The sequence below is a fragment of the Delphinus delphis genome, chromosome 1, assembly GCF_949987515.2.
Source record: "Delphinus delphis chromosome 1, mDelDel1.2, whole genome shotgun sequence".
NCBI lineage: Eukaryota > Metazoa > Chordata > Mammalia > Artiodactyla > Delphinidae > Delphinus > Delphinus delphis.
Window position 1 is genome coordinate 161,755,105 of NC_082683.1, and position 140,927 is coordinate 161,896,031.

The 140,927-nt window shown below is 48.9% G+C and overlaps 4 protein-coding genes and 1 pseudogene across 12 annotated transcripts; 3 read left to right on the forward strand and 2 right to left on the reverse strand.

The window, feature by feature from the left end:
* The first annotated feature begins 21,363 nt into the window (after window positions 1-21,363).
* On the forward strand, window positions 21,364-24,353 carry LOC132414680 (left-right determination factor 2-like). Of its 2 annotated transcripts, XM_059997460.1 has the most exons (5): window positions 21,364-21,613; window positions 22,907-22,935; window positions 23,038-23,153; window positions 23,377-23,619; window positions 23,990-24,353. In XM_059997460.1, the coding sequence occupies exons 1-5, from the start codon at window positions 21,364-21,366 to the stop codon at window positions 24,351-24,353; spliced, it is 1,002 nt and encodes a 333-aa protein (XP_059853443.1). The 2 variants fall into 2 exon arrangements, with proteins under 2 accessions (XP_059853443.1, XP_059853435.1); XM_059997452.1 differs by having other exon boundaries at window positions 22,907-23,153.
* Window positions 24,354-27,238: 2,885 nt separating this feature from the next.
* Window positions 27,239-60,471, forward strand: TMEM63A (transmembrane protein 63A). Of its 6 annotated transcripts, none has more exons than XM_059997496.1 (24): window positions 27,239-27,348; window positions 30,500-30,676; window positions 32,325-32,680; window positions 35,659-35,738; window positions 37,667-37,730; window positions 38,685-38,722; window positions 42,390-42,532; window positions 43,262-43,313; window positions 43,729-43,837; window positions 44,618-44,688; window positions 46,667-46,747; window positions 46,934-47,057; window positions 47,150-47,283; window positions 48,579-48,716; window positions 50,119-50,272; window positions 52,430-52,536; window positions 52,679-52,765; window positions 53,226-53,288; window positions 54,237-54,399; window positions 55,317-55,422; window positions 56,855-57,022; window positions 57,742-57,857; window positions 58,208-58,270; window positions 59,507-60,471. In XM_059997496.1, the coding sequence occupies exons 3-24, from the start codon at window positions 32,495-32,497 to the stop codon at window positions 59,678-59,680; spliced, it is 2,421 nt and encodes an 806-aa protein (XP_059853479.1). In that variant the 5' UTR covers window positions 27,239-27,348; window positions 30,500-30,676; window positions 32,325-32,494; the 3' UTR covers window positions 59,681-60,471. The 6 variants fall into 6 exon arrangements, with proteins under 6 accessions (XP_059853479.1, XP_059853507.1, XP_059853497.1 ...); XM_059997524.1 differs by having other exon boundaries at window positions 32,383-32,680; XM_059997514.1 differs by having other exon boundaries at window positions 32,481-32,680.
* A 522-nt stretch (window positions 60,472-60,993) lies between these two features.
* Window positions 60,994-101,033, reverse strand: EPHX1 (epoxide hydrolase 1). 2 transcript variants are annotated; one of them, XM_059997549.1, is made up of 9 exons: window positions 100,920-101,033; window positions 80,766-80,953; window positions 77,908-78,088; window positions 70,104-70,331; window positions 69,393-69,522; window positions 68,673-68,878; window positions 66,236-66,344; window positions 62,108-62,224; window positions 60,994-61,496 (listed from the first exon to the last, which is right to left on the reverse strand). In XM_059997549.1, exons 2-9 carry the CDS (start codon window positions 80,946-80,948, stop codon window positions 61,295-61,297), a joined length of 1,356 nt encoding a protein of 451 aa, XP_059853532.1. In that variant the 5' UTR covers window positions 80,949-80,953; window positions 100,920-101,033; the 3' UTR covers window positions 60,994-61,294. The 2 variants fall into 2 exon arrangements, with proteins under 2 accessions (XP_059853532.1, XP_059853541.1); XM_059997558.1 differs by lacking the exon at window positions 100,920-101,033 and adding an exon at window positions 83,914-84,056.
* Window positions 92,419-93,501, forward strand: LOC132424822 (small ribosomal subunit protein eS19 pseudogene; annotated as a pseudogene).
* A 20,074-nt stretch (window positions 101,034-121,107) lies between the features above and the next one.
* Window positions 121,108-136,621, reverse strand: SRP9 (signal recognition particle 9). Of its 2 annotated transcripts, XM_059997574.1 has the most exons (4): window positions 136,413-136,621; window positions 132,175-132,243; window positions 122,156-122,310; window positions 121,108-121,532 (listed from the first exon to the last, which is right to left on the reverse strand). In XM_059997574.1, exons 1-3 carry the CDS (start codon window positions 136,482-136,484, stop codon window positions 122,191-122,193), a joined length of 261 nt encoding a protein of 86 aa, XP_059853557.1. In that variant the 5' UTR covers window positions 136,485-136,621; the 3' UTR covers window positions 121,108-121,532; window positions 122,156-122,190. The 2 variants fall into 2 exon arrangements, with proteins under 2 accessions (XP_059853557.1, XP_059853548.1); XM_059997565.1 differs by having other exon boundaries at window positions 121,108-122,310.
* Between the last annotated feature and the right edge of the window lie 4,306 nt (window positions 136,622-140,927).

Here is a 140,927-nt window from a genome sequence, read left to right on the forward strand (position 1 = left end):
AGGCTCAGGTCTGGGTGTGCGCATGGCCCCTGTTCCCTGGCACCACTGACTCCAGACCTGGTTCTCAAACCAGTTGGTCACCTGCCCTTTTTTTTTTTTTTTTTTTTTTTTTTTTTCCCGGTACGCGGGCCTCTCACTGTTGTGGCCTCTCCCATTGCGGAGCACAGGCTCCGGACGTGCAGGCTCAGCGGCCATGGCTCACAGGCCCAGCCACTCCGCGGCATGTGGGATCTTCCCGGACCGGGGCACGAACCCGTGTCCCCTGCATCGGCAGGCGGACTCTCAACCACTGCGCCACCAGGGAAGCCCCACCTGCCTTTTTAACTAAGGGAAATGTAGAGGAAACTAGCATTTTCTAATTTCCATTTCTAATTTTATTACTCTTGACTCTCCAAAATCTGGAGCCCAGACTTACCCTTACCCATATGCCCTCCACTGCTTTTGCTCATCCCCTTTCCTGCACTGGAAATGCCTTCTCCCTCTCTTTTCTCTTTAAATGTGGCAGATCCTCATCTCCCACTAAAACCTCAGAATCAGAGATTCCAAGCCTCAGCCAGTGTGGGAGCCACAGCCCAGCACTTGACAAATGGTTGTTGAATTGAGCTGATTGTGGCCACAGCCAACGTTCCCGGGTATCCATGGAGATAGACCAGAAAAAAAGACGACGACCAGAGAAGAATAGCTGCATGATCACCAGTCAACACGTATCACTTAGAGCTTATTATGGGCACATGAAATGCAAATCATTCAGGTACCAGGACTCTCCATGGTTTGGTGTCAGTATCCTGAGCCATTCAGGGCAGAGAGGGAAGCTGGCTCTCCTGTAACCTTGTACTTCCTCAGCTGTGTGGAGATTAAATGCGAGGAGGTGTGAGGAGCATCTGGCTCAGTCTGACTCGCCCGCCTTTGTCAGTCATTTGTTCACTCTGCACATGTGGAGCGCCCCTGTGTGGCGGGCACTGGAGCAGCAAATGTAACCAGACCTGATCTCTTCCTCCCCTGATGGGGTTCCTGATCTAGTGGAGAAAACAGATATGAAAGAAATCGCTGCAAACTCCACACTACAAGGTGATAAATGCTGTGATGGACACAGTAAAGCCTTGGGAGCCGAGAGGAGGTGTTTGGGAAGATCTGGTGAAGGAAGTGATGTTGGAGCTGGTTCTTGAAAGATAAGGGGAGTTTTTCAGATAGAAAGAGGTAGCTAAGAGCAAAGGTGCGCTAAGGAATGACACCCAGGTGATGGGCACTGCCTGTGCCCAGGTCTGGAGGTGGACAGAGGCCAGTGTCTCTCATCTGGCAAGAGTGAAGGATGTGGGACTTCCCTGGTGGTACAGTGGTTAGGACTCCGTGCAGGGGGCCCGGGTTCCCTCCCTGGCCAGGGAACTAGATCCCACATCCATGCCACAACTAAGAGTTTGCATGCCACAACTAAGGAGCTGGCGAGCCACAACTAAGGAGCCCACGAGCTGCAACTAAGACCCAGTGCAACCAAATATAAATAATTTTAAAAAAGAAAAAAGAGTGAAGGATGTGCTGGAGGAGATAGGCGGGAAGACAGGTGAGGCTGCACCATGTAGAGGAGGGCCCACTGAAGGCAGGTGCAGCCAGGGAAGATTTTAAGCAGGGAAGGATCGGGTCTATTTTTGCTTAAGAAAGGAAATTCTGGAAGCCTTTGGGAACAGTAACTTGAGTCTTGCAGCCATCTGGGTAGAAGACAAGCCAGCCAAAGAAGGTGATTCACTGGCTTAAGGACCCCTCCCCCTCGTCCCCCAGCATACCCCCCTCCATAGTAATTGATGGTTTAAAACTCAATTTGTTTATTAATGTGCAGATAAGCTGAAGCTCCTCCCTGCCCACAGGCTTCATTCAGGCCCCGGGGCTCAGCAGAGCACAATGGCTGTTGTTTAGTAGGTGCTGGATGAGGACTGTTGAGTTAATGAAGCAAACACAGGTCAGATCCAGGAGGCGGGGGCAGGCAGGGGGCTGCAGGTGTGGAGGTCCCTCGAGGCTCCCAGCTTGGTGGCTCCAGGAGCTGCCCTGGGAAATACTGGGTCAGGTTTGAGAGAAATAATAAAAATAACAGATGCCATTCATTGAGTCCCAAGTAAGGGTCAGACCCAGGCCTGGGCCTTTGCACAATCTTCCCAAATCCTTGCAAGCAACCCTGCTGAGTGGGTGTTTCGATCCCCACTTTTACAAAGAGGAAATTGAGGCTCACTCATTTGCCCTGGGGCTGTGGCAGGCAGCGGTGGAGGCCAGAGCCTGCGCTCACCCCACTCTGCTGTCAGGGGTTCCACTTGGGGTGAAGTGAGGGTTAGGTGGAGACCCCTGAGGTGCAGCCTCAGAAGAAGCCTTTAGAGCCAGGTGTGGATCTGCGACCCAGCGCCACGCTTTAGAGCTGAGCAGAGCTGGAGCGCTGTGGGCATCTGTGTGGGAAAAGCAGAATAGTAGTTTGCTAGGACCGCTCTAACTAAACGCTGCAGACTGGGCGGCTTAGAAACAGACATTTATTGTCCCCTAATTTTGGAGGCCGGATGCCCCAGATCCAGGTGTCTGCGGGGTGGGTTTCTTCCTAGGCTGGTAGACGGCTGCCTTCTCACTGTGTCCTCACAGGGTCTTCCCTGTGTCTGTGTTCTACTTTCCCTTATTATAAGGACACCAGTCAGATTGGATTAGGGCTCACGCTAATGGCCCCATTTTACCTTAATTCCCTGTTTAAAGGCCCTGTCTTGGGACTTCCCTGGTGGCCCAGCGGTTAAGACTCCACACCCCCAATGCAGGGGGCCTGGGTTCGATCCTTGGTCAGGGAACTAGATCCCGCATGCTGCAACTGAAAGATCCCACACGTGGCAACTAAAGATCCCACGTGCGGCAGCGAAGATCCCGCGTGCTGCAACTAAGACCCGGTGCGGCCAAATAAATAAAGAAATATTTAAATAATAATAATAATAAATAAATGAAAACCCTGTCTCCAAACACAGTCACATTCTGAGGCACTGGGGGTTAGGGCTTCAACATGTGAATTTGGGGGTACAATTCAGCCCATAGCAAGCACAGTCTGGGGATCATGAAGGTTCAAAGGCTGAGGGGAGAAAGACCAGAGACAGCCTGGGAGGCGGGAGAGGACATCCTGGGAGTGTAGTGGCAGCTCGTAGGGAGGGGTGGAACAGAAGCCCTGAGGCTGGCAAATGACGGAGGCCCCGGGAGAGGGGACCAGGGTGACCGGGGCTGTGTTCCTGAACCCAGAACTTTGAGAAATGGGAGGCTTTTCGGGAGGAGGAGGAAGTGGCTGGAGTGGCCACACCTCCAGCTAAAGCATCAGTCAGACCTGCTTCAGACAAAGGTCAACACAGTTGTGGAGGCACCTCTGGTCAATTGCCATTGCGGACTGTGGTATCTTCATCAGTGGGGATGAAGACCACTCCCCAGAGCTGGGGGCCAGGGGCGCCTGCTGCACTGACCACACCCCTGCTGGCGTGGCCAGCTGCAAAGCCAGGCCACAGGGAAGCAGGCTCTCTCCAGGTGTGTCCACTCCCATCAGCGCGCAGTCTGCTTCAAGCACAGCCCAAGCCTGGGACAAAGGTGGTCCAAGCATCACTGAGCCGCTGAGCTACTGACTACAGGACCCAGAACGCCAGCCCAACCCAGGAGTGTTCACCATTTCCGAAGGGGCCAGTTTGGTTCCTTTTCTTTCCGCATCCTGCCCATGTCTAGAATCTACCTATAGCCGCTCCCATGTGGAGACCAAGGGACCCTGGCCTTGTTATTTAGACGCATTCTGGGGGCCTCAGGGGTACCTGCCAGGAGCAACCGGCCTTCCCACTGAAACACAAACAAAACATTTCCTGGGACCACCATGAGCTCCTCTGTGGTCATCGTGCAGTTACAGAGCGCAAGGTCCTGCCCTTGGTCAGCTTGTAGTCAGGGAGGGGTTTGCACACCCATGCACACACACACACTCTCACACACACACTCACACTCTCTCACACTCACACACACGTGCACACCCAGAGGATGCTTCTCTTTTCCCCAATTGCTGCTGACGCCGAACTAACACATCTCAGGATCTTCTTATGAAAAACAGCAACAGTAAAACTGGAGTGGAAATAAAACAGACACATCTTGGATGATTCCTGACTAGAGGACACCGCCATGGTCAAGAGCCAGTGTCTGGAGGGATGTGAAGATTATGTAGGTCAAATGCCTCTTGGTCCAGAGAGGGTCCTGGTCTGCCGGAGATCACACAGCTGGAAGGCTTGTCCTGCGTCCACTCCCTCTTTCAGGCCCTCTTGGTTTGAGTTCAAGCCACGAAGGCCAGCCCCAAGTCTACCTTTGTCAACGCTGACCCACAAACAGATGCTGGGGTGCTCCCCCCTGGTTCTTTGATTCGAGGTGGGGACTGCAGCCTCCCACACAGCCTCCATCCTCTTTCGGGAGGCCCTGAGGCCCCGGGAGGGAGTTTCCCCTGCAGGAAATGAGAGGCTGGTCCCCCGGCGGCCCTGGGGACCGGCTCCCTCCTCACTTCGCATTTCTTTTTTTTTTTTTTTTCCCGGTACGCGGGCCTCTCACTGTTGTGGCCTCCCCCGTTGCGGAGCACAGGCTCCGGACGCGCAGGCTCAGCGGCCACGGCTCACGGGCCCAGCCGCTCTGCGGCATGTGGGATCTTCCCGGACCGGGGCACGAACCCGTGTCCCGGCAGGCGGACTCCCAACCACTGCGCCACCGGGGAAGCCCTGTTCTTTCATTTTTAATTACAGAGCCAGGCAGCAAAGCCTCCGAGGCTGAGCCAGAAATAGTAAGCTTTCTAATTTGACTTTTGTTCTCCTGATGGAAAGCCTTGCGGGTCCACTGCATGGAACACGGAGTGAGGGGCTCAGTGCAGCCTGCAGCTTGGAGATGCAGGGGATTCTGTGACCTAGACGTTGGACTCCAGCCTGGCTCTGCCTCGGCAGGCCTCGGTTTCCCCATCTGTGAAGTAAGACATTGGGTCAAAGCTTCCCCTCAGGTCTCTTCCTGCACTAAAACTCTGAATCCTGAACAGGCCTTCACTCCGCACGTGTGCGGCTTTGCAGGGCCTCTGACCTGTCTTCCATTTCTGGGCCTTCCTCTTTCCTGGAAATGGTCAAAGTGTTCTCCCTCCCTCCCTGCCCACACCTCCAGCACCAGCCTGGGGCTCTCTGGAGTGGGGTGGGGTAGGGGATGTCTCCTGCTTCTCTAACAGCTCCTTTTGTCCCATCTGGCTTCCTCCCTCTCCTCCACCCCCAGCCGCTAGTTATGTCCCGCAGTTTGCCCTTGGCCCCTGCACTCAGCCCAGCCCTTGTCCTCCTGCGCAGGTGCCTGACCATCTCTCCTGCTCTCACCTCCGGCTGCCAAGGGCCCACGCCTGACCTCCAGCAGTTTCCTGGGTGTGGCCGCCGGACTTGCCCCTGGCTTCTCAGACTGCCTCTGTCCACTCTCTGCCCCCCCCACCCTGTACGCCCCACCTGCGTGTCCCTATTCCGTCCCTGCCTCAGTTAATGGAGCCCCCCCTGCCTGGTCTGTGCCCTGGGGCCCAGGGAGTGCAGGAGGAGGGGCCTTGCCGCAGGGTGGGAAGGCCCCTCCTCCCCGCCCTCCCCACGGGAGCTTGACCCTCCTCCTTTCTCTGTGCCCAGTGCAGCTTTCTTGCTCCAAAAGATGGGAACAGATACTTATTTTTGAAATTCCAGGATGTCTGTCCCTCAGGCCCAGAGCGCAGAAGTGTCTTCATTATGAGCTGGTGAAGAGTCAGGTCAAAGCCAGGTCTCCAGACTCCTGCCCCTGGGGTGTCCGGGACTGCTCTGCATGCCATGTCATGCCCTGTCCCCAGCCCCTCACCACCTCAGGCCCAGGGAGCTCTCTGTGGCTGTAGCGCAGACGGATTTCAGCAGGACCTGCCACCCTGGGGCTGAGGGAGGCCAGGCCCCTGATGCTGTCTCCCTCACCAAGCGAGGCCTCCACAAATAGCACAGGGTGCCCTCCTGTCAGGAGATGCCTCGGTGGAGGGTGACTCTGGGAGGTCCCGGGTGGCCAGAGTCCTTCCTGGACCCAGGGAGACCAACCACTTAAATGAAGAGCTTATTTTCCTGAGGAGATGAAGTTGAGCCCACCTCCTCACCAGAAACATCCTGCAGGCTCCGGGTCAGCTTTACAGCACAGAGCCAACTGGGGCCACTCTGTGTAGCTGAGCTCCATTCCTTGCTGGAGCTGAGCCCTGGGCAGGTGCAGAAACTTCCCCGTCAGCAGCGGGGCTCGCTGCTCAAGGAAGAGTCCTGCCCACGGGCACGGGCCTGACACTCAGAGGGCTGCCGGGCAGGAAGCCCACAGGTGGGACATGGTCAGCCCTTCCTGGTCCTGGGGAGACCAGCCTTGGCAGGAGTCTGGCAGCATCTTACACTGGTGACTGTTTGTCCAGGAAGATGCCCAATCCACCCTTCTTCTCTCTTCCAGTACTTTGGAGCTGGAAGGAAAATCTAGTTCATCTCCCTCATTTTACAAAGAAATTAAGATCCAGAGAGATATTCACAGAACTTGCACAGGGACTTCCCTGGTGGCACAGTGGTTAAGAATCTGCCTGCCAATGCAGGGGACACGGGTTCCAGCCCTGGTCCAGGAAGATCCCACATGCCGTGAAGCAACTAAGCCCGTGTGCCACAACTACTGAGCCTGCGCTCTAGAGCCCGTGCGCCACAACTACTGAGCTTCCAAGCCACAACTACTGAGCCTGCGAGCCACAACTACTGAAGCCCGAGCACCTAGAGCCCACGCTCCGCAACAGGAGAAGCCACCACAATGAGAAGCCTGCACACCACAACGAAGAGTAGCCCCTGCTCGCTGCAACTAGAGAAGGCCTGCGCACAGCAAAGAAGGCCCAACGTAGTCAAAAATAAAATAAATAAATAAATTTATTAAAAAACAAAAAACAAAGCTTGCACAGCTAAAACTCCCACTTTTTAATTAACTCATTCATCCAACAAGTATCGGAGTACCCACCACAAGGGCTGGACATTGTTCTCGGCACAGGGACACAGCAGTAAACAAGTAGACCAAGTCACTGAGCTCCTGGAATCTACATTCTAAAGTGGAAGCAGTCAACAAACAGTTAAACAAATGGATGAAGAAAGTAACTTTAGATAGTACTAAGTTCCATGAAAAAAATAAACCAGGGTGAAAGGAGAGATAGTGACTAGAAGAGACAGGAAGGGTTGCACAGGTATCCATGAATGGGCAAGAGAGTGCCTTCCGAGGAGGTGACAGTTGCTCTAAGTCCTGAATGATAAGAGCTAGCTAACCCTGCAAAGGTCTGCGTGCAGAGCCTTGCAGGCAGAGGGAACAGCTAGTGCAAAGGCCCTGAGGTGGGACCAGCATGGCATGTTTGGAGACAGTAAGAAGGCCGGTGTGGTTGGCTCTTGGGGAGCACGTGAGGAGTGGTGGGACCTGAGGTGGGAAGATGAACCCGGCCCAGGTCAGCCTGGACTTTGGTGACATGGTAAGAAATTTGAATTTTATTCAAAGGGTAGTAAGAACTCATTGGAGGTTTTTTGTTTGCTTACTTGGTTTTTGAAATAGACTTTATTTTAGAGCAAAACTGAATGGAAAACACAAAAGAATTCCCTTATAATCCCCTCCCTCTGCCCCAACATGCACAGCTTCCCCCTTTATCAACATCCCCCACCAGAGTGGTACATTTGTCACAACTGATGAACCTACACTGATACATCATAATCGCCTAAAGCCCATGGTTTGCATTAGGGTTCGCTCTTGGTGTTGTATATTCAGTGGGCTTAGACAAATGAGGAATGACATGTATCCACCATTACAATATCATACAAAGTAGTTTCACTGCCCTAGAAATCCTCTGTGCTCCCCCATTCATTCCCCCACCAACCCCTGGCAACCTCTGATCTTTATATTATTCCCATAGTTTTGCCTTTTCCAGAATGTCATATAGTGGAGTCATACAGCATGTAGCCTTTTCAGATTGGCTTCTTCCATTTGGTAAAATATGCATTTAAGTTTCCTTCATGTCTTTAATGACTTGATAGCTCATTTCTTCTGAGCGCTGAATAATATTCCGTTGTCTGGACGCTCCACAGTTTATTTATTCATTCACCTATTGAAGGACATCTTGGTTGCTTCCAAATTTTGGTGATTTTGAATAAGGCTGCCGTAAACATCCATGTGCAAGTTCTCTGTGGACAGAAGTTTTCACCTCCTTCGGGTAAATACCAAGGAGCACCATTGCTGGATCAGGCGGCAAGGGAGTAAGTTTAGTTTTGAAAGAAACTGACAAAGGGTCTTCCGAAGTGGCTGGACCGTTTTGCATTCCCACCAGCAATGAAGGAGAGTTCCTATTGTTCCACATCCTCACCAGCATTTGGTGCTCAAGATTTTGGCCCTTCTACTAGGTGAGTAGTGGTACTTCATTGTGGTTTGATTTACATTTCCCTGATGACATACTATGTTGAGCATCTTTTTGTATACTTATTTGCCTTCTGTATATCTTCTTTGGTGAGATGTCTGTTTGGACCTTCTGCCTATTTTTTAATTAAGTTGTGCATTTTCTTATTGAGTTTTAAGGGATTTTTGTATAGTTTGAATAATAGTTTTTTAAAAATTATTTATTTTGGGCTGCGTTGGGTCTTTGTTGCTGCGCCCGGCTTTCTCTAGTTGCAGCGAGCGGGGGCTACTCTTCGTGGCGGTGCTCGGGCTTCTCGCTGTGGTGGCTTCTCTTGTTGCGGAGCATGGGCTCTAGGCTCACGGGCTTCAGTAGTTGTGGCTCACAGGCTTAGCTGCTCTGCGACCTGTGAGACCTTCCCAGACCAGGGCTCGAACCTGTGTCCCCTGTACTGGCAGGTGGATTCTTAACCACTGCGCCACCAGGGAAGTCTTTAATTAGATGTGTCTTTGCAAATGTTTTCTCCTAGTCTGTGGCTTGTGCTGCTGTTCTCTCTCTCTCTTTTTTTATAAAAAATATTTATTTATTTATTTTGGCTGCACCGGGTCTTGCAGCATGCGGACTCTTACTTGCGGCATGCATGCCAGATCTAGTTCCCTGGCCAGGGATCGATCCCGGGCCCCCTGCATTGGGAGCATGGAGTCTCACCCACAGGACCACCAGGGAAGTCCCATGTTACTGTTCTCTTGACAGTGTGTTTTGCAGAGCCAAAGTTTTTAATTTTATTGAAGCCCAGCTTATCAATTCTTTCTTTTATGGATCTCGCCTTTGGTGTTGTGTCCAAAACATCATTGCCGAACCCAAGTTCATCTAGATTTTCTTTTATGTTATCTTCTGGGAGCTTTATAGTTTAGGGCTTTATATTTAGGCCTATGGTGCATTTTGAATTAATTTTTAGAGGATTTTAATGGATAGAGTTCATCTGATTAAAGTTTGCCTAAGATTACTATTGACCGGGGCTGGGGAATGGGAGCAGGGAGATGGCAGTGACAGTCGCTCAGGTAAGTGATGGAAGGTCACGAACAAATACAAGATTTATTTTGCAGGTGAGACCAACGGGGCTTCCTGGGAATTGACTCTGAAGGATGTGGGATAGGAATCAAGAATCACCCTTAGGGCTGGAGGTCTAGCTGGGTGTAGGGTGGAGCCATTTACTGAGATGGGAACAGGTCAGGGTGGAAGGGCAGCTGGATATGTGGTTCTGGTACCCAGTGAAGTGGACAGGCTCAAGGTGTGAGCCTAGAGCCATCAGCGATTGGATGGCGACAGAAGCCAGGAGACTGGACCGCATCACTTCGGAAGAAAGAGCAGCAGGTTCTTTCCATGACCTCAGGCTGTTTGTAATAGCAGGTCAGCCCCGGGGCCCTTCTGGCCTGAGGTCAGAGAGATGGTTAGACGCCATTAATACAGGGGACTGATTGAGTGCAGACCTGGGCAGCGGATCAGTAGAACCAGACAAGGAGCAAATCCCCCAGACCTATTATCCCTCTGCAAACACAGGCCCCTTTCCTGAATGTGGATTTCACATGGGTTCAAGAGTTTTGCTGGGGAAGTAAAATAATCGGGCGATCAGCCAGAAGAAGGTCAGTGTGGATTGGGACGCTTCTTACAATGGACTGATTAGCCCTCTGGGGTAATCTTTGTCATGCGGAGGAAGGAGCCTGGCTTCCGGCTGTGGGTCTGGGGGAGAGTCTGGCCCTCTGCAGACTGGCTTTGTCCTAAAAGGCCCGGAGGCGGTGAACTCATCCCAAAGCCAGATCTGCTGTCCTCCCAGAGGACAGGAGGTGGGAGGGAGTGGGGAGGAAGGGGGAAAGCTCAACACCCCTGACTGCGGGCCTGGCCGTGGGCCTGAGGTTGAGAACGCTGTGGGGAGATGGATGGTGGGAGCCCTGACCACCCTCCTGCCCCTAGAGGCCAGGATTCAACTCCAGCTAGAGTCCCGGCTACCAGCTGAGGCCTCATGAGAAAAGATGAGGGTCAGAGGTCATCCCATGGGCTCCATCGGTGGGGATGAGCTGGACCTGGGCCTGGGCTCAGAACCAAAGAGGACTCAGGTCAGTGAAGGCTGGAGCCCAGGAGCAGGGTCCCTTCTAGATTAGAGCCCAGCATCTGGGGGCTCCAGGGGGGTCCTGTTCCCTTTCCAGCCGGGGGCAGACACCACTCTGGGAACCCCAGAGACACCCCGAGGCCCAGCCCCAGGTGCCCTGTGCTGCCACAACCCTGTACCCTTCGGCCTCCCCGACCCCAGACATGGGGGCCCATGTGGCTTTTTGGGATCTCCAGATACACCCCTGCCCACAGGTGGGCCCTCCCTGCCCTCCCAGAGCAGCTTGGTCTCAGCATCAGCAGGACCGGCCCTTCCCCGGGGCTCCCTGGGCTGAAGAGGGTGTGGGGGAGGCCCGCATTTCCGTTCATCCACACCTCCCCAGCGAGGCTGGGTCCTGGGTTCAGTCCTTGCTGGGTGGCTGTGTGGCCTCAGGAGGATCACTGAGCCCTCTGACAGCTGTCTGCTGGTCAGTTGGGTGAGGCAAGGAGAGGCCTGGCTTCTGGAAAGAGGGCCAGGAAGGACATCTTTGCAGCCAGGTAACAGTAGCTGGTCTGGATGGAGTGTTTACTCTGGGCCTGTACCTCATTGAACTCTCACCGTGAGCTCATGGAATACATATTATTAGTGTTCCCACCTCACAGATAAGGAAACCAAGGCGCAGGCAAGGTGATGAACTTGTCCAAGGTCATTGGCCAGGATTGGCCCCCCTCCGTGCTCTCATTAAGGATCTATGACCTTGGACCAGGGTCTTAACTGCTCTGAGCCTCCTTCCTGCAATGTCAACAATGTCTTCCTCCCAAGGGTGAGAGGGGGAGGGAGGGAGAAATGGGAGGCGAGGGAGGCAAAGGGAGAGCCCAACCGGGGCAGGGGTGAGGCTGTGGAACCACCCAAACATGGCATTTAGGGTGCCCTTGGCCCACGGCCTCCAGCCCCACTGAACTCAAGCTTCCTCTTGTATCAGCTGCCCCTTTGTCTTCTCAGCTGCCCCCAGGCTTCAGAGAAGAGGCAAAATCACCAATATACATTTGCTTAATTAATTGAAGAGAAAGAGAGGCAGGAAGAGGAGCATTGGAGACGTAGGGCTTCTAGAAGGTCCTTCCTCAGGGCAAGATTTGAGGATAGTCTATGTGGGTGTTTTTCTTTTCGGATTTTTTTTTTTTTTTTTTTTTTTTTTTTGCGCTACGCGGGCCTCTCACTGCTGTGGCCTCTCCCGTTGCGGAGCACAGGCTCCGGACGCGCAGGCTCAGCGGCCATGGCTCACGGGCCCAGCCGCTCCGCGGCATGTGGGATCCTCTCGGACTGGGACACGAACCCGTGTCCCCTGCATCGGCAGGCGGACTCCCAACCACTGCGCCACCAGGGAAGCCCTGGCTGTTTTTTATTTGGGGGGCAAATCAGAGACTAATACTGCTAACGACTCCCTCAGGGCAGGTTGGTGGAGGTTGGGGCAGGGGAGAAAAGAAAAGAAAAGAGAGGGAGAGGGGAAGGAAGGAAACAACCTGTGTTACAATCACAATTGTGATTTTCTGAATCCGGGAATGTCTTGGCTTTAAAAACTGCAGAGGCGTGAGAGCTCTCCCAGTAAGGCCCCCAAGAAAGAAAGGAAAAGATGAACTCTTGAGAGACACGTTTCGTGCTGGGGAAAAACAACACGACTGCTCCCTGCACGTGGAAGAAGCAGCCGGCAGTGAAGGAGATGCCATTGCTTTAATCTGGGTCTGGACATCTCCCTGTGACACAGTCACCCGCCCCCTCCAGCTGCCCAGCCTGCCCAGCCCTACTGGAAGACCTGGTCCTGGAAAATGGGTGCCCAGATGACCACACAACCGCGTCTCCATGGTGCCCCCGACTCGCTTAGTCTGATGTGGGTCCCGCCTTCCGGCTGGAGTGAGCTTCCACCCACTGCCCCTGTAGTCGTTGAGACTCCCAAGGTCAGGGCACAGGATCTCACTCAGCGAGGGCCTGGGTCCTGTGGCCTGGATGCTCTCCCTCCAGGCCGCCATGGTTGCCTTCTGGTGAGAGGGCTGCGGAAAGGTGGTCGCCAGGCCAAGGCTACAAGGTCACAGAGGGGCTTTGTTCTGGGCCTGTGGCTGGGGCAGTGTTCTACCGGGTGGACTCCCACACCGCTGACCTTGGCCTGCACTGGAAACTGCAGGAGAGCCTCTTCCTGCAGGGTCCCTCCAGCGCCCTCTCTCAATGAGCTGAATATCATGCTCGCTTTCAAGGAAATGCTTAATGAAATTCCTTTGTTCATCACAGAGTATCTGTTGAAGATTGCACCCAGAGCTGAGGCGATAAACTGATGACTACACAATCCACCCCTTGTAACTCAGCCTCCATGTGCCCCTTCTACACGTGGGAACCGCCTGACAACAAGAACACGGCTGTATGTTTCTCCCTAACAGGATCCACCTGTCTTTCCTACCCGTGAAGCAATTCTCTCTCAGCTCCAAAATGAGAAGACCCACCATCCCAATAGTTATTGTATCCATCACGGGCTGTATTAGTTCCTCCTCAAATTTGGTGATGGTCTCACTAAATATTCTGTTTCCTACTAAATTGCAAAATTGACCTTCAATAACTCATGTATACAATTTTTTGAAAAGGGATGAAGGAGAGAGGAGAATGATTACTTTTTACAGATCAGTACATGCACGAAACAAGCATAGAGAGACAAAGCTACCACCATGCTCATTCCTGTAACAGTCACCAGGTCATAGTCGGTATCTATGGTTTCCGTCTTCACCGACTCATGCCGTGTTTCCCTAGCCCTCAGCCAGAACTTCAGCTGCTTTGGGTTCTGGAGTGACCCAAACCTTCATTCCCCAAAGGTCTGAGTCCTCAGTTATCCTGCATTTTTGGGGTTGCTGTAGTTTTCAACTCACCTCTACTGTTGGGAAGCAAGTACCAAGTGGGTCCCCAGAGAATTCCCTGGATCTCAGATAGTCTTTTTTTTTTTTAATGTCATATTTCTCTTTTTTTAAAAATTTTATTTATTTATTTTATTTTTGGCTGCATTGGGTCTTTGTTGCTGCACGTGGGCTTTCTCTAGTTGCAACGAGCGGGGGCTACTCTTTGTTGCAGTGCACAGGCCTCTCATTGCAGTGGCTTCTCTTGCTGCGGAGCACGGGCTCTAGGCGCACGGGCTTCAGTAGTTGTAGCGCGCAGGCTCAGTTGTTGTGGCGCACGGGCTTAGTTGCTCCGCAGCATGTGGGATCTTCCCAGACCGGGCCTCGAACCCGTGTCCCCTGCATTGGCAGGCAGATTCTTAACCACTGCGCCACCAGGGAAGCCCTCAGACATAGTCTTCTTTGCCATCACTGTGTGACAGTCCCCTATTCCCCTTGGTAGTCGGGATCAGTCATACCAGCCAGGGGAGTAGCTCCTTTTTTGACCTGGTGGTTCAGTGATAAGGAGCCTAAAATGGCCAAGTAGATGTCACATCTGAGGATTCAGTGGAACCATTGATGTGTCCCCTGGTAGAAGCATGTCCTGCTCCATGCAGGACAGTGGGATTTCAGTTGGAAGATGTACAGTTTTTAAATTGCAGGCCCATATGACTCACACAGTCCATGGTAGCATGACTCACAGAGAATGGTAGCATATGTTTGGAGGCAGGAGAGGGCAGGACATGTTTTCACTCAATATTGATGGAGCCCCTACTGCTGCCTTCCACCATGCTAGGTCCTGGGGATCTATCAGTGAACAATTCAAGGTTGTTTCTTCAAGAGCTTGCTTTCCATGGGGAATTGTGGGAGCATATTGGAGAAGTGGAGCAGAGAGGGAGGGCGGCCTGGGGTTTTCAGTAGAAGGTCTTGGGTGCCATGTGAAGGGCACTCACCACCCCTCTTGCCAAGTGCCAGGGTAAAACCCTCTGTGTCTGGGGGCTCAGAGGGAGCGCTTAGGATAAAGGCTCTCCACCAGGGCAGGACCAGTGTCACTCACTGTCCAGGAGCCAGGCCTGCCCTCAGCTGGGCCTCAAGAGGACAGTGATATACGAGGAATGGGGCCCCACCACAACTGCTAACAGCTTGGTTCTTAGTAGACCATGGACGGAAGATGGGTATGGGGTTCAGGGCTTTCATAGGGCTGACTCCCCTCTTCTCTCCAGGCCACTGGTGGGTAGAGGGTAAGAGAACAGTGGTACAGTATGTGTATCATAGAATTATAGTATAAAGTATGAAGAAGGAAATTGATAAGTCAAAAATCACTGCTAGCCTGAAGGTATTTCCTAAAAAGTTTGTACACAATGACTGCAAATACTCAAGTGAGTGACTGTAGAGAGAAATCAGAGGTAAATATTAGAAACAAGGAGCAAAATTATCATTCTTAGCAAATAACTCTTTTTCTCTTTCCTAGGAGAGCAAAGGAATACATCTCTAAACACTACGGTATTGCCTGGTTTGAATTTAAATAAATGGTATCATATGTCTTTCGGGTCTGGCGTCTTCTGCTCATTTTCTGTTTGTGATCAGCACCGATATTGTCTGTAGTTTGGTTCATTTTCTTTGCTGCAGTATATTCCATCACAGGACTGTACCACATTCTATTATCCGTGACACTGCTGATGGATGTCTTTGGTGGGTTGCTTCAGTTTGGGCTCTTACAAACAATGCTGTTATAGTCATCCATACACGTGCATTTCTGTCCAACTGAGTGGAATTTCTAGGTCTTTGGGTAATGTGATTTTTTTTTTTTTTTTTTTTGGTGTCTTGAACTGTAGTAAATACTGGGAAAGAATTCTCCAGTGTGGTTGTAGAACTTTACACTCTCACTAGCAACATAGGAGAGTTCTTGCTTCTCTAGATCTTCACCAATCTTCCGCGAGATCCATTCTTGATTTTTAAAAACTCCTACTTCGGATACTTCCTTAATATGACAAAATGTGTTTATCTCAACTGTAAAGCTCATACTTAATGGGGAAAGAGTAAAGTAGTCCTGTAAAAACAAGGGACAAGACAATGATATTTATTATCATCAATTTTATTTAGCATTGTTCTGAAGATACTAGCTAATGAAATAAGACAATAAAAAGAAACCAGAGGAATACATTTTTTTAACATCTTGATTGGAGTATAATTGCTTTAGAGTGTTGTGTTTGTTTCTGCCATATAACAAAGTGAATCAGCTATACGCATACGTATATCCCCATATCTCCTCCCTCTTGCATCTCCCTCCCACCATCATTATCCCATCCCTCTAGGTGGTCACAAAGCACAGAGCTGATCTCCCTGTGCCATGCAACTGCTTCCCACTAGCTAGCTATTTTACATTTGGTAGTGTATATATGTCCATGCCACTCTCTCACTTCGTCCCAGCTTACCCTTCCCCCTCCCCGTGTCCTCAAGTCCATTCTCTACGTCTGCGTCTTTATTCCTGTACTGTCCCTACGTTCATCAGAATCTTTTTTTTTTTTAGATTCCATATATATGTGTTAGCATACAGTATTTGTTTTTCTCTTTCTGACTTACTTCATTCTGTATGACAGACTCTAGGTCCATCCACCTCACTGCAAATAACTCAGTTTCATTTCTTTTTATGGCTAATATTCCATTGTATATATGTGCCACATCTTCTTTATCCATTCATCTGTCGATGGACACTTAGGTTGCTTCCATGTCCTGGCTATTGTAAATAGAGCTGCAGTGAACATTGTGGTACATGACTCTTTTTGAATTATGGTTTTCTCAGGGTATATGCCCAGTAGTGGGATTGGTGGGTCATATGGTAGTTCTATTTTTAGTTTTTTAAGGAAACTCCATGCTGTTCTCCATAGTGGCTGTACCAATTTACATTCCCACCAATACTGCAAGAGAGTTTCCTTTTCTCCACACCCTCTCCAGCATCTATTATTTGTAGATTTTTTTGATGATGGCCATTCTGACTGGTGTGAGGTGATACCTCATTGTAGTTTTGATTTGCATTTCTCAGAGGAATACATTTTTAAAAAAGAAGAATTTAATTATCATTATTAACAAACATTGAGATTTTGTACCTAGGGACTTCCCTGGCGGTCCAGTGGTTAAGACTCTGAGCTTCCAATGCAGGGAGTGTGGGTTTGATCCCTGGTTGGGGAACTAAGCTCCATGCTGTGGGCGGCGTGGACAAAAAAAAAAAAAAAATTGTACTAGAACATATATACAATGGAATATTACTCACCCATAAAAAGGAATGAAATAGTGCCATTTGCAGAAACGTGGATGGACCTAGAGAGGATCACAGAGTGAAGTAAGTCAGAAAGAGGAAGACAAATATCAAATAATACCGCTTATGTGTGGAATCTAGAAAAATGGTACAGATGAACGTATTTGCAAAGGAGAAATAGAGTCACAGATGCAGAGAACAAACTTATGGTTACCAAGGGGGGTGGGGTGGGATGAATTGGGAAATTGGGATTGACATGTATACACTACTATGTATAAAATAGATAACTAATGAGAACCTACTGTATAGCACAGGGAATTCCACTTAATGCTCTGTGGTGACCTAAATGGGAAGGAAATCTAAAAAAGAGTGGAGATATATATATATATAACTGATTCACTTTGCTGCACAGCAGAAACTAACACAACATTGTACAGCAACTATGCTCCAATAAAAATTAATTAAAAAAAAGATTTTGTACCTAGACAATGCAAGAGAATCAATTAAGAACTACTACGAATGATAAGACTATTCAGTATGGAGGCTGGGTTCAAAATTGGTACATAGAAATCAACATTCTTCAATGATACAAACAATAATTGGCAGTGCTGTGGAATAAAAGATCCCATTTTCAAAAACAAAAAAATATAAACTACTACTATAAACTACCATAAAAAATATAAACTATCAGTAACTGATTTAACTATCTATCAAAATGAAAACTACACATACACTGTAACCCAGTGTATCAACTTGTAGACATTTATCCAAAAGTTACATTCTTATATGTATAAAGTGTCATTTATACTAGGTGATTTATTGCAACATTATTTGTAATAGCAAAGGATTGAAATGGAATTTGAATATTCACTCAAAAGATTCTGGTTATATAAATTATGGTACATCTATATAAAAATTTATGTAACCGTAAAATAAAATAAAAGAATGTGGCAGTACTATATAGAAGATTCTACAAGGGATATTGTTAAGTGAAAGAAGAAAACTGTAGGAAATATGTGTAGTATGCTAATCTTTGAGTTAAAAAAGGAAAGAAAAAATGTATCTGCATATATTTGCATAGAACATCTCTGAAGGATACCTAAGAAATTATGGTATTTCCCCAAACCTAAGAGCTTTTGATGCTGGGGCTTCCTTCATCTGACCAGGGCTGAACTGTGTCACAAATTCATATGTTGAAGTTCTAACTCCCAGTACCTCAGAGCGTGACTGTAGCTGGAGATGGTGGTGCAGGGGGCTTTTAGGGGTGATTAAATTAAATGAGGCCCTTAGGGTGGGCTCTGAACCAATCTGACTGGTGTCCTAAGAAGAAGAAATTTAGACACATGGAGAGACACCAGGGATGTGTGTGCACAGAGGAAAGACCATGTGAGGACACAGCAAGAAGGTGGCCATCTGCAAGCCAAGGAGAGAGGCCTTAGAAGAAACCAAATTTGCTGGCATCTTGATCTTGGACTTCCAGCCTCCACACTGTGAGGAAATAAATTTCTGCTGTTTAAGACCGCCCCCTCCCCTCTCCCCACTAACATTTTGTTATGGCCGCCAGAGCAGCCTGAGACACCAAATGTCATCAGAAGGTGGTTGCACAAGAGTGTCCTAACTGCCACCTGTCTGTCAGTGATTATGAGACAAATTCTGATTTCAAAGAGGCAGCGTGTCAGAGACAGCAATAAACCCCTTTGAATCAATTGAACTAACAACACTGGTGCCTCTGGGGTGGGGGGTGGTGGATAGAGAGACTGGGGCCAGGGATGGGAGAGACTTTTTACTGTAGCATTTACAGAATAAAATTATAATTTTGAAAAGGGGGTATGGATCACGATGATAGATTAGTAAGATTCATACGGTGGGAAAAATATCTGAGTTTCTTTGTAAGCAGACTGTCTCTGGGGAGGAGAAGTGGGAGATGAGTAGCAAAGGCAGGGAGGCTGACTTTAAATATATATATATATATATATGTATGTAGGCTGCACCGGGTCTTAGTTGTAGCATGTGGGATCTTTTAGTTGCAGCATGTGGACTTCTTAGTTGTGGCATGGTAACTCTTAGTCGTGGCATGCATGCAGGATCTAGTTCCTGGGCCGGGGCTCAAACCCGGGCCCTCTGCATTGGGAGCGTGGAATCTTACCCACTGGACCACCAGGGAACTCCCGAGGCTGATATTTTTCACGAACATCTTTTGCACCTTTTGACTTTTGTACTGTGTGTATTAACTAGAAAATAATTAAGAAACATTGTTAACTTAAAAATTTAAAAAGTTAAACATGGTAAGTTAGTATCAGTTGAAAGACCCCTACCATTTATTGAGCACCTATTGTGTGTGTGTGTGTGTGTGTGTGTGTGTGTGGTGTGAGTTTGTGAGAGGCACTTTGCTGACATCTCCACTAATACTGACAGGTTCTTTGCAAAAAAAAAAAGTACATTATCCCTATTTTGTAGGAGGAGACTTAACTGAAGGGGATAGAAAACCCATCTAAGGCCACACAGCAGATTAGTGGCACAGCAAGGACTGAACCCAGGGCTCACCCTTGCCGGAAAGGTGTGGATAAACGGAAACATGGGTCCTTAGTCCTCTCCTGTTCCCCACCCTTCTCAGCCCAGGGAGCCCCAGGGCAGGGTTGGCCCTGCTAACGCGGAGGCCAAGTTGCTCTGGGAGGACAGGGAAGGCCCACTGCCCACCCAGAGGCGTGTCTGGAGACCCCAAGGAGCCACATGGGCCCCCAGGTCTGGGGTCGGGGAGGATAATGGGTGCAGGGCTGGGGCAGCCCAGGGCACCTGGGGCTGGGCCTCGGGGAATTTCAGAAGCACCACAGCAGTGCCTGCCCTGCTCAGGAAGGGGACAGGAGTCCCTATTCCCCCAAAGACCCCCAGATGCTCTAATCCACAGGTGAACTTGCTCCCGGCCTCCAGTCTTCATCAACCTCACAGCTCACTTTAGTTCCAAGCCCAGGCTCTGGTCCAGTTTGTCTCCATCTGCAGAGTCTGCAGGATGACCTCTGACCTCACATTTTCTCACGGCCCTCAGCTGGCAGTCTGGACTCGGGCTGGGGTCAAATCCCACCCTATTAGGGGCAAGAGGGTGGTAGTGGGCACCCGGCCCCGCTCCTCACCTGCCCTCCTGCCTCAGTCCCTATCATCCATCTCTCCTGGACCCTCTGGGGGCCAGGTCTGCTGCCCACACCCCAAGACGTCCGGCCCACTGCCCTCTGGGGTACCCTCGGCTGTGGGCCAGGTCCAGATTGGCCCGTAATCAGGGGTAGTGATGCCCTGTTCCCTTGGCCCCTCTCCTCCCTTCAAGATCTGGCTAAGGGGCCACTTAACCATCTCCAGGCGTCCTGACCTGGCAGGGTGTTAGGCCAGACACAGGTTGGGGTGGAAGTGGGGGAGGCCTGGCTCCTTCTTCTGCATGACAAAGGATGGGGGCTGCCCTCCCGCCCGACCGCTAATCAGCCCATTGTCAAAAGTCTCCCAATCCACATTCGATTTCTTCTTTGGGCCTCTGGCTAGGGTTGCCAGATTTAGCAACTAAAAATATAGGACTCCCGGCGAAAGGTGACATTTCAATTTCGGATAAACAACAAATAATTGGTTAAAGTACATCCCAAATTGTGTTGGGTATTTCATCTGGCAGCCCGATCCCTGGCTGATTGCCCAACTGTTTTATTTCCCCAGTGAAACTCTTCAACCAGGCAAATCCACGTTCACGTGGGGAAGTCTCAGGAAACTGGGGGACATGTCCCCTGCCCCTGCCCAGCCCTGATCACCTGGATTGAGTCCACTTGGCTAGCTTCAGGGGGTTGAGCAGGACTCTGGCTGGAAATAGCTGAGGCTGTGGAAAGAACTCTGTGCTGGGAATCAGCAGACCTGACTTTACGCAGGTGTCCATCGAGAACAGTTGTGAGCCTGGGGATGACTTGCCTCTCTGAGCCTTGGTTTTCTTGGCTCAAAAACTGGAGGACAGGATGGACTGGATGGTCTTTTCGACTCTGACCTCTGAATCCATGAACAGCCAGGAAGAGGGAGAGGATGGGCTTCCTTATTGGACAAAACCCCATTGGAACTAAATTATCCCAGGCTCCCTTGCCTAGGAAGACCCCCCAGAACACCGGGGAGAATAATGGGTTTTCCAACCGCGGACAGCCCAGGAGCTCAACAGCTCCCGGGAGCCCTTTGAACGCCAGGCTCAGACGCTCATCCCGGCAGGCGGGATCGGTCCTTAGGCAGAGAGTCCTGGTGTTGAATTGGTGGTTTAGCCGCGGCAAGGAACAGGCCTCTACGTCCACACTCCAGGGACGGGAGTTTGCTCTTTGACTTGCGGGACAGGGGATTTGGCACAGAATGAGATCCCTGCCTCTGCTTCAGGAAACAAGCTTTTAAATTTAACTGGTGAGGGACCCCAAGCCAAGGTAGAGGCTTCTGACCCACAACAATAGCCATCTGTCCACAGTCCAGACAGCCCCCTCCTCGGGGCTCAGGGACCTGTCTGGCCGCTGAACTCCCAGGAGGTCCGAGGGGTGTGACCTCCCTCCCTCCCGGGCTCCCTCCCTCCCACCACCCAGGCCCAGCCCAGGCCTGGCTATAAAGCTGGCCCAGCCTGGCCCTCAGCACACCCAGCTGGGACCCTCCCGGAGCCTCGTCCGGGGACACGTCCGCTCTGCCCCTGCGTCTCCCGAGCAGCACCATGCGGCCCCTCTGGCTCTGCTGGGCGCTCTGGGCGCTGCCCCTGGCCGGCCCCGGGGCGGCCCTGACCGAGGAGCAGGTCCTGGGCAGCCTGCTGCGGCAGCTGCGCCTCAGCGAGGCTCCTGTCCTGGACAGGGCCGATGTGGAGAGGCTGATCATCCCTGCCCACGTGAGGGCCCAGTACGTGGCCCTGCTGCAGCGCAGCCACGGGGCCCGCTCCCGGGGGAAGAGGTTCAGCCAGAACTTCCGAGGTGAGGCCCTCCCTCCCTGCTGCAGCCTGGTCCTCGCGGGGTGGGGGTGCGGGGGCTGCTCTGGGGAGGCGATCGGGGGCGCAGGCTCCACAGGGTGATGAGGAGGGACCATGGACTGTGAGGGAGGCTGGGCCCGGGCCCCTGGTCTCTGTCTGCACTGAGGGCCCCCCCCTTGGGGCCAGCAGGAGCTGGGCCAGGCTGGACCCGCTACCAAGGCCAAGGCAAGACCAGATATCCTGGGGTAGGGAAGCAAAGTGGAAAGAGGGGAGAACAGAGAAGAGAAGACAGACTGTCAAGGGGACTCTGTGCTGGTGGACAAAAAGGCTGGCCTCAGCAGAGACTGTTGCCTCAGAGAGAAAGAACCTCTGAGTTCAGTTCTCAGTTGTGATATTTGTTTTACTTTGTACAAGTCACCGAACAACTCTAGCCTATTTACGTTTCTGGAAGTGAGATTAAAGCAGCTCTGACTGCTTCCCAGAGTTGTGGGTGTTCTATGAGACGGGAGGTACCAGGTCTGAATCCTGTTGCAGCCTGTCACCTCCCTGGGGCTGGGGCTCTCCTCCTCAGTGCCCAGAGATAGACCCGGCCAGGTGTCTGGGAGATGAGGAGACCTGGACACTTGGGGGGGGGGGGTGTGACTGCTTGTGGTCACGGGGCTGGCTGGTCAGGTGGTCATGCTGCCCACCCGGAGCCTCAGGTGTTGGGGACATGTTGCTGGTGCCTCTGAGGAGGCTGTTGTACCCATCCTCACCATTTCCCTCAGGGCTCAGCAGTCCCACAAAAGTTGTTTACAGGCCCCTGGCTACTCTTCCTCCTTTGGGGGACATTTCACTGGGCATAAGCAGGGAAATGAGAGTAAATTCTGGGCTCTTCCTCTGGCTCTTAGGAAAAGCCAGTCTCAGCCGGTGACCATAGATTTTCACTAGCTGGGTCTTCTGCCGCCCGTGCTCCATTCCCCCTCCTGCCCCTTTGCCTGAAGAAGCCTGTGGGTTTGTAGTCCTCACTGGAAGCACCAGTCTTCGCAGGATGTCTCAAAGCTGCCCCTACCAGGTGAGGGCAGATGCCACTAGTAAACAAGCCCCAACCTCAGATGATGGGGGAGAGCCTGCTTGGCCCTAACCGTTTTTCTAGGAGTGGAGGTGCTCTCTTTCTGGCCTGGCCCATCAGTTTCCCAGCCCCCAAACTCTCCCTAGGGATTACTGGGGAAACCCTGTTCACTGGACCTGGGCCCTGCCACCCTCAGAGCTCCCCTGGTGCCCGGAGGGGCCCCGCTGACCCCGCTCGTGTCCCCAGAGGTGGCCGGCAGGTTCCTGGTGTCCGAGGTCTCCTCGCACCTGCTGGTGTTCGACATGGAGCAGCGGCTGCCGCCCCACAGCGAGCTGGTGCAGGCCGTGCTGCGCCTCTTCCAGGAGCCGGTTCCCAAGGCCGCGCTCCGCAGCCACGAGCGGCTCTTCCCGCGCAGCGACCGCGCCCGAGTCACCGTCCAGTGGCTGCACGTCCGCGATGACGGTTCCAACCGCACCTCCCTCATCGACTCCAGGTGGGGAGGTGGCGGCTGGGGTGTGGGGCGGGGGATGAGGAGGGGGGCTGGGCCCGGCGCGGGAGGAGGGGTGCCCTGGGGGAGGAGGGGCGGCGCGGGGGGCCCCTGGGGGGGGAGGGGAGGGGGAGGAGAAGGGTGGGAGAGGGCCCCCCCCCCGGGGCCACCCCAGCCGTCCCAGTCCCCACCCCTCAGCGCGGGCCCGTGTCTCCGTGTGGTGTCGCAGGCTGGTGTCCATCCACGAGAGCGGCTGGAAGGCCTTGGACGTGACGGATGCCGTGAACTTCTGGCAGCAGCTGCGCCGGCCCCGGCAGTCGCTGCTGCTGCAGGTGTCGGTGCAGCGGGAGCACCTGGGCCCGCTGGCCTCCAGCGCCCACACGCTGGTCCGCTTCGCCTCGCAGGGGCCGTCGGGCGCCGGGCAGCGGGAGCCCCAGCTGGAGCTGCACACCCTGGACCTCAGGGATTACGGGTAGGTGCTGTGGGTCAGATGGGTGAACCCGAATAATGAGGCAAATGGCGGAATTAAACTTATTTTGAAATGGGCAACTTTACAGGGTGCTATGGGAATGGATGAATATATATATAATTTCTCCTAACAGTCTTAGGAGTAATATCAGATCGAATTATTTATTTGGGGGTTATTTCTAGTTATCCATCCTTACACAAATATCCAGCATTTTGAACATAACAAGAGATGGACCATAAATCTCCCTCCAGATGCCCCACGAAGCCCTGCCCTGGGCTCCCTGACCTCTGCCCTCCCAGCTGACCTCTGCCCTCCCAGCTGACCTCTGCCCTCCCAGCTGACCTCTGACTCTGCCTCTCCTTGCCCTCCACAGAGCTCAGGGAAACTGTGATCCTAAGGTACCAGCGACCGAGGGCACCCACTGCTGCCGCCGGGAGGTGTACATTGACCTGCAGGGGATGAAGTGGGCTGAGAACTGGGTCCTGGAGCCCCCAGGCTTCCTGGCCTATGAGTGTGTGGGCACCTGCCAGCAGCCCCCAGAGCCCCTGACCTTCAAGTGGCCATTTCTGGGGCCGAGACAGTGCATCGCCTCAGAGACGACCTCGCTGCCCATGATTGTCAGCATCCCGGAGGGAGGCAAGCCCAGGCCCCAGGTGGTCAGCTTGCCCAACATGAGGGTGCAGAAGTGCAGCTGTGCCTCGGATGGGGCGCCTGTACCAAGGAAGCTGGAGCCGTAGGTGTGGGGTGCAGCCATGGAGGGACTTGGCTTGTGTGTGTGTCAGAAGTGTTCCAGGTACCGGGAGAGATGGGGGTTACTGAACCGTGGATGGCACATGTTCTGTGCTCTCTCCTGAGTTCTTCTGACCAGTCAGCTCACTTTCTGATTTTTGTTTCCCCGGAACAAGTCTCCCTGGCCACTGGGTAACCCCTGCCCAGTCTACCTTTTCTTGACATTATTCACTGCACTGTATCCTAAGCACTTATCTGTGTAGATTTTGTAACCTAAGAGGAGAAACCACAATTTGTCATTCATTGTTTCCTTGTCCTGTCACTGGATCTGGGCTGAGCTCTGTGGTATGGGTGGGAGATGCAGCTGCCACTCTGGGCTTAAAACCTAGGGTCAGGTATGGGTTGTGCATTCCCAACTCAGATAAGAAGAGTATTCTGCAAGAAACAAATAAAACAGATTTTATTCGGTATTGCTGTGTTTTACCCAGAATCCTGCAAATTGTGAGGGAACAGAAAGTTCTATAGGGATTCGGTCAACCAGATTAGAAAACTAAGGGAAAAGCTTAAAAAGACTTGTTCGAGGTCTCAGTTAAGTGATACAGGGTACAGGGTACTAGGATCAAAACGCATTGATTCTAAGGTGCCTGTCCTCTTAGGATTAAGGCAGAATTTATTTTGGTCATTGTTGTTGACATTTTTACTTTTCTGGGCACAGGGAGTGGGCTTTATTTCAATTCTACTTGATACAAAATTTTTAAAAATCTGTGATCAAAATCATCATCAATATTACAAGAATGTGGGTCACTCCTTTAGATTTGGGGGCAGATAAAGGGAGCAAATGATAAAATGGTGAATATAAGATTTTTGAATGCCAAGATTACACTGGCTTTTAAACTGAGTTTGATGTAGGATCTGGGCCTGGGGCGTGGATGTCTTGGATTCCTTGCCAGCCAGGCCGCACAGCTCTTATTAGCTATAAATTCTATATCCTCTAAATTTTCATTTTCTTGTCTATCAGATAGAGACAGTCCCTGACTCCTGTACTTTTACTGGAGATTTAAGGAAATAGTGTTTTGTTTTGTTTGTTTTTTAAATATTTATTTGGTTGTGCCAGGTCTTAGTTGCAGCAGGTGGGCTCCTTCGTTGTGGCATGCTTGTGGGATCTAGTTCCCTGACCAGGGATCAAACCTGGGCCTCCTACATTGGGAGCACAGAGTCTTAACCACTGCGCCGCCAGGGAAGTCCCAGAAATAGTATTTTTATAAGCACTCTACATACTGCCTGACACATAATGGGGGCTATGGTTATCTCAACTCACATTCTGATCTATCTTGGCCTTCTCTTGATTTTGAAATAACCAACGGAAAGTCAAATTTAGAAATCCCTTCCCTCTCTGAAATCAAGGATCCTAACTTTTCTCTTTGTCAGTGGCTCCACCAGGTTAGGGGTTAGAACTTTGCACTTCCCTGGGCCCCAGGGCACAGACCAGGCAGGGGGGCCTCCATTAACTGAGGCAGGGACGGAATAGGGACACGCAGGTGGGGCGTACGGGGTGGGGGGCAGAGACTGGACAGAGGCAGTCTGAGAAGCCAGGGGCAAGTCCGGCGGCCATACCCAGGAACCTGCTGGAGGTCAGGCGTAGGCCCTTGGCAGCCGGAGGTGAGAGCAGGAGAGATGAGATAGTCAGGCACCTGCGCAGAAGGACAAGGGCCGGGCTGAGCTGAGCGCAGGGGCCAAGGGCAAACTGTGGGAAATAACTAGCGGCTGGGGGTGGAGGAGAGGGAGGAAGCCGGATGGGACAAAAGGAGCTGTTAGAGAAGCAGGAGACATCCCCTACCCCACCCCACTCCAGAGAGCCCCAGGCTGGTGCTGGAGGTGTGGGCAGGGAGGGAAGGAGAACACTTTGACCATTTCCAGGAAAGAGGAAGGTCCAGAAATGGAAGACAGGTCAGAGGCCCTGCAAAGCCGCACACGTGCGGAGTGAAGGCCTGTTCAAGATTTACTGATTTCTAGTGCCGGAAGGGACCTGAGGGGAAGCTTCGGTCCCACCCCCTCGTGTTGCAGACGAGGAAACCGAGGCCTGCAGAAGAGGGCAGTTTGGTGCCACAGGCAGGCGGTGGTCTTCGGTTTCACAGGGTGCGGAGTCCTCACTGAACCCCGTCCTGCGTGTGGCCCAGCGCACACCCCGGCGCCCCCGGGCAGCTTACAGCCCAGTTGCGGAGGCCGCTGGCTCATAGGAAACAGCTGGGCTAGATGGGTGGCACCCGGCGGCCTGGTCCTGCCAGTACCCGCTTTGGCTCCAGGGGACCGCTGAAAATACTGCGACCTCCGTTTGGGGCCAAACGTAGGACGCACCCACCCACCCTCCACAGGGCGTTCCCCGTCCGGCTGCCCAGAGCGGTGGGGGAGCCGCGGCCTTTCACACTGGGATCCGGGTGACCGCGGACTGCGTGGAGCCGAGGTGCGGGCTGAGCCCAGCAGAGCTTCCCATCCTCCCACTCCCCCTGGCGGGCCGAGGAGCCAGTCGCGGAAATTCAGTGCAATACAGGACAACCAAGAACATTTGCTGATGCTCTCCCCGCGCCTCCCCCTGTGCTAGGCCCGGGGTTCCCCGAGGTGCCGGGGCAAGGGGGACGCGCCGGGGACTGGGGAGAGGAATTAGCCGTGGCGGCGCCCTCCTCGGTCCCAGGATGCGAGCCGGCCCGGCCGGGGTCTGCAGAACATTAGGAGGAGCTGCGCGGGCTGAGCAGCCGCCCCGGGGCCAAGCCAGGGCGGAGGATCGCCGAGGGGCGCACGGTCCGGGGCGCGGGAGCCGGCGGCAGCGCAGACGCCTGTCCCGCTGAAGCTGCAAATTGAGCAAGCAGTGGGCGCGGGTCTGCGCATGTGCACGAGTGCCGGAGTTTCACTTTGTAACTTGTAAGTAGTCTGGACGCCGCCCCGCCCGGCCAGGTGGAGCCAGACAACCTCCCCGGGCCGCGCCGGGCCGCAGCGCCGCCGCCGCAGGTAAAGGGGAAGAAGCGTTGGGAGGGGGGAATGTCGCCCTCCGCCTTTCCCGGGACGTGCAGGGCCTGGGGTCTACGTCAGGGTGCCATGTCTAGTGTCCGGTTCCGGGGTGCGGCCCTCCGGCCTCCGCAGCCCCGACTCCGGAGCAGGGGGTGACCGGGTGGGTGGGAGGAGAAGGTCCGTCCCTGGGCCACGCAGACCCCGCGCCCCTCTTCCAGCGCCGCGCCTCTCCACTTTCCTAACGACTTTTCGGGATTTCCCCCTCCAAGGCTCCAACTTTTCGCTTTTATGGCTGATCCCTTTCTCTTCCCACCCCTCTCTTTGGGGTTTTCTCAGCTGGTGTCGACCTCCCAGCCTAACCCGGAGCGCAGGCTGGGGGCCCTTCCTTCTCCGACTCTGCGAGGTGGGCCTGGGAAGGGGCCAGGCATCTGAGTCACCTGCTGCTGGGAAGGTAGAAAGCACCTTGGGGCTGCTCCCCGGTGACCGCTCCCGGCAGCCCTGGTGGAGTCCTGAGGAGGGAAGCTGGGGGTTTGGGGAGGGGTGGGGAGGGCGAGGAGAGCTCTGCCAGGAAACCCAAAACGCAGAGGTGCCAGTACCTGATAAGCCCGGCCACCTGAGACTCTGGCGTGGCCTCTGTCTTTCAGCTCAGGCGGTGTCCTGAAGGGCAGCAGGCCACAGCGGTACGCAGAATGACCCGCCAGCTTCCTTCCACGCTGAAGTTGTGTGGCTGTGTCCCAGCCCCACAGCGTGCAGGGTTTGAGGTTAAGCCAGTGGACTGTGCTCACCACTCCAGGCCCAGTGTGTACAAGGTGGCATCCTGGGGTCTTTCTCAGGCCCTGGCTCCTGCAGGGCTGTGGACAGTCGTTGGCAAGAAGGAAAGACTCCAGGTCGTCGCTTATTGGAGAAACGACCCATATTTCCCTTCTCCCTTCTGCACGCCCATTGTCTTTCTACCTTCTCCCCTCCTCTGACAGCTGTCAGGTAGTCCTGTGTCTGCTTCTGCATTGAGGTGGATGTGTACAGAAGCAGAGGCCTCCTTTTGCCTTCATTCACCTCTTGTTTGTTTAGTTTGGGGGCAAAGGTCTCCCTTGGCTGTTCACTGGGCTGTAACAGGAAAAATATCAGATGGGGTCCTGCTATCCCTCATGTTGTCTTTCCCACTGTCTGGAGAGGTGACAAAATAAGAGGAGGTTTTGAGTGCCCACGAAGGCTCAGTGCCTTATGGACGTTGCCTCTCACCAGCCCTGCAGGAGAGACGTCATTGTGCCCATTTTATGGAGAAGGAAGCCAGATCGCAGAGCGCTTAAGCCACTTGTCTAAAGGCACGTGGTGCTGAGACCCTAACTCCAGAGCCTGCTCAGGTGACTGCCGGCTGCCCCCGCCTCCCACTGCAGCCAGACCCTGTGCCGTTTCCTTGGCGCTCCAGGGCTCGTGTCTGTGGAGGTAAAGGGTTGTCCAGGTTCCTGGGCCCTGTTTGGTGGGGCTTTAAGGAGAGGTTTGCAACCTGCCATCTAGAACATCAGAGTCACCTCCTGTGGCAGAAGGCCTGGAGCTGCTTGTCATCCTAACAAGGTCGGAAAATTTGGTGATGATAAAAATACCCTGAATTTGCAAGAGCTGACGATGCTCGCACGCTTCCTGCAGCGTGTGCTGCCACTCCTGGCAGGGGCGGCGTAAAAGTCTTCAGGTGTGCTACGGGGGCCAGCAGCTACCAGCTCAGGTGGGCAGGGGGTTAGCCTTGGCGGCTGACTTCTTTGGCAACTTCGGGACCAGCCATGGCATTGAGCTCTCAGTCTCACTGGCCACAACCAGACTGTACGGTGTATGTGGGCTGAACTTTGCGTTGGGGCCTGAGTCACCTGCTGCTCACCTGGCGCCTGGGCCTCAGCAGTATATCTTGCCTTTCCTGAATGAGGTGATGAGCAGAGAGCTCTCTGAAAGGCATGGACAAGACTAGGCATTCACACATGCATATCTGACAAATATGGGATGAGTGAACATCGCCAGGCAGGGCGCCTTTGGCCACAGGGCCTACTTGGTGGTTTGGCCCCTGCCCAGCACCACCAGTCTTTTGCCCACTGAGCTAGCTCTCTCCCGGTCACCACCAGCTGAGTTCCCTTCTCTCCTCGTCCCGTTCCTTCTGAGCCTGGCGGGGCCGCCCTGTGGTGCGTGTGTTTCCAGCTGCCCTCTCAGAGCGTGCCCGTTTGGGAGGATGCAGGGGGCTGGCCCTGGAGGGACCGTCATGGTTCAGCAGAATCTGGACTTTCCATGGGTAACAGACTACAACGAGGCAGGAAGTTCTGAGGGAGAACGCGGGCCCCCAAAGCCGTGCCCTCATCTGGAGGGGGAAGGCAAGACAGGCCACCTCTGGGGAGCCCTGAGGGTCCATCCCAGGCTGCTGGGACCTGATGGCTGACCTCACTGAGTCCTTCTTATCAAACCTTGTCAAACCACCCAGGGGAGCCTGTTTGACTTAGAGGTGTGACTGGGGCTGAAGTGGGGAGAGGAGCCTAGGTACCTGCTTCCCGCGGGGCCTCTGCTCTCCCAAAGCTCAACACAAAGCAGCGTTGGTGGGGCTCATCCTGCCCCAGCACCACTGCAGTAGCTGCCCCTTTCCAGGAACAATGCTCCCTCTGTGACCATTTTATGGGGGTGGTTTTTTTCTTTCCACTTCACTTTTCAAGCCTTCCTTGTTTGTTCTGCTGCATTCCTTTTTCCTGATTCTAGCCTTTGGGGGCCCTGGGGAAGCCTCTTGGGGCCTGTATGAGGTCCTGGACTCAGTCTTCCTGGAGCCTACAGCTGCCAGTACTTCTGTGGGGGGAGGTCCACTGCCCTGGCTTCAGCAGGGCCTTGAGCCGTTGGACAAGAGGGGGCAGGCTGGACCCTCAGGTGGTGCTGGGGAAGAGAGAGGAGAGAGGAGCAGGGCAGCACAGAGGAGCGTGGACCCTCCGTAGTGCTAGGAGTCTGGGGAGAGAGCCAGGGCAGGAGGGAGCGCATTGGAAAGAACCACAGGCTCCGCACGAGCGTTTGAGTTCCGACACGTTGGGGCACGTGTGAGTGCAGGGGAAGTGTGCTGCAGGGTTTCAGACCAGAAGCCCTGAACTGGAAGAGGGCAGCTCCCACGTGCCTCTGACGGTCTGTGTTCCTTCAGGGAAGTCTGTAAAGGCTGGTGGCCCATGACCCCAGTCAGGAAAGCCCTGCAGGAAATGAGTGGCGGACCTGAGGCAGCTTGGGAGGGTGGCCAGGGCTGCCACTGTCTTTGCTAGAGCCTGCATCAACTGAGGTCCTCTCCAAGGCGTTCATCCACACTTCCTTCCCCTGGCATCTGGTAAGTGCGGGGGACAGGAAGGAGGGGCAGGCCTTTGCCAATCAGTGTCAGGCTGGGCGTTCTGCTGGGGTGGTGCCAGGGGGTGGGGTTTAAAGGAGGGAAGCTAAGACCATCTGTCTGCCCGAGGCAGCTTTTGTGGCTCTGCCATCACGTCCTCTGGCCATTGCCCAGTCTCTTATAGGGATGAGAGAGTGACTTGGCCTTCTGAGGAGTCCTCCCATGCCCTTGACCTGCCACCTCCCCCCACCCACCCTGCACTTCCTGTCGTGTGTGTGTGTGTGTGTGTGTGTGTGTGTGTGTGTGTGTGTGTGTGAGACTGTCCCCAACCCAGCCGTCCCAGGGGCCAGAATTGGGAATCACCTTCTCCCAACATACATCCTGCCAGTATTACCGGGTAGTCCAAATATCTGTCTGTTCTCTGTACCTCCTCTTCTTGTCCCCAAGATTTTTGTCCCTCTAACAGGTAGAAAGACCAGACTTAGCCGAAGTCCCCTGGGAATCTAGGTTAACCAGATTTAAGGAGGTGGGACCTTGAGAGGAAGGTGTTGCTGAGCATTTCTCCAGGCTCTTCAGCCACAGACAGTGTGAAAAGCAGGCCAGAACTTGGCTACTAACTCTGGGGCCTTTGGTGTTTGGAGATTTCCATTAGTTTCACCTGGGTTACCAGGAGCCTCGAAGGAAAAGTCAACAACCAGCCTGGAGCGATATTTGCTTTGGAAATGCTGGACCTTCCAGTAAGGCTAGGGGTGTAGGAATGAGAGGGCAGAGCCTGGGGAGTGCTCCAGCGGTGCACGGTGGGCGACTCAGGGGTCCCTGAGGAGGCCTGGGACCCCATCCTCCTCACCCTAGACCACCCCCTTTTGCCTTCTCTGTCTCCTCTCCGCTACCCCTTTCCTGGCTTTTAATCTCTCACTAAACTAACCCATGTGTGTAGCCGGCTGCAGAAGGAGTGTGGTGTAGTGGAAAGAGAGCTGGCGTCTGGGACCCAGGAGGCTGGGTCTGAGACCCAGTTCTGCCCCGACCAGCTCCTTAATCTTAATCTCTGAGCCTTGGTTTCCAAGTGTATGGAGTGGGCCTGTCTCTGAGGCCCCGGCCTGACATCCTATGAACTCTTGTCTGTGGCTCAGATGTTCAAGAGTTGTTGGGCTTGCCTGGTGGCGCACTGGCTGAGAGTCCGCCTGCCGATGCAGGGGACACGGGTTCGTGCCCCGGTCCGGGAGGATCCCACATGCCGCGGAGCGGCTGGGCCCATGAGCCATGGCCACTGAGCCTGTGCGTCCGGAGCCTGTGCTCCACAGCGGGAGAGGCCACAGCAGTGAGAGGCCCGCGTACCGCAAAAAAAAAAAAAAAAAGAGTTGTTGCACTTGGACACTCTTCCTCCTCCTTTGTTGATTCCTGTGCCCTGCCTGGTCTCCCCTGCCTGCCCTCCAGACCTCCCAGGGTCCCGCTGCAGGAATGACTTCCCGGCAGTCATCCCTGAGGCTGGAGGAACTTGGCACCCCTTAGGCAGGCACCACAGCAGCTCCTGTCCTCCCCTGTCCTCCTGTTCACCCCCGCTGGGGAGGCAGCCAGCTGTGTCCTGGGTGAGCCATCCGCCCGGTCCATCTGACCCTCCGGGCTGTTCCCACAATGGAGCTATTCTCTGTAGGCTCTGCCGGGCGCTCGGGGCCGGTGTCTGCCTCTCCCCGATCCCTGTGCCCCACCAGCCCCTGGAGGAGACACCCGCCCTTGGCTCTGCCCGCGCTGGCCTGGGAAACCACGGGAGACTTGGAGCCCTGACCCTCCGCCGGGTCCCATTCTCCAGGGAGGACCAGCACGATGACTGACTCCCCATTCCTGGAGCTGTGGCAATCCAGGGCGGTGGCCATCCGCCAGCGGCTGGGCATCGGGGACCAGCCCAATGACTCCTACTGCTACAACTCGGCCAAAAACAGCACCGTGCTCCAGGGGGTCACCTTCGGTGGCATCCCCACTGTCCTGTTCATAGACGTCAGCTGCTTCCTGGTGAGACTCCTTGGGAATCGTGTCAGTTATTTGTTTGTTTAACCTCCATCCCCCAACTCCCCACCACCCCAGGGCTTTCTGGGAAACTCAGGTGAGGAGCCAGCAGACATCCCTGGGTTGAAGTCCTAGCTCTGCTACTTCGCAGCTCTGTAACCTTGGGCGTGTTACGTAGCTTGTTTAGGCCTCAGGTTTTTGCTCTGTAAATGGAGGTAATAATTTTTACCTCGAAGATTCTGGGACAAGATTAAATAAGGCAATGTGTGTAAAGAATACACATTACGATTCTTTGATTATTACCATTGTTACCGAGTTACCAGCCCGTCATGTGTCTAAGGCCCCTGGGAAGGGTCAGTCCACAGGGATGAGAGATGTGAATGAGCATTAGAGCAGCTGCAATTCCCAATTTATAAATGTCACCCCCCTGTTCCCCGCTGGGGTCCCTGGGCCTTTAGAGGATCAGACGAGAAAAGGAGAAAACTGGGGAAAGGCGAGCTCAGTGCCGACCCTCATAGGTGGCCTTTCTTTAGTTCAGACCTCCTTGTTCCCAAAGACCGCCCCCCCAACCCAATCTGAAATATGCCGTATTCTCCCCTAGACTGGCTCAGACATGCTAGGTGAGATTTACTGGGGCTCAGAGGCACCTTCTTTTGACAAGTGCCCATGGGATGGTTGGTCCCTCTTGTCACCTTCTCCTCCCATGTAGTGGAGGCCATCTGATTAAACAGGGTAAGAGGGGACGGAGGGAGTAGACCCCTTGGACTGCTTTGGGCCAGAGGTTAGGTGGGGGCCTGGGGGAGGGGGGTTAGGGTAGCCCGAGGGCCCCCGTCCCTGAAGGAGGCGGGTATCCAACCCAAGTTTGCTTGGGGGGAAAAATGTTCATAGGAAGAGGGAAAGGGAGTCCTAACTCCTCTTTGCATTTTCCTCCCTAGGATTAAAGTCTAAATTGTTGCCTTAGACTTTTGCTACATTTGTTGGTCCTCTAAGGGCAAATGTGGGAACCCGTGTGCTACTCATGTTGCTTTTACGAAAAAGGGCTCTTTAAGTGCCGAATAACCCACGTCTTGGAGCCAAAACCCATTTGTAGGTTGAGAACAGTCATATCTACCAGCCTTGGTTGGGAGGAGGGAGGAGGCAGGAGAGTGGTGATGGATGTGAGGGTTGGTGGGATTCATGGAGGAGGGTGGCCCTAGAGCTGTGATCCATCCAGCGTCTCCAGGGAGGGGAGGGTCTGGGCCAAGGAGAGAAGTCCGGAGAGGCAGGCTGGGGTGGGTATGTCTTGGTTGAGAAGAGAGAGTAGCTCTCCGGTGGAGTGTGCTGGTGGGGGTGGATTTGTATTGCAGGAGGTTACGGGGATTGGGGGTGGGGTGGAGGAAGGGACCCACCAAAGAGCCAGAGGGGCCTGGAGGAGAGAGATGCGTGGGAAATGTCCACACCGCTCGAGCCAAGGGAGCAGCAGCCAGGGCAGAGGGCAGGCGCTTGCCAAGCCGCCTTCATGTTTATCCGACAGCAGGACTCACCTGCCTTTGAAAATATATCACCAACTTCCAGATTCACCTTGAGAAAATTCTGCTGGAACTCAGCCCCTCTGGGGTCCAAAACCCACATTTTTTTTTTTTTTTTTTTATATCTTGAGAAACAGAGCAATTTTATTTGTGCTTAAACATGAAGGAATACCAGAAAGAGTATCATGACGTGAATAAAGGGAATGTCCAACACGGACAAATAGGACGGAGAAAATGCCAGTTTCCATGTTTCCTTTCTGCATGTGCAACTCAGCGTAGGAGGCCCTGATTCACTACAGCGTTGGGTGCTCATTAACTACAACAACTTTCTTTCTTTTTCTTTCTTTCTTTCTTTTTCTTTCTTTCTTTCTTTCTTTCTTTCTTTTTAAATATACAATGTTCTTTATTATAAATTCCATTTAGCCAATTCATTCATTAATTTTTTTAACATCTTTATTGGAGTATAATAGCTTTACAATAGTGTGTTAGTTTCTGCTGTATAACAAAGTGAATCAGTTATACATATACATATGTTCCCATATCTCCTCCCTCTTGCGTCTCCCTCCCTCCCACCCTCCCTATCCCACCCCTCTAGGTGGTCACAAACCACTGAGCTGATCTCCCTGTGCTATGCGGCTGCTTCCCACTAGCTATTTTACGCAAAACCCACATTTAAAACCACAGTTCCTGACTAGGGCAGGCAGGGATATACTGATTAAAACGCTGAGCCCTGAAGGGAGGGAGCCTGTCCAGGGAGGGGAGACAGGCAGGAGGAAGACAGAGGACCTGCAAAGGTGGACACGGAGGGAGCGAGGAGACAGTCTAGAATCGACAGACTTTTAGAGCGGAAAGGGGGTTAGACTTGAGTCCGGCGCCTCGCGTTGCTGTTGGGCACACAGGCCTGCCGAGGGCCCCCGCGTGCTCTGCACCAGGCGTCCCCGGGGCTTGCCTCCAGGAGAACCAAACTCAAGATAAAGATCTGACCACTTCTGGCTCAGCTTCCAGGAGCTCTGCTACCTCTGTTCTGTAATGAAAAATGCAGCTCTATGTAAAGTGAAGGAGGGAGCTGGTCCCCAGGGCTGCTGTGAGGGCCATCCTGCTCAGGAGACCCTGCAGGCACACCAGGGCTGAGGAAGGCCGTGGCTGTCAGGGCTGCCTTGAGACTAAAAGAGCAGGACCTGAGTGCTTGACTAGGGGGCTGCTGGGGCAAGCTCCGTGTCAGTGTTGACAGCCTCTGTGGCTTGGGCACAGGGGACAGGAGCTGGTGAAGGGGGTGAGCACAGCATTGAGCCCTTGAGCTGTGTGGCCTTGGGCAGCTCCGTGCCTTCTCTGGCCCTTTTAGCCCTCCTGAGTCCGGCGGGGCGGGGGGGCGGGGGGGTGTTGGGGGAGGGGTGGGCTTTGCCCCTAAGACAATTGCCCCTAATTAGAAGCCATCCAATATGCTTTTACAAGACCTGATTTCTTTTCTACTTTTAGTTTTTAGTATTGGTATTTTCCATCATAAGAAGAAACTTCTGGGATTATGGCCGCATTGCCCTGGTGTCAGAAGCAAACAGGTAAAAAAGACTCATTACGTCAAGCGTCTGTGTGTGTGTGTGTGAGAGAGAGAGAGACAGAGACAGAGACAGAGACAGAGGCTGGGATGGGGCTGGGGGCTTGTGAGGCCCACCAGGCACAGCCCACACATGATGCTCGTATTAGATTGTGTTCATTAGTGTGTCTGCCAGGCCTGTACCAGAGACTGTTCCCTCTGCTCTTCACCACAGACCTGTGAGATTAGCCTTGGTACCTTCTTGGTGGCGGTAAGAAAACCATTGCCCACACACCCAGCTTTCCCCCGGGGCTCGGAGCTGGCCCGCGGCGAGCCAGCTGCTTCGGGCTACGGAAGAAATCTAGTTGCCTTAGATACTTAAGGCTTTCATCATCAGCTGAGGAGGACGCCAGCTTGCTTTCTCGCCTTGGACATTTTCAAGTGTATCTCCTTTGAGATTAATTAGTTCGGGGCTGGGGATGAGGCGAGCTGGATTGAGAAGGGCAGCAGGGCCGTAGGTGAGCTGCTCCTCTCCTCTGGGTCAGGGTCAGCCAGTGGCCCTAATCCGCCCGCTTCGGACACTCTGTCACACAGCACAGACTGCCTTGGCCAGGACTCACGTCCTTCCACCTCCACCCTGGGCTCTCTACGCATGTCACCTGAAGGGGGAGAATGAGTGCCAGGTCTGCACAACTGGAATTTCCAGCTCCAACTAGCTGTCCCACACCCCAGGATCTTGTGCCAAATGCAGCAATAGGAAGCGATTGGGGAAACAGACTGGTCCGGGCTGTCCCGCCCAAGCCTCCCCGGGGGCTCCGCAGGCAGACCCCCACCCTTGCTCCTCAGGGGGTTCCCATGTTGACATGCGGTCTGTGCAGGAGGGCGATGGGGGTGTCTGTAAATGCACCTTCTTTCCCCACAGTCTCCACCCTGGTGTTTGCGGAAGCCCAAGGGTATTAACCTTGGGGTAAGGTGCTGGGGCCTCTGCTTCAGCTGTGCGCCAGCCTTGGACGGTTTGGGGGGAAACGTTTGAAACACCTGGTGCCTTTTTGGCACATTCACTCCTAGGAGGGCTGAGTACTACAAGAGACTAGAGCACCTGGAAATCAGGGGCCTCCACACTTCCGTGGCTGTGTCATCTTGGTCAGGACGCTGAGCTCGTTCGGTTGTTTCCTCTTGCCTCTTCTTGCCCGTAGGGTTACCATGAAGGTCAATTGAGGCAGTTCTCTGGAAAGGCTTTGAAAGTTGAGCTTCACCAGGCCTTATGCCATGAGAAGTGGGATGGTGAAGCCAGGAGTAGGAAAACAGAGAGAAAAGCAAAACGTAGCATATTGCAAACACCTCAAATTCACAGCGCACGGGGTGTTTTTATGGGTTACTCAGAAGCAAGGATCTGCCCAAATTAGCAATGTGAAATGCCCTAGTTCATCAAGTCTAAAACGCTCATCTTTGGCATTTTCTCATCTATGAAATTGGGTGCAACTTATTATCGATGGTGATCATGGTTAATTGACAGCATCCTTTACTCCTTAGTGGTTCAAAAAATAATTGTGCCCTTTACAACCAGTGGTGTCTTAGATTTGATAAAATACAGTATTTATTCCAAGTTTTATTTGCTCTATTGGGAAATATATTGTAAACAGGCAACACTTTGAAGTCACTGTACGTAGACCAGTCACAGGGCTGAGGTTCAAGGGTGTGGAGCACAGGATGGTCCACTGACACCCTGACCCCCTGTTATTCGTCCCGCGTAACATAGAGTTTGACGTCTCACCAAACCTTGGAACGGTCGATGCCCTTGCCTATATTTTTCACAGGGTGAGTTATGTTTTGTTCCAGCCACCGAGCACCAGTAGCTTTGGTCCTGAGCTCTAAGAGGCAGCGAGATACTAGACATAAGTTTTTAGACCTTTTAAAAGGATTATCTGCCATTTTTCCCTTTTGTGTTTCTAGTGAGTCCAGATTCCAGAGACTGTCATCTTCCTCCTCAGGGCAGCAGGACTTTGAAAGCGAGCTGGTTGGTATTTAAGGGGCAGGTATGGTTGTGGCTGCGGGATGGGGGCTTGCAAGGATGGGCAGTAAAGAATTGGCAGGGAGAGGGCAGTTGTACTCCTGCTGAGCCGCTAACTCTATACCCTTGACCTTGAGTGGCACATGCTGGTGAGAGCTCTTCTCTGCTTTGACAAAGACACCTGAACTTGGGAAATACCACAGCAAAGGTGGCAGCTGCGTGATCCAGGATCGGGAGACTTTGATTAATTCTCAGGCACCTGGCTACAGCTCTTGTCTGTGTTATCATACTTAACGGCTTTGTGTGACAGTTAATTATTGACTTGCTTGCTAGCTTATGAGCCAGCTGTGGGCAGGAACCGAATCTTATCCAGCCCTGTTCCCCACCTCCTGACACCCAGTAGGTGCTAAGTGACTGTCAAATGAATGACGAGCAAATATTTGTTTTTCCCAGCTGGTAGTCCAGCTTGAAGTGGTATCAAGTTGAAGAGATACCACGGACGGACACTAAAACCCATGAAACCCTTTCCCTCTCTAAACCCTGCCCCAGGGAACTGTCCAGTTGAGTGGGCTTGGTTCCTTGCTTTTGTCTTGCATCTCATTCAGTTATCTTGAAACAAACAGAAGCCCCCCGTCAGCTTCTCCAGAGCGGCCTTGAACTTTCATCAGCTCTCCATTCAAGTTGCACCATTTGACCCAGGAGCCTGTATAATTCCACAAATTGTCAAAACTTGAGAGACGTTCACAAGATCTCCAGGCACAGGATGCATGTGACAGAGGACTGGGAACACACCGACTCTGTCGCGTTTGGACAAGAGGGTTGCTTTGCTGAATTTGGGACAAAAGCACTGCTTTTTATAAAACGGGAGGTTAGGTGGTTGTTTAAAGTCAAAGATGATGATTATGTCTGCCTCCGAAAAACAGAGATTGTTGGAAGCTAATCCCTGTTCTCCGTTTCCAGGGATGCTGCCCCTGGCTGACTGCGGTCTTCCGCCTGCAGTGAGTACAGCGCGGGTGGCTGGAGGTGTCTTTGTCTGGGTGGGTTTGTTTGGGTGTCGGCCAGTCAGCAGGAGAGAGCCAAGCTGCCTGATCCTGAGCTGGAGTCTCTCAGATACTTTTCAGTTCAGACCCAAAGCTATACTTGGGGGCTGAGAATAAAGGTGGCCCAGGGAGCCCCTGTGCAAGCTAATTAAAGCTAATTTTTTGCATTAGGCAGGAATTATATCTACGTACTATTTAACACGGATATATTTGGATGGAAGCTCTTCTAGGCAGTGTCATGTCTTTGAATTAGTGAAAAGTGGAGAAATAATGATTGCTTAATATATTCAGCTCATGTGGTTAGAAGTTTTCTTTTTTTCCTTAAAACTTGGGCCCCTTGGGCTTCCCTGGTGGTGCGGTGTTTGAGAGTTTGCCTGCCGATGCAGGGGACACGGGTTCGTGCCCCGGTCCGGGAAGATCCCACATGCCGCGGAGCGGCTGGGCTCGTGAGCCGTGGCCGCTGAGCCTGCGCGTCCGGAGCCTGTGCTCCGCAACGGGAGAGGCCACAACAGTGAGAGGCCCGCGAACCGCAAAAAAAGAAAAAAAAAAAAAAAGAAAAAAAAAACTTGGGCCCCTTGGAGAGAAATCCTGAAAGAGGCGCTTGGTGATTATAAGCCAGTTAGTCCCCTTGCATGTGGTGGGAGAGCCAAGCTGCGAGTCTCAGCTCTGCTGCCTGCGGCCGTATTGCATCCTATCTGAGAAACCGCCGTTGTAAGACGCACAGCACCGAGAATGAGAAAATGCTTCCTATTGTGCTGTGATTGGCTATGATCCCAGGGTGCCCCCCATTTCAGAGGTGTTGAAATATGGAAATGCCATCTTAGAAGTGATGAAATGTGACAGTTCTAGGACATTGGGTATGTCCCTCTCTCTGGGCTTCAGTTTCCCCAACTATAAAAGCAGGCTGAGAATAACACCTGCTCTGTCTAGTTCAAATGCATTCACACGCGTGAGCGTGTTGTGAAGAGTCCAGGCTGGTGAGAATTGTTCCCAGGGGAACTGGCAGAAGGCATGTTGTGCAGAAGAAACCAGTGAATTCTGGTCTGGAGTAGGAGGGGAGGTTTCTGGGAGGGAGGAGGGGACAGAGGTGGGAGAGGTAGGTTTGCCAGCCTCGCCCTTCCCTGCCCACTCCAAAATCATGTCAGCGTTTCCTCCGGAAGTGTCGGAAGTCATGCATGTTCTGTGCAAAAATCCATCACGTACAGAACAGAATTCATAGGAAGAAATTTTAAGTCACCCCTACCCCTACCTCTGAAAGATGCCCTCGGCATGTTTCCCTCTGCTCAGCCACTGCCCATGGCACCGCTGCTTGGGACTTAGGCCATTCCCCTACCCTGGGCTGTGCCCCCCACTCTCTGCCTCGATCGGGTGGGGCAAAGCCAGAAACTTTGACTCATCATCTTCACGTTAACTAGCAAAGGCTGCTGACGGTTTGCACCGCAGTCCATACCCACTGTTTCTATCACTCCATGTCCCCTTCCAGCCCTCTCTGCGAGGACCTCACTTCTCATTGAGTGAGGCCATACCCGTACAGTTGCGTATTCTGCTTTGTCATTTTAATGCTGTATCAGACATATTTTTCCATTTCAACTCCCACTGTTTTTTCTCTTCTGTTCCTGCCACAGAAAGGACTACACTTTGACTGTTTTTAAGGCTGCAATTAAATTTTTTTTTTTTTTATTTCGCGGTACGCGGGCCTCTCACTGTTGTGGCCTCTCCCATTGCGTGGCACAGGCTCCGGACGCGCAGGCTCAGCGGCCATGGCTCACGGGCCCAGCCGCTCCGCGGCATGTGGGATCTTCCCGGACCGGGGCACGAACCCGTGTCCCCTGCCTCGGCAGGCGGACTCTCAACCACTGCGCCACCAGCGAAGCCCTGCAATTAAATTTTAACAGCTGCTCACGCCCAGCGTTACAACTGACATTTAAAGAGGCCTCTCAGTTTCCTTCCAGATTGCCTTTCCCAGCAAGATAGGGAAATTCGAGGTGTATCTCAAGAAAAAATTGTTGATGAAAATTACTCACTTATTGGTTTTATTTTTTAAAAATATTTATTTATTTATTTCTTAGTTGCGGCATGCGGGATCTTTTTAGTTGCGGCGTGCACGTGGGATCTAGTTCCCCGACCGGGGATCGAACCCCGGCCCCCTGCATTGGGAACGTGGAGTCTTACCCACTGGCCCACCAGGGAAGTCCCACTTATGGGTTTTAATCTTCACCAGTGTTTGTTTAGTAAGCACGTATTGTGGCAAAGTATATGCATTTTGGTAGTGTATTTAGAAGTGAAAACAGTGTAGTCAGTGGCAGAACTTTGTCCTCCAGGTAAGCAGTAAAAAGGGATAATATTAGCAAGCGTACCGCGAGCGTCCACCCGGCACCAGGCACGGCGTTGGGCCTGGATCCTCACTGCCTCCTGTGCACCTGCTGAGTGACCAGCTAGCTAGCGGGTCGTAGCCTCCCTGCTTTAGGTCCCAGCCTCAGGTGGGTGCTGTGACCCTCTCTGGAGGCAGCTGAGCTGGAGTCCACCGTGGTCTGGCTGGCTGGCTGCAGAGCCCTCGCGCCACACCTTTCACACCTGCCTTTTTATGCTGTGGCCCTTGCTTCCCTGAGCTCTTTCTTCCCAATGCAGGGCTTTCCCTGTCTTCTGGAAGCAGGATCCTCAGGGTAACTCCCTGTCAGGAGAATAGGAAAACAGGAGACACCCCCCTCCCCTTCTCCCTCTGTAGCATGGAAGTCTGGCTGTCAGAACCCAGAATCTTCTGGGTCCCCAAATGACCTGGAGACTCCAAATACAGCACTGAGGGTGGGAAAGGGTGGAGCAGGTCGCCCCCCGCCTCTGGGGCCACAGCAGGGACACAGGGAAGAGGCAGGGCCAGCGGGATGGACTGAGCCTTACAATGTTTAAAGCAGTAGCTCCAGGGACTTCCCTGGTGGCCCAGTGGTTAAAACTCTGCGCTCCCAATGCAGGGGGCCCGGGTTCAATCCCTGGTCAGGGAACTAGATCTCGCGTGCCACAACTAAAAGACCACACACGCGGCAACTAGAGATCCCACGTGCCGCAATGACGGGCCGCACGCGGTCACGGAGATCCCACACGCCTCAACGAAGACCGGCACAGCCAAATAAATAGATAAATATTCAAAGATAAATAAAATAAAGCAGTGGCTCCACCTCTGTCTCCCAGTTTCCCTGAGGAGGAGACGGGAGGAAGGGTGGGAGCCGTGAGCCTGGACACACACAGCTTTGCTCAGGAGATTCTCAGCAGCCCTCTTATCAGTGGCTTTGCTTGTCCACGGGTGCAGGAAAGGGATGAGGGATAATTGTATTTACACACAAACGTGGGCACAGATGTTTCTAGAGACCTAAAGTGGAGCAGTGGCAGGTTCCTTTGTCCAGGAGTGTGGGGCGAGGGCTGAGAGCTCCAGGCTCTGGAGTTCACATCATAGCTCTGCTGTTACAGGCTGGATGTTTGTAAAAGTTAATGTGCTGTTTCTGTACCTGTTTCCTCATATTTAAAAAAGTGGAGATCAAATTGGGACCTACCTCACGGACGGTCATGAGGGTTAAATGAGATCATCCCAGCCTGTTACCACTACTCACTAGGATTCCATGTGTGTCTTGGCCAGAGATGACCAGATCCTGGAGTGGTGTGGGGAGGACGCCATCCACTACCTGTCGTTCCAGAGACACATCATCTTCCTGCTGGTGGTGGTCAGCTTCTTGTCTCTGTGTGTCATCCTGCCCGTCAACCTCTCGGGGAGCTTGCTGGGTAAGGACTCCTCATCTTGCCTGAGTTGGGCCCAGGCAGAGCAGCAGCCCTGGGGAAAGGGCCTCATTGTGGTGGATCAGAACCCCGGGATTCATGCTCAAATTCAGATGTGAGAAGGTCTCAGGGTGACTTTCTGAACTTTTCCATCTGCTTAAAGATCTGGAGAAGAAGCCACCCCAAACCTGGGCCAAGAGCTGGGGCCCCTAATATCCAAGTAGGAGGAAGACCCCAAGACTGATCGGGGGCTTTCAGAGTGTGTTTTGTAGTTTCCTGCCCCCACCCAAAATCAGGAGGCCACAAGTAGTGGATCCAGAAGATGTCTGTGTTGCTCAAAGTGAAAATCAGAGCGTGGCGTTCTATTTCCCAGCACCCACAGGAATCCGGTGTCCCCATCACGAATCCACGTCTTACGCCCAGTGATTCCCAGCCTTGGCTTTGGGAACAGCTTAGGGTGTTTCTAGATTTCTCAAGGAATGCCACAAGACTCTCAAAGCAAGATGAATTCAGATTTTGACTTTACCCACCTGGTAGGTTGAGAAGTTGCCAGAAGCATCTTGGAGTAAAGCAGAGGCCTTGGTTGGTGTAGCTCTGAAAAGACCGGATACAGTCCTCTGACTTCTCGGACATCTTATGGTGCTGCTTCTCAGAGCTCCACAGACCAAGGCTGTGCTGCCCCCCTCCCACTCCCCTAGTGTGACCCTGCAACTGAGTATCTGTGCTTCTCTGCAGACAAAGACCCTTACAGCTTTGGGAGGACGACCATCGCAAACCTACAGACGGAGTGAGTTCGAAGTTGGGGGGCGTGAGGGTGCTGATGGGTGAGACCAAGGAGAGGGCGGATTCTGGAGCCCGGGATAGGCCAGAGGTCGTCCAAAGTGAGCGAGTGAATGTCTGAAAGCCTCTTTGCTGTTGGTGCCCGCTGCTGGGCTATGGGCATGGACATGCCCCAGGCCGCCGTTGTTTTGCAGCGGGTTTTAGGAAACACAGAGGGCCCCGTGGAGCTGGTCTTCATTAGTCAGGACAGTGCCCTCTCTAAAGGGCACTGGCCGCTCAACCTCTGTTGGAGGAATCTGTTGTGCTGAAGCCTTTGGCCCTCAGCTCAGTGCCATGAGGGTAGCCAAGCCCAGCCCTGCACCCTCACTCCCTGCCTGGGAGCCCAGCCCTGAGGGCAGGTGGTGTCCCTCCCTCCCCCGCAGCAACGACCTCCTTTGGCTGCACACCGTCTTCGCTATCCTTTACCTCATCCTCACTGTGGGCTTCATGCGGCACCATACCCGGTCCATCAAGTACAAAGAGGAGAACCTGGTGAGTGAGGGGCGGTGGGGGGCTGGACACGTGCTGGGGAGGGTCTCAGGTGGGAGCTGGGGAGGAGTGGTGCCAGGCTCACTCCCCAGCACCACGATGGCAGTGAGGGTAAGGAGGGGCCTCAGGCTTGCAAATGGGTGCTCAGAATCGGCATTAACATTTTTTTCTGGTAGATTGTTTTAGGATTTGGCTATTTCCCCCCATTTTGCCAACTAGCCTTTAGATTTGTGGGGTTTGGGCGTGTAGTTACTGATTCTAAGTAACTTCCAAGAAGTTTGAATTGAGAGCAGCTCCCTCTCTCATTGCAGCCCATAACTCGATGGGGGGAGAGGGAGTTTCTATTACCTGGTTCCAGGCCTGGGTCCTCCTCTGATCTGCTGTGTGACCTCATTTGAGTCACTTCCCCTTTCTGGGTTCTTTCTCAGTCTCTTGTCATGCAAAGGAGGCTCATCGAAATTGCTTTGGAAATTTTTTTTGGCCACACTGCGTGGCATGCGGGATCTTAGTTCCCTGACCAGGGATCGAACCCGTGCCCCGTGCAGTGGAAGCGCAGAGCTCTAACCACTGGACCACCAGGGAATTCCCTGGAAATTTATTCTTGACTGCCTAGAAGAAGATGCTATGTAAAGAAGAGACTTCAAGGCTCTGTCAGGCCAGGAAGGCAAGCACCTGAGCCTCTGAGTCCCCATCGTCTTCCCTGAGGAGGCTTGAACAGGGTGTGTCCCCCTGGCAGACTGGCTTGCCCTGGTGACTTTTCTCCCTGGTGTGTTTCTGCGGCAGGTGAGACGGACCCTGTTCATCACAGGACTCTCCAGAGACGCGAAGAAGGAGACTGTGGAGAGCCACTTCCGGTGAGCAGGGCCACTTCCACTGGGAGGGAAGGGGAGAGACACCCTAGGAGGACTTGACCCAGCCACAGAGCTGCGGATGCTGCGCTGGGCAGGCTCTCCTGGGGCTGTGAGGGCCTGGGCTGGGGCGGCACGTCCTCTGCCGGCAGCCACGGCTGCCCACGTGAACGCAGTAGCCAGAATACAGGCCAGGGTGTGGGGCAGATAAACATCTTGAGAGCTCAGGGGCAGAGAAAAAGATTCATAGAAACAACACGCCCACACATTCCCCACGAACAAAAAAAAGAAAAGGATTCACCCTGGGCTTCTCTGCGTCGGCTTTGCAGAGTAAGAGATGCCCGAGAGACAGCAGTCTCGGAGGCGGGGAGGGACCTGGGCCCCGCTCTGCATTTCGTGGTTCAGTCTTCTGCTCAGCACGTGTCTCTTGAGTGAGCACTCCGTGTCCGGAGCCCTGTCCTCACAGAGCTCTCTCCCAGCAGAACCTCCTTTCCAGCAGCCTCCTCTGAGCACCTGCACCAGGGATACCTGCAGGTGGAGGCTAGAGGAAGGGCCTTCCTGTGAGAAGGAAATTGTGTGTACGGTGCAATGAATGCGGGGCATCTCATGGAGCTTCGGGAAAGGGGATGGTCGGGGGAGAGCAGGCCGGGAAGGCTCCCAGGACCCTGGGCTGGAGGACTTGCACCTGGGCTAGGGAGTTGAGGTTTCAGGCTGTATTCGTTCCTCATCAGCAGTCATTAATTTGTAGTATGGATTAGGGGCTGGCTTGGCTTGGCACTGTTTATGAAGAACACTTGCTAAGCAAATTATTAGTATAAACAGAATTGCAAAATGAATGTTTAAAATTTATTGACGAACCTCTCTTTTAGAAACTCTAAGTATTTTAGAAATATTTTTCTATACATAAACATTGGGTACTGGAATCATTTTTCTCTATTCCTTGAAACAGCTCCCCAAAGTTTCCTGTTAGGCAACATTTGGAAACAGTAGCTCCACTTAATATATTACCTTAAAGAGAAAAAAAAGTCCTCTCATTCCCATTACAAACACTGAATCACACTTTCTCCTATTTCAGGCATCCCTTTTAGTGAACACTGCTGCAATCCATGGGGATTGATGTGTGAATTTGCCTTGTAGAAGGGATGCTTACACCATTGTTCTCTTCCGCAAAGCTCATAATGGGACCTGAAATTGTCTGCCTGACATGTCTATGGGCTGTGTCTCTCTCTCTCACTAAAATGTAAACTTATCCAGGCTCCATCCCAGTGCCTAGCAAGTAGTAGGTGGGGATTTACACGGTTCAGGAATGCCCAGGAGTTGCACATAGGATTTTGCGTATATGGTGAGGGAGCATCGTACGCTGGGTACAGGCATGGGCCCTGGAGCTGGGCCACCTGGATTCACTTCCTGGCTCAGACACTCACTAGCTGTGTGATCTTGGGCACAAGTCGTTTTACCTCTCCGACACATATTGTCCTCATCTGTAAAATGGGGACACAAACCTCACAGGTTATGGCGAGGATCAAATAAGTTAATGCATTTACTGGGCTGAGGGTCCTTTGCTTTCATGAGACCAAAAAGGTCTGTGATCTTCAAAAGGGTCACAAACGGAATAGGATTTCAGTGAAGGTCCAGAGTAGAAATGACCTAGAGCAAACAATAAATTTACTCCTTTGCATGGGTAGAGAAGGTAATGAATAGTGTTATTTTTTTTCTTCAGGAGAAGTACTGACTGACTTAAAGCCAAGTGGGTATACACTTGTCAGTTTCAGGCAGTTACTTTCATGCTATTTAAAAGGACCTCTTTGTATTACATTTCAAAATTTCCCCCTTCGGTAAAAGACAAAGAGGAAAGAGGTCTCCCCTGGCACAGAAATGAGCAGTGTAATTGCTCTGCCACCCCTGGAGTCTTGGGGGTCTCTCCTGCCTGGGGGGTTCTCTTTTCCAATGGCTATCTTTTGCTTCTGATCTGCCCTGGGCACAGGGACGCGTACCCCACGTGTGAAGTGGTGGAGGTCCAGCTGTGCTACAACGTGGCCAAGCTGATTTACCTGTGCAGGGAGAGGTAAGGGAGGGCTGGCAGGGTGGGCGGGCATGGGCTGAGCTGGCCTGCACCTTTCTGACTCCTTCCCTCTGAGATGCCATCCTCCTTCCTTGCTGGCCTCGGACCCCATAGGGAGGAAAGGAGGGGAGTGGCTCTGTGAGTCACACCACAGGATTGCGAGTCTGAAGTTTGTCCCTCCCACTGCAGAAAAAAGACAGAGAAGAGCCTGACCTATTACACAAACCTGCAGATGAAGACAGGCCAGCAGACCCTCATCAACCCCAAGCCCTGTGGCCAGTTCTGCTGCTGTGAAGTGAAGGGGTGTGAGTGGGTGAGGGCCCACACCCCCCGGGAACGTGGGCGCTGGGTCCCCCGAGACCTGCACAGGGCCGTGTCATCACAAGGGGATGTGTCCTCTGGTAGGAGGATGCCATCGCCTACTACACGCGCATGAAGGACAGGCTGACGGAGAGGATCACAGAAGAGGAATGCAGGGTCCAGGACCAGCCCCTGGGAATGGCCTTCGTCACCTTCCAGGAAAAGTCCATGGCCACCTAGTGAGTGTGGGCATGTTCCTTGTCTGCCTCCAGCTAAATTGCTGTCCCTCTTGGATAGAGACGGTACTGCTGGACCACCACCGCTGGGATTTGTAGCATTTCCGTTTCCTTCTGCTGGTGTGGCTGGGATTGGGGGCAGCCATCCACACCCACTCCCTTGGGGAGGCCTGGCCGATGTTTGTGTGACAGCTGGGCATGGGTGATTCCAGCTGAGCCCCTCTTGGGTTGATATGGCCTTACCCACTGCCGGGCTCTCACCAGCTGCCCCAGGGATCCCATTGCCTCTATGAGCCAGCATTTCACCAGGTGGGGTGGATGCCACCCTCTTTCATGTACCCACTCTGGAACCACAGATCTTCCTTCTGTGCATGGCCTTCCCATCTCCCTACAAATGCACTGCTGTGGGGGAATACCTCTGGGCACTCCAGGATGCTCACTGCTGCTGAGAGCCTGGCCCAAGGGAGTGGGTTTTCATAGTGCACCTTGGCATGAGCTCTAGCTCCTAAAACGCTCTCATGCCTGGGATCTCCATGTCGTCTCGCCTCGGGGGCAGCAGGGGATGGGGTCGGTAGAGGGAGACGGAAAGGAGCTGGCCCAGCAAATGCTCCTTCCCCTGCCTTCCCTGCTTTGTGCATCGTGAACCCTGGGAACAGACTCCCGGCTGTGCCTTGCAGACTCTCAAGTGAGGCTGGGGTGGGGACGAGGCCAGTGGAAAGAGGAAGAGTGTTCTGAGACAGGAGTAGGGGCGCTGGTGGGTTCTTTGTGGGAGACTAAAGAGGGAAGGTGTGGAGAGGGTGGGGGTGGGAGTCCTAGGGAGGGGCATCTTGGAGTCGTAGGTGATGCAGTCTAATGTTGCTATGGGGCCTGGGAAGAGGTGAGGGAGTGGAAAAGTGAGGCCCCGGGCCTGGCAGCGGGATGTCCAGCTTCATGGGCAGGGCAGAGGGGGGCCGCAAGGAGGAACCCTATGTTGGGGCAATGCCAACAGCGTGGGAGCTGGGGTCAGACAGACAGGGTGCAAAACCTAACTCTGAGAGCCTCAGTTTCCTCATCTGTAAAATAGGAATGGTAATCCCTGGCTTAGAGGGTTGTCCTGAGGATTCAGCAAAATTCTGCACATAATGTGCTAAGAATGGCACCTCTTTCATAGCACTAATTATAGCATAAGTATAATAAACTAATAATAAAGCAAAGGTCCTGTGCCATGGGGCTCCCACTCTCACACGGTCCTGTTTGCTGTGTGGGTACATGGTACCCCGAGGGGTCTGGACCCTGGCCATTTCTACATTTCCTGGCAGCATCCTGAAGGACTTCAACGCCTGCAAGTGTCAGGGCCTTCAGTGCAAAAGTGACCCGCAGCCATCCTCCCACAGCAGAGAGCTCTGCATCTCCAAGTGGACGGTCAGCTTCGCCGCTTACCCCGAAGACATCTGCTGGTGAGCCCCCAGGCCGGCAAGGGGCGGGAATGGGGCCTGGGAGCCCTGCAGGGCTGCCCAAGTCACCTGGAAGCACCGGTGTGACCTGGCACTCAGAGAGACACTCATACTCTCCTGCACCCCTCTGGGCAGGGGGTGGGAGGCGTGATGGGGGTGGGTGGTGTGTCCACAGCCAGGACTTCACTCCATTGTTTCTCCCCGGTATCAGCAGTGTCTGGTAGGATTATAATGGGAGCAATGTATGTAATTTTAAGTTTCCTTTTAGCCACATTAAAAAAAGTAAAAGAAACTGGGGAGTTCCCTGGTTGCCTAGTGGTTAGGATTTCAGGTTTCACGGCCATGGCCCAGGTTCAGTCCCCGGTCAGGGAACTGAGATCCTGCAAGGTGCACGGTGAGGCCAAAAAACACACAAAAAAACACAACAAAAAAACAGGTCTTAAAAAAAAAGAAACTGTTAAAATTAACTTTAATAAGAGTTCTCCCTCTGTATCTAAAATATTATCATTTTAATATGTAATCAGTTTTTTTTAATTGAGATGTTTTACCGTCTCCTTTTCATACGTAGCGTCTTTGAGGTCCAGCGTGTATGTGCCACTTCTGGCCCATCTCTGTTTGGACCAGCCACATTTCAACACGCAGTAGCCTGCTGTGGCTCGAGGCTGCTGTAACAGACAGTGCAGCCCTGGGTTAGGTGCCAGCCGCCTCTCTAGCCTGGGCCACAAGCTGGTGAGCCGAGCTGTGTCCACAGGAGCCTTAAGCACGATGCCGAGGGTGAGGACAGCCCCGCAGAGGCCCCAGCATGGCTCGCCATCCGGCCTGGCCTCAGTTCCTGGTCCAGAGCAGGGTTTGGGCGCCCATCTCCACCGGGCTGTATTTCAGCCCCTGGCAGTTCTGCTCTTTGGGTCACTGAGCTTTCTAAACTTGGGACTGGTTTGTCGGTCTGCTCTTGGTGGGGTGAGAAGCCAGGGCGGGTTCCAGCTGCGCCTTTTGCTTTTGTCCCCCGCCTCCCTCCAGCTCACACCACAGCTCACGGCCCTGTGGGGAGTCACGTGTCTTTAGTGTGTCTGAGAAGTGCCATGTTGCAGCCTTGTTTGGTCTGCTGGGGGGCTCATGGCATCTCTTCGAGTAGGTTCTGGCTCCCAGGCTCTAGCTGCAGATAACCTGTTTTCCCTCTGAGCTCATAGGGACCCCAAATTCGACCTTCCTATAGCTGAAGGTCAGTTTAGGACACTTGCCTGTGCTCCCAAGGTCAAGATGGGCCCTCAGCCAGAGCCCTCAGTCTAGTCTCTTGCCTTGCCTAAATTTGACCTTCTGACTCACCCAAGCCGTGGGCACTGTAGGTGTCATAGGTGGCCAGAGCCTGAGAGATAAACCTCCAAGGCCTGTGTCCTCCCCTCTGCAGGAAGAACCTCTCTATCCAGGGCCTCCGCTGGTGGTTCCAATGGCTGGGCATCAACTTCACTCTCTTCTTGGGGCTGTTTTTCCTGACCACGCCCTCCATCATCCTGTCCACCATGGACAAGTTCAACGTCACCAAACCCATCCATGCGCTAAATGTGAGTGACCACTCTGCAGGGCCTCTGCCAGGAGGGCATGGCGGGTGCGGGAGGAATGAGACCGAGAGCCGTGGGGGCCACTGAAGCCAGAGGCCGTGTCACTCGGCTCACGTGCTTTGAAGCCCCTGAGCAGGCATGGCCACATTTACTACAATGTCTTTATAGTAACGTTATGTAGATATCCATGTGTGTATATACTTTACGTATACATGTAAGTGTATGTATACGTGTATGTATATGTGTTAACTATAGAGACATAGATACAGTGGAATCAACCTAAATGTTCACCAGTAGGGGTAGAATTAGGAGTTGAACGAGGTATATTCAGTCTGACAGACTGTTAAGCATCCATTTAAAAACTGTATAGACTTTGTGGCAGACGTGGGGTTTTACGATAAAAGCAGAACATGAAATTGTCTCTCAGCAGTGGTTATAGCGGTGTGCCAGTCATGTGTGTGCAGGATGGCTGCTACGGGGAGTGGGTAGCGAAGGATGCAAAGCCTTCTCTGGTTGGGGTGGCAGGGTCATGAATCAAGTTTTCTTTTTATATTTCAGTTTCTGATAATCCTGTTGTAAAGGTCCTTATTCTAGATAGGTAATGGATGATTTTTAAGGACGTTAGATGAATTGATAACAGCTGAACACTCCCTAAAATGGCATCTACTTGGTTTCCCACAATTGGCTTTGCTGAAATATCACTCCATATCCTTTCTTTTTTCTTCAGTTCCACTTGGCATTTGGTTAATCACACTCTGGGAGAGCACGGTGGGCTGGGGGGCCTGAGGGCCTGGTCCTCGCTCTGCCATTCCCTAGCTGAGGAATTCTGAGCCTTGGTTTTTCCTCTAAAAACTGGCTTTGTCCTCTATAACACTCCGCTATGTTATACCCATGGGGCCGTTGTGATGACCAAATGACTCAATAGATAATAAAAAATATGTAAGTTTTGTTTAGATTTAAAGCATCTACATGTTTATTCCTTTGCCAGTCTTTTGATGTATGGTCAAGGCCTGTTCTTTTGAGGAAGGATCTGCTGACTGGATTTCCCCTTTGTGTATTTTATATAAAACACACGCTTATTTCATTGTTTGTGATTCTAGTTTTGCTTTCTCACAGTCAAGCAAGAACTTAAAGATACTTGCAAAGCCGTTCAAAGTATAGAACCCTCCTAGATTTCATTTCCCTTGGTCTTTTACAGTTAATTCACTCTCATCTAATTCAGCAGCGTTTTTGAGAAATTGGCCTTTATCAAGTCTTTCCAATGTACCCAACTTAGTTTTCAAAGAAATCTCTCTATTGCTATGCTCATTTTATCAGAGAAGGTAATAAGTTAATCGAACCATGTAATTGCAATAACAAGTACAACAGGCATAGATGAGATTGGGAACAATCACGAAGCAGTTCTGGGAAGCTACGACTGGGCCAGGTGGCTGGGGAAGGGCCCTGGCCGTCAGTGCTCTGTCTTCCTTTGGCGTCCGTCATTGGCTTTCTATAGGGAATGGAGGAGGTTATCTCTCTGGTCAGTAAGACAAGTGGAGTTCAGTTGTATGTGAAGTTGCATTCTTCACTCTAAAGAGCTATAAAGGGACTTCCCTGGAGGTTCAGTGGTTAAGACTCTATGCTTCCACTGCAGGGGGTACAGGTTCGATCCCTGGTGGGGGAACTAAAATCCCAAATGTCACATAGCGTGGCCAAAAATCTTCTTTAAATAAAAATAAGAAAAATAAAGCACTGGGGCTTCCCTGGTGGCGCAGTGGTTGAGAGTCCGCCTGCCGATGCAGGGGACGCGGGTTCGTGCCCCGGTCTGGGAAGATCCCACATGCCGCGGAGCGGCTGGGCCCGTGAGCCATGGCCGCTGGGCCTGCGTGTCCGGAGCCTGTGCTCCGCAACGGGAGAGGCCACAGCAGTGAGAGGCCCGTGTACCGCAAAAAAAAAAGAAAAAAGAAAAAGAAAAAGAAAAAGAAAAAGAAAGCACTGTACAAATGTCAGGTGCTGTTATTGTCTGTTCAGCCGACATTATCTACCCTGTACCAGGTACAGTGTTGCTTCTGGGGGACAAAAGTGACCAAAATCCCAGAGGTCACTGAGTCACCATGCCAACAGGTCATGGCCCAAAGCCCCCAGGGCTCACAGCTCTCTCTGCTGTGGACTGTTTTCTAGGACCCCATCATCAGCCAGTTCTTCCCAACCCTCCTCCTGTGGTCCTTCTCAGCCCTGCTGCCCACCGTCGTTTACTACTCTACGGTGCTGGAGTCTCACTGGACCAAGTGAGTTCCCTGGGGCTCGCCCCTGAGGTGGGTGTCTCTGATGCCCCCTCCCCGCCAGCGCGATGGGCATACAGCCGGGGCCTTACTGGGGACGCCCGGTTCACCTGAGGGACTGTGACGGCTCACCTCTGACTTCCTGCAGGTCAGGGGAAAACCGAATCATGATGACCAAGGTCTACATATTCTTGATCTTCATGGTGCTGATTCTGCCCTCCCTGGGCCTCACCAGGTACATATTACCACCTCCTGCTCTAAATTCAGAACCAGGGTCACAACAGAGAACACTGTCCTCAAGAAAATGCAGATGCTTTGGGAGTGGTTGCAAATTCCTGACGACATTTGAACCTGTCACACTCACTTGGCATGCAATTGTGCCGGCCCACTGATTCTTCCAGAGATATGATCTTTCTGCCTTAAAAAAAAAAAAAAGCTTGAAAATGAAACTTACCATGGACCTTCCACTTAGGGAGAGGGTCTCATCATGGCTTTGGTTATTTTGAGGAAGGAAGTTTCTGTTAAAGCAGGCCCTAATGAGTTATGGTATAATAAGTAGCATCTTAGAGAACCAGGGTAGATCTTGAGATTTGGCCTTTTTTTTAAAAAAAAAAAAGCAGAAGAAAATGAAAACATATGCAGTGATCACATGGACTGTTGGAAATAAGTTCTTACGGGATTCATTTTTCTTTCAGTTTGGATTTTTTCTTCCGGTGGCTCTTTGATAAAACTTCCTCGGAGGCCTCTGTCAGGTTGGAGTAAGTATCGGCCACGCTGAGTTTTGGAGCCACGTCCCCCAGGGGCTGGGGCTGGGGCTGCAGTGGGGGGAGGGTTGTCTGTCCTTCAGGGCCTGTGGACTCCCCGCACCACTACAGGTTCCTGGCGGGGCTGCACCGGGGGAACTGACCCACTTTGTGCTACAAGTGCAGAAATGTGGTTAATCTTTTAGGTTGAAACTCAATTAGTGGCGTTCTCATTCATTCTTTGAAACTTACTTACTGAGAACAGAACCGCCTGGGGAGAAGGAACTGCTGGGTCTCAGTGGTGCCAGGGAAGGGGGAAGGAGAATAATAATTAACACTGCAACCAGAATGACTGTCTGGTCCAGGATTATTTTTGCTAGGAGAGAGGAGTTGAACTTATTTCTAATGTGTGTCCTCGTTAGTATTTTCAACTTGTACCGAACCCACTTAATAGTAATAGCTGTTATTTAAGAAGATGCTATGCTAAATGCTTGATTCTTTCTTTCATTTAATCTTTAAACAAGCTATGAGTCAGAAATTTGACTATTTCCATTTTACAGATGAGACTGAGGCCCAGACATGCTGAAGAAAAAAAGGCTACCCAGCTAGTTAAGAGACAGAGCTGGGATTCATTCCCAGCCCCTACTGTACTATACTTTAAGTCCTAATGTAGGCCCGAATGTCCAAGATAGACTTCTCCAAAGGACTGCTCACAGGGAAGCCTGGCCGTGCCTATCTGAAAGGATAGAGTGAATTTTCTTAAATGGGTTCTCGCTGGGTAAACTGAGGACTTGGGAGCTGGCAGCCACAGACAGACACACCCATACCCCACCAGCTCGGGTCTAGGTTGACAGTGACTCCCAGATGGCCAAATCCGTGGTCAGTTCTGAGTCCCGTCTCTGCTCAGTCACGGGCCCCTCTCCCTCTCGGGGCGCTCAGCTCGCACACCCGGTGGTTCCCCAGGTGCGTCTTCCTGCCCGACCAGGGCGCCTTCTTTGTGAACTATGTCATCGCCTCGGCCTTCATTGGCAACGGCATGGAGCTGCTGCGGCTGCCCGGCCTCATCCTCTACACCTTCCGCATGGTCATGGCCAAGACTGCAGCCGACCGCAGAAACATCAAGCAGGTACAGAGCCTGGGGGTGGGCGCCGCCTTCGTCCCAGAGCCTCCCCGCCGCCCGCGTTCACCCAGCCGCCTGCTAAGTGCCGGGCACTCTGCTCAGGGCCTCTCAACTGGGCCCAGGGCTGTGGGGGGAGGAGGTGTAAGGAGCCTGGGTGAGGGCCTGGCTAGGTCATCCTCCACACTGACTCGGGCTGGAGGAGAGAGTGGGGATTTTTGCATTTTAACTGGGCTGATCTCTCTCTCTCTCTCTCACACACACACACACACACACACACACACACACACACACACACTTCTTTCCCATGGACCTTCATTTGCATAAATTCTTAGATTACTACAGAGGTCAAGGCATTTTGGGCTGGTGGCATTTGTTCCAGGACTCTCTAAATTGGGTGTGTGGGGTTCTCTTTTATTCTCCTTTGCCCCTGTGGGAACCATAAGAGGAGAAGCCCTGCATCCTGTCATTTAATCCTCAGAGCCCGCCGTGAGATGGGCGCTACTGGAGTTTGCTTTGCAGACGCACAGACTAAGCCACCTGGAGGTCAAGTGCTTGGCCCGGGACACAGGGCTAGAAGGGGCGGAGTGATGTTGGGTCTGACAGAGTCTGTGGAGTATCATTCTACAGTCAGATGTAGCCCCTCTGCCCTTTGGGGGCTCACAGGCCTGTTGTGTAGACAGGATTAGAACAAGAGAAACACTACGAAAACACGAGTCATTGTGCCTTTCGAGGTCTGGGTGTGAGCCAGGTGAAGCTGGAGGAGGCTTGTGGAGGGACAGAAGGGGCCTTGAGAGGTGAGGGGCGTGGTGAGCCTCCCACTTCCAAAGTCCTCGCGCACTGTGCTCTCCCCGACCACTTGGAGTGCACAGAGGCGGGTTGATGTGGACCAAACCCCTAAGCCCCTCACCACCTCCCCCTCCCAGAACCAGGCCTTCGAGTACGAGTTTGGAGCCATGTACGCGTGGATGCTCTGCGTCTTCACCGTCATCATGGCCTACAGCATCACCTGCCCCATCATCGTGCCGTTCGGTGAGTGGCCCTGGGGCCGGTCCCCGGGTAGGCGGATGGCTGACAGCCATCAGCAGGGCGTCCTGGAGCCCCACAAACAGAGGGCCTCTTGTGGCCACAGGAACCAGAAGCTGCCAGGGAGCCACAGGGGACGCCACATTTAATTTCACTTCCCGTGGATTCCTTCCGCGGGCCTTCCACACTGCGAGCTCTCTTAGTACCCGTCCTGGTCTGAGGGCCTCTGCCGGCTGACCACTTCATTCCTGGCTGACCCTCCGGCAGCGGCTAGCACAGTGCCAGCAGCACTGGTGGAGGCTCTCGTGTTTGTGTCCTGGCTCTAGCAGCCACTGTCACTCTCCACGTGGACTGTCACACTTAATTCTCTCACGATCCTTCAAGGCAGGTCTTGTTTCTGTCCCCTTTTCACAGATGAAGCACTTAACGCTTTGTTAGTGAGGAGTAGAGCCCAGATATGAACTTAGGACTGTTTGACTTACAAGGTCAAGGTCTTGCAATTAAAATACACCATCAGGAGCTGGCAGACAAATGGAAGCGTCTGGAGGGAAACAGAACACCCTGGAGACTGTTGGCAGTGATAGCTGTGGTTTAGGGAAAGGAGGAAGTTTTAGTTTTCCCTGTATACTCTTGTACTTTTTTTTTTTTTTTTGCGGTACGCAGGCCTCTCACTGCTGTGGCCTCTCCTGTTGCGGAGCACAGGCTCCGGACGCGCAGGCTCAGCGGCCATGGCTCACGGGCCCAGCCGCTCCGCAGCATGTGGGATCCTCCCGGACCGGGGCACGAACCCGCGTCCCCTGCCATCGGCAGGCGGACTCTCAACCACTGCGCCACCAGGGAAGCCCTCGTACTATTTTTAAAGATCTACGATAGTATTACTCCTTCAAAACAACAACAAAAAATGTTTTTAAAGAACCTGACATGATAGAAAAGGCAGCACCCACCCACCTCCTGTGCCATCCCTGGGTTTAGACGCTTGGGCATCTGTTGGCAGTGACGGTACAGGGGGTCAGCTTGGGTGGGAGAAGGAAAGGAGCATGGGAGCACTGAGGGATAAGAGGAGGGGGGCTCAGCGTGGGAGGAAGTTGAGGCCAGGCCTCTGGGTGTAAAATCGCTTCTTTCCCCAAAATGGTCCTAGAATTTCAATGTTCCGTGGGGACAGCAGCACAGACACCTCTACTCCCTGGGTCAGAAAGAGGCTGGGAGGGAGGGAGGGGAGGTGGGGAAAGGAGAGAGGGGGAGAGGTGGACAGGGCGGGGCGGGGCGGGGAGAGAAAGAGAAGGAGAAAAAGCAGTAGGAGCCAGGACGTGCACGTGTGCACGTAGCCCAGCCGCAGCCCCAGCCCAGCTCCCGGCACAAGTAGCCACCTCCAGGAGGAAGGGCGTCGAGTGGCCCCTGCGGCCCAGCCACCGTCCAGCTCACAGCCCTGGCCCTGCAGGCCTCATCTACATCCTGCTCAAGCACATGGTCGACCGGCACAACCTCTACTTTGCCTACCTCCCGGCAAAGCTGGAGAAGAGAATCCACTTCGCAGCTGTGAACCAGGCCTTGGCCGCTCCCATCCTGTGCCTCTTCTGGCTCTACTTCTTTTCCTTCCTGCGCCTGGGTGAGTGGCCTGACTAGGGCGGGGGTGGAGGGCAGGAGGCAACACCCAGCCTCCTATTCCCGCATCCACACCAGCCACTCAAATCCCTTCCTGTTTTAAGAGCATCAACTCGGTGTCCAATCAGAAGGTGGTACCCCAAGGGTGAGGGCTGGTTGGGTACAGCGCCGACAGCCCAGTTCCAAGCTATCCTGAGGTCAGGTGTAACCTGGTGAAGGCCAGGGCGATTGCCCCAGACAGCCTGACAGAGAAGATGGTCCCTTTACCAGCTATGAAGGGGCTGAACCAGAGAGGGGGAAGCTCGTCCGCGATGCTCTTTGCGGGTGTGGATGGGCCCAGGTCCTCACACTTCACGGTGTGGAGGCAGTGGGGACACGCAGGAGGGAGAACTGCCACTCTTGAGAAAAAGGAAGAGGCAGAAGAGATGTGTGCCTTTGCCGAGGGCACTGGAGACTGGAGGGAACTGACCCGGCAAGGAAGCTGGCAACTTGCCTTTGACCCGGTGCCCCAGTACCTGAAATCCGACCAGGGATAACGCCAGCTGTTCAGTGGGTCACTCTTTGTGCCCCTGCCTGTGAAGATGCCATCCCAGCTGCTGGAGATGGTGGGAAGGGGGTGGCTGATGCCTTCTCTTCGTCTTCGGCCTGAGGGAGAAGCCACACACGGTTCCTGCACCAGGTGTGACCTCCCCCCCGCCAAGGCTGGCATCTCTCTGTCCGCAGGTCTGAAGGCTCCCCTCACCGTGTTCACCTTCCTGGTGCTTCTGCTTACCATCCTGGTCTGCCTGGCCTACACCTGCTTTGGATGCTTCAAGCACCTCAGCCCTCTGAACTACAAGGTAAAGGGCCCCTCCCCCCCTGCTGCCCAGCCAGGGTCTGGGAGGAGAAGATGGTGGCTTCATCCTCCAACCCGTCTCCACCTCTTCCCAGATCAACAGATCAACGGCCCTCTCCAGATTTTATTTATCCACGGGCAAGGCGTGGGTAGCTGGGTGTGATGTGTAGCTTCCCTCCCTGCCCCCTTCCCTGCTCCCTGCACTGCCCACACCATCCTCTCTTGGGCTGCCGCGGGGAGCTTTGTGCCAGCTGGTACTATTATTCTGGGTGTTAATAGTCTGTTTGTTTAGAGGGTGTTAGTTCAGGAAGATCGGTTTTGTTTATCATCGCAAGTTTTTGCTGTTGTCTGCAGACGGAAGAATCGGCAAGTGACAAAGGAAGTGAGGCAGGGGCCCACGTGCCATCACCGTTCACAGTAAGTGCGGTTCTTAGCCAAGCGTGAGCATCTGCACCGGCCCCGACCAGATGGGCCCTGCAAACCTGCTCTGATCCTCTCCTGTTAAGACAGAAGTCCCTTGATCACGTGCCAGGCGGGTTTCTGAATTAACGTCATTTGAGAAGGAATCCCTGGTCCCTCTGGATGTTTTCTCTTGCATGTGTGAAGCCACACCCATCACCAGAAGATAATTAGTTTTGCCTTGATGTATACCCGTCTCCCTCGGTTTCAGTTGCCTGCTCACTTTCCTTCTCTGCATATTTAATGCTTGGTGAGCTTGGGCCTTTAGCGAAGCCATATGGCAAGGCCCTGCGGTTTGATGAAGCTTTATCAGAGCATTTCGCCAGCACCTGCCTGTGTGAGGTCCTTTGCTAGGCACCTAGAGGGTGTCACACTAACTCCCCTCTGAATTCAACAAATGAACATTTTACCTGCTATGGAGGGGGGGCACAGTGTTAGAAAGACACCAGGACTCCTTTCCTTCCTGGTTCTTCCTGCTTCCGGCCTCCAGGGTCCTGCTCCTAGGGTGGGGTTGGGAAAGGAGGGTGGAGCCACAGGCTCCCGGAGCTGTGACCGCCCGGCCTGACAGACAGGGCTGGGACAGCGCCGATCTAGATCAGCAGCAGCATTCTTTCCAGTGGCTCCCTCTCGGGTGTCAGTGTCTGTCTCTGGACCAGCCCCAGAGGAGGTTTCAGGAAGATTCATTACCCAGAGGCACACCTGTGACTGTGCCTGCCAGACAGGGCAGGGGGATGATGCAGATCCCTCGTTCCCAGCCTGGTTCAGGTCGGCAGCTGGAGTCTGGGATTGAGAGGAAACAGAACCTGCAGAGTCGGTCAGCTGCTCAGAAGTCCCACTGACAGCATCCTAAGCCTGCCCTGTGTCAATAGAGCTGTTTCCTACATAGAGTGAGAAGTTCTTCTAGAATCCAGTGCCAGGAAGAGTTTTGTTTCCTCTGAGAAATTGATGTGTGCGCTTTCTTCTGCCTGACCAGGAGAACTGTGACTGTGTGTTCTGATTTGCTCTGGCTGTTAGGAAAATCTGCAGTTGGCATAGTTTAGGTCCTGATGTCCTAGGTTGATGTTATTTCTTTGTGTCCTTCACGAGCATTCTGTGTGTCTTCCGGCTGGAGGGAGGCGGGGCGGTAGGGGAGGAACGGGATAGGGACTCTCGTGCCCATCCCACCCAAGCACTAACACCCCCATTTGTTGGCAGTCCTATGTGCCCCGGATTCTGAACAGCTTGTCCTCGGAGAAAACAGCCCTGTCCCCGCAGCAGCAGCAGACCTACGGTGCCATCGCCATCCACAACATCAGTGGGACCGTCCCACGGCAGTGCCTGGATCAGAGCCCTGCGGACGGCATGGCGGCCGCCCGCCAGGAGGCCTGAGGGCCGGGGAGCTGCCGGGCTGGTCCAGACCCGGGGAGTGGGGAGGGGAAGAGACACAGGTGGAGAAGTGGCTCGACTCCAACCTCAACCAAGTCAGGACTTCTTTCCACCTGTTTAAGCACAACAGCTCTAACAAGATGGGAGCAGAAAGGGGCTCTGGCCCCTGGCTGAGGCGGAAGTGCGGGACTGCCATCAGGTGGTGGTCTTTTCTAGTCCTAGCAGTGGTAAGGGCAGGATGTGCAGCTCTGGCCTCTCCCTTGCTTGCCCGAGGCTCTGTTTATTTCCAAGTCCCCCTTCTGCGTAAGTGCTCAGCTCTGTGGCCGGGATGGTGCCCCTGACGGTTTTCAGCAGGATCGTGTGTTGGCACTGTGTTCCTCCAACCCATTAGTGTGGTGACTGTATCAAGCAAGAGGGGGAGGTACCATGTGGAAGACCTTCTCCCTCTGAGCATTCAGACACTGCCCCCCTCCTCCGGGCACACATGCAACTGATAACCAAAGAGTCTGCAGCAACCACAGGCCTGAGATGGGTGCCAGATGATGGTCCAGGTCCATCCCAGCTTCCCCTTCTGGCTATCAGGCCCTTCACACCCCTGCCCCCCGGCCCCCCGGAGCGAGCCGCAGGGCGCAGGACGGGAGCGGGCCGGTGCTGGGCTGCCCCAGTCTCCTCTACGTCCCTGCCATGGTTCTGTGTTTTTCTGTCACGTTGCCAGTGACACTGTGGCTGGGTTAGGGTCCCCTGCAGCTGGCAGAGACAATGAGGACCACTAATAAAATGCCCATTCAGCCAGACTGGTGAGATGCCGCCTCTTCGGGGCCCAGTGCGTGGGGCTCAGCCTCCAGCCCTTGATTCCATCTGTCTGTTCCCTCCAAAGGGAGCAGTGCTCAGGGCCTCCTTGAAGCCAAGGGAGATCTATGGCCACAGAAGGAGGGGCGCCGCCTCTTGCTTTTTCTCGCCCCACGGGATCCCGCGGCTTGGGACGCACCTTTGGGCACTTGCCAGAGAAGCTGCCTCCCTACTGCCAGAGGCACAAGCTGGTGTGATGGGTGCCGGTGGGCAGAGCTGGGAGGCCGCTTCCATCCCCGCCCAGGCGAGGTGGGCAGGTCCCCGGCAGTCACTCGGCCTCACTGCCTCTGCTCAGAGCTGCCTCGGGCGGCACCTGGGAAGACAGAGTGGCCTCCCGCCGGCCCCAGTGGCCCATCCTGCCTCTCCTGGCCAGGCTGGAGCAAGGGCCCCAGTGCAGACCTGGCAGCTCTGCTGGAAGGGGCACCCCACGTGGGGCAGGGGCTCAACATGTCACTTGTTCCAGCTGCTCTTAGAAGGAAAATCATTTATCATCAAAGCCATGTTGCTTAACAAAGTGTGTGGGGAGTGTGTGTGGAGGGGTGAGCACGGGGTCCCAGCACGGGCAGGGGATGGAAGCAAGCACATTCCTGGGGAAAGGGGCAACTCCGCCAACAGAGGACTGGGAGGGGGCCTCCCTGCCAGCCTCACTTCTACTGGGAGCTGGGCTGGGAGACCGGGGGCTTCCGGGGAAAACAGTGGGTGTCGGGAGGAAGCCTGCCATGCCAGGGCAGGGGCTGCCTGCGAGGTGACAGCCGGTCCCCGCCGGGGTCACTGCCGCTCCAGCAGCCCCACGAACTTGTGGATGTCCTGGGCGAGCAGCTCTGGCTCCTCAAAGGCAGCAAAGTGGCCCCCACGGGGCATGTAGGAATAAGAGATGAGTTTCGGGTATTTGGACTTCACCCACTTTTCTGGGACATGTATTACCTCACAAGGGAAGGCAGCAAAGCCCATGGGCACGTGGACCTTTATCCTGGAAGAGACAGAGATCCCACTGAGGGGGAAGCTGTGTCCTGGTCCCCCTCTCCCCCAAGGCAGGGCTTCAGGGGGCTGGGGGTTCAGTTCGCTCGCCCACGTGGAGCCATAGAAGGACAGACCCAGGGTTTTAACCGCCCACCTCAATTCCAGCCCTCTCTGGGGCCCTCTTTTCTGGAAGGGCTGCCCCAGCTGGACAGCGTCACCGAGGTGGGGTGGGACAGCCTCTAACTCCCACCTTTGTCCCCCCCCTTCCCTCTGCTGCTGCCTGAGAGTCTCCCTGTGAGATCAGGAAAGGGTTCCGGGGAAGTCCCAGAGCCATCACCGCCACCCTAGGACAGCCTCCCGGCCCTGCGGGAGCCCCTCGGGATGTCTGGGGGCCAGGCCTGGTGTTCCCTCCATGAGCTACTTCTAATGACAGGAATCTCTCCCAACGCCCCTGGCCTTTCAATTGTGTTCTCATCTTACACTCCCGGTGCGCACCTAAGGCTAGGCTGTACTTTACCGCATCAAACGTCCTCCCTCGAGTCCAAGGCCAGGCCATTCCCCTGCTCCCTGCCTCGGAGGCACCCTCCTCAGAAGCCCCGCTCCGGGCTCAGCCGGACTTACCCCTCGTGCCTACTGTCCAGCCTCATGTTCTCTTTGTAGAAGCGCTGGGAGGAGGTGATGGTGCCTGTCGTCCAGTAGAGCATCACGCCCGTCAGCAGATCGTCCAGGGAGAACTTCCTGGGAAAGCAGACCAGAAGGCCCCTCTCAGTGCCAGGTGCAGTTGTATGACAAATAAGGGCCGCCACTTTCAAGCTGTACGCCAGGCGCTATGCCCTCCTGGCTTCCCTCCTCAGGCCTCACTGCCAGCTTGGCGATCTTATCCCCGTGCCACAGGCAGGCCTGGCCCAGCGTCACCATAACCGTGACGACAGGTAATGCAGAGTGATGGCCATGTACAAGGCAGGCTGTCATCTTGGGTGGTGTCAGCCAGCCCCCTCCCTGACCTGCCTAACGGCTCAGGCCAGAAGGGGTGAAGCAGGTGAGGTCAACTGAACCCAGAGGCTTTGGCTGGTCACCGCTGGGTAGCCAGGAGGTCGGTGGGTAGGATGCTGCAAACCCTGCTCAGAGGTGGTGCCCACTCCTGGGACCTCAGTGCAGGCCACCTTCAGACCATCCTCAGGGGGGCCCACCCTGCCAGGCCCTGAGCCAAACCTGATCTCCAGGCAGGCTTCAGAAGCCCCGATCCTGCCCTGACCGGGCACCAGGAGAAGCAGGGCAGGGTCAGCAGCTCCTGGGGCATTTTTATTCACTAGCCCCCAGCTTGCCTCCCGCCAAACCTGTGTCACCCCAGGAGGGAGCCATGGGCTCCTGCAGAGACCCGCCACACCCACTCAGCAGGGGACACCCCTTTTCTTCTCCAGCCTGGGAACTGCTGAGCAGGTGAACCCACCCAGACTGCAGAGCCCCACACTCTGGAAGGAAATAATCATTTGGTACCTAATGTTGGAGCACGTGGCCTGTAGACTCTGGAAGCCCCACTTCCTCCTGGGCCCACCAGGCCCTCTCTCTCTCCTGCTGCTGGGCTCCCTCAGCCCGGCCTGCGTCCAGAGTCCCCGGAGCCCTCCATATGGCCTCCCCTGCCCTCTCGCTCCCCTGCCATCACTCACCCCTTCAGTACCCTCACCCTGGGGGCCTTCTGCCACCCTGAGCCCACCCGACAGTCCACAGACGTGAGGGGACTCCAGCACTACTGACGCCACGCTCTCCAACCTCAGCTGCCACCTCCTCAGCAGGTCCTGATGGCCGTGTGCTCACCCACAGCCTCCCGCCTGCCCTGCCTGCCTCTTTGAGGAAATCCAAGTTCATGGGGCAGCAGCTCCCACCCCCCATACCCTTCCCTGCTTGAGTCCAGATTTGGGGCTTAGGAGAGCTGTCGCCCCTTGTCCTGGGCCCTAAATGCCTCCATCTGCCTCTTCAGGCCCAAACGTCAGTCACCCGCCCCCCAACCCCGGATGCCCTCAGGCCTTCCCCTCGCTCCATACCCCTGCCCCTCTCTCCCGCCCCTGCCATCTCTCCCATGCCTCCTGACCCTGCACACTGGAACTGTCCCTGCTGCCCAGGCCTCGCAGGTAGGGCCCTCTCACCAGGTCTGTCCTCCCAGACTCTCTCACTTCTGGTCCTTCAGCAGCCAATAAGGCTCCTCCCAGCATCCCTGGATGCCGCCCTGCTGCACTCTGTCTGAGGACATCTACCCTGTGGCTCCAGCTACTAACTCACCAAGAGGACAGTGGAAATAACTCCTTCCAATTCGACCCCCCACCTGAGCTCCAGATCTGTGAGCCCAGTTACCAAGTGGACACCTGTGCCCGGGCATCCTGCCAGCATCTCCCACTCGGCATGTCTGTGACGAAAATGAGCTCAGCCTGTGTCCCCGCCAAGCCCTGCTGCCCTCACTCCTGCATTCCCACCCCATCCTTGCTGCCTGGATTAAAGAACATTTGCGGGCTTCCCTGGTGGCGCAGTGGTTGAGAGTCCGCCTGCCGATGCAGGGGACACGGGTTCGTGCCCCGGTCCGGGAAGATCCCACGTGCCGCGGAGCGGCTGGGCCCGTGAGCCATGGTCGCTGAGCCTGCGTGTCCGGAGCCTGTGCTCCGCAATGGGAGAGGCCACAACAGTGAGAGGCCCGTGTACCGCAAAATAAATAAATAAAATAAAATAAAATAAAATAAAAAAGAACATTTGCTGCTCTGCCTGCCAGACTCCTCAGCTGTATGCAGTTAGCTTCGTTGATTCATCAGAAGCCAATTGGCCCAAAATGGTCAGTTTGCTTAATTTACTTGTTTGCTTCAGCTATTTAGATGCAGTTGGTCGATTACATTTTTATCCTTAGAACCACATTTTGCGCCACCAGGGAAGTCCTGAACATCTTTTTAAATGCAATTTTGATAACAAAATGAAAACCAGTCAATGGAAACTGAACAGTTAAAAGAAGCATTTAAACTTGTGAACTGGGACTTCCCTGGTGGCGCAGTGGTTAAGAATCCACCTGCCAATGCAGGGGACATGGGTTCGAGCCCTGGTCCAGGAAGATCCCACATGCCGCAGAGCAACTAAGCCCGTGCGCCACAGCTACTGAGCCTGCGCTCTAGAGCCCGCGTGCCACAACTACTGAGCCCGTACGCCACAACTACTGCAGCCTGCGTGCCTAGAGCCCATGCTCCACAACAAGAGAAGCCACCGCAATGAGAAACCTGCGCACCGCAATGAAGAGTAGCCCCCGCTCTCCACAACTAGAGAAAGCCCGCACGCAGCAACGAAGACCCAGCACAGCCAAAAATAAATATATAAATTTTTAAAAATAAATAAACGGGTGAACTGGCTTTTGGCAAGTTGGCCAAGTGCTTCCATCACCCCTACAGCTCTGACCACAGCTTGAAAACTGCCACAGCAACCATTTCCACCCTCCTGCAAAAAGATCTGTGTCCCTTATAGAACACAGATCTGATCACGTCTGTCCCCTGCTCAAAGCTTTGGTGCTCTGGTATGCAGCCAAGCAGAAGCTGAAGGGGGAAGCCCGCGGGCCATCTGGCCGGCCTCACATCTGGCTCCAGGTACTTGTGTGCAAGAAGCAGGGCCGGACCCCTCGCCAAGGTGCTCCCGGTGGCACTCCATTGACCTTTGGGTGCTGCCCAGTGTGGGGCGGGGGAGACAGATCCCAGGGTGAGGCTCTTGGAGGACCCGCCTGTAGCAATGAGTTTGTGGTCTGGCTCCACTGTACCTGCTCCAGCCTCTGGACAAGTTACCCCTTCCAAGTACACCATGCATTTTAATCACTCCAACCTTTGCTTCTGCTCTTCTCTTTGCCTAAATTCCCTTCTTCGCCTTTTCCAACTGGCAAACTCCTACTCATCCTTTAAGGCCCAGATCAAATAGATTCTCCCAGTCATTTCCCCTCCCTTAAACAGAGTGAATCCTCCTTTCTCTATGCCCCACAGTTCTTGGCATGTATCTTTAGAGCTCATTTCATTAGACAAGTATTTATTGAGCACCAACTATATGCCCAGTGCTGTTCCAGGTGCTGGGGCTAGGGCATGGCTTAGACAAAGTCCCTACTTCCAGGGCCAGATCCATTCACTCTTTTCCACATCTTAGCACTGTATCGGGCACTCTCTGTGTCTCTGAAGCAATAACAAAAGGGATGGGCCCTGGAGAAGGTGGGTCAAGACCAACCTTGATGAAGCTTAGGTCAGACCAGGGACCCAGGAATCTTGTGCTGTCGAGGCTGCAGCCTCCAAGGCTTCGGGAGACAGGACAGCCTCCCCACTCTTTCTGCAGCCACCCTGCAGGACCAGCTTCCACAGAGCATGCATTCCTACGGCCATGAGGCCCGGCTCTTCCAGGGTTCGGGGGCAGGGGCCGTGGGCTGCTCCCACGTCTTGACCAATAAGAGGCTCTTGCTGCCCTCTGGACGCCCCGGTCCCAGGAGGAGGCTGCTTAGCAACCAGAACAGTCTTGAGCCCTGCATCCTATTCTTGACCCCTCCACTGTGAGGCTAGACCTTTCTGGGCCTCAGCTTCCTCATCCAAAAATCAGGGTTAGGCTGGCCACAGGGTGAGGATTTGTGGGACATCCAGCAACAGATGGAACTTGCTGACCATCCCACCCAGATAAAGCGGGCAGGGATGAAGATGGCGAGAAGGGAGTGGGTAAGGAAGGCGGTGTCAGCAGCAGGGGTGGACGGGGTCTCACCTCTCCAGGCCTCCATCCTCCAGGTCTCGGAACTCTGGATTGGTCCAGGTAGAAAACTTCTCTAGAATATAGGCAGCCAGTCCCACGGGAGAGTCATTCAGAGCACAGCCTGACACGGGAAGAAGCAAGCGAGCGGCTCAGGCCTGGGGCCAGGGAGCTGGCCAGCAGGACAGAGGTGCGGTGCCGGTCCCCCAGAGCGGCACCGTGGGCAGGAAGCCCGCGTCAGAGCACAGCCCTGCCCTAACTCTAGGAGCACCTCACTTCCTTGACCCTTGGCCTTGGAATCCTTCATGGCAAAAGGGGTAACACCTCTCCCACTACCTCTTAGGGATCCATACGCTACACGGGCAACTTCCTTCAAACTGAAGGGTCTACGACTCCAGGTTTTGTAGGATCCCAATGAGAAGTACATAGGAATGCTGTTTTTAAAAAGTGGGCTTTTTTTGGTTTCTATTCTATGATTAGTGAAAAATTAGAAAAACCTAAAAGTCCAAAATAGGGAACCAGTTACAGATAATATTGATCCACTCATAAGCTCAAAGACTGAGCAAGCATTAAAAATGGCATGGATGGATCTCACAAACAAAATATTCAGCAAAAGAAGCCAGACTCAAAAGAGCACCTATTTGAGGATTCCAAGGCATATAAAGTATAAAAACAGGCAAAAGCAATCTATCTGTCAGAGGTCAGGAGGCTGGCTGCCCTGGGCGTGATGGGTAGTGTCCAGAAGAGGGTACAGGTGGCTTCTGGGCTGGTGGGTCATGCTTTGTTTCTTGAGTGCGTGCTGGTTATATGGACAGATCCCATTTGCGAAAATTCATCAACCAAAATGTTAGCAAGTTCTTCTGCAGGTCTGGGAGAGGAGAGGTAGGGAAGGACGAGAGGTTTCAGGTGACTGTCTTCTATTTTGTGCTTTTCTGCATCTTTCAATTTTTTGACAATGAACATGGATTACTTTTATAATCAGAGGAAAAAAACTGGTTTTATAAAACACTGTTATTATTATCATGAGCTGCCTAACGTGTGTGAGCATGAGACTGTCATGGAAACTCTAAAAGACTTGGAAATGGGCAAAACAATTTCTGGGTATCCTCTGAGTGGAATTCGAAGAGTTTCTAGTGGACCCTTCTGGGGTCATGTGATTGTCAAGGGGATCCCTCTTCCCTTGTCTTAGAGCTATTTTTACAGCTCTGTAAATTGTTGAAAACTGATAGGAATGCAAATGATTCTTGTTCACAGAGAAGCAAAGTAGATCCTAAAGGTTCTCATCACATAGTAAACAACATTTTTTTTCTCTTTTTTTTGTATCTATGAGATGTTGGATGTTAACTAAACTTATCGTGCTAATCATTTTGCAACAGATGTAAGTCAAGTCATTATGCTGTACACCTTACATGTATACAGTGCTGTGTGTCAGTTATATCTCAAAAAAACTAAAAGAAAAATAAATTTGTCCCGTGGAGATTTACTTGAGTTTTACCCTGTGGATTTTGACAAGTTTTGCATCTATTAGCAAATTTACTTTAGTGTTCCCAGTTGCCTTCAAACTGTTCTGTTTTACATTTTACTAGTTCCTTTATTAATTAATGAGTTAAATAAAATCTTTGACACGTGTTCATTTTTTATTTATATGATTTTATCTTTTTAAATATTTGGGGGGTTTTAATTTACATTTGTAAATTACTTTATTGACAAAAAATATAGTATACCCCTCCCACACACAAAGTATAGCTGTGTGATTAATATCTTAAAAAAAATATTATTCCTGGGCTTCCCTGGTGGCGCAATGGTTGAGAGTCCGCCTGCCGATGCGGGGGACGCGGGTTCGTGCCCCGGTCCGGGAGGATCCCACATGCTGCAGAGCAGCTGGGCCCGTGAGCCATGGCCGCTGAGCCTGCGCGTCCGGAGCCTGTGCTCCGCAACGGGAGAGGCCACAACAGTGAGAGGCCCGCGTACCGCAAAAAAAAAAAAAAATTATTCCTTAACAGGGCCCTGATGGCAGAAACGGTTGCTGGGCCCTCCTCAGTGTCTTGGGGACACTCCCCCGAGGCCCTGGGGCACCCTCCTGCCCCCAAAGCCCCAGGCCTAAAGAGCCCTAGGCTTCGTCCTCCCCCCATCCCTGTCCATCCCTCTGCTTCTCACTGTAGGACTTGGGCTCAGGGGTGGAGGGACCAGGGGTCAAAGCCAACAGGAACACTGATGCCGCTCAATGGAGTTGTTTGGGAATTTTATGACCACGCATCACTCGTGTCTGTGGAGAAATGCCGTGTAAGGGTCGAAGGAGCTCTGAGTCTCTCACAAGAGGTTTGCACCCCGTGAACCGTGTTCCTGGGGTGGGTGAGGCTTCCCCCCGGTTGGGAGCCTTGCTGAATGGAATGGATGTAAGCCCACCCGACCCGAACCACGGAGCCAGGCTCCCCTCCGCCTGCCCACTCACCTACGGTGTCCGGCTTGGTGCTCTGGATGTGCAGGTAGCCGCTCTCCCTCAATAAGTTGAAGAAGATCTTCTTCAAGGAGTACATCAGCTCCATATCCCTCTTGGTGTAGCCAAAAAGCCTCCCAAAACGCCGTCCCAGGAGAAGGGTCAGGGTGTAGAAATTTCTTAAAATGAATGCCATGTTCAAGTGCAGGCCTTTCACGTGGCTGAGGGCAGAGAAGGGCCAGGGGAGGCTGGGTGGCATCAAGGGTGGGGAAGCGACAGGGGCAGAGATGGAGGAGAAAGAGGCCACAGGGCTGAAGAGCACAGGGCCAGCCTTCTTCGGCCTCTGCCCCCTGGGGTGACCACATGGTGGAAGGGCAGGTCCCGGTCAGGCCTCTCCTGGGACTTGGTCCATCAGAAAGGTATACTCCCCAACTTTCCCCTCCTCTAACTGGCCCTCTCTGCCTGGGAACCTGGCCCAGAGTCACCAATCCTGTGTGACATCAAGTGGAGGGAAGAGCCACGTCGAAGTGCCCCAGGCAGAGCTGAATGACAGGGACCCTCCCTTGTCTCCCCTGGGTCCACACATATCCTGCCTGTGTGGGCCCTGCTCCAAGGCTCAGACACTACTCCCAGGCAGGGCCTGGCGTGCATAACCCGCCTCCCTGCACATCCACCTCACATGGGCAGTGCGCACACACCTGCACACGTACACACACGCCTGACAGCCACCCTCACCTGGGCACCAGCTGGGCCATGTTGGTGCAGATCAGGGCTCCCCAGTCTCCGCCTTGAATATAGAATTGCTGGAAGCCCAGCCGCAGCATCAGCTTATAAAAGATCCTGGCAGTGGCCACTGAGTCGAAGCCTGGTTGTAAAGGGGAAAGAAGAACCGTGTGGGGGTCACGCCTTGGGTCCTCCCAGGCCCTCTGAGATTCCTCAGCACCCCCGCCCCAGGCTGAGGGGAGAGCAGCTCACAGGGGGTGAGAAGGAATCCTGGAGCCCAAGGGTGGGGTGCCCGGTGCCCAGAAGGCAGTGTCCCTGGTGCTGGCCTTGGTGCAGGAGACAGTGAGGGCGTGTGATGGGCTCAGGCCGGTCCGGCTGAGCATCCGTGGGCCCACGCTGCGTGTGGGGCTTAGTCGGCCTCGCTGGCCCGGAACAGTGCAGGGCCCACACGTGGACCTGCCCTGAGTTGGCAGCTCCTGAGGACACGAGAGTCCAGGCCCTGAGCCAGCTCTGGACAGTCGTGACTCGGCCCGGTCCCCCACCTGCCACGCCCCTCACATCCTGAGAAGATGCACTGGCCCTCTGGCAATAAAATCGCCCCCATTGCTTCTCTTCCCTCTGGTCTCAGACCCCTCCTTCCTCAGCCTCCTTAGGCTCTGAAGGAAGCTGTCCCAGCCGACTCCCCACCCCTGGGGCAGTGACACAGCCTGCAGCAGCCCGTACCCTTCTTGGAAGATGCCTCTGAGAAGCCGTAGCCAGGAATGGATGGACAGATGACTTCAAAAACATGCTCATCGCTCAGGCCATGGTTCTTGGGGTCAGTCAGCAACGGAATGATCTTATAAAACTCGTAGAAGGAGCCAGGCCAGCCATGAACCATCAGCAAGGGCTTTGGGGTCTGGCCGGAGGGCAGCTGGGGGGGCTTCACGTGGATGAAGTGGATGTCCAGGCCTAGGGAGACAGAGCACAGTCAGGATCAGGAGGAGAGGGCCCTGAGGCTGTGGACGCCACAGTCCCAGCTCTCAGGGTAGCCAATCAGGCTCTGCACCGCCACAGCAGGGCTGCCACCCTCGGCGTCCCCATGGTATTGACTACAGTCGCCACCGCTAGTGCTGGCTGAGTGCTTACACGGAGCTCCAGATACCCGGGTAGCTCGCTCGGCCTCACGGCCACCTGCAGCGTGCCCCTCTCACGTGAGAACGTGAGCTCTGTCTGTAAGGCCGAGGCCAGGCTGCTCACGCACGGCTGGATTCCCAGAGGCCAGAATAGGTCCTGGCTCGTGGCAGCACTCAATGAATACTTGTTTAATAATTTACAAATTGCGGGGGGAAAAAGCCCTATATATCCAGCAGTAGAGAATGAAATAGATTATAGTTTAACAGTATACTGTAATATAACACAGTCATCTAAAATGACTTCCTGGCGGTCAGGACTCCCCGGGCGGTCCAGTGCTTAGGACTCCGCACTTCCACTGCAGGGGGCACAAGTTCAATCCCTGGTCGGGGAACTAAGATTCCACATGCCGGGCGGTGCAGCCAAAAAGTAAATAAATAAAATAAAATGACAGTGTCGACGTGTACTGAATATGGAAATCAGTTCCGTATACATGGCTAAGTGGTAAAAGCAAACTACCAAGCCATATCCATCGTATGACCGATTTTCATAAACAGTCACATGTATGCATGTTTGCACCGTGTGCATAGGAATTTTAAAGTCTGAAGAGATAAACTACAAGAATATAAGAAGTAGTCCTCTCTGAGCAATAGAATTTCAAGTAAATTATTGTCTTTTTTGTGTTATAGGAACTACTAAATTTTTCTACAATGGACATATGCATAACTATTTTTTTTTTAAGTGGAGAAAATTTTCCTAAGGTAGAGTGCTGGGCACTGGAACACCATCCTGGCCAAGGGCAGGTGAATGGATCCCAGGCCCCACTAGAGTCCCTTTGATAGCAGCCCCTTCCCAGGCAAGTGGCCTGGATTGTGCCTGGGTGTCCAAGGCAAACACAGCCAGGGCTGCTGGCACACCTGGAACCCTCCACCATGAGGGCTGGCACCAATAGCAAGGTCTGTTGTTTATTCATTATACAAACAATACATGTTTTCTATAGAAAACAGGAAACAAAGGTAAATCAAAAGGGGGGAAAATCACATTGTAACCCCATGATCTGAAGAGAACATGGTGTTGTCTGTCCAACTTTTTGCAACAAATTTTTTGGGGAACAATTTTATATTTATAGAAAAATAGTGAAGCTAGTACAGGAAGTTCCCATATACCACTACTCAATTTCCCCTACTATTAATATCTCATGTTAGGATGGTACATTTGTTACAATGCATGAACCAGTACTGATACATTAATAACTAAAGTCCATACTTTAAGTATGCAGATTTCCTTATTTATTTTTAAGTTTTAATTTTTTTAATTTTATGGTGGTAAGAACATCTAACATGAGACCTACTGTCTTCACAAAGTTTTAAGTGTATATATAGTACGGTATCATTATCTACAGGCACAATGTCCTTCAGCGGATCCTTACAACTTACTTATCTCCGGTAACTGAAACTTTGTACCCAGTAATTAGCAACTCTCCAGTTCGCCCACCTCCCAGCCCCTGGCAACCACCATTCTACTCTCTTTGACAATTTTAGATACCTCATATGAGTGGAATCATGCAGTATTTGTCCTTCGGTGATTGGCTTATAACACTGAGCATAATGTTCTCAAAGTTCATCCATGTTGTCACATATTGCAGGATTTCCTTCTTTTTAAAGGCTGAATAATATCGGTACATACAAACAATGGAATATTACTCAGATTTCCTTAGTTTTTACCCAATGTCCTTTTTCTGTTCCAGGATCCCATCCAGGACACATTACATTTATCTGTCACGTCTCCTTAGGCTCCTCTTTGGCCATTCAGACAGTTCAGACTTTTTTAAAAAGAGAGAACATAACTTTCTTTTAACAAAAATAGAACCCTACATACATTCTATTTTGGAACCTCATTTTTTTCACTTAACAATATATCCTGGGTGTCCTTCTATGCTGCTAAATTTACTCCTAAAGTTTATTTTAGTAGGTAATTTTATCTCCTTTGGAACACAGAGCATGATGTGAGATTATTTTTGATTCGAATTCTATCAATCACATTATCATTTGAGTTTAAAGTTAGAAAAAACACACACATACATCCATTCTTGTGTGTGCATGGGCTATCCCTGGAAGCGTATGTTTTTGTTTAATAAATTTATTTATTTATTCATTATTTATTTATTTATTTTTGGCTGTGTTGGGTCTTCGTTGCTGCACACAGGCTTTCTCTAGCCACGGTGAGTGGGGGCTACTCTTCATTGCGGTGCACGGGCTTTCATTGCGGTGGCTTCTCTTGTTGCGGAGCATGGGCTCTAGGCGTGCAGGATTCAGTAGTTGTGGCACGTGGGCTCAGTAGTTGTGGCTCGCGGGCTCTAGAGCACAGGCTCGGTAGTTGTGGTGCACGGGCTTAGTTGCTCCGCGGCACGTGGGATCTTCCCTGACCAGGGCTCGAACCTGTGTCCCCTGCAGTGGCAGGCGGATGCTTAACCACTGCGCCACCAGGGAAACCCCTGGAAGCATGTGTTTAACGGAAGCAGACACTGTCCCTGGGGAGGGACAAGAGGGAGACTTCCTTTTAGCTCTGTCTCCTTCTGTACTTTTTGAATTTTAAATACGTAAATTTTTAAAATTAAAAAAAATGTTAAAATATGCCCTATGGGCCCCCCTTCCCTTTGGGGAGGAAACACTCTCTCAGTTGCCTTACGTGGTACCGGTAGGTTCTCTGTGCCCAAGCTGCCGGGTCAGAATCGAGAAGCCAAACTGGGCTCAGAGGGTAGCACTGGGCCTGGCCAGGGGGTGAGGGGAGGCGGTGGTCACAGCCTAGGGCCCGAGCTGAAACCGTGGCCACAGGTGAAGGAAGAACAGACAGGCTGGGAGGCTGGAGAGCTGGGTTCTGGCCCTGAACCTCCACTTCCCTGCGACTCGGGCGATTCCCCGCTCCCGTCTGGAGGTGATGGGCTGCATTCCCCGGAGGCCTCTGAAGCCCCTGAATGTCTCAGACTCTCTGAGAACAGAGACTGGTCTGTGGCAGGAGGCCCAGGACATGGGCTGGAGCCAGAAGCTCATCACAGAACAAGGAAGTGGCAGGAACAGGGAGGCCGAATAAGGAGGCTAGTGGAGATGAGGACAGAACATCGGGGAGGGGTCAGAGGTTGAGCCTTGAGCAGCCTGGAGCACAGGGGTCAGTGCAGAGACAGAAAGGACCCCGAAAAGGTCCAAAAGTGAGGGAGGAGGATAGCAGCAGAGAGAGTGACGAGGGAGCCTTCTTGGGCCAAGAAGGCTTTTCCTCAGGCTGGGGAGCCAGGAAAAGAGACACGTTGAAGGCGTGCTGGGCCCAGGGCTGGGAGGTGGCCAGCTCAGCACTGTGGCAGGGGGGGCGGGGGCAGGTGGCACGTGAAGCCGGGTCCAGCAGGAGGACCCACACTGCAGGACCCAGGGCCAAGGCCAAGGCCAAGCTGCAGGCCTAGGGAAGTGACTGAACTGCACACTGGTTCAGTCACAGTGGGCTGCTTCCGTGATAAACTCCACGCAAGAAACTACCCCCTTTGGAGCACTTGTACCCTGAGAAGGTGTTGTGCTATAAACACTTGATATCCTGTGATGTCGTGAGGAGCCCTGAGACGGTCCAGTGGGGTAAGGCTTTCTCAAGCTTGCAAGCCTCCAGGAAAGAAACAGCCCTTTAATGCCTCTTGCCTCTGGGTTTTGGAACATGCTGTTCCCTCCTCTGGACAACCTTCCCCACACATACCTGGCAAACTCCCATCCATCCTTTAAGTTTCAGCCTAGATGCCTCCTCTTCCAGGAAGCCTTCCCTTACACTCCCAGGTGGCATGTGGGGCTCACAAAGTTCCCGGGGCCTCTTCCCTCATAGCACCCCTTACCACATGCTATAATCACCCCCGAGAGCCTGTGAGCTGGGAAGGCAGGGACCTTGTCTTCTCTGACTGTGTGTCACAAGCAGAATGCTTGGGTACAGGAGGTGCCCTGTCAATAGCTGCCGGATGGACACTGAAGAGCTGGGGTAACAGAAGGAGCTGAGTCAAACCCAAGGGAGCCAGGCCTCTGGCACCAGGGATCCAAAAGGCAACCCTCGGGGCTTCCCTGGTGGCGCAGTGGTTGAGAGTCCGCCTGCCGATGCAGGGGACACGGGTTCGTGCCCCGGTCCGGGAAGATCCCACATGCCGCGGAGCTGCTGGGCCCGGGAGCCATGGCCGCTGAGCCTGCGCATCCGGACCCTGTGCTCTGCAACGGGAGAGGCCACAACAGTGAGAGGCCCGCGTACCACAAAAAAACCCACAAAAAACAAAAGGCAACCTTCGTAAATTACATAGAAGGACCTGTAGGTACTTTGGCTTAGATAAAATGGTTTAGATCCCCTTGTTAGGCTCATGACAGAAGGCATCAAAGTCCTCTAAAGTGCACAGCAACAACTGGCTTATATTTAGAAGTATTCTCCTACTTATTGAAGTCACAGATTTAAAAATTATTCTTCAACTTTCTGAAGTTACAAATTTCAAATTTAAAGCTCTTCATTAAGCATGTGAGTTCAACTTACAGATATTATTCTATATATTTCTTAATCTAGCAAATGTTGACATTCTCCAGGAACCTTTGATTAATGGGGCTGCATGTCTATACTTGCTTTATGACACTCCCTTAAACACTGTATAATTTCAATTTCCTTTATAAGAACTTTACTTGATTTGACTAACGAGTATATCTTCCACAAACTTTAAGTAACTCTCAGAATTTTAATAAATTAAATTTATAAATATGGTGAGGCTTAAATCTTCCAATATTGCACATAAACTCAGGAAGATTTTCATATAAAATCACAGGTCTAAATCCATGACTCAATTACCCACTTTAAATTAGTACTGAAAAGTCGTATCTGTTACTTGCAAAGGCCAAATTCTCTTAAACATTACAAATATCTAAAATTCCAAACGTGCAATTTCTTCAACATGAAAAATTATTGGTAGAGCGACCCACAGAATGGGAGAAAATATTTTCAAATCACATTATCTCATAGGGGATTAATATCCAGACTATACAGAGAACTCCTAAAACTCAACAACAACAACAAAAAACAAAGAACTCGATTCAAAAATGAACAAAGGACTTGAGTAGACATTTCTCCAGAGAAGAAAAACAAATGGCCAACAAGCACATGAAAACGTGCTCAACGTCATTAATCATTAGAGAAATGTAAATCAAACCCACAATGAGGTACTACCACTTCACACCCGTTAGGATGGCTGTTACAAAAACAAAAACAGAAAATAACAAGTATTGGCAAGAATATGGAGAAACTGGGAATCTTGTACACTTCAAAAAATATTTACTCATTTATTATTTTTCATCCCCAAATATATATAAATGAAAACCTACTCTTCAAATGCAGGGAGGTCCTTGCCTATAATGTAGTATTTATTACATTTACATTACAAAACATTCTCATATGAAAATCAGTATGCAGCTCTTTCACACGCAGTTTTATACATACTCACACACAATATATGTAAGCAGTTAGGACTTTTCTACTTACATATTCCTCTGGTGGAAAATTAGGAAACTGGGCAATTCCCACACTTTTCAGCCTTGGGAAGGTAAATACAACCTCTCTGAACATTTTTTAAGAAGATGAATTTAAAATGGTGCAACTGCTAGGAAAAACAGTATTAAAGTTCCCCCCAAAAATCAGCATAGAATTACCATTTGACTCAGCAATTTCACTTCTGGGTATATACCCAAAGAACAGAAAGCAGAAACATAAACAGATATTTGTACACTCATAATCATAGCAATATTTTTCACAATAGCTAAAAGGCAGAAGCAACCCAAGTATCCACTGACGGATGAATGGATAAGCAAAATCTATACCATGGGGTATTATTCAGCCTTAGAAAGGAAATTCTGACACATGTTACAACATGGATGAACCTTGAGGACATTATGCTAAGTGCAATAAGCAAGTCAAAAGGACAAATACTGTATGATTTCATTCATATGAGATACTTAGATTCAGAATCATATTTAAATTCATAGAGACAGAAAGCAGAATGGTGGTTTCCAGAGGCTAGGGAGAGGGAGGGAATGAGGAATTACTGCTTAATGAGTACAGAGTTTCAGTTTATTTATTTATTTACTTTTGGCTGCGCTGGGCCTTCATTGCTGTGCTCGGGCTTTCTCTAGTTGCGGCGAACGAGGGCTACTCTTCGTTGCGGTGTACGGGCTTCTCCCTGCAGAGGCTTCTCTTGTTGCGGAGCACAGGCTCTAGGCACGCAGGCTTCAGTAGTTGTGGCACGCAGGCTCAGTAGTTGTGGCTCCCGGGCTCTAGAGCGCAGGCTCAGTAGTTGTGGCACCCGGGCTTAGTTGCTCTGCGGCATGTGGGATCTTCCCGGACCAGGGCTCAAACCCGAGTCCCCTGCACTGGCAGGCGGATTCTTAACCACTGTGCCACCAGGGAAGTCCCCAGAGTTTCAGTTTTGCAAAATAAAAAAAGTTCTGAAGATAGATGGCTGTGCTGGCTGGATAACAATATAAAAGTACTTACTCCACTGTGGCGTTACACATAACAATGTACACTTAATGGTTTAAATGGTCAACTTTATGTTATGTGTATTTTACTATAATTAAAAACAGATAAATTTGTAAAAATTAACAGCATGAGTTTGATTTTCTTAAGCATTTCTATATTTGATTCTAAATCTTTCTGGGGCTAAAAAAATGTTTTTCCACTTAGGAAACTATTATCTCATCCCAAATGATCTTAGGTTACTTTCCCAAGAACATTTTGAGAGATACCTTCCCTTCCAGATGAAGTTGGGTGACAACCTGTGATACTGTTGGGACGGGAGATCTAGAGCTGCAGAGACAGGACAGTTTTTATTCGGACCTTGACTGACAGGCTGAGCACCCTTGAACAGTCACAGCATCATGGACTCCAAAGCTTCAAGGAGGGGCTGACTGACCGAGGCCACGCCCAGATCTAAATCTTATCTCCATCCTCTCAGAGATTGTTCTATCACTGAAGTGGACTGTGCATTTCTTTGGTTTTTATTTTATTTATATGTTTTCCTGTTTAGCTCTAAAGACCATTGGATTTGTTGGGGTTCTGCATTATTTTTGCATCCTCGTGGCGTTATACCTTCCAAATACATCTCAGTGACCAATAATTGAATTCTGGGTCTCCGGGCTTTATCTAAGTCATGTCCAGTATCTAAGGAAGGTGGTTCTTTTTTTTCTGCCGCACTGGGAGGCATGCGGGATCTTAGTTCCCTGACTACGGATGGAACCCATGCCCCTGCGGTGGAAGCGCAGAGTCTTAACCACTGGACCACCAGGAAAGTCCCTAAGTCACGTCCAGTACCTAAGAAGGCCGTTCCTGTGATATACATCCCCCTCCAGCTGGTGTTCTGGAAACATACCTTCAATCTTAGTCTTGAAGTGAGGATATCTGTTAAGAGTCTCCACCTGCTTCCTCCAGTCAAATTCATTCCGCCAGTAGGAGATGACTTTCTTCAGATAGTTGGAGTTGAAACCGTAGTGGAAGCGGCTGTCCTCCAAAGGTGGGGTTAAACGGCCCTTGTCAATCCTCTGGTGTAAATCCTGGAGCAAAATGCAGGACCCCAAGTAGAGAAGGTGAATGAGGCAGAGCACAAGAGAAAGTTTGTTTCCAGAAGACAGTTCCAAACCCTGCAGCCACAAGACCCAAATATTATATATTTTATAACATTATTATAGTACATAAAATGTATAATATATATTTTATATTATTATATTTTATTTATATATTTATAATTTATTTATATTTATTTTATATTATATAATATATTTTATATTATTATATCCTAGATATTATATGTAATATATTAATTATATATTAATATAGTTAATATATATGATATATAATATGTATTATATATTATAATTATATTAATATATATTATATATAATATGTACAGCAGAGGCAAAGCAAAGTTTCACCAGACAAGGTGAGGAGACTCCTGGTCTGCACACTTGTGCTCTGGGTTGTTAGGTTTATCCCAGAAGAAACCTCCTGGCTTCCCACAACGGTGGCTGTTCCCCAAACACATGTTCTTCACTTTCGACTTCAGGTTGACTTCTCATCTTTCAGTTTTTAAATGTATGAACAATACAGATCTTTAATTTATCGAGGCTTATATACAGCAAGGGTTGGCAAACTTTTCTGTAAAGGGCCAGATCATAAATATCTTAGGCTTTTTGAGCTGCAGCTACTCCACTCTGCCCTTGTAGTGTGGAGACAGCCGTGGATGGTACACGGACAAATGGGCATGGCTGTGTTCCAAAAAAACTTTATTTATGGACACTGAAATTCGATGTCACGTAATTTCCACATGTCGCAAAGTATTATTCTTCTTTTGATTTTTTTCCAACCATTTAAAGATGTAAAAACTATTCTTAGCATGGGAGCTGTACAAAAGCAGGTGGCAGACTACATATAAAACAGATAATCAACAAGGATCTACTGTATAGCACAGGGAACTCTACTCAATATTCTGCAATAACCTATATGGGAAAAAAATCTGAAAAAAAAAGGATATATATCTGTGTATAACTGAATCACTTTGCTGTACACCTGAAACTAACACAACCTTGTAAATCAACTATACTCCGATAGAAAATAAAAATTAAATTAAAAAAAAAACAGGTGGGGCTTCCCTGGTGGCACAGTGGTTGAGAATCTGCCTGCTAATGCAGGGGACACGGGTTCGAGCCCTGGTCTGGGAGGATCCCACATGCCACGGAGCAACTGGGCCCGTGAGCCATAGCTACTGAGCCTGCGCATGTGGAGCCTGTGCTCTGCAACAACAGAGGCCGCGATAGTAAGAGGCCCACGCACCGCGATGAAGAGTGGCCCCCGCTTGCCACAACTAGAGAAAGCCCTCGCACAGAAACGAAGACCCAACACAGCCATAAATAAATAAATTAACTAATTAATTTAAAAAAAATGTGGCAGGATGGATTTGCTGACTCTGATACGCAGCACTGAACGATACAGTATATCCTAACTCAGTTAGGATAAAAATGACAGACCCGGAGAGAAGGTACAAGTCTCACGGGCAGGCGTGCATCAAGCTGAAAGAGCAGCTCCAGCTGGGGAAGTTCAAGTTGGTCCACGGAGCCTCTCAAGTGTTACCCTTCCCAGAGTGTCCTCCCAAGCACTGCAGTAACCTCCACACAGATTTTAGGAATGTCAGACGCTGAGCCTAGGAACCCACTAAAGGAGGTATCGACAGGGCTCAGCCTCTGTCCTCAATAGCGACACCTCGTCAAGTGCTACCAAGGGAGCCTCAGTCTGGCTTCTCTTGGGTACAGCTGTCTCCGCTCTTTAATCCCATCCTCCTGAGCGCTCCCATGACTTTTTATCGGCACCTCTTACCGCATTTATCTCTATTAATCATTAACGTTTCTCTGTCCACATTTCTCAACTGCTGGACTAGGAGCTCTTTGAGGGAAGGCTCTCCCTCTTCTTCTAAGCACCCAGCACAGGGCCTGCACACAGTAGGTGCTCCCACACCCACAAAATGAAAAAAGGATGAGTAGGGACATCGCAGGTCCCACCCACCCTCCTGGCCCTGCTCAAGCCTCGCTCTCAGATCAGCCCACCCCACGATCATGTCCATCCATCCTGATTCCAGCCCCATGCAGAGGATGGGCCTAGGCTTTGGAGTTAGACAGATCTGAGTTTAAACCCTCTGCTTATTATCTCGGTCGCCTTGGGTCAGTTGCTTTGCCTCTCTGAGCTTCACTTTCTGCGTGACCGCAGGGACTGCATGTGACTACAAGGGGGCTGACACACAGTAGGTGCCTGGCCACGGCTGGCCCTGTGCCAGGTTCTCTGTGCAGCAGCTTTTATGTCACCACGGCCTTGCTTTTCACTCACGATCTCCACCCAGGCCCTGAGCCGACAAGCTCACTCCCAGGGTTTCAGGTGGGCCACCAAGGAGGCAAAACCAGCTGCTTTCTGTGACCCTTGGGTCCAGCTGGCACCCACTTGCCGGCCTGGGTACTGCTGGGGCCTTGGGAAGGGGAAGGCGGAAACAGGGGAGGGAAGGAGCAGAAGGGATGGGTGGGCAGAGCGGGAGAGCCCAGTGGGAGAAGAGTAGGTGAAAAAACACCCCTCCCCCAAGAGGAGCACTTCCCAAGCCCCTCCCCATCCCAGCCCCAGCCTGAGGCGCAGCCCCAGAAGGGACCTCCCCCCTCTCCCAACTGCTCCCTCGTCTGGAAAGAGGTGCCTTACATTGATCTCCTCATCTGACGTTTCCACCTTGAATGGGCGGATGCTCTCGTCCTCCCCAGCTGTGGGCCTCACCCCGGGCCCCCACCATCCATCTTCAAGTGGCAAAGTTTCCTCCTTGTCCTTGGAGACGAACCAGTAGATGACAAAGCCCAGCACTGAGGCGAGGAGTATTTCCAGCCACATGACTCCTGCAAGGGGGATAGAATCACCTTGACCTCTGGCCGGAAACGCCAGATCCCCGACTTCTTTCCCACCCAACCCTCGACTTTAGGTAATTTTGTCCTGAAAAAAATAATATTATAAGCATAGTATGGAAAAATTGGAAAACAACAGAAAAAGACACAAAAATCACCCATAATCCTACTGAGCTATGAAATTCATGAGTCAAATTTGGAAAAGGTGAAGCTGTGTTGGCTTCCGCACAGCCCTGGGTGGTGGGCCTGCATTTCTGAGGCCTCATGGTTCTCTGAGGGGCCTCTGGCTCCAGACGCTTCAGAGAAGCTTCTCTCCACCCTCGTGACACCCTCCCCAACGGGAGGCGCAGGGACTTCTCTGAGTGGTGGGCTCAGGAGAGGAGATAGAGCCATGCTTGCCCCTTGCTGTCTCTCTCTGAGGGGGGGTCTGTCCTCAGGGTGCCCATAGGGGTAAGAGGGGAGGTGTGAAGAGCTGGGAAGTTAAGTTCATTTGGGGTGGGGGAGTGTTCAGTGGCCCAAACATGGCTACATATCTCAGTTGGTTGTCAACAGCTTTATTGAGATATAATTCATATACCATGTAATTCACTTGTTTAAGGTGTACAACCCGGTGGTTTTTAGTATATTCACAGATATGTGCAACCATGACCACAATTTTAGAACATTTTCACCACCACAAAGAGGAACCCTGTACCCTTTAGCTATCACCCTGCTTTGTCCCTCATACCACCCAAGGCCCCAAGCAACCACTAATCTACCTTCTGCCTCTACAGACTTGCCTATTACATTTCATATCAACTCAGCTCTTTTAACCCTCATTAGTCTGATTCCCCTGCTTTTTTCTCAGAAGGGGAAGAAAGACTTAGTTCCTGCAAACCAATACCAGGCTGACACTGGCCCAGCATTATTATCTAGCTCCTCATCTTGCACATTCCCAGGGGAAGTAACCCCCCAAAGGTTCACATTCAGAGAAATGTGCGTGAATACGGGCACCGTCCTCGGGCCTGAGCCAGCAGAGGGTCTGCTGGATGCAGGGCAGTCAGGACCCAACCGGAGGAGAAAGCATGGATCTCAGGTGAGGCCTCAGCAGATCCACTTCCCAGGTCCATCCGGACTCTCCCTTGGAAAACTGGGGCAGGAGGAGGACGCTGCTAGCAAACCCACCCTAGGGTGCCCTCTGTCTGCCACAGGACTCTGCTGGGGGCTTGCTGAGGCTCTGAGGTTTGCTCCTGCCAAGAAAAGAAAACATGCACAGGCTTCTCCCGCCTCCCACAGAGAGACGCTCTGTCCCTCCCAGGAAATCCTACCCTTTGAGAACAGGGAGAAAAGCCAGCTGCTAGTCTCTGTGGTATTCGAAGGCAGGACTAGGCTTAGGGATTGTGGGGCACTGGGGAGCATGTGGGAAAAGGCAGAAGGCAGAGAGCACAGCTGCCCCCAGCAGCAGGAGCAGATGGACACAGTTCACCCAGTGGGAGGGTCACGACACAAGTCTGGAGCTGGGAAGGCAAGGACTGTGTCTATCCTGGTCCCTGCCCTGACCCCAGTGCCCAGCATAATGCCTGCCCAGAAAGGCACTTTGCCAGTATCTGTGAAATCAGCATACACGGTAGAAGCAAATAAGATAAATTTTGCAGGATGTTGTCAAGCACAGAGAGGCCAAGAGCACAGTTGTCACTTGCTGCTGGGATATAAATGCCCAACTTTCCCTTTTCTGCATAGAATTATCCCAGTGCTTTCACTTGTCCACATGAGCTCTGAGTTCTCACCCTTTGATCAGCTCCTTGGGAAGCAGCCAGGGAAGCAGAGCTGTGGAGTTAGGGGCCTGCAGGAGAGGTGGGGCGGCTGCAGGCGCCACCCTCACTCCCCACTGCCTTTTTAAAATTTTTAATTTATTTGTTTTTTAAGGTTTTTTTTGGCTGCATTGCATCTTCGTTGCTGCGCGTGGGCTTTATCTAGTTGCAGCGAGCGGGGGCTACACTTTGTTGCGGTGCGTGGGCTTCTCATTGAGGTGGCTTCTCTTGATGCGGAGCACGGGCTCTAGGCGTGCGGGCTTCAGTAGTTGTGGCATGTGGGCTCAGTAGTTGTGGCTCGCGGGCTCTAGAGCACAGGCTCAGTAGTTGTGGCACACGGGCTTAGTTGCTCCGCGGCATGTGGGATCTTCCCGGACCAGGGATCGAACCCGTGTTCCCTGCATTGGCAGGCAGATTCTTAACCACTGCACCACCAGGGAAGCTCCCCCACTGCCTTTTAACAATTACTGGGTCCTACCAACTTAGCAGATCTGATGTGTGTGCAGCGTAGTTATGTCCCCGGACTTCGACAGCAAACAGAACCACGAGAGAGAATGTTGAAATGATCAGTGTTCAAGCACTGCATCTAAATTCAGGGAACCAGGACAAGGGTCACCATGATGGGCCACAGCCCAGGGCAACATAACAGATTCAAGGAGAAAGTTTAAAGCCCTTTCTCTTGCATCCTAATTAAAATAATAAGAATATTAGTCAAGGAGGTTGGTTCAAGGAGGGCGCTTTAGAGCCACTGATCTCGGATTACAAAGCGAGCTTTCCTGCAGTGTGTTAATCTGCCACCTATTAACCGCCCTTTATTTAACAGCGGGTGCTAAACGCACACGAAGTAAGGCGCTCTAGGTTAGCCAGGTGTAACAGGTATCGACTGTCTGCAGGTGGGTTTTCCAGGGAACGTGATAAACCATGGCCCATACAAATCCACCCACTAAGGAGTCAAAATTCATTGAACTTGACTTTCCTTTTCACTTAAGGTAAGAGTCAGAGCAGGCAAGGGACTTGCCCCAAATCGCATCGCACTTGTGAGGATTAGAATTTGTAGTCAAAGCATTCATTCCCTGTCTGTCATCGGGCATGTTGCTCCTGCCAACCCCGCCCCCATCCCATCTTGTCTCCCTTCAGCATGTTTTCAGCCTCAAGCCTTCATACCTGCTCTTTGGGACCCTCAGAGCACAGGAGCCACGACTGCACGCGGGCCGCGGCCGTCTACCCGAGTGGGTCTCTCAGGCCTGCACATTTTTTTTCCGAAAAATTAAATAAACAAGACCTTCCCCTTGCCGGTGCACAGGAGCTGGGGGTCCATGAGGAAGGAGGTCAGCCAGCTCCGAGAAGAGGCGGGGCCTCAGAGTCCGACCAATCAGAGTTCAGGGGCCCCCTGCGTCCCTGGTTTAACTCCGCCCCCACGCTCCCTGGTAAGGAGGGAGAGCCGAGACGCCCACCCCCGGGGCGTAAAGAGTCTGGGCGTGCCGGGCGCCGGCCGGACGGCTACCCGGGTGCCGCGGCTGCCCTCAGGCCTCCGGCCCTCCTTGGCCAGGACTGCTGGTTTACTTAGAGTATGAGGAAAGTGGAAGTTTGAGGCTCAGGAGGGAAGGCGCCGCTCTGCCTGCCCAGCTCCCTGCACAGTGCAGGCCAGGGCGTGGAGCCAGCTGGTGACTCTCCTCCCCAGGGCGGGCTCCTTGGGGTTGGACTCCCCATCTCCCCCAGTGGGGAGAAGCACCGTTCACCGGGAAACCCAAGGCCAGCTGGGCTCTGGCTGCCGCAGCCTGGGTTGCGGAGGCGGTAGCACTAGGCAGATGACAGAGCCCTTACCTGCCTCCCCTCCCCCAAGGCCTCTCTAGGCCAGTTGGCACCTGAGACGAAGAGTAGGGCTGCATCAGCCCAACCTCCCTGGGTCGGCCAGTTGCTAGGTTGGAACCACTGAACCTCCAAGCTAAAGAGGAACTCAGCAACGTGAGTTCACCCCCCTCACTTCATAGCTGGGGAAACTGAGGCCAGGGGTGGCCGTGACTCACCCCAGGTCATGTGGCCAGGGAGCAACACATCTGGAACAAAGGGAGAAAAGGACCACTGCCCTCGCTGCCCTCTACTGTAACTGCTCTAGGGCAGGGCTTCTCAACCTCAGCACAACTGACATTTTGGACCAGATAGTTCTTTGTTATGAGGACTGTCCTGTGCATTGTAGGGTGTTTAACAGCATCCCTGGCCTCTACCCAGTAATACCAGCTCCACCTCCTCCCCTACCCCCACCCCCACCCCACCACGCCCCGTGTGACACCAAACATATCTCCAGATATGGCCGAATGTTCCCTGGGAGGGAAATTGCCCTCAGTGCAGAACCCATGCTGCAGATCAGCAGTTCCAACTTCAGGATGTGTTAGAATCACCTGAGAAGCTGTTAAACGATTCAAGGGATCTGGGGTATGGCCGGAGAATCTGCATTTCTAACTAGTTCCCAGGTAGTGCTGCTGCTGGTGGTCCGGGGACCACACTCTGAGAACCTTTGCTCTAGACTGAATTATAAACTCTAAGAAGGCTGGCTATCTGTCTCGCTCCCCAAGGTATCCCAGTGAGCACCGAGCCCAGTTCTGGCAGATGCAGGAATCTCACCAACAGTCGTTGAATAAACACTTGGGCCTGACCGAGGTGGGAGGGACTGTGGCCCTTCTATAGGATCAAGAAGCAAAGAGAAAATGCTATCTCCAAGGTGAGCAGACAATCCCAGAGCCTCTCTCTGCACACAGACTGGTAAGTTGGTCCCGTGCAGAAAGCTGGATTCCCCAAGCTGCCCTCCTGGTTGTAACTCTCAGGGGGAAGGGTGGACCCATGACTCCACATCCATGGTGTCCAAGATCCCAGTTAGAAATTTGAAGAAAATGCTACAGTTCCAGTGGGGCCTGCTGCCCCCACAGCCAGGCCTGTGAAAGTCTCAGCAGCCTAACTATCACATTTTACCAACCGTCTTTTCCTAGGGAGGAGAAATTCCATAATCTGTCCTTCTCACAGCCTGCAAGCTACAGGCTAAACTCCTAGCCAGCCCCAGGAGGCACCCCGACTCTGGAGCCTGAAGCCATACAAGGCAGTTTCTCTGTCCCCCACAAACAGACCTCCAAATCCTGGGACAACCCTCCATTTCCCCCATCAGAACCCTGCTCTTCCTCCCTCAGGAGCCCGCAAAATCTCTTGTCCGTGAGCCGCCCTTGACCCCATGGCAGTGTGTATTTATGTTCGCCCCTGAACTCTCACCCCAGTGGGCTCAAGGCCTGAGGGTAACAGGCATCTTAGGGAGGGCTTCCTCGGATACTGCTGTGAGCACTTTGTATCATTTGACCCATTAATCCTCACAACAGTCCCACTTTACAGATGAGAAAATCAAGGTTGTGTAACTCGTCTGAGATCACAGCCAGTGAAGGGGGTGGGGTTGGAGGGGAAATGTGGCAGGATTCTAATAATGACAGCCAGACCCACAAGCCCCCCTTCCCCAGACCACCTCTATTCCTTATGCTTTGTTACTTGGGGAGGATTTTTCTGTACGATGAAACTGTGTGCTTCTCAAAGGCTTCTGTCCTTTTCAGCCCCAAATCCCCACCCACCATGCCTTGTTTGTAACAGGTGGCCGAACAACCACAGAACTGAATACTGTAATAGCCAAGCCCGTTGTGACAGAGAGCTGGCGGAGGCTCAGGGAGACCACATGGCTCTGCTCAAGGTCACCAGGCCTGCTTGGGGCAGGGGGACTGCTGAGAGCTTAGAAGGAAGCTGGGGAGACGCCGTCCAAGTCACCTTCCTTGCAGGTGTCTTTCCTATCTTGCCCCAACCCCTCCGCCCCCTCCAGCTAGAATGCGATCTTCTGTTTCTTCTGTCTTCCCCGTGGCTCCAAGCACGGGGCTCTGCCCACGGAGGCGCTCAGTGTCAGTGCAGGCACACACTTGAAGCTGCAGGGCTGGGGTTTCAGGCCCACCTCTGGCTGGTGGGCCTCAGTCCTACCACCGGACTCAGGTAAGACGTTGACCTTTAAGATGGAAGGGTCTGTGGAGGGTCCCCTCAAAACTGGAATTGAGGTAACAGTGCTAGAGAGAAACTAGGATGAATCAAAATGTAACAGGAGACTTTCGTAAAATCCCTCTGGAAGACTGTTTGACAGAATCTCCTAAAACTGGGCAGATACAAACGCTATGACTCAGCAATTCATTCCTAGGTATAGATCGAACCGAGATGTGTCCACGTGTTTACGAAAAGTCACAAATGAGAAATGTCCGTAACAGCACGATCCGATCCGATCTGTAGAAGCCAAAAACTAGAAACAATCCAGATGTCCTTCCACCACAGATGATGGTCTCTTGACACAAGGGAACACCATACAATGAGAACAGACGATCTGTAACTACACACAGTGACAGGGATCAATCCCACAAACAGTGCTGGGCCAAAGATGCCAGACACAAAAGAGCACACACCGCATGACTCCACTTATAGAAAGGACATAGACAAGCAAACCGAATCTGTAGTAAGAGACTTGAGGATAGCGCTTTCCTTTGGTATGGGGGCTGGAGCCCAAGCGCTATGTTGTCAACTCCCCAGTGAATACAGTGTGCAGACAGGGGACAGGTCCGCATGTAGCCCAGAAAAGAGAGGCCTCAAGAGCGAGACTGGGGCGTGTGACTTAACAATGCAGGGGTGCGCTGAGCAGTCACGAGTGTGGGGTGACCACGGTCGCAGGCCTCCCTATAAGCCTGTGTGCTGCCCCTCCACTGTGGCACCCCACCCGGGCTCTGATTCTCTACTCAGTGAGAACTACTGACTCAGAAGTCAGCCGCGGGTAAGCCTGATTCCTGGAGGAGGGTGGGACATTAGAGGGCAGACCTAGTCACTGGGTCCCTGGGAACAAAGTGTCACCCCGTCCCGCCATACATCGAGGAAATGCAAACACCCTGTGAGTTTGGGGAAGCCTGGTGGCCCACTTGGGTGTTCCCATTTGAAGAGCCAGTCTGGCTTTCCTGGTAGAACCCCCGTTCCATGAGACATCGCCCCATCAACAGCAACTCGGACTACCTTTGACTTTAAGAACCGGGAACATTCTGGAGTTTACAGTAAAGGATCTTCTAGCTTGCTTCCCTGTTTGAGTAGTTCAAAGCCCAGCGCTGCCATTTTACCAGCTGGGGGGCTTTGGACAAGTTACCAAACTGCTCTGAGCATCTGTGGACTCCTCTCTAAAATGGGGATAACGCCAATCTCATAGGCTCAAAACAGGTACTCTACCGATGTGTGTTCCTTCCCCTTCCCCCAAAGCCCTTATTACTGTGCCGAATCTTCATGCAGGAAGAGACCCCAGAGGACCCCTATCCCTATGAGATGACTTAAGGATAAGCAGGCTGGGAGCAGGAAAGTGCATGGCGTGGGCATCTGCTGGCCTCCCCATGTGCCCTCACCAAGGACGGACTTGAAGGATAAGGAAAGCACAAGGTCACGTACATCTTGGCTACCAGTGTTTTGCAGTCCGTGCACCTGGGTAGTCCCCACTCTTCTGAGAAGTTACATTCTCAGTGTAAGGGAGCAGAATTCTGTTTACTAAGCCTCCCCGTTTCCAAGGAAAGCTATATTTATCTCTTCTGTGTGGTCAGCTCCTGCTGGTGTAGAAAATATTCTATCTACTTCAAAACATCAATATTTAGGAGACACCATGAAAAATTCAGAAGTAATACAATGCAAAACGAGAGTGCCTGCTTTATTATGCTAGCACCCGAAACTGGAAGGTAATTCATCTACTCCAAAAGTTCAGAGAATATATTTTATCTGATTAAGTTGTTGTTTTGTTTTGTTTGTAATGCACTTTTCCAGAATACTGGCAAAACACTTTGCTGAGAGAATGGGAGAGTGGGTGGTAGCCTTTCAGAATGAAAGCAATTTTTTTTCTTGAAGCCACAGTACCCTTCCTTAAAAAATGATTAGTTTGTCTAGTAAGGAAAATGCAGCTTTTGTTGTAAACTAGCCTAATTTTTTTAAAGACACAGTAACTGGAGGACAGTGGTCATTTAGTTCTAAAATGTTGAGCTGAGAAGTAAATCTGAGCAGCAGTTGACTACTCATAAGAAATGGGATTATATGAAGTTTAAGTCCCCACATTCTATACTGAAGCTTTGAGCATGCGCTTCTGAAACTTGGGAAAAAATTAGGAATTAGTTCAAGTTGAAGAAGTCAGTTGTGCAATATGGTGACCTTTACCCTTAAAAGAGGCAAATAGAGCAATTTATTATTTTACTTTTCTTTTGTCTTTCTGGGTCTTACTCGAAAAGGACAATTTTAACTATAGGAGACCAAGTAAAAAGGGTGCTTAGTTCTCTAGGATTGCTAAAAGGAAACCCAGTCTAATAATTTCACTGAATGTATAGTATTTCTGTTATGCTTGGGGCAAAAACACAAGTTTTAAAGCATATGATTGGGACTTCCCTGGTGGCACAGTAGTTAAGAATCCACCTGCCAATGCAGGGGACATGGGTTCGAGCCCTGGTCCAAGCCCGTGCACCACAACTACTGAGCCTGTGCTCCAGAGCCCATGAGCCACAACTACTGAGCTCACATGCCACAACTACTGAAGCCCACACACCTAGAGCCCATGCTCCACAACGAGAGAAGCCACTGCAGTGAGAAGCCCGCACACCAAAACGAAGAGTAGCCCCCGCTTGCCGCAACTAGAGAAAGCCCGCCTGCAGCAACGAAGACCCAACGCAGCCAAAAATAATAAATAAATAAAAATACTGATGGAATTAAAAAGAAAAACATACGATTCCTTTATCTTATTTATTTTTGGCTGTGTTGGGTCTTTGTTGCTGTGCACAGGCTTTCTCTAATTGCGACGAGCAGGGGCTACTCTTGTTGCGGAGCATGGGCTCCAGGCGCACGGGCTCAATAGCTGTGGCACGTGGGCTCTAGAGTGGAGGCTCAGTAGTTGTGGCGCACGGGCTTAGCTGTTCTGTGGCATGTGGGATCTTCCCGGACCAGGGCTCGAACCTGTGTCCCCTGCATTGGCAGGCGGATTCTTAACCACTGCGCCACCAGGGAAGCCCACAATTCACTTTTAGATTGATACTGAAAGTTCAAGTGAAAACTCTTTTCTTGTAATTTGAATATGTAAAGTATCAAGAAGTCATTTTGTTCTTTTAAAGTAAATAAGAGATTTGTATTGGTGCTGGAAAAGTAAGTATAAACTTGCTTTTGGATCAAAGGGCGGTTTAGTAGACGCTACCTATGACTATGAGCTGGGGTCTTTGCAGGCACAAGGAACAAGACACAGTCCTGTACCTGCTGAAGTGCATGCTCTAGTAGGACAGACAAACAGATGAACAAATAACACCTTTCTAATGATAGATACAATATATCTGCACAGATGGAAGAGAAGTGTGCAAAGTTAGAGTGGTTAGTCTGCCACAAAGGTTTCACAGAGGAGGGGGTCACTGAGTAGGGTTTTTAAGGATGAATAGGAGTTTACCAGGCAGAAAATAATGGTGGAATGGGGATAAATCTAGGGAGAAAAGAGAGCATGTGCAAAGGCATGGAAGTAAGAAAGTGCATGGTGTAAGCAAAGAACCACAAGAATCTACATCCATGTTCAGTGTAGAGCTGACGATTACAAACTTTGGAGTGCAGTCATTTAATTTCTATATTAGCTGAAAGGAGTCCCTACCTTATCTCTTTTATGAATTGTTACTTCATCATGTTGAAGCTGACTCAGGAGTTTAACTTAGAAATTGTGTTTGCAGTTCAGATGACCCTTCTGTAAATTAGATGCCAAGGGGAGTGAGGAAAGGAAATATACTTGGGAGGTGAGTATTTCATGGTTGCATGAGAAAAAGGTGGCCAGGGCAAGAGATTACTCAAAACCAACATTCCACCCCAGCTGCCCTTAGTGATTGGGCTGCTTCAGCAAATATGCCCTGAGACTGATAGTGTGGCAGACTGCCAGCTATGTTTTCCTCTTCGTTCTCAGCACTGGAATTTTTATTTTAGTTGGAGAAGCGCAGCTAAACACTACATTTCTTGGCCCTCTTTGCAGCTCAGTATGACAGGGTGATTAGGTGCTGACAAAGAGCTGGAAGTGTATTTGAGGCAGAGCCATCTGTGATCCAGACAGTACCTTTGTGTGATTAGGAAAAGGCATCCATTCCTCAAAATACCATCACAAGATGAATCTAATATACTGCTTTGCCATATGCTAGAAAGCACTTGTAAATAAAATATAAATCCATGATGTTGATGATATGAATGGCATCCTTGTCCAGTAAACAACCTACACAAGAGTACATGGGTCCTGCATGTGTGTGGAAAACTATGTAGAGAGCCCTGACTCAGCTGGGAAGCACACCCTTTTGCCCTTCCCCTTTCTTTTCATGCTTCCTGGGACTCAGACATGATGGCTGGACTCTGGTAGCCATTTTGGACCATGAAGTGATCTTGAGGATGGAAATCAGAGATGATGGAAGGATCTTGCATTCACCATGGAGCCACCAGCCCAGGCCTGGACTGCTTACTCCCAAACTTCCTTTGTATGACAGGAAAATAAACTTCTATATTGTTTAATCCATTGTTATTTTGAGTTTTCTATTATATAAAGCCTAACATAATCCCAACTAATTGAGAAAGTCAGGGTGGAAAGAAAATATATCAAGTTCCCCCAGGGCGCACACTCTTAAGAACAAATGCCCGGTCTTCAAAATTTTCAGTGCTCTATTACTGTTCCATCTCTGGAACATTTATATGATAAATAAACATTTTCCTGCTGCCCCAATCATATAAAGGTATGTTCTCAAAAGACAGCAAAGAGGAAACAAACTTTCACTGAATATGCTTTTGCATGTTGAAAAAAAAAATTCTTTTTACCAAATGCATGTACTATCTACCCCAAAACAAAATAATTATACATTTAAAAAATATGGACAACCACAAGAGTGAGTCTTCCCTGTGATCCAGCTCCAACAGTGAGTCAGACACCTCGCAGCACCAGAACTGCGCAAACGCACTCAGCAGCTGAGGTGTGACTTCCCAGTGGCCAAGAAGCCCTGGAGACAAAGGTGAATCCGGAAACTCAGAAACCCATGGGCATCTGAGGGCCGGGGGCCTGGCGAACATGTGAAACAGGGTAAAGAAAGCTGGCTGGGCTGTGGGAGAAACACTGGCTGCCGAAGAACGGGTGTCCAAACGGGGCTGTCCTTTCTGTGCACATGGCTCCCACTGCCACCTCTGGACAGATGACAGACATGAGCATCTCTAACCCAGACCCCCTCTGAGCTCCAGACCCAGGCACCCACCTGCCAAGTCGATAGTTCCTCAATGTCTCAAAACCTCCTCCAGTGCATCTGAAGTTGCACTTGTCTCCCTAAACTTTGTCTTCCTCTGGGGTTCCCTCTCACTGTAGCTGGCAGTAGCCACCTTCCAACTGCCAAGCCAAAAACCCATGCGATGTCCTTGAAAGCCCCCTCCTCCATTTCATCCACATCCAATCTCTCGGCAAGTTCCGGCAGCTCTACCTCCCAACTTATATCCCCAATCCTTCTCCACCACCACCACCGCGCCCAGGTGCCCAGGTGCCCGTCTCTCCCTGGACTATAGCCGGTCCACTCACCCCTGCTCTGCCCCCCAATACACTCTGTAGCCAGGGCGATCTTTTGGCAATGCAAATCTGACTCTGTCGCACCCCCTGCTAAAACTCTTAAATAGCTTCCTGCTACTTTGGGGACAAAGCAACGCTGGTTAAGGTGACCTTCAAGGCCTGTGTGGTCTGACCTGCCCACACCCCTCCCAGGCTTCAGCCCTGACCCCCATGTCCTTTCAGGCGTGTGTGCTCACCTGCTCCCTCCGGCTGCAGGGCTTCGCGGAAATGCTGGTTCCCTCTGTCTGCAACGCTCTTCCCATCCCTTCTCAGCTCCTTAACTTGCGTTCATCCTTCCGATTTCAGATCGTGTCCCTCCTCCAAGCCTATTTCAGCACCACGTACCTCTCCTTCCTACCCCTCGTCACTGTCACGTTTGTCCATGACGTTATGTGACTGGTAGGGGTCTCCCCCACTGGAAGGAAGCTCTTTGAGGGTAGAGACTAGGGCTGCTTTGGCTCCCCTGTGTCCCCAGTGCCTGGCACTTATTGGATGCTCGGTAAATATTTGTTGAATGGCCTTTTCCCCTGGCTGGCAGCTCGGAGGCTGCACGATGCCTGGAGTTACTGTAAAAGACGTGAACCAGCGGGAGTTCGTCAGAGTGCTGGCAGCTTTCCTCAGAAAGTCCAGGAAGTTGAAAGCCCCTGAATGGGTGGACACTGTCAAGCCGGCCAAGCATAAAGAGCTCACTCCCTACGATAAGAACGGGCTCTACACACGAGCTGCTTCCACAGCAAGGCACCTGTATCTCTGGGGCAGCCCCGGGGCTGGGGCGGGGGCTCCGTGACCAAGATCTATGGTGGGTGTCAGGGAAACGGTGTCATGCCCAGCCACTTCGGCAGAGGCTCCAAGAGCGTGGTCTGTCGGGTTCTCCAAGCCCTGGAGGGGCTGAAAAAGGTGGGAAAGGACCAAGATGGGGGCTACAAACTGACACCTCAGGGACAGAGAGATCTGGACAGAATCGCTGGACGGGTGGCAGCTGCCAACAAGAAGCATTCGAACAAAATGAAGTGCTGTTGACAATTTGTGATAAAAAAAAAATTTGTTGAATGAATGAATTTAAAAGTTCTTTGAATGACAGCGTTGAAAATGATCAGACCTTTTGAGCAAAAAGTGGCTGAATTCTCCTTGAGGAATTATAGACGACCTACTTCTGAGCCTAGTTTGTAGAGATGGGCCGGTATCCCAGGCGCACTGTAAATGTCAGGGTTTGGGATCTAAAAAGATGAGGCTCAGCCTCAGGATCCTGCTGACCACGATGGGGGGAGGGGTGGGCCAGCCAGCCTGCCCTCGGAGAGTCTTCTCCCTCGGACCCAGGCAGGTGGTGAGAAACTCACAATCTGAAAATGCTCCCCAAGTCATAGAAAGCTACTAGCTAACTCCAACTCCTACCATGTACCTGGCCTTGGGCTGGATGCCCAAATGTCCTTCAAGAGAAGAGGCCGAGGGCTTCCCTGGTGGCGCAGTGGTTGAGAGTCCGCCTGCCGATGCGGGGGACGCGGGTTCGTGCCCCGGTCCGGGAAGATCCCACATGCCGCGGGGCGGCTGGGCCCGTGAGCCATGGCCGCTGAGCCTGCGCGTCCGGAGCCTGTGCTCCGCAACGGGAGAGGCCACAACAGTGAGAGGCCCGCATACAGCAAAAAAAAAAAAAAAAGAGAGAGAAGAGGCCGAGAGGGTGGACACAGACCTGAGCCCCAGGAGAAGGCCCAGCTGTGGCCTGCACGGGGGATTCCTCCCTCCAGCCTGTTGTCTGATGTCTTCCTGACAGGGATTCAGACTCAGGAGCGTAATAACCTTGTGTTCCTTCTGGGGAAGTAGTCGGCCAGTGGTCCACAAGCGCGGGGCAGAGGGGTACACTGTGTGCCCCCCGACTCCAGGCCAGAGAAAGGCAGGGCTGGGGGTCTGTGTGCTTCCTCGGCCTCGGCCCCTCGCCGCCCTACCCAGCCTTGCTGCTCCTCCCTGGGGAGAGACATATCCAGCAGAAAGGGGAAAACAGATGGCTTCCCTTCCACTCCAGGTGGGCATGTCAAGGAAGGCCACCCAGACCAGGAACGTCCCTCCAAGCAACGTGCACCGAAGGCTGGCCAAAGCCTGGGGCTCCCAGAGGCTCCCCAACAGCGATGCCCGAAACTCCCAGGCAAGCTCACTGTAGCGGAGACCACTCTGGCCCAGTACAGATGGGGGAATACCCTGGGGGAAGGGCCTCCCCAACTCTGCACAGCCCAGCACGTGACCAGCCTCTCCACCCACAGGCTTTTCTCGGAACCCCAGTGGCCAGCGGTGCTGGGGTGGGCCAGGCCCATGGGCAAGGTCAGCTGGGCTGGACAGATTAGAATGCTCCGCACTTAGGACAAGGGCCATGTTTATCTCCCTGAAAGATCTGGAACCAAGCCCCGGGAGAGCAGCCTGGCAGGAAAAGAAACATGTCGTTTGTAGGCAAAAACAAGGGGAAGTAAAAAAGTAAAAACAGTGTGGGGGGGCAGCCTTATTATGGGGAACCCTGTTCTGGGGCCTGAGTGAAGGCACATCACTGTATGACCTGGAGGGTCACCCCCGCCCCCTGCCCCCATCCCCATGCCCCCAACGAGATATATATATATATGCACACACACATACACACACCTGTATAGACAGAAAGAATACAATTACTGACTGCTGATCTGATCTGATGAAAATCTTTATGGACTCAGGAGCCAGCTCGGCTGGTGGTCAGGCACTCAGGGCCTGCTTTGAATCCTGGCCCTATCCCTTACCAGCCATAGCCTAGGTAAACTTAGGCCAGTGTCTTCATTTCTCCGAGCCTCAGTCTCCACACCTGCAAAATGGGTGGAATAAAGTACATCCCTTACTGAATGAACTCAGGGAAAGTGGCCGCACAGGGAACAGCTGTCACAGGCATTCGCTTTTTGTTTTTAAATCCTGAGGACACTAAAGGACGGGGAGAGAGGCCTACCCTGAAGCTGAGGGAACCTTCCCTGAGGAAGTGTTATCTGAACCAAGAAGGGAAGTTAGGAGCGATCCTTGAAAGAGAGAAAGGCAGAGGGTTCCAGGGCGGATAGGATGCCTGAAGGCCAGTGTGGCTGGAAGGCAGAAAGTGAGGGAAGCACGGCCTAGGATAAGGAGGGGGCTCTCGGCTCTGGGGCCTGAGTGAAGGCAGCCTCAGCACCTGCCAGGAGGGTCTGGATGGGTGAAGGGGGGGAATCATATGGGTGGGCTGCCTGGCCCAGAGCACCTTCAGAGAGGGGATGCTGACCTCCACAGATTTTAAACGCCCCTGAGCTGGGGGAGCAGGGGCCACCACAAACTCATTTACACAAGCTGCCATGCAGACTTTTAGTTAAACAACACAAGTGGGGAGCAGACTCTCTCCACCCTGCAGGGTTCACACACTCATGCTCTGGGAGTTTCATTTGAATCCTTTCCATCTCGCATTCTGTCAAGTTGTCCACTGGTTTAAATTACCAGAGAAAAAACCCAAGTGGAACACAGTTCACTGCCTATGAGGAAAAAACATTACCTTCCTGGAATTTCAATACGTGACATTCTCTATTTGAGGAGAGAAAGACTCCTATTTCAGGAGATAATAGGCGTGGGCCTATTATATAGGTGTATAATACACCGATTTGATTTCCTTTCCACCACTAACCACACTCTCTCTCCTCCCTCCCCTCCCCAAGTCTGCTTTTCCTCAGCGACGTGCTCCCAGTCTGGAAGCTTCCTCAATAGTGTGTAACAGGATAGCACTGCGAGCTGGGCCACAGCACAGTCATTTGAGCTGGCTTTATTGTCTGAAACGCACTGAAAGGGTCCCTGTGCCTCACGTACTGCAGCCCTAAGGACTAGAGTCTGAGCTCAGAGGAATATTCTGGGTTGCTGGTGTCTTGGTGAGGTCAGTTTGCTTGTGGAAATGTCTAGGTTGCAAAAAGAAATAAAAAGTCAAAAAAGGCTGAAAGTACTTCTGAAGTTCAACCAAAGGTCCAGGGGGCAACTCTGAAATTAAGGTGTTCCATCTTGACAGTATCACTGTGACCCTGAGACCCACCTGTGGGAAGGGGGCACAGACCCGGCCGAGGGCAGGGGGCCGCCATCCCCCACCTGGTGGCCAGCCTGCCGGCTCCTGCGTCCTCACAGCGACAACTTGGTTCACAGGCAGAAAACCCGGAAAGCAGGAAAATACATCCATTTTCTCCTAAAGAGTTGGTAAGAGCGTCAGATTTCCCTGAGCCCTTGGCACTCAGGGGTTAATCATGGAGCTTGGTGCTGGAATCAGTGTTTCTCTTACTTTCCAAAAGGTCCAAGTCTCTCCAGTTCTAACAAGAAGGGTAGTACAATCAGAAAGTCACACCCAGTATCGCAAAGGCCACTCATGCCACCTGGAAAGCCAAGTGGCAGGCTGAGCCGCCGGGGGACACCCTGAGATGGTGGTCCTCGGGGAAGGCCCACGCCCAGCCACTGAGAAGCACCACACGGGTCTCTGACTCAGAGGCACCTGGCCTCCCGCTGCTGGTCACTGGCTTCCTGCAGCCCTCACGGCTCACAGCGCAGGCCACACCCTGGCTACAGCCAGCCCGATAGGCCCACGGCGGGGACGCTCAGAACCCTTCCAGAATATGAGGACGCGTCTGGGCAGCACCACCTCCTCTGAGGAAGCCCAAAGAAGCCCTGGACTTGGACATGGTGGTGGGAAGACTCCGTAAGCACAGCATCTCCTGTGCTACGATAACCCTAAGAAGTAAGGCGTAATTGTTTTCTGTTTTAAAGAGATTGAAAAATGAAGCTCCAAGAGGCTAAACAGTTTGCCCAAGTTAACCCAGCTTGCAAGGGCCAAGAAGATATTTCGATTCAGTCTGTTTATCAATCTTCCCAAACGCTAAAGGTAGTAAAAACTCCTGCTCTTGACTCGGGACAAGACCCATGGTTCCCATTAGCTATAGATTCCTCCAGAAAGTCCTTGAAATCCCCAAATAGAAGAGCATTTTTTTTTCCTACCGCAAGCACTTTCAGTTGAGCCTAACAGGTGTGGCTTAGCAGTAGTTGGACTGTGCATTCAAATGGCTCCTCATGAGAACGGTACCCGCTGCCTGACAGCAAAGCCAAGACAGACCATGGGGTCCAGTGGACAGGAAGACTCCACTGCAGGTCCTTGAGCCTGTCTAAGGGAATGTTCACAGGCTAGACTTCAGACAGTGAAAATAGCTGCTCTCTGGTGACAAAGGATGAACGATGACCTCCCTCAGGAAGTAAACATAGAGTCATTCCTCAGTATCCGTGGGGGATTGGTCCCAGCACCCTCCGTATACCAAAATCGGTGGATGCTCGGGTCCCATATATAAAATGGCAGAGTACAGTCTGCCCTCCGTACGGCTGGGTTCCACATCCACGGCCTCAAAGCCTAGGCATATGGAGGGCCAACTGTAACCTTGATGGCAGAAGAGGCAGTTTCGGTTTGAACCTGGTTTGCACAATGGCGTGTTCACTTAGGCAACCAAGGGCAGGATCGAGCCGTTCTCTCCTTGATAAGAGAGCGTCCAGCACTCCCTCCTCAGGGAAGGGGGTGGGGGTGGGGGCTGGATCCTTGGCAAAGCTTTGGTTCCCTCTTGGGGGAAATGCTGGGGTGCCATCTCCCTGCTGCAACTTCCCCACCTGACCGTACGGCCCCTGGAGCCTCTGCTCCTAAACCACTAGGCTCGGGCCAAGAACCACCCACCAGCAGCCCACAGGTGACCCGTGGGGCCAGCTGACCTGGGTAGTGACTCTTCTGCCTCCACCCTGGGCCCTCGACCTCTGCCTGGGGTCTTGCCTCCTACACCCTGGCCAGGCCCTTCACTCTTATTTGACGCGGCCCGCAGCGAACCCGGCGTAGGCTGCAGGACCACCTAGGCCCCATCAAAACTGACAGTTTCCCAGTAAACTCTTTCCTTTTCTGAAGATCCCTTTGGATTCTTAACCACAGAATCATCACATATTAGATCTGTAAGAAGCCTTGCAGATTATATAGCCCAACCTCATTTCATGGATGAGGTCCCCAGAGGGGAACTTACTGGCAGAGCTGGGATACCAGCCAGATAGTCTTCCTATGCCAATTCTCTTTCCACATCACTGTATCACCTCTCAAAGGAATGAATCACTATGATGGGATGTATGGTCCTGTCAGAGGTGGGTTTTGAGCATGGGATCCTAGAGACCCCTCAAGTCACCACAGGCCTGTTCTGTCTGTGTCCACTCCAGCCTGAGTGGGTATGCTCTGGGCTCCTTCTTCGGCAGTAGTGAGCAGCTCACACTGAGCCCTGCCTTATTTTGTAAGCCCAGCTGGGTTCCATGTCTTTGAGTAACTCAGCTCAAGGATGGAAAACTGGAATCTGGGCAGCCCCCGCCTACCCATGTCTGGGCTAGGCCAGGATGCTGGAAGGAAAGTCAAGGTGCAAGTCAGCAATCACTAAGCCTGGGCATGTTAGGTTATGTCGATGGGAGGGTCACCGTGTATTGATAACATGGGGGCCCCCTGTGCTCTCCAGCTGGTGCTGGATTTAGACCTCAGACATGAACGAGGACACTACAGGAGGGGGCTGGGGGAGGCACTCCACTTCCTCCAGTGATCCGATGCCCTTTCTCTAAAGGTCCCTCTGCCCAAAGAGGCCCCATTCAGTCTCTTACCACGGACATCCCACTCCCATAAGTCTGTACCAGCCCATGCACTTAAGGGATAGCCGGGAGGCAGGTGGGATTACACAGGGAGCATGTGGTGGGAGCAGGTGGTGTTGAAGTTCACCCTGGCGGCCTTGCTGAGCAGTTATTTCCCATGCAAGACTTTCCTTTCCTGGAACTGGAGGTGGGGGGAGCCTCTTGTTCTCAGGCTGAGCCAGTTAAGTTTATCCAGTAGCCCACTCACACCAAAGGACCCTGGTGGCAGCTTGGCCCACACTCAGCAAACACAGATATAAAGTTCATCCATGCCAGCCACATGCCTGCCATGGGGCCTTTGCACTTGCTTGACCTGTGCACCATCACTCCAGATAGCAGTCTGCCACCCCCTTACTCCTCAGTATTATTCAAATATCCCCTCTCAGGGGGGCCTTCTTTTACCCGCCCCCCCACTTCTCTTTTCAGTGCTGTATTTTGCTCCCACATCGCTTTCTAACATAGTTTATATTTTACAAATCTATTGTGCGTATCGTCCATCTTTCCCCCAGCAGAACGGTAGACTCCGTGAAGGCATGCTCCCTGCTGAGCCCCGGTGCAGGGGCAGAGCCTACACACAGTGGTCAGCACGCTCGCACTGCCCACGCCTAGGTGTGGACATGTGGGAAGGAAAAACTGCTTTTTGCTAAATCAGACCTGCTGGGGCTAGTGAAAGGCTCCTACAACGTCCCCAAGCCCCCACTCCCTGAAGGAAGCAACCACCATGCCAGAAGACAATGCTACTTCCCGGAGCGGTGCCGCTTCTTGCCGAAGTTTATTTTTAACGCTGAATTCAGAGGAGTCTGCGGAGCGGCACTGAGACAGGCATAAATCCCAATGCTCTCAGCAATTTCCCGCAACAGCTCGTGAATCCGATGTACTGGGTGCTGAGGTGCCGAATGCAGAAGTCCCCCCTACTCCACGGCGGAGCCGGCACGGAGCTACAGCGCGGGGAGGTGGGGCAGGGCAGAGAGAAGGCTGTCTGCGCATCCGGGCGCCAGGGGCCCACCCAGGCTTTGTGGAGCCTGAAGTTTATATAGTGGAGGAGAGCGAAGAGGGTGGGGGACGAAGCTTCAAAATAAGTCAAAACTAGGATCACAACATTGTTAGAGTCTGACCGCGCCTCCACCCCTTAGGCGTCAGAAGGGCCGGGCAAGTGAGGGGCCGGAGGTTTAAATTCCCCAGCTTCCTGCGGGGAGGGAGGCTAAAGGAGACTCGGGCCTCTGCTGCGCTTACACTGATCACATCCCTGGGCTCCTGCTACATGGTGAACTCTTAACCCCGGGCCCAGGTTTCCTCTCCCTTGCGCTGAGCTGAGCAGGTTGGCCTTCTCTCCCGAAAGAAGAGCAAGGGGAGGGAGAGAAACACTGGAGCGGCGCACGGAGATGGCGAGAGAGCACGTCTCAGCTAAGAGACCTGAGATCGGTTTTAGGACTCCGGTGACAAACAAGTGCAGTTGCACTGCGTGACCCAGACGCAACGTGGAAGCGGTACTCTCCAGGAGAGCCAAGCAACGGGGTCCCGCTGCTCTCCCCCGCTGGCCCGAGCCCGCTCGCAGGGCTCACGCGGGCCTCTCCCGGAGCCCGGAGCGCTTGCGGGCCAGAGGGGGCGGGGGCCGAGCGGCGCGCTCGGAGCCTAGGTCTCGACGGAGCTGCGGGCTGCGGGGAAGCGGGCGGGAGCGGAGGCCTGTCTAGAAGTCTCCCTGGAGCCCTGGCCGGACGGCGCCGGCCGACAGCGTCCCCAAGCCCGCGGGATCGCGATCCGCCCCTGCACCCCGGGAGCGCGGTCACGGCCGCCCGGGCCCCGGAAACTGCGCACGACGCCCCCGGGCGCTTACGGTCGTCTGCTCCTGGCTCCCGGGCTCGGCGGCAGCAGGTACGCGGTCCCTCCGGCTCTGGCTCCCCGGGTTCCCCTGCTCCCTATCCGCGCGTCCCCTGCCAACACCACGCTGACCCCGCCCCGGCTCGGCCTCCCAGAGGGGCGGGCCGGGGCCGGGCCCAGGGCGGCGAGGCTACCCGGGTTCAGTCGCGCTCCGCCCCTGGAACCTGAGCGACCCGGGCGAATCTCTGCACCTGCCTAAGCTCCGCCTCTGCTTTGGAAGAGGGCTCTCAAAGTGCTGCCCGCGGACCCGAGGACAGAAACGAAGCCGAAGTGTTTAGTAACTCAGGCAGTAACTTTGTCCACTGAATCAGAAAACAAACCCGAAGGTTGCACGTTGTATGACTTGTTTCATATTTCTAGCCGTTCATTGCTATTGTATTTTACACATGTATTGGTCCAGGACAGATTGGGAAATTTAAAAACAAACAAATTTGTCTTTCAACACACAGAGTCTGAGAAGCATTAGTCTGGGTGAAAGTACGACCCATTCAAAGTGGTCTTCATCGCACTCGTAGAGAACGGACGTGAGGGCACGGATGGGGCGAAGGGTAAGCTGGGACGAAGTGAGGGAGTAACATGGGCATATATACACTACCAAATGTAAAATGGATGGCTAGTGGGAAGCAGCCGCATAGCACAGGGAGATCAGCTCGGTGCTTTGTGAGCACCTAGAGGGGTGGGATAGGGAGGGTGGGAGGGAGGTTCAAGAGGGAGGGGATATGGGGATACATGTATACATATAGCTGATTCACTTTGTTGTGCAGCAGAAACTAACACAACATTGTAAAGCCATTATACTCCAATAAAGATGTAAAAACAAAACCAAAAACAAACAAACAAAACCCAAAGAGGTCTTCGTGGTGAGGATTAGGTCTACAACGGGTAGTTCAACCCCTGGACAGTAACGCTTAATCAATCCACTTCAGTTCAGCAGAAGCTGGGCGCTCAGGCCAGTGGATGCTTGGCTCTTGAGTTCTGCAACAAGCGTTTAATCCCCAGACCTTCATCCTTAGAAAACCTACCCTGTCACCTCTGTCATCGCTCCTCATCACCGCCTCACAACTCCTCCGACACCGTTTTTATGTGCTCACAGATGCAGTTTCAACACCCGGCGTCCTCAAGATCACAGCCAGCAGACCAGAACCAGGGCCTGTTACAGGGATATTAAACTTCTCACTGTCACCCTGTATACAACTTCAGGATAAAGTTCACCCCCTTGGCCTCCAACCTTACTGCTCACCCTGGCCCAAGAACTCTCCATTTCAGTGAAGAGAGGCTGTTCCTGGCTAACAAACACACTCAATTCAATCACATCTCCAACCTTTGCTTGTGCAGCATTCCTGGAAAGGATGCTCTCCTGCATCCAAACATGAAATCCTACTGTTCTTTAATTCCACACCCTCCTACAAAAGCCTTCTCTCATCCCTGCAGTGTCTGGCATCTCTGTGCTTCTTGAAAACGTGCAGCCTGTGAGATCCCTCCATCCCTCCCCCACATCTTTCAGACAGAAGCTGCTCTGCCTCTGGCCATTTTACCAAGGGACTCAAATTTGTTACTCTTCAAACTGCAGTGATGATGAAAACATTCTAAAATTAGATATTGGTGATGGTGTATCACCATGACTCTGCTAATATACTAAAAACTACTGAATTGTACACTTTAGTTTTTTATATAAATTTAAAAATTTATTTTTGGCTGCGTTGGGTCTTTGTTGCTGCGCGCGGGCTTTCTCTAGTTGCGGAAGGCGGGGGCTACTCTTCCTTGCGGGGCGCGGGCTTCTCATTGCAGTGGCTTCTCTTGTTGCGGAGCACCGGCTCTAGGTGGGCAGACTTCAGTAGTTGTGGCTCGCGGGCTCATGGGCTTAGTTGCTCCGTGGCATGTGGGATCTTCCCGAGCTCGAACCCATGTCCCCTTCATTGGCCGGCAGATTCTTAAGCACAGCGCCACCGGGGAAGCCCTGAACTGTTCACTTTAAAAGGATGAATTTTATGGTATGTGAATTATTGAATTTTATGGTATGTGAATTATATCTCAAGAAAACTGTTATTTTTATATAAAAAAACTGCACTGAGGTTGTAACCTCACTCCTCACTCCTGTATCTTAATATCCTCCTCCTTGGTTAGATATTCCTCCAGTATTAGAATATGGAATCCAGGACAGTGCAAGATATTTCAAAGTACAGTCTATATATACACAGTCAGTAAATAAATAAGGCACTGAGTCCAACTCAGCAGGGCAAAATTTAGGCAATCAGATTTCAGCTTTTGGTCAAAAGCTGTTGAAAGGTTTATGGAGTGAAAGAATGGGTATCAAGTGATCTCTAGAATAAATTATGTATTTTTAAAAGTCAGAACAAAGGCTGTTCTTCTGTACCAACTTCTGGAGAGTTTCCAGGTACATCAGGGAGAATGAAGAATAATGTGTTGGGGGGAACAATCTTGGCTAAAAATTGTAGATCAATTCCTGATTCACTGGAAGGAAACATCTTTTATGCCAAAAATGCATAATATAAATCTAATCATGAGGAAACATCAGGAAAAAAAACACACCAGATTAAGTAACATTCTACAAAATAACTGGCCTGTACTTTTCAAAGATGTCAATGTCATGAAAGGAAAGGAAAGGCAGATAAAAACGTTCATGATGAAAGGAGACTAAAGAGTCATAAAAACAAATCGCAACGCTCTATCCTAGACTGGATCCTGGACCAGACACCATTTCTATGAAGAATATTATTGGGACTACTGGGGACACTTGAAGAAAATCTATAAATTAAATAATAGTATTATATTAATGTTAAATATCTTGATTTTGAGAATGAATTCTTTCTAAGTGAATATCCTTGATCTCAGAAAATACACACTGAATTATTTAAGGAGTCAGGGCTGAAATGTCCTTTCATTTCATACACTATAGATACTCTACATATATATATATATGGAGAGAGAGAATTACAAAGCAAATGCAACAAAATGTTAACAACTAGTAACTCTGGGTAAAGCATATATGGCAATTCCTTATACTATTCTTGCAACAACTTTGCTGTAAGTTTGAAATTATTTTGAAATTAAAAGTTTTAAAAAATGTGGGTTAAATAAACATATACATTTATCTCAGTTCCCTACTGAAAACGCCATGGAAATAACTACAGAGGGGTAGAAAAGCTATAAATTCCACCAGGAGAAAGTGATTGGGAGAAAAGATAACAGCAGAGGAGAAATGGCAACAGATTTTTGTAAGATGAAAAGTCAGATGATTGACTTAGCAGAACAGATAAAGCTAAAAAGCTTTTTACAATCAGAAGCAAGCAGATTCCTGCCCTAGTCTTGCAGAGATCATTCAGCTATAGCCCATGGGCCACACAGGACCCACAACTTATTTTTGTAAATTGTTTTTGTAAATAAAGTTTTATTGGAGTACAGTCATACTCATTTGTTTGCATACTGTCTATGGCTGATTTCATACAATAGCTGAGTTGAGTAGTTACCTGTAAAGCCTAAAATATTTATTATCTGACCCTTATACAGAAAACATTTGCCAATTCCTGCCTTAGAGCCCTGCAAAGTCTTAGGAGCTAGAGGTATGGGGAGTCTCTGAAGGCAGGGGTGTGATGGTGTGGGAAATGGTCATCTGCCATAGACCTTGAGTGTCCCTGCATGTTCCTGCTGGGTGTGCCGAGAACGCAAGGCAAAGACTCAATAGTGGAGCATTGCTGTTTAATGGGTATAGAAGTTCAGTTCTGCAAGATGAAAAGAGTTCTGGAAATGGGTAGTGGTGATGGTTGCATGACAATATAAATGAATGTCCTTAATGCTACTTAACTGTACACTTAAAAATGGTTAAGATGATAAATTTTATATTATGTGTATTTTACCACACACACACACACACACACACATTGGGGGGAAAAAAACCCTAGGAGGATTAATTTAAAATTTGTATAAGGAGAATTTATATCTCCTGTCCCTTGTTCATAGTCTAAGCCAGCGACCAGTCCTCCCTCATTGTGGCTGACCAGGGGTTTATTTTCTGGAGACTGAACTGAAAGGCTTCCACCCCAGGGGCACTAGGCCCAAGTAGAACAGGGATGAGGCACCGACTGAAAACAGTAGAACCAAGTGAAAGTCTTCCCATTAACCTGTGAGTCCCTCCTCAGCCCCTTCCCACTTGAGTTCACAGAACACTGTCTCCAAGTAATAATCCCAAGGCAGGAAGCAGAGGATCTGCCTTTGAACTAAATGAGCCGTCCTGGAGAAAATAGCCACAGATAGAAAGAGCCACAGATAGTGACATCTGGGGGCCTCATAACAAAACAGCTGGCTCCCCATCTGACCACCCTCCATTGAGGTCAATCAGGCTACTGCCCCCCACGCACACAGAACTTCCAAATGGTGTTTTAGTGCCTCACTCCTAAACGTTAAAAGATCACCAGACACTGGCAAAAGTCTCCCACATAAAAGACAGAGTCCAAACTAGAGAGAGAAAGTGCTCACAGGTAACAGAAGAAACTATAATATCCTCAAAGAGATAAAAAATGAATTGAAGCAGGAACAGGACACAATTAAAAAAGAAGCATGCAGAGAATTAGAATGCACTTTTTGAAATTAAAAATTTAAGAGAAAGGTCAGAGGATAGAGTTGAGGAATTCTCCCAGAAAAACAGAACACAAATCAAAGAGATAGACAGTGGAAGAAAAAAAAAAAAAAGGAAAAGAAAAATCAGAAGATCGATCCAGGAAGTCACCAGACTAATAAGAGCTCCATAAGAGAGAAAAGAGAATATAGACAGAAGGAAATTATTAAAGAAATAATCCAAGAATATTTCCCAAACCAAAGCACAGGAGTCTCCAGATTAAAAAGACACAATAAAAAGCCAGAAGAACACACCAATGCAAGTCACTGTGAAATTTCAGAATACTAAAGAAAAAGAGAAGATCCTAAAAGCTTTGGTTGGGGGGGGACCCAAAAAACCAAAAATAGTCAACACAAAGACTCAATAATCAGAATATCCTCAGACTTCTTAGCAATAACATTGGATGCCATAAAATAGTGAAGCCAGGCCTTCAAAAGTTGTGGGAAAATTATTTCCAAAGAAGAATTATATAATAAAGTGTGAGGGCAAATTAAGGACATTCTCATACATATAAGGACTAAATATATTTTTACTTCTCATGCACCCATTTCTAGGGATATTACTAGAGGATGTGCTCCAGCAAAACAAGGGGGTCAAATATGAAAGGGGAAGACATGGTATTTGGGAAACAGGGCATCTAATAAAGGAGCAGCAATAGGAGTCCTGGGCTGACAACTGTGCAGCAGGCTTAGAAAGCAACCTGTCCAGATTGAAAGAGGAAGACAAATGGCTAGGAGGCAGGTCTCCAGGGGAGAAATGAAATTATATACTAACTGAGTTAACTTTTTGGGAAATAACATGAACAGATATTTGTCAGATCTGATGGCTTATTTAGGGGGAAAAAAACTAAGGATAGGAAGATAGAAAAATAAGTGAAGGAGGAAAATGATTAACAACAGGAAAAACAGAAAGTTGTTCAAGAAAGCAAATCTAATCATGGTACACTGCTTGGCTGGGTAGTGGGCATATTTACATAGTCATCATTAGGTAACCACTAATGATTTAACACAAAGTTATTGTTACTATCTTGGGAGGATACAGTGGGAGCAGTAGGGCCAGGTGTATAATACTTAAGTCTTTATTATAAGAAAAAATCAATAGGTCATGTCTAAAATTGACAAACCAAGAAATATGCATTATAGGCATATTATTTAGATATTCAGAGATAAATGCCAAAAGACTTGAAAGTAGAATGAGAAAAGTGAGGGAAGGTGATTGTTATATTTTATTCTAAGCCTTGATTATTTGATTGCTCAATAACCATGTACAGATAAAAATAGAAATTCATTTAAAAATATTATTTTCTAAGGCCATCGGACACTCCAGATTCGTTGCATTTCTCCCTAGATTTCTAAAGCATGACTTGCACTCTTCCCAATTCCAGGCTCATATCAGTTCCAATAAACTGCTGTTTACTTCTGCTTCCACTCAAACTTTTCCTTCACATTTATTCACCATGGGGCTCCTGCCTTGCACTCTCTGCTCTCTGGATGCTTACCAGTAAGTTCCTTTTCCGATGCCAACTGAAAGATTATTGATTGCATCAGACCCTGTATGTATTTTATTAGAGTTAGATTCTCATATCACCTGCTACTCATCACAAAAGTGTTATCTACCTCAAAATGAACAGATTACAGATCCCCTGGGACTTTAGAGTGGAGGTGAGGATACCAAATGGCTACTTTACAAAATGCCCTAAAGAGAGAGCATTTTGTAAGAAAATCAATTACACAGAATTATTTCATATCTGTATTTCTCATCATTTTTATAATCAAGTATATTTAACAGTCATCTGTTAGCATACGGTGCTACCCCAACTAATGGAAGAGATTTTCACATAGTGAGGTATAAGAACTTATTCTGGCTTATACATGATTTAACTTGAACTTTAGCCTAACAAGGACAGCTTGTTTGTGGCCTATTAAACATTCATTGTACATCTGCTTTAACCATTAACACAAAGAATGCAGTTTAAAAAATCAAAATGGAGTAACTGTGGTTCAAGCCTTCAAAATGGAGCTGAGTGGCCATTTTGGACACTGTTTCAGACACGTTCCTGGATTACTAAGAATTAAATTTTCTGAAATGTATCAGACTCAAGGACACAACCATCCGTTCTCAAAACAATATCTGATAGCTGCCAGCTGCAACCTCACGGTCTCAAGGTCTCCCCTTGTAACTATGCAACCATTTGGGACAACAACCAATCCTTCCTTGGCAGGCAACCTTGCTTCTTGCCAGCTCCAATTATAATTCTTGACAAACAGCTCCTGTAATTTTGCAGTCTTTGCCTCCATAAGCCTCCTCCATTTTGTAGTATGGCAGAACACAATTCAAGCGCTACTTGAATCTGTGTCTCCTGGGCTGTAATCTTCAGTTTGGCTCAAATAAAACTCTTTTCTACTCCTATTGTAGATTGGTTTATTGATTTTTTCCGTCAACACAACCAAACAACCAATAAAGAAACACAAATGGAACCCCCAGTTTCTAGAAACTTGCCCGTGTACAATAGACAAGATAATTTACAAGGATATCTTTTGGGAGATTATCAAGAATGACAAAATAAAGTAGTATGTACTGAGTCACCTCAAATAGAAAATAATTTTAGGGGTTTTTTTGGCGGTACACGGGCCTCTCACTGTCATGGCCTCTCCCGTTGCGGAGCACAGGCTCCGGACGCGCAGGCTCAGTGGCCATGGCTCACGAGCCCAGCCGCTCCACGGCATGTGGGATCTTCCTGGACCGGGGCACGAACCCGCGTCCCCTGCATCGGCAGGCGGACTCTCAACCACTGGGCCACCAGGGAAGCCCAAATTTTAGGTTTAAATAGATTTCATAGTTTTACAAAAAGATGCAAACGAAGAGGAAAGATGCAAAATGTTGGATTTTTTAAAGCACTTTTCCTATGTCCACAGAAAGGCGGAAGGATACATTCTTACTGAACAATCCTTCCTTTAAATTACTTCACACTGACCACTTTCTCCCACGTTTCTTGAGATCACTGACTATACTATATTCCCAGGACTTCAAGGTCAACAATATTATCTCATGAAGATCAAAAGTCAACAGAAGAATTTAGTAAAGAAGCCAGTTGTAAACACAGTTTATACACAAAGTTCAAAGGAAGTCAAGGCCCTCTTGAGCCCTCTATGGGCCTGCATTGGACACTGCATTATGACGATGCCCTATCTGAGTATGAGAATCATTTCGTTCTTGTTTTGCCCAGGATGGGGAGATTGTTATTTAAACTCAGTATTTTAATCAGAGTCAATCATTTGAAGCCTCAGTTGGCTCTACACGGTTTTAAGACAACAGCAGTTTCAGCCCTTTTCCCCCACCTCCATCCCCTGTTCTCCTTGAAGAGCAAAAACCAGGTTTAACCCTTTTAACTGATTCTTTTTATATTTGTATACTTAAGTGTTTTTCTTTTTTAACCTCATCTTAGGCACTACCTGTTGAAGACTTCAACAGATAAGGAAATTAGCTCTTCAACTGACTTCCCTAGGGAACTTCCATCCGCCCCGTATTCCTTCCCCCCAATTTTAGTTATATTTTAATATTCAGTGTTTTCATTATTTGAAGGCAACTCAGGGCCAAGCTATTATCACTATGATTTTCTTTTCCTGTGTAGCATGATGTTTTCCCTAGAATTAATATTTTTAAAATTTGCTTGGTTTTCTGTGTACCGATCACTACTTCACCACTGACCTCTCTATCAGTTAAATACATGCCTTCATAGTAAATTCATTCACATCAGATTTTTCTCCTTTTCTTAAAGAAGTGCCTCAGGAGCCCTCTGACCTACCTCTGATCTGGTCTGGTGGCTCCATCCCTGCGGCACAGCTGTCATCTGAGTTCCCCCTTCACCACCATCCTGGGGGTTCCTTCCTGCTGTCTCCTATGTTAGGTATCCACTTCCTATATCCCATGTCTTCGTCTTTCTTGATTCATTCCATTTTAGAGGAACACCTCCTTGAGTGACTTCCTGAAAAAGGTTATGTGGGAGGTAAATTTCTGAGACATTGTGGAGTAGATTACTGCCCCCGGCGATTTGCTGAGGAGCCACAACTGTCTGTAATTTGAGCAAAAAATAAACTTTTTTCAAGATACTGAGGTTGGAGGGCCACCTCAGTAAAACCTAATCTAATTGTGTCTGGGAAATGTCTTTATTCAATATTTCCCTTTAACTGTTTGGATGAATACAGTTAAACAGGATGGAAACCGTTTTCCTTCAGAATTTTGAAGGCATTGCTCCACCATATTCTAGTTTCTAATATTGCCCATGAGAAGTCCAAAGCCACTCTGATGCCTTTTAAAGGCATCTGATCCTTTTAAAAGTTCTGATCCTTTTAAAGAACCACCCCCCACCCCCGGGACTTCCCTGGTAGTGCAGTGGTTAAGAATCCACCTGCCGATGCAGGGGACACGGGTTCGATCCCTGGTCCGGGAAGATCCCACATGCCGCGGAGCAGCTAAGCCCGTGCGCCACAACTACTAAGCCTGCGCTCTAGAGCCCGCAAGCCACAACTACCGAGCCCACGAGCCACAACTACTGAAGCCCGTGCGCCTAGAGCCTCTGTTCCACAACAGAAGCCACCGCACTGAGAAGCCCACACACAGCAATGAAGAGTAGCAGTAAAAAATACATAAATTAAGTAATTAAAAATAAAGACCTCTCCACCTTTTTCCTCTGGAAGCTTATAGGAGCTTCTCTTTATCACCATTATACTGAAATTCTGAGATCACAGGTCCTGATATTTGGTCTACTTTCACCCTCATGCAAGGCACTAGGCAGGCCCTTTCAGTCTGGAAATTCATGTCCTTTAATTTTGCAAAAATTTCTTAAATAATCTTGTTGATGATTTCTTCCACTCCATGTTCTTTTTTAGGAAATTCCTATATCCAAATCTTGAGCTGTTTTTCCTATCTACTCTTGCCTTTTTTTCTGCCTCTTTTTGGCTCCATTTTCTGAGGTATTTCTGCAATTTTTTCTTTTCCCACTTCTACTTTTTCACTTCAGCTGTCATGTTTTTAATTTCCAGGAGTCTTTTCTGTTCATTTAATCTAGGTTCCCCTGAAAGCAGAGCCTGAGACAAAGGCTTACTTATAGTAGCTTATTTGGCAAGTCATTCCAGGGATAGGAGTGAGGGCTGGGAGGTGAAAATGTAAAGGGGGAAAAGACAATATGAGGACGTTTTCAACTACACCACTGCCCTGGGTAACTGGCGCTTGATTCTATCGGACCTTCTGAGAAGATTTATAAAATGATTCTCAGAACTGTCCACACAGGGAGCAAAAAGTAGGAGTATTAGTGCCATCCCTCACTGGTCAAGGGTGAACCTCACAGGCTTAGAATTCCCTGCATTTCTGGGTTGCATGTACATGAATGCCAAGAAAAGTGGTGTCAGACTGAAACCATAAAGGAACGGACTAAGAGAGTAAGTGACTATATCAAAATCTGAAACTTCTGCATGGCAAAAGGTATCTGTGGTAGGCTGAACAGTGGTTCCCCCAAAGACATCCCTGAGCTAACCCCCAGAACCTGTGACAGTTACCTTAGATGGCAAAAGGGACTTTGAAGATGTCATTAAAATGTGAAGATTATCCTGGGTTATCTGGGTGGGAACTAAATGTAATCACCAGGGTCCTTATAAGAGGGAGTCAAGAAGGTCAAAGCAAGAAGGAGATGTGGTGACAGAGTACGGGTAGGAAGGGAGATGCAGCATGGAGCCATGAGCTCCATGAGAACAGCCTTGGGAGACTGGGAAAGGCAAAAAATGGGTTCTCCACTGGAGCCCTCAGATGGAATGAATCCTGATTGCTTTTAGCCCTTTTTCAGTCACTTCAGACTTCTGTTCCTGTAAGAGAATAAATGTGTGGGTTTTTTAAGCCACTAAATTTATGATAATCTGTTATGGCAGCAATAACAAACAAATTAGTTTCCAAGGGATCGAAACAGTATCCATACACAAAGATAAAATATGAATGACAGAATGGGCAAAATGCTTGGTACATATTTAACAGAAGACATTCTGAAAACATAGAAGATTCCTGTTTTTTTAATTTAATAAACACGTAGAAATTACTATGTCCCAGGCCCTAAGTGCTTTACAAATGCTAATTCACTTAATCTTCATAATAACTCTATGAGGTTCTTATTATCTGCCATCCGAGGAAACTGAGGCACAGAGGTTAAAGAACCTGTCCAACATTCCAAGAACCCTTAAAGAAATAACAACCCAACAGAACATTAGCAAAAACACATTTGAAGATACCGTTATCAACTCAAGTCCTCTGGAAAGCATATACCAAGATGGAATAAGTGTAAAGGTCTATTGGCAGAAATGCCTGTGAACAGAAGAGGAAGCAGGAGAGGGAAAGAGCCTCAGACCACAGTGCAGGTCTGACACCTGTGAAGGGAGAGCAGGGAGGAAGGAAGATTGGGTAGGAAGAGCCTCAGCCTGCAGTGCTGCTCTCGGTCTTGGCCAGGCTATCCGGGGCAGGACTGGCCCAGTGCTAGTATCCCTGCCATGGTCAGTTACTGGCTGGGAACAGCCCAGGAAGAGTGACATATCAGTGTGAACCTGCAGCAAATCTCACAGATGTGGCAATTGGAGGCTGCCAGCTAACTGCAGTTTTTTTCAGGAGGTTCTCTCCTTTTCTTCAAAACACCATATTGAGGTATAACTGGTATACGATAAACTGCCAATATTCAGAATATACAATTTCGCAAATTTTTGTATATGTGTACACCCATGAAACTGTCACTATAATTAACATAGTGAATATATCCATCACCTCCAAAGGTTCCTCATGTCTCATTATAATCCCTTCCATCTACATCTCCCCTCTTCCCCAAGGAAACCACTGATCTGCAGTCACTATACACTAGTTTGCACTTTTTAGAATTTCATGTAAGTTAAGTCATTTAGTATGTACTCTTTCATGTCTGGCTTCTTTGACTCAGCATAATTATTTTGAGATTCATCTACCTTGTTGTGTGTATAAACAGTTCATTCCTTTTCATTGCTGAATAGTATTGCTATGTATGGATGTGTCACAATTTGTCTATCCAAAAACCTGTTGATGGACTTTTCAGTTGTGTCTATTGATAGTGTTTTGGCTATTAATAAATAAAGCTGCTATGAACATTCAGGTACAAGTCTTTGAATGGATGATTAGACGTATGTATAACTTTTAAAGAAACTGCCTGTTTTCCAAATGGTCGTAACAGTTCACATTCCTATCAGCAGTATGAGAGATTTGGTTGTCCCACATCCTTGTCAGCACTTGGTATGGTCAGTCTTTTTAATTTTAGCCATCGTAATAGATCTGTAGTGGTATTTTGTGATTTTAATTTTCATTTCCTTAAAAACTGAAGATGTTGAACATCTTGTGCTTATTTGCCATCTTTCCAACTTTTTCAGTTAAGTGTCTGTTCAAATCTTTTGTGTACTTTTGTTGCGGGGCAAGGGGAGTTTTGACAGTTTTACTCGTTTTTTTGTTTGTTTTGGTTTTTTTTATTTTATTTATTTTTGGCTGTGTTAGGTCTTTGTTGCTGCGCGCAGGCTTTCTCTAGTTGCGGTGAACAGGGGCTACTCTTCGTTGTGGTGCACGGGCTTCTCATTGCGGTGGCTTCTCTTGTGGCGGAGCAGGGGCTCTAGGCACATGGGCTTCAGTAGTTGTGGGATGTGGGCTCAGTAGTTGTGGCTCACGGGCTCTAGAGCGCAGGTTCAGTAGTTGTGGTGCATGGGCTTAGCTGCTATGCAGCATGTGGGATCTTCCTGGACCAGGGCTCGAACCCGTGTGCCCTGTATTGGCAGGCGGATTATTAACCGCTGTGCCACCAGGGAAGCCCAGTTTTACTGAGCTTTGATAGTTCTTTATATATTATGGATACAAGTCATTTATCAGATATATGCTTGCAAATAATGTTTTTCTGATATGTGGCTTGTCTTCTCGTTCTCTTAAGTCTTTGGAAGAACATAAGATTTCAATTTTGAAGTCCATTTTTTTTTCTTTTATAAATTGTATCTGCCTAGCCAAGGACCCAAAAGATTTTCTCCTGGAAGTTTTATGGTTCAGCAGGTTCAGTAGTTGTGGGGCACAGGCTTAGTTGCTCTGCAGCATGTGGGATCTTCCCAGACTGGGGCTCAAACCCGTGTCCCCTGCATTGGCAGGCAGATTCCTAACCACTGCACCACCAGGGCAAGTACCTAGCTTTTCACTTTAATTCTTCTTTTGCAGAATTGTTTTAGCTATTTTAGGTCCTTTGCTTTCCATATAAATTTTTAGAATCAGCATACCAATTTCTACAAAAAAAAAAAGCCTGCTGGTATTTTAATTGACATTGCATTGAATCTATAAATCAACTTAGGGAAAAACGAGATCTTAATAATACCAATTCTTCTGACCCATGAATAAGATATATTACTCATTTTTTAACTCTTCTTAATTTCTCTCAGCAATCTTTTGTAGTTTCCAGTGCATATCTTGTGATGATTTAAATTTTTTTTAAGTAGGTTCTTATTATTTATCTATTTTATATATAGTAGTGTGTATATGTTATTCCCAAATTCCTAGTTTATCCCTTTCCCCTACCTTTCCCCTTTGGTAACCATGTTTATTTTCTATGTCTGTTAGTCTGTTTCTGTTTTGTAAATAAGTTCATTTGTATCATTTTTTTTTTTTTAGATTCCACATATAAGTGATATCATATATTTGTCTTTCTCTGACTTTACTTAGTATGATAATCTCTAGGTCCATCCATGTTGCTGCAAATGGCACTATTTCATTCTTTTTTATGGCTAAGTAGTTTTACATATATATATACCACATCTTCTCTATCCATTCATGTCTTGGCTATTGTAAACAGTGCTGCTATGAACATCAGGGTGCATGTATCTTTTCAAATTATGGTTTTCTCTGTATATATGCCTACGAGTGGGATTGCAGGATCATATGGTAGCTCTGTTTTTAGTTTTTTAAGGAACCTCCATACTGTTCTCCATAGTGGCTGTACCAATTTACATTACTACCAACAGTGTAGGAGGGTTCCCTTTTCTCCACACTGTCTCCAGCATTTATTATTTGTAGACTTTTTGATGATGGCCATTCTGACTGGTGTGAGGTGATACCTCATAGTAGTTTCAATTCATATTTCTCTAATAATTAGCAATATTGGGCATCTTTTCATGAGCCTGTTGGCCATCTGTATGTCTTCTCTGGAGAAATGTCTATTTAGATCTTCTGCTCATTTTTTGATTCAGTTATTTTTTTTGATATTGAGCTTTGTGATATTAAAAATGTATTTGTCTTTTAAATTTCCATACCTGTTTATTGCATACAGTATACAGAAATAAAATTATATATGTTGATCTTGTAACCTGCAACCTTGATAAACTCACTTACTAGTTTCAGTAGCCTTTTTGTAGATTCCATAGAATTCTCTATGTGTCCCGTCATGTTATCTATAAATATGGATAGTTACTTCCTCCTTTCCAATTTGGATGCCTTTATTTTTCTTGCCTTGTTGCACTGGCTAGAGTTTCCAGTATGACATTAATGAATGTCTCACGTGCACTAGAAGTATTCTGCTGTTGAACTGAGTGTTCTGTGTGTCAATTAGATCCAGCTGCTTGATGGTGGTGGTGTTCTTCTACATCCTTGCTAATTTTCTACTTACAAGTTTTATTACTGAGTAAATTGTTGTATAATAAAGAATTTATTTAGTCTTTGTCCCTTGTTCCTGGGAATTAACCTCTAAATCTTAGGAATTTCCTGAGTGATAGAAGAGTCTTTGTTATTCATGGTGGGCCCTAGGACCATGTCTTGAGTTCATACTAATGAGATAACTTGCGATGGGGCCTGGCCATGCCAGAAGGGCCAGTCATATGATTAGAGGGTTGGTGATCTTAGGCCAGATGTCTGGCCCATCCTTTGGGGAGATGCAGTGAGGTTGGAGATTGAGTTCTAGTATGTGGCCAATGATTCAATCATTCCTACATGATGAAACATAATGGACAGCCAAAGCTCAGGTGAGCTTCCCTGATTGGTAATCATATATGTATGTGCTGGGAGAGTAATTTGCCCTAAGAACATGGCAGCTTTGCATTTGGTACCCTCTCAGTTCTTACCCTATGTCTCTTCATTTGACTGGTCCTGACATACCTTTTATAATAAAACTGCTAAGTATAGTGCTTTGTTGAATTCTGTGAGTCACTCTAGCAAATTATGAAACCGGAGGGGATAGAGGGTACCCCTGAATTTGTAGCCAGTTGGTCAGAAGTGCAGGTGGCCTGGGAACCCCAGAGCTTGCAGCTTGTGTTTGAAGTGAGGGAGTCTCATGGAGGACTTTGCTTTTAACCAGTGAAGTCTGTGCTAACTCTGGATATATGATGTCAGAGTTGCATTGTAGGTTTCAAATAGAATTGTGGATTTTTGTTTCTTCTTTCAGTTCAGTTCAGGTTTTGCTTCATGCATTTTGAAGCTGTTTATGTGAAATCACATTTAGGATTATTATGTCTTGGTGAATTGACCCTTTTATCAATATATTGTCCCTCTTTATGCTTGGAAATATTCTTTGCTCTGAAATCTAATTTTAAAAAAATTTTATTTTATATTGGAGTATAGTTGATTAATGTATTAATTTCAGGTGTGCAACAAAGTGATTCAGTTATACATATACATGTATCTATTCTTTTTCAAATTCGTTTCCCATTTTGGTTGTTACAGAACACTGAGCAGAGGTCCCTGTGCTATATGGTAGGTCCTTGGTGGTTATCTGTTTTAATATAGTAGTGTGTTTATGTCAATCCCAAACTCTCAATTTATCCCTACCCCCCCCCCCCCACCTTTCCCCTTTGACGTCTACTTTTTAATATTAACACAGTCCAGGTAGCTTTCTTTTGATTAGTGTTTGCATTGCATGTTTTTTCCATGCTCTTACTTGTAACCTACTTGTTACCTTCAAATACCATTATATTTGAAGTAAGCTTCTTGCAGAGAGTACAACTGGTTCTAGTATTTTGTGTTTTGACAATCTCTGTGTGCTTTAACTATTTGCATTTGATGTAAGTGTTGATATGCTGCATTTAGGCCTACCACTTTGTTATTTGGTTTGTGTTTGTTTCCTATATTTTGCTCCTGATGCCCTTTTCTTGCCCCCCCACTTTTTAAAAATGTTTTTTAGTATTTCATTTTATCTACTGTGTTATTATATTTCTTTGCATAGTTCTTTCAGTGATTGCTTGAGGGATGAGGATATCCATACTTTTCAGTCTACTTAGAATAAATATTTTTTCACTTTGAGTGGAATGTAGAAAGTTTACTATCATATGGGTCTCTTTATCCTCCTCCTTTATGCTACTGATATCTTATGTATTACAACTACACACAGTGAGAACACCATATATATTTTATTTCTACTATCAAACGTATTTTAAGAACTCAACAGAATATTCTTTTAACCTCGATAATTACCATTTCTATTGCTCTTCCTTCACTCCTGAAATGTTTCAGTTTCCCTTATGGTATCATTTCCCTTCTAACTGAAGAACTTCCTTTAGTAATTCTTTTTTACACCAAGTCTGCTGGCAATGGATTCTCTTCCTTTTCCTTCATCCAAGAATGGCTTTATATCACTTTTGTTCCTGAAGGATATTTTCTGTGGATATAGAATTCTGGTTGACAATTCTTTCCTTTCAGCAATTTAGAAATATTGTGCCACTTCCTGCTGGCCTCCATGATTTCTGATGAGAAATCCAGTCATTCAAATAATTGTTTCCCTATAGATAATGCTTTTCACTGGCTGCTTTCCAGATCATTGTCCAGTTTCATTATGTTTGTGATTGGATTTCCATTATGATATGGATTTCTCTGGCCTTCTTGAATCTGTAGGTTTTAAGTTTTTCACCAAATTTGGAGTTTTCTATGCCAGAAAATTTCTGATTGTATCCTTGACATTTTGAATATTGTTACCAACTCTGGGCCTTGTTTAAATCCTATGGAGAATTCAGAGTTTTTGTTTGTTTCAGGAGGTAGTCAACCTGGTAAGGTTGCAGGCAAAGGCTTTTTGTTTTTGTTTCTTTTGGTTACTTTCAGGTGTTCAACACCAGTCAGTTTTTGGAAGGTGAACTGACATTGGAATCATAGCCTACAGAAGACAGGTGCAGCTTTCAAAATTTTTGCAGTGCTTTTTGGACCTGCTGTATGTGAATGCCTCCCAACTGCTGGTCTGGGATTTGGGTGGTGGTCTACCTATTCAGTTTCTAAGTCTTTAACATACTGAAAAGAATCAGATCCACACACATTAGCAGATTGGGGGCAAACTCAGAACTACACAAACAGCTTTATAAGGTCACTTTTTTGAGTTCCTTCCTTTCTATGATCTCGCTGGTACTTTGATTCCTTCTATTGGTTCTCGGGCCAAAAGAAATCTGGCTTTAGTTACCCTGTGTACTTCTGCCACCATCTTTTGCATCCAGGGCCAAGCAGATAGAGAAGAGAGAGAAAAGAATGAAGGCTGGTTCCACCCTCTTGGAAACACAGCCGTACTGGAAAGGTAGGGCTATCTCCCTGAGTTTTGGCTCCTGCAGGCTCCCATTGCCAGTAGCTGACACTGTCACCACCATGGGATTGCTTGGGGGTGGGCTGTAAGAGAACACAGAAAAGGCGGGGGAAAGAAAAAGGATTTCTGCACTCTCTCCAAATATTAGAAGTTACCCTTCTACTTCTTGGGTCAGACCCGAAGGCTTCTGGCACTCCTGGTCTGCACCCCAGTACTCACTTCTAGGTTTCCAATGTGTTGAATTCAGGCTGGGGGATACGAGAGGGAGGAAAATGATAAGACTCATTCATCACTGGTTCAGTGGTACTTCAAATTCTAGTCTTCTTGCCCAACCCACCTGCTATTTTCTTTTCAGAGTCCTCCAACAGCTGCTCTGTGCATTCATAGCTCTACTCAGTGGAAGAGCCATGGTGGAGTGTGCTTCTTCATCTTTATCTGGAACCAGCCCCATCACTACTTTTAATGTAAGAAAGAAGAATGAAATATTTTGACTTTCTTCTCATGCTATCATAAATTTTAACTGTAGAACTAGAGGAATATTTTCTGTTTTAAAAATAATAATACTGGGCTTCCCTGGTGGCGCAGTGGTTGAGAGTCTGCCTGCCGATGCAGGGGACACGGGTTCGTGCCCCAGTCTGGGAAGATCCAGCATGCCATGGAGCGGCTGGGCCCGTGAGCCATGGCCGCTGAGCCTGCGCGTCCGGAGCCTGTGCTCCGCAACGGGAGAGGCCACAGCAGTGAGAGGCCTGCATACCACACACAAAAAAAAACAAAAACAAAAAACAAAAAACAGAAATAATACTAAATACTATGATATTGCCATTACCACAACAAGGTATTTTTTACTAAAAGGGGAACAATAAATATTAACTAGGGATTTGGTTTTGTTTCATTTTTAGTAGGCAGAAAGGAGTACCTCTTACTGTCCTTGGGCAATTAATTTCACATTTCACTCATTTTGAATTAGTTTTACATACAGCTGACCCTTGAACAACGCAGGGGTTAGGAGTGCTGACGCTCTATGCAGTAGAAAATCCACATTTAACTTTATAGTCAGCCCTCCATAACTGTAATTCCAACCAACTGCAGATTGTGTATTACTGTATTATGCATTTTTGAAAAAAACTGGCATATAAGTGGATCTGTGCAGTTCAAACCCATGTTGTTCAAGGGTCAACTGTACTTTCAAGACGATTACCATCATATTGTTGTGTTAGATTTTTCTAAGGCTAAAAGAAGATATCAACTATAAAATGCTGCCAACACTGCCTCTAATCACTGACTTAGAGCTGTGACTAAGAGATTTTATATTTTTAAGACACAAAGTTGGCAAGCTAGGGAGAAAGGAGAAGCCAGCCCTTTCAACAGAGAACATATGTAGCCAACAACGCTTAATGGGCTCTGTGCTCCAAGGAGAGTGGGTCTTTCCAAGAGAAGAACAAAACCGCTAGCTGTACCTAGAATCTTAATTACTATGATGACTTCATTTGGATTACCTTAGAATAAGCAGCATTTGATCAAATACATCACAAAACAGTTTGCTAAAAATTAGTTCATGGGGAATTCCGTGGCGGTCCAGTGGTTAGGACTTGGGGCTCTCACTGCTGGGGCCCGGGGCTCAATCCCTCGTTGGGGCACTAAGATCTCGCAAGCCAGACATGCAGCCCCCCCACCAAAAAAAGTCCATGAAAGTGTGATTATAGTATCCAGAAATACTTCCTAATAAAAGAAAAAAAATCAGAGTATACAGCATTGCTATTTTCAGAATACATAATTTGGTGTTTTATTATTTATATGGTCTTTAAGAGATTCAATACTTTCACCCACCACCAATTAGTTCTCTTAGTAATTTTATTTTGTGTAGATACAAATAAACATGTTTTAGATTTAAGGATTTCAGTTTCCCCCACCACATAAGAACACTCCCCATGGGGACAATCTTGTTTTACCTCACCTGCCAAAAATGGCATTTGATAATAGACATAGCTCGGTAGAAAAGGCAAACGTTACTTATAAGTAACTATTCAATTACAATTATGAGAAAACTTAAGAGCTGGCTACTTATACCCAGTCCCCTGAAAAATAACAATCATAACAATAATAGTAATAACAGCTACCGTTTATTGAGCTTTACTGTGTTCCAGGTACTGTGCTAAGGGCTTAAAGGGGATTATGCCATTTAATCCTCAAAGCCCTATGAATACTACTGTCAGCCCAACTTCCAGAGAAGAAAATGGAGGCTTAGAGAAGTACTGTCTCAAAAGCCACAGAATTGGGGAACAGTGGAGCCAAGATTGCAACGCAGGCAGTCTGCCTTGGAACCCCTGCTCTTAATCACTGCTGCAAGCTACAAGGACTCAAAGAACTCAAACAGAAGTCCCCCCCATTCCCAGTTATCTTCATAAAATAGTGTTAAAAAGTGAAAGATGTAAATGAAAAAGAAAAAGGCCATAAAAACCTCTGGTTATCCTACTATGGGGGGAAAACACCAAAACCCAAAAAACCCTATACTATTTGATGTTACTTTTCTTTTTTTTTTTTTTTTTGCGGTACGCAGGCCTCTCACTGTTGTGGCCTCTCCCGTTGCGGAGCACAGGCTCCGGACACGCAGGCTCAGCGGCCATGCCTCACGGGCCTAGCTGCTCCACGGCATGTGGGATCTTCCCGGACCGGGGCACGAACCCACGTCCCCTGCATCGGCAGGCGGACTCTCAACGACTGCGCCACCAGGGACGCCCTAATGTTACTTTTCTTAATCAAGAAAACAAAATGCCACAGCATACAGCTCAGAGAAAGTCATATAATAAAAGTACCAAGAAACAAAATAAATAAAAATGTATATATAGCATCATTAGGCTCACTTTAGTCTAAATAAATATAGAATATCCCAGTCAAGAAATAAGTAATTCTTGAGAAGTTAAAAACTTAAAGAGAAACAATATATCTTCATGTAATATTTTATTTACTGATCTCTCTGAAACATGCCAAAATTCATATGGCTAATGGAACTTTCCATGTTAAAACGGTGGTCAACACAACAAATCCCTAACAAAAAATATTTTAATGTAAGAATCAACATGTGAACATTATATTCAGGTGGTAAAACTCAGGTTACAAATATAAGATAAATATCAAATAATATCATACTTCTGATTTAATGGAGAACAGTTGTGAGAGTCATGCTTAACACCTTGGTTAAGTAATGAGAGAAATGGGTTGGGGTGTCAGAGAGGTATGCAAAAATTTAACAGTTCAAATAATCCTTAGCCCTTCTGAGAAAATATAGATGGCAAATATTCCTGTAATATGGTGGTTTCGATCCATTAGTGAGCATTCTGTTCATGCATTTAAAGTAACAGCAGACGTTTCTAGGCATGAAAATTAGATTCAAAGTTAGTCTTTGCTCAACAAGTTAATGATACTATGAATCCCTTATATTTAAAAATATAGTTTAAATTTGTAAAGTTTAAGGTAAAGCATACTTGTTTTCATAGTTATCTTTAGATATAATTGAGACTACACTACCATATATAATCAGCTATACTGCTGTGCACAGTTAATTCCAGTTACCGTATTTTATATTTGCTGGTCATCAACAGCACAAAATTTATGCTCCAAAAGAAATACATCAATCCAGCAAAATGGTTCCATTTAATTTTTCTTTTAAAGACAGATTAACTAAATTTAAGGAAGAACTGGCTTTTCTTGATATCTCATTTTCAAATTACTGATACAAACTTACCAGAGAGTAATTATTTATTTTGCCTAACATCAAACAATCTGCAAAAAGTTTCCAAGATAGAGCCATTCCTTGTTCCATTTCCAAAAATAAATAAAAGTTTTTTAACTGAAAGCATTTACAGTCCTAGCTCTCTAAAGTAAACATTAAAAAATAAAGTACAAAAAATGATCTCTTGGCTTCTGAATAGCCCACTTAGTTACACAAAGTATTTTCTGTCCCAACACTTTCTCAAATTCAAAAGATATTTACTTCCTAGGAACATGACAGTCTTCATTTCAAACCATTCAGTCTGTTTCCATGGCAACACTGCGGGATTCCTTGGCCACCATAAGTCGCATTAGTTGACTGTGGAATTTCTCAATCTTCTTTACATCTTGAGCTTGGTCTGTTCTATACACCAAACACTGTCAGAAATTTTAAAAGCACACATTAACTATGTAAAACTAGATTATCAATGACGTAGCAAACGTATGCTTGGATAAAATTTTGAGTCTTTTCCTACCACTGTTTTGCTCTACTTCCTCTGGAGGTCATACCAAAGAAATTACATTCAAGTTTCCAAGTCCCCAACAATTACATTCCTTAAGTTTAGTATTTATAATATTTCAAATGCCACTGCTGTGGTTAAAAAACAAACAACTCTATTAGAAGCTTCTCAAAAATGACCAGTTGAATAACGTATTCAAATTCTGCCATGGTCTGATGAGAAGACTTCAAGATTGGAATTAGATATTTTCTCCCTGGGATCTGGTCATAAATGATTGAGTTACAGTGGGAAAAGCATATAAATCTTAGGATCCCTTTCTCTATTTGTGAGATGGGAGGGGGGGAGGGTTAATGATCATTTAAAAAAAATCTGGAATCCGTTGCTTACTGCTGGTTGCTACCTAAATCAAACGAGATAAATCTATTCAACCTTGATTTTCTGACATTACTTATAATTTTTAAACCAAACCAAATTCTTCCTTGCTATAAATTCAATTCTTCATTAGATACTTAAGATCTGTTTATCGTTGGCCATAAAACCATTTGTTCTAGCATCTTCAAAATTATCCAATTTAAGCTGGCAGTCTTTTTTTCATCTTGTAACACTGATCCATTTTTCTTTAGCGCATCTTAGATTCACGTGAGTTTTAAACAATGGGAACTTCATGATCCTACAGTAATATTCATCAACTTAAGTACTTTGGATTCAACCCCATCATGCCCAACTGATCTGAATTCATATAGCCTTTAATTCACTTGCTTAAAAAAATTTCATCCACGCATTGTACAAATTTGTCTAACAATTTTGTAAAGCGGCCATAATCATCTCCACCGTTTCAATTTTAGTATATGTTCTGTAGAAGAAAAAATACCTTCTCACTACAGTTTAGTGAGAAGAACAAACACCTTCTCATTAAAATACACAGAAAGATTTTAGGTCCACAGAAGACAATATTATAAATCAGTCATGGCACTGGAAAAAAATGATGCATAAATGGGACTATAAAAAAGTCAAAGCTCCATGACGATAATAATGAAGTCTAAGATGAGTTTTGTGAAGGAATTATTAGCCATTAAAATGAATTACTGAAGTATACAAACTTTTCTTTAAGAATCATTAGAAAACAAATTTTTATGTTGGAGTTGATTCATATATTTACTGTTTAGGAGGATGGGTTTGATTGTATCTTTGGTCCCTTCTAGACATGGAGTAGTTCTCAGTAGTTTTAAGAAAGGAGACAAAAAGTATTTTTCATATTTAGATCTTGTCACAGGAATCATCAATTTTAAATAAAGTTCTTTCCAATACTGCTTACCATGAATCCTTTAACTATATTTAATCATTACCAGAGGCAAAAAGTCATCATCTGGAGATAAAGCCTCTTGTATTGAATTCAATTCTGCATTTTCCTCTATTTTTAAAGCAGGATATACCAATTTCTCTTCAGTAGATACGTCTATTCACTCTGCGACAATCATAAGTAAACTTTTTCTCAGTGTGAATGCTCGAGATTCAAGTATACATTTACTGAATCTACTAAGTGCAGGCACTAGTGCTAGGCACTTCCACATATTTCATTTACACTCCACAACAACCCAACTGCGTAAGCAGACTATCACTGTGGCACTTCGTAGACAAGAAAATTATGGCCCCCAAAGCCAAAACTTTTGGCCTGAACTTTCCCCAGGATGAAATGCTGGTAGATGGCTAAGCTTAGGATTCAGATCTCTTGAATCTAGGTTTAGCACAACAGAGCTCAATTTATTCTTCCTTTTCCACATTTTCACAGTTACTTCACCAAACTCAATTGGTTCTTGGAAGACATGGTAATCATTAAAAGATCTGACTTCACACAACCTCACAGTGGAACCCTGAACAAAAATACAGTAAAATATATGACCAAAAAGTCATTTTTAAAATCACTATTAAATTTTTTAAAGAATTAATCCATTAAAAAAAAGTGTTTGCTAAGTACCCTCTGGGTCAGGACACCATGCTAGTCACTACAAATACTGGTAAGAATATTAGTGATCTATCTTTATTTTGAAGCTCACAATCTATTAAAAGTCCAATGTGATAAGACAATTGTGACACAGCACAAAAAGAGGCAGAAATAAAAGTAAGAGATGAAGCAATCCTTTTGAGCTGGGTTTTGAAAGATAAGCAGGAGGTTTGTCACACTGGGGCAGGGGTAGGATTCAATATTACAGAGATGGAAACAGACTGTTCAAAAGCACAGAGGCTGGGCTTCCCTGGTGGCGCGGTGGTTGAGAATCCGCCTGCCGATGCAGGGGACACGGGTTCATGCCCCGGTCTGGGAAGATCCCACATGCCGCAGAGCGGCTGGGCTCGTGAGCCATGGCCGCTGAGCCTGCGCGTCCAGAGCCTGTGCTCCACAGTGGGAGAGGCCACAACAGTGAGAGGCCCGTGTGCCGCAAAAAAAAAAAAAAAAAAGCGCAGAGGCCTAAGACATCATGGCATATGAAAGGAGCCCTTAAGTAACACTGAAAAACGAAGATTAGACAGGATATGCGGGTGGAATTTACATTATGAGTGATGAGAAGCCACTAAAGATTTTTTTTTGGCCACTAAAGATTTTTAAGCAGGGTAGTAACAACCAAATTTGCATTTTTAGAAATCACTCCGGCAGGGCAGCATAGGACGACTAAAGGATGAACTGGAAGCAGGGACACAGTTAGAGCCTATTCTACTAGTCCAGGTGAGTGACATTGAGTCCTTAAAGTTAAGAAGTTAGCAGTCAAGATGGAGAGTTCATGGCAGAAAATGAGACGAGGGAGCTTGAATCAATAATTCACAAATGCCCAGCAAAATGTATGGAACTTATCGGAGAATCAAAATACAAGTTTTTCAAATGAAGGAATAGTTAATGTGAGAATGAGGGAAAGGAAGGGACCAAAGATGATCCCCAGGTTTCTGAGCAAGTAACAGGAAGAGCCAGTTTGATAAGATATGATGAGTTCCATTCTAGACAGGCTAATGTTCACGAGTAGAGGAGGCAGGATGCTCAACTTAGAGCTAGTCAGGAAGCCAAAAGAAAAATATGACCTAAAGGTACAAAATTGGAAACAGACAGATACAGGCAGTACTGGACTTAATGGGTTGGTCCAGAAGTGGTATGAAAAGATCAAGAACAGAATCCTGGAGAAACCAATATTTATGGGGGCACATCAGTGGAATAATTAGCAAAGAAGAATGAAACAGAAAAACAAGATAAAACGGAGCACAGATGCCAAAATAATAATTTCTACAAGAAGTGGTTTTCTCAGAAGCAGCCAGGAGGTCACATAAAATATGAACTGCTGAGGCTACTGGGTTTGAAAATAAAGGGGCTGCTGCTGAGCTCTCACCAAGAGCAGTCTGAGTGGAAGACTTCATGCAGAAACCAGATGGCAGAGGGGTAAGGAATGAATGGGGTGTGAGGAACAGACAGTGAGCAGACAGGGAAGGTCAGAAATACAATTACAGAGCCTATAACTTGTGTTCAAATCCATTATTTACTTCTCACACACGTATAAAGAAACCTTCACTCCTCATATCCACTTTTGGTCTCTACGTTCCTCTTGCTTAGGGTCCGAAGAGAGCAGTTATTAAACTACACTTAACATACTGCATTAATGAAGTAAGTTGAATTATCTTTCCAAGTGCCTATAAAAATTGCTTCCAGGGGCTAATGGCAGACTCTGGGAGGGCTCACGCCAAGGAGTACTTCCCAGAACTTCTACTGCCAGTGTCCTTGTTCCCATGGTGAGCCACAGCCACCGCCCGCCTCTGCAGGAGACCCTCCAACACTAGCAGGTTGGGAAGCCCGACGTGGGGCTGAGAACCTTCACTCCAGTGGGTGGACTTCTGTGAGGGAATAACTGAATTGTTAAGGTTAAGATCCAAGGATGAAACAGAGAATTTGCTTCATGTTCTGACACTGAATGAAGTCTTCACTATGCACCATATCAACTCCCAAGCTTTGTTCTGTGAAGCACTGTGGTTCAAAAAGACAGTAATAGAGCCGTGTGGACGAAAAGGCTCTTGGTGCTCCAGCCAGGAGTCAGTGCTGTGCCTCTGAGGTGGGAGAGCTGGTCCACAAGAGACCTCCTAGCTCCAAGTAATATCAAACGGCAAAAATCTCCCAGAGATCTCCATCTCAACACCAACACCCAGCTTCACTCAACAACCAGCAAGCTACAGTTCTGGATACCCTATGCCAAACAACTAGCAAGACAGGAACACAACTCCACCCATTAGCAGAGAGGCTGCCTAAAATCATAGTAAGTCCACAGACACCCCAAAACACACCACCAGATGTGGACCTGCCCACCAGAAAGACAAGATCCAACCTCATCCACCAGAACACAGGCACTAATCCCCTCCACCAGGAAGCCTACACAACCCACTGAACCAACTTTAGCCACTGGGGACAGACACCAAAAACAATGGGAACTACGAACCTGCAGCCTGGAAAAAGGAGACCCCAAACACAGTAAGCTAAGCAAAATGAGAAGACAGAAAAACACACAGCAGACGAAGGAGCAAGATAAAAATTCACCAGACCTAACAAATGAAGAGGAAATAGGTAGTCTACCTGAAAAAGAATTCAGAATAATGATAGTAAAGATGACCCAAAATCTTGGAAAGAGAATAGACAAAATGCAAGAAACATTTAACAGACCTAGAAGAACTAAAGATGAAACAAGCAACAATGAACAACACAATAAATGAAATTTAAAATGCTCTAGAAGGGATCAATAGCAGAATAACTGAGGCAGAAGAACAGATAAGTGACCTGGAAGATAAAATAATGGAAATAACTACTGCAGAGCAAAATAAAGAAAAAAGAGTGAAAAGAACTGAGGACAGTCTCAGAGACCTCTGGGACAACATTAAACCCACCAACATTCGAATTATAGGGGCCCCATAAGAAGAAGAGAAAAAGAAAGGGACTGAGAAAGCAGTTGAAGAGATTATAGTTGAAAACTTCCCTAATATGGGAAAGGAAATAGTTAATCAAGTCCAGGAACCACAGAGAGTCCCATACAGGATAAATCCAAGGAGAAACATACCAAGACACATATTAATCAAACTGTCAGAAATTAAATACAAAGAAAACATATTAAAAGCAGCAAGGGAAAAACAACAAATAACACACAAGGGAATCCCCATAAGGTTAACAGCTGATCTTTCAGCAGAAACTGTGCAAGCCAGAAGGGAGTGGCAGGACATATTTAAAGTGATAAAGGATGAAAACCTACAACCAAGATTATTCTACCCAGTAAGGATCTCATTCAGATTTGATGGACAAATTAAAACCTCTAGAGACAAGCAAAAGCTGAGAGAGTTCAGCACCACCAAACCAGCTTTACAACAAATGCTAAAGGAAGGAACTTCTCTAGGCAAGAAACACAAGAGAAGGAAAAGACCTACAATAACAAACCCAAAACAATTAAGAAAATGGGAATAGGAACATACATATCGATAATTACCTTAAATGTAAATGGATTAAATGCTCCCACCAAAAGACACAGACTGGCTGAATGGATACAAAAACAAGACCCACATATATGCTGTCTACAAGAGACCCACTTCAGACCTAGGGACACATACAGACTGAAAGTGAGGGGATGGAAAACGATATTCCATGTAAATGGAAACCAAAAGAAAGCTGGAGTAGCAATTCTCATATCAGTCAAAATAGACTTTACAATAAAGACTACTAGAAGAGACAAAGAAGGACACTACATAATGATCAAGGGATCGATCCAAGAAGAAGATATAACAATTGTAAATATTTATGCACCCAACATAGGAGCACCTCAATACATAAGGCAAATACTAACAGCCATAAAAGGGGAAATCGACACTAACACATTCATAGTAGGGGACTTTAACACCCCACTTTCACCAATGGACAGATCATCCAAAATGAAAATAAATAAGGAAACACAAGCTTTAAATGATACGTTAAACAAGATGGACTTACTTGATATTTATAGGACATTCCATCCAAAAACAACAGAATACACATTTTTCTCAAGTGCTCATGGAACATTCTCCAAGATAGATCATATCTTGGGTCACAAATCAAGCCTTGGTAAATTTAAGAAAATTGAAATCGTATCAAGTATCTTTTCCGACAACAACGCTATGAGACTAGATATCAATTACATGAAAAGATCTGTAAAAAATACAAACACATGGAGGCTAAACAATACAATACTTAATAACGAAGTGATCACTGAAGAAATCAAAGAGGAAATTTAAAAAATACCTAGAAACAAATGACAATGGAGACACGACGACCCAAAATCTATGGGATGCAGCAAAAGCAGTTCTAAGAGGGAAGTTTATAGCAATACAATCCTACCTTAAGAAACAGGAAACATCTCTAATAAACAACCTAACCTTGAACCTAAAGCAATTAGAGAAAGAAGAACAAAAAAACCCCAAAGTTAGCAGAAGGAAAGAAATCATAAAGATCAGATCAGAAATAAATGAAAAAGAAATGAAGGAAACGATAGCAAAGATCAATAAAACTAAAAGCTCGTTCTTTGAGAAGATAAACAAAATTGATAAACCATTAGCCAGACTCATCAAGAAAAAAAGGGAGAAGACTCAAATCAATAGAATTAGAAATGAAAAAGGAGAATAACTGACACTGCAGAAACACAAAAGATCATGAGAGATTACTACAAGCAAATCTATGCCAATAAAACGGACAACCTGGAAGAAATGGACAAATTCTTAGAAATGCACAACCTGCCGAGACTGAGCCAGGAATAAATAGAAAATATGAACAGACCAATCACAATCACTGAAATTGAAACTGTGATTAAAAATCTTCCAACAAAAGCCCAGGACCAGATGGCTTCACAGGTGAATTCTATCAAACATTTAGAGAAGAGCTAACACCTATCCTTCTCAAACTCTTCCAAAATAAAGCAGAGGGAGGAACACTCCCAAACTCATTCTACGAGGCCACCATCACCCTGATACCAAAACCAGACAAGGATGTCACAAAGAAAGAAAACTAAAGGCCAATATCACTGATGAACATAGATGCAAAAATCTTCAACAAAATACTAGCAAACAGAATCCAAGAGCACATTAAAAGGATCATACACCATGATCAAGTGGGGTTTATTCCCGCAACGCAAGGATTCTTTGGTATACGCAAATCAATGTGATACTAACAAACTGAAGGAGAAAAACCATATGATCATCTCAATAGACGCAGAGAAAGCTTTTGACAAAATTCAACACCCATTCATGATAAAAACCCTGCAGAAAGTAGGCACACAGGGAACTTTCCTCAACATAATAAAGGCCATATACGACAAACCCACAGCCAACATCATCCTCAATGGTGAAAAACTGAAAGCATTTCCACTAAGATCAGAAACAAGACAAGGTTGCCCGCTCTCACCACTCTTATTCAACACAGTTTTGGAAGTTTTAGCCACAGCAATCAGAGAAGAAAAGGAAATAAAAGGAATCCAAATCGGAAAAGAAGAAGTAAAGCTGTCACTGTTTGAAGATGACATGATACTATACATAGAAAATCCTAAAGATGCTACCAGAAAACTACTAGAGCTAATCAATGAATTTGATAAAGTAGCAGGATACAAAATTAATGCACACAAATCTCTGGCATTCCTATACACTAATGATGAAAAATCTGAAAGTGAAATCAAAAAGACACTCCCATTTACCATTGCAACAAAAAGAATAAAATATCTAGGAATAAACCTACCTAAGGAGACAAAAGACCTGTATGCAGAAAACTAGAAGACACTGATAAAAGAAATTAAAGATGATACAAATAGATGGAGAGATATACCATGTTCTTGGATTGGAAGAATCAACATTGTGAAAATGACTCTACTACCCAAAGCAATCTACAGATTCAATGCAATCCCTATCAAACTACCACTGGCATTTTTCTCAGAACTAGAACAAAAAAAATCACAATTTGTATGGAAACACAAAAGACCCCGAATAGCCAAAGCAACCTTGAGAACGAAAAACGGAGCTGGAAGAATCAGGCTCCCTGACTTTAGACTATACTACAAAGCTACAGTAATCAAGACAGTATGGTACTGGCACAAAAACAGAAATAGAGATCAATGGAACAGCATAGAAAGCCCAGAGATAAACCCACACACATATGGTCACCTTATCTTTGATAAAGGAGGCAGGAATGTACAGTGGAGAAAGGACAGCCTCTTCAATAAGTGGTGCTGGGAAAACTGGACAGGTACATGTAAAAGTATGAGATTAGAACACTCCCTAACACCATACACAAAAATAAACTCAAAATGGATTAAAGACCTAAATGTAAGGCCAGACACTTTCAAACTCTTAGAGGAAAACATAGGCAGAACACTCTGACATAAATCACAGCAAGATCCTTTTTGACCCACCTCCTAGAGAAATGGAAATAAAAACAAAAATAAACAAACGGGACCTAATGAAACTTGAAAGCTTTTGCACAGCAAAGGAAACCATAAACAAGACCAAAAGACAACCCTCAGAATGGGAGAAAATTTTTGCAAATGAAGCAACTGACAAAGGATTAATCTCTAAAATTTACAAGCAGCTCATGCAGCTCAATAACAAAAAACCAAACAACCCAATCCAAAAATGGGCAGAAGACCTAAATAGACATTTCTCCAAAGAAGATATACAGATTGCCAAGAAACACATGAAAGAATGCTCAACATCACTAATCATTAGAGAAATGCAAATCAAAACTACAATGAGATATCATTGGTCAGAATGGCCATCATCAAAAAATCTAGAAACAATAAATGCTGGAGAGGGTGTAGAGAAAAGGGAACACTCTTGCACTGCTGGTGGGAATGTGAATTGGTACAGCCACTATGGAGAACAGTATGCAGGTTCCTTAAAAAACTACAAATAGAAATACCATACGACCCAGCAATCCCACTACTGGGCATATAACCTGAGAAAACCATAAGTCAAAAAGAGTCATGTACCAAAATGTTCATTGCAGCTCTATTTACAATAGCCAGGAGATGGAAACAACCTAAGTGTCCATCATCGGATGAATGGATAAAGAAAATGTGGTACATATATACAATGGAATATTACTCTGCCATAAAAAGAAAGGAAATTGAGTTATTTGTAGTGAGGTGGATGGACCTAGAGTCTGTCATACAGAGTGAAGTAAGTCAGAAAGAGAAAGACAAATACCATATGCTAACACATATATATTGAATCTGAGAAAAATAAAATGTCATGAAGAACCTAGGGGTAGCGACGGGAATAAAGACACAGACCTGCTAGAGAACGGACTTGGGGATATGGGGAGAGGGAGGGGTGAGCTGTGAAAGGGTGAGAGAGTGGCATGGACATGTATACACTACCAAACGTAAAATAGATAGCTAGTGGGAAGCAGCCTCATAGCACAGGGAGATCAGCTTGGTGCTCTGTGACCACCTAGAGGGGTGGGATGCAGAGGGTGGGAGGGAGGGAGATGGAAGAGGGAAGAGATATGGGAACATACGTATACGTATAACTGATTCACTTTGTTATAAAGCAGAAACTAACACACCATTATAAAGCAATGATACTCCAATAAAGATGTTAAAAAAAAAAAAGCTTCTAGACCAAGGTTCTTGACTTGGGAATGAAATGTGAAATAAGCATCCTAATGGGTGACCTGCATAAATTCTATGTAAATAATTTCAAACAAATGGTTAACTCAAACAAATCTGAAAGTATGCAACAAATAAAAATGTATACTTACAACTAAATCATCTGTTACTTTAATACACAAACTCCCATCAGAATGCCTATATTTGAGAACCACACGTGCCTGAAATAAAAATACATATTTAGAAACAGTGAAGTCAGAAGACATTTCTCATAAATAATTTAGTCTTCAGGTGGGCTAAAATGGATCCTTGTAGAATTAATAGCCAAAACATCTAAAGGCACCTTTACTGTAAACTTATTATTGAAATGTGGGAAAACAGGATTTTGTTCATTTCTATTGCTGCAATTTTTTTAAGACTTAAAATAGTCAGGTATTTTATTTTCAGCCACTTTGAAGAGATGTACTGAAAATTCCCAAGACACATCCATATTCAGAGAGCCTGTGAGACTCTTAAGGTGGTCTGGCATTTCTTGCCAGTCAGAATAATATACTGAAGGGTATTCACAGCTTGCCACCTCAAAGTATACCACTTGGGCATAAGGAATGTTTTGAGCTGAAGGCGATTAGCTCTCTGCCCTTTCTGGCCAAAAGCAGGACATAAATTAACCTTTGTAAAGGTGACATAAGTTTCCAGTTGTAAAGGTGTTTCCCTCTCCCTGGGAAAAGAGAACACGGTTTGTTCCCTAACAAACCTTACTAAACAACTCTTATTTCCCATACATTTCCTAGTCACCTTCTCACAACTTACCCCCTCCCAGAAGCCCCAAACCTCTTTTCCTTTGTCCAGCCTCTTTCCCACCCTTTGTTAAGATGGCATATAGGTCCCAAATTCCTCAGGTCACATTTCTTTGTGAACTTCTGTGCTATGTATGTTTCTACCTGTTAAATTGCAGAGCCCCAGTCATAACACCTAAGAGAGTAAAGGAGAAAGTTTTTTCTCCCCTACAATACCAAAACACCTAGCCACAGATGAATGATAGGCAAAGATGGGGGAAAAAAATAGCAGAAATGGCTAGTTTAGTTCAAATCCATTCCCCAGGAAAGAGCACTGCAGTCGCAATTCATACCTTCCATTTTCCCATGGCTCTCAGGAGGTGGACTCAGGCTAAGTTACTCAGCAAAATCACATCTTTATCGTGATGGCACAACATGATGTCTCCATCAACAACTTTCTAAATCCAGAATAACTCCTATACTGAGTGCCATGCTACACAGCACTTTTTGTTGTTTGGTATTCTACAGTTAGGAAGCCAAGAAAATGATTTAGGTATTACAATATTCCAATAAAAGAAGACATCTCCCAATAGAGTTTACAACTTCCATGAACATTATTTTTACTACTTTAAATGATGGATTCGAAAGTGTACTGCAGCAGAGTCAAGTTTCTTGTTAACCAAAATAAACAACTCTTCTTTAGTTTTAGCTAGCTGTTTTAAAAAGTGCTAAGTATCTATAAGCCAAAACAGGAACATAATTTTAAAATGGTTACAATGTAGCACAGGACCCTCAAGACAATTCTGGAAACTAGATAAAAAGGGCTATTAGAGCTTTTCCTACAGCTTTTCCCATTATGCTCTCTGCTCTCCTGGGATTGCAAAAACAAAAGTCATACCACCCTGAGATTTGTCTTGGTGAGGGAGGAAAGGGAACGCACCAAGCACTTAAGTAGGTATAAATAATGACAACTAGGTTAAGTACCTTTAGACTACCTAACTGATTCTATTTATTGGGCTACTAAATTCAGTTTTACGTATTTAAAAAAATTCAGTCCTCCAGAAACAAAAAGAAACTGAAACTAAAAAATATACTAAGCATGACAACTACGTAAGGTTTTAACTCTCACTTAAAAGAATACTCAATGGCGAGTAGAAATGAGAGTTAAAAGGTCTGTGATACTATACAAGAGAGTCCATTTTGTAACTTAGAGAGCGCCTAAGTTACCATGTCAGATGCCACTAAGAGAGAAAAAGAAATCAACGTTCTTGCTTTCTTAGGAACTTTGAATTCAACCAAGCAAAATAATCAAAACATAAGACAACATAAATTAAGCCCTATAAAGGCACATACAGGTAAAATGTTAAAAAGAGAACGCAAGTAATTTAGATTGGGAGAAGGGGAAGTGTGAAAAGGCTTTATGGAGATGGCTTCAGAAATGCATTTTCTTTTCTTTTATGGAAGAAGTTAGGAGAAAAGCTGAAGTGGCAGTCTGAAGATATGATACATTATGTAGCTTCATGAGACTAGGGCTGAGTATGGCGGAAATGGTGGAAGACAAAGCCAGCAAGACTGGAGAGAGGGTCAGACTGGAGACTGGGAGTCCGGATGTCTACCAGCAATCAATGAAGAACCAGGTTTAAAGCAGGAAACTGAGAGTTCAATTTTTGTGTTTTAGATAGCTGTGGTATGAGAGGGGTCCAGAAATAATGCCATCTTCAGTTAGAGCAGATGCAACAGAGAATGGTAAAAGGTGATGAATGTAATCAACAGGGAGAGAAGACAGAATTCTGTAAAACAGATCCCAAAGAGTTCTGACAAAATTTCTTTTCTTTTTTAGTCCCAGCAGTATGGACCGGTAGAGATAGCATGAACATGGGGTTTAGAGACGTGGGTTCAAATTTTAGCTTCATTTCTTAGAGACTAAGCAAATCATTTAGTGTATCTAAGATTGTTTATTCGTCTACCTCAAGGAGCTGTCTTAATTGTTCACATAAATTATACAAATAAATATATATATAAAATGTCTGTCACATACAAGGTACTCAATATAACTGTCAGTATCTCCCCACTCATCCCCTCACCTTCCAATCAAAAAAATCACTAGTTTTTAACTAGTGCAAGGCTATCATAAGAAGGCACAAGTTTTTAGGCCACTGGAATTTTCTGACTGGGGAAAGAGCTCAAAGATTCTCGCTCTCTTGCCTGTACTAGACATGCCTTGTTCACAGCAATGCTCTATAATTGCCATTTTATTTTCATTTTCCCTAAGAATGACCACATTCTTAAAATATGATTACTCTTGATATGAATTTGTATTTATTTTTACTACCTTTTCAAATATTTTTAGTGTACACCGTGGGTACTTCTGGACAAAATTCCTGTATTGTCCTCATGGTGTACTGCTTAAAGAAACAGATGGCCCTACAAACAAAATCTACCAAATGGAGGAGCCAGAAATTGTGTCATAAACAAAGTACTCAATTTCAAAAATATCTAACTCATTTCATAATTTGTTATTATTACATCTTTGTATTGCAAAGAATGAAACTAGGAATGTTTTACAGCTTCTTATTACTTATCTAGGTCTAAAAAGCTAGCAGGATTTTTTTTTTTTTCCTGGCTGCATTGGGTCTTCATTGCGGTGTGCGGGCTTCTCATTGCAGCGGCTTCTCATGTTGTGAAGCAGGGCTCTGGGAGCGCGGGCTTCAGTAGTTGCAGTACGTGGGCTCAGTAGTTGTGGCTCAGGGCCTTACTTGCTCCTCGGCATGTGGGATCTTCCCGGACCAGGGATGGAACCCATGTCCCCTTCATTGGCAGGAAGATTCTTAATCACTGCGCTACCGGGGAAGTCCCGCTAGCAAAATTTCTAATTAACAGGGAGCTGCTTCAAATATTATTTAGATGACAATAAAATAAATAAAAACCTGAGAGGAAGAAAAGTCAAGACCCAAATGCTATATTCTCATCCTTGCGACTTCTTTGCTTTTTAATAATAAGCTAATCTCTGACACTCACTTATAATTTTTGTGGGGGCCATGCATGAATTACAGGGATCCATGGGCCCTCTAAAATTGTTTACAAACTTCTACGTACAAGTGGATTTTTCTGAGAAAAGGGTGCAAGCACCTCATGTTCTCAAAAAGGCACTGACCTCCAAAAGATTAAGAACCACTACGCTAATGGCTGTAGATGCCTCCAAACTGGGGTCTTTCCAAAATTTCTCTGCGGTGGCAGAAAAACATAACCGTTTTATCTTACACGAGGTAGTACGGGACAAGGGCACCAAAACAGCTGAGGGACAGAAGGCCGAAACTGCAGGGGGAGGAGCCCTGCCCTTACAGACACGTAAACCAACGACAGCCATAAGGGATGTTCAGGGATTGGGGGCGGAGGAAGGTTACCTAAGGGCCCTGAAATGACCCCGATCTTGCCCGTTTCAGGGCTTCATCGGCCGTTAATAAGGGAGGAACAAGCGGACTTGGCGGGGTCCGTCTCTCCTCACTCACAGCACCTACCAGGATGCTGGAGAAGCTTCGAAGGCCGAGCGGACGGCAGAGAAGTTATCCTGACCGGGGGCTGGGACAGAGGCACCGGCCCCTCCAGTGATTTACCTTCATAGGGTCTGCGAGGTAGAGCTTCTCCGCTGCGCGACTGAACTCCTCCCAGGTCTGGTACTGCGGCATCGTGGGCCCGCGGCAGAACAGGAAAGGGAGGCAAAGCTACGGACCTGAGGCGACGCGACGCGGCCCACCGACCTCCCTACCTCTCGCAGCCACCTACTGCGGCAGAGACCCGGCCGCTCAACGATGGTGGCACCTCTTCGCACCAACGCCTCGTTCCATTGGACGGCCCTGACCGCCCTCGCCCAATGGAAAGGAGGGATGTTGCCAAGTAGGAGGTGGAGCCCCGAGCGTGTGGCTCTGGGAGCTGGTCCAGAGAAGTGGAGAGCGAGGAAACGATGGAGGTTGCCACAGCGCCCCCTATGGGACTGGAGGAGAATCTGTCCCGCTGTTCTTTGGGCTGGACTCCAATGGTAAAGCCTAAGTTTCTTCAGCAAACATTGAGCGGCTTAGTGATAAGCGCTGGAGCTACAAGAATGGAGACATTAGGGTCCAGCTGTCACACCTACAGCTTAGTAAAAGCGAGAGGAGACATAAACACAAGAATGCAACCGAAAACTTTATGTGATGGATATTTATGTCGGGTTAGTAGAACACAAAGGAAGAGTGATCACGTGTGGGTGGGGGGATGCTATAGTGATGGCACAAGCCGAATCTAGATAAACATGGTGGATGTCCAACAGGTGGGCAAGGCAGGACAGGATATCTAGGCCCACTTTAGATCTGTAGTGTATTTAATGTGATAGGTATTTGGGGGATGGGGGAAGAAAAGAATCAAGGGAAGAAATCATGTCATCACTTAAACCAGGAGAAGACATTTGAACTTTGTTCTCCAGGCAATGGAGTGGTATAGAAGGGTATTTTTCTTTAATCAAGTTTATTGAAGAATTTTTTTTTGTACAATGAAACACACCAGTTTTAAATGTACAGGTTGATGCATTTTGACACACACACACACATTTATATATTAAAACCATTGGATATATGCCCATATACCAGATACCACAATCAAGATAAGGAACATCTCTATCTCCAGAATAGTTCCCTTATGCTTCTTTATATTCAATCCCACCACCTGCACCCCTAACCCTGGACAATCACTGACCTGCTTTCTGCCACTCTAGTTTTCCTGCCCATGCAAGGGCTTTAAGCTGATTTGCATATTATAGGGCTCCAGCTTCACACAAAGACTGAAGTGAAGTGGCAAACCTGGAGATGGGGAGACCTCTTAAGATGCTCATGCAGTAATACAGGCATATAGATAACTAAAAAGGACCTACTGTATAGCACAGGGAGCTCTACTCAGTACTGTGTAATGACCTATATGGGAAAAGAAATCTAAAAAAGAGTGGGTATATTGTATATGTACAACTGGTTCACTTTGCTGTGCACCTGAAACTAAGACTACATTGTAAAACAACTATACTCCAAAAAAAATGTTTTAAAGGATATATTGTACAGCACAAGGAATATAGCCAATATTTTACAACAACAAAAAAGCCATGGATCTGAATTAAGGCACTAGCTTAGGAACGGAGAGGAGGAAACAGTTTTGAGATTTACTCAGTGAATGATGTGGGGTATGCAGGAGAGGAAAAAGTAGAATGATTCCTGGGCCAGTGGAGGTGGTGATGCCATTGACTGATGCAGGGGAAAGGGAAGAAGAAAAGGTCTGGGGGAGATTGGGGAAGACAGTGAGTTCAGTTGTGAACTTGATGAGTTTGAAATATCTTTGGGACATGCAGGTGAAGATGTCTGGTAACTTAGCTGGGTATCTCCATCGGTAACTCCAGGAGCGGTATGAAATAGGAGTCATCAGCAGATAGGTCTTAGTTGAGCCTTCCTGGGGAGAGGACACAGCATAAGAAGAGAAGACTAAGGACAAAGCCTGTGAAACAGCCACATGTACAAAGGGTTAGAGAGAGCGAGTAGAGCTCACAAAGGAGGCGAAGCAGAAATTATCAGAGGGATAAAAGGAGGCCAGGAGTGTCTGGGAAGTGGCGGGGAGAAGGTTTTGAGGAGGGAGTAGTCAGTGGTGTCAGGTGGCGGGTAGGGAGCAAGTACAAAGAGAACTAAAATGAGTCCACTGATTGTAGTCATTGGGAGGCCATTGGCGACCCTCAACCAGAGAACCCTCAGTCATACTGGGGTTCGAGTAGAACCGACTGAAAGAGGCTGAAAAGGTAGAAAAGTGAAGCCAGTTGCTTTATACTCTCCTTTATAAGAGCTTAACCACAAACAGAAGTGGAAGAAAATAAAAAGATATGAAATTGAGTTATTTGTAGTGAGGCGGATGGACCTAGAGTCTGTCATACAGAGTGAAGTAAGTCAGAAAGAGAAAAACAAATACCATATGCTAACGCATATATATGGAATCTAAAGAAAAAACAATGGTTCTGACAAACCTAGGGGCAGAACAGGAATAAAGACGCAGACATAGAGAATGGACTTGAGGACACGGGGAGGGGGAAGGGTAAACTGGGACGAAGTGAGAGAGTGGCATGGACATATATACACTACCAAATGTAACATAGATAGCTAGTGGGGAGCAGCCGCATAGCACAGCGAGATCAGCTGGTGCTTTGTGACCGCCTGGAGGGGTGGGATAAGGAGGGTGGGAGGGAGACGCAAAACGGAGGGGATATGGGGATATGTGTATACGTATAGCTGATTCACTTTGTTATACAGCAGAAACTAACACAACATGTAACGCAATTATACTCCAATAAAGATGTTAAATAAATAAAAATTAAAAAAAGAAGAGGAGGTAAGAAGATGGCCCAAAGACACCGGTAAAGAAAGTGTTATTGTTTAAGACGGAAAGATTTTGTCCCTGTTTATAACTTTCACAGAAGGAATTGTAAGAGATTAAATAATACAAGAGAAAGAGGAAAGCAAGATTTCAGGGGAAACATGAAGGGGAGGACTAAAGGCACAGATGTATGAAAACAGAAGATTCACCATTGCCTTTGAGGTGGTGGGGAAGGAGGGTAAGGTGGGTAAGGATATAGGTGAATATGTAGATACGAGGACAAGAAGGTAAACTTTCTTTGCCACCTAAGAGGCAAGGCCATCTTCTAAGGTAGGAGGGCAAGAGTGGGTTTGGAGCCTTGAGAAGATTTAGAAAAGCCATTGTGTGAAATGAGTAAGGAAGCAGACCAGAAACTTAAAAAAAAAAGTATATCAAACAGAGTTGAAGGCCCAGCTGAAACTGTAGCTCATACCCTGGGAATTGCTCCAATCTGCACATCTGCACCAATCTGGATGGTCTCCAGCACCATCCAGAAGCTTGGGTCTTAGAATGGAAAAGGCAGATAGTAGGGATTTGCAGGGTATGCAAGGCAGAAGGACAAGGGGACAAAAATGTTGAAGGTACAGGCAAGAGAGCAGTTGAAGTGATAAATCATGGGATAATTAATTGGGCCAAAAGAGAGAGTTTAAGGGACCAGGTCTCTAGGAAATCTGAAGGTAATATAATAGGAAAGAGGAACTGAAGTTATGGTCAGATGAGATATTGGGGTTTAACATTTTGGAGGAGAATGGTTCCCGGGTTGTCCATACAAGGATCAAAGTCACATATGAGTAAGAAAGGGGATAGGACGTAGGAGAAGGCTGTGAGCCAGCGGCCCAAATCCTCAGTTAATGAGAACGGGGTTGGGGGAGCCATAAAGGACGAGGCAGAGAGGGCTGAGTCAGAAATAATGACCCTCCGGGAGGAGGAGTTTTTGCCTGAAGGTGAAAACAATGGGAGTGAAGACAATGCCAACTTTGCATTCATCACAATGAGGAATATAAGAGATCGATTCAATTCAGCAAAACATATATCAAGTGCCCACCCTGGGCAAGCCCCAGGAGCTGTGCTAGGCACTGGAGACCCGGCAGTGAACAAGAAAGACCTCGTCCCTGCCTCATAGAGATCACAGCTTAGAAGCCGGGGTGACAATAAAGAAGTGATTTCCATTGTGAGGGTTCCCATGATGAGTTCCAGTAACCCCCGAGCTTAGCCCAGCCCAGCCCCTAGAGAGAGAAATCAAGATGAGGAAGAAGGGAGAGGCCCTTCTTCATTCAAATGTTCCCAGCCACACTTGGGTGCATTCTTTAAAGTAGGTTATTCTTTCCAGCTGTGGAGAAATAGCTTCCGAAGGGCTATCAAAGAGTGTCCTTTATAAACTGCTCACACTTGCACGTCACAAAAGAAAAATTCCTTTCATTCCCAGAGTCAGGAAGAGCAGGGCCTCTGCACCCTTTGTGGTTATCCTTTTGGCTTCATCTTCACACACGTATCTCATTTGAGCACTAAAACAACCCTGTGAGGGTGGTCCACGAGCCCTTATCATAATTCCGAAAGTCTGAAAAGCTCTGAAAAACAGAAGTATCTTGATATCTTGGTGGAAAACTTGACCTGACCTCTCATAAGGCTATTTGTAGTCTTTATTTGTCCAATTTGGTGTATTTGATTATAGGGTGGAGCCTAGTCTCTGCTGGAGGTATTATGTAATATATGGC

What these genes read in the sequence shown, in the direction of transcription:
- TMEM63A (XM_059997496.1), top strand. Translation starts at nt 32,495, where the DNA reads ATGACTGACTCCCCATTCCTGGAGCTGTGGCAATCCAGGGCGGTGGCC. An exon ending in TAGACGTCAGCTGCTTCCTG is followed by an intron (nt 32,681 to 35,658) that starts GTGAGACTCCTT and finishes TTCTACTTTTAG; the next exon opens with TTTTTAGTATTGGTATTTTC. An exon ending in AAGTGAAGGGGTGTGAGTGG is followed by an intron (nt 47,058 to 47,149) that starts GTGAGGGCCCAC and finishes GTCCTCTGGTAG; the next exon opens with GAGGATGCCATCGCCTACTA.
- SRP9 (XM_059997574.1), bottom strand. Translation starts at nt 136,484, where the DNA reads ATGCCGCAGTACCAGACCTGGGAGGAGTTCAGTCGCGCAGCGGAGAAG. An exon ending in ACCTCGCAGACCCTATGAAG is followed by an intron (nt 132,244 to 136,412) that starts GTAAATCACTGG and finishes TTTTTATTTCAG; the next exon opens with GCACGTGTGGTTCTCAAATA. An exon ending in AAGTAACAGATGATTTAGTT is followed by an intron (nt 122,311 to 132,174) that starts GTAAGTATACAT and finishes AATTTCTGACAG; the next exon opens with TGTTTGGTGTATAGAACAGA.
- LOC132414680 (XM_059997452.1), top strand. Translation starts at nt 21,364, where the DNA reads ATGCGGCCCCTCTGGCTCTGCTGGGCGCTCTGGGCGCTGCCCCTGGCC. An exon ending in GTTCAGCCAGAACTTCCGAG is followed by an intron (nt 21,614 to 22,906) that starts GTGAGGCCCTCC and finishes TCGTGTCCCCAG; the next exon opens with AGGTGGCCGGCAGGTTCCTG. An exon ending in ACCTCCCTCATCGACTCCAG is followed by an intron (nt 23,154 to 23,376) that starts GTGGGGAGGTGG and finishes GTGGTGTCGCAG; the next exon opens with GCTGGTGTCCATCCACGAGA.
- EPHX1 (XM_059997549.1), bottom strand. Translation starts at nt 80,948, where the DNA reads ATGTGGCTGGAAATACTCCTCGCCTCAGTGCTGGGCTTTGTCATCTAC. An exon ending in GAGGATGGAGGCCTGGAGAG is followed by an intron (nt 62,225 to 66,235) that starts GTGAGACCCCGT and finishes CTGCTTTCCCAG; the next exon opens with GAAGTTCTCCCTGGACGATC. An exon ending in CTGGACAGTAGGCACGAGGG is followed by an intron (nt 61,497 to 62,107) that starts GTAAGTCCGGCT and finishes TGTCTCTTCCAG; the next exon opens with GATAAAGGTCCACGTGCCCA.